The following is a 112,806-nucleotide window of genomic DNA, read 5'->3' on the forward strand; positions in this document are numbered from 1 at the left end:
AAAACAACCTCTGAAACCAACAACAAGCCCATTTAGATGTGTGTGTGTGCTATATTTGTTATTAAGAAGGAATTTCTGCCCCAAAGCTAACAAGGAAAAAGAGTTGCATCAAATTTTAATATGGTTTATATTTGAAGTAATGTAACCTTCAGAACTATCACATAGCTTACCAGATCTCAAGCATGCTGTTTCAGAGAGAGAGAGAGAGAGTGTGTCAGACATGTCTTACCAGACCAGACCAATAGTACATCAACTGCATTATCCTGTCTCCAGTGAGTTCCATACCAGATGCTCCAGAGAAGGTATAAAATCTCCATAATACACCTAATGCTGCATTACCACTACTACAGGGAGGAAGCTCTTTCTGACTTCACTTGACCAATTTATTACCTGAAGCATGAAAAAAAAATAGCTATTTTATCTTTCAAACTCATATGTCTAATCCTCTTACAAAAAGATTTGCCTCCATAATATCTTGTAGCTGTGGATTCTGCAGATAAGTTATACATTATGTCTAACTGGTCTTCTTGATACCTTTCATGTTGTTTTATCTATGTAGGAGACAAGGGCAAGATAAGATCATGCATTTTGTGCTTGGAAGAAGTAGCCTTTAAGTGCCCTTTGGTGTTGGAGTTGCTACAGGGAGAAGACAAGGGTTTGTATGATGGAGTCACCTCTGCTCTAACAATGATTTCTGAAATGGTGCTGAATACAGTTTTCCCCTTGTCTACACTTAAAACGAAAACATCTTCAGCTGCTCCCCTTGCTGATGCAGTGTCAGTGCTGGGTAAATCTTTGTAGCATTGACAAGGCTTTGAGGGCATTGGCACAGTCTAATGACATACAGAAGGAAGTAGATTTGGCTAGCATTGATCTACCAATAGGCAATTTGGCATTATCAGCTGGAAGGATTTAGGGCAATTTCTAAAGGAGTTGAGTAAAGGCATGCCCACAGAATGAATTTGACTGATTCTCATTCCTTCCAGCTTGTGTATGGTGGTATCTGTTTTATCACATCTATATTTTTATGCAAAATGCTATTCTGTCTAGAGGAGGAAGCAAGTAGGCTATAAGTTTTGTTCTCTTTGTATTTACATGTCAATAAGGAGTAGCTCTGTTACAGGGTTACCATACGTCCGTATTTTCCCAGACATGTCTGGCTTTTTAGACCTTAAATCGCTATCCGGGAGGAATTTTTAAATATCTAAAAATGTCTGGGAAAATACGGACATATGGTAACCCTACTCTGTTAAAGTTATTGGAGTTACCCTGTTGTAGTGCCAGTGTAAGTGAGAAGAGAATAAACCCTAAATCTGGGTTTCGAAAACTTCATTGCACCATGGCCCCCTTCTGACAACAAAAATTACTACATGACCCCCAAGAGGAGGGACCAAAGCCTGAGCCCTGCTGCTCTGGGCATTAGGGCCAAAGCCTAAGCCCAAGGGCCTCATCTCTGGATGGGGGGGCCTGTAACCTAAGCCCCGCCATCCAGGGCTGAAGCCTAAGCCCTGGGGCTTAGGCTTCAGCACCGGGCAGTGGGGTTCGGGCTTTGGTGCTGGGCCCAGCCAGTTTAACGCCAGCCCTGGAAACCCCCTTAAAATGGGATGGCAACCCACACTTTGAGAACTGCTACTCTAAATGATACTAGCAAGGGAAATTACCCAAGACGAGATCAGCCTGAGAGGACTGAAGCAGATTTGGGTTAGGACACACTGGCCTGATTCTGATCCCAATTAGATAATAGAGCGATGCTGATTGGGGGAAGGCGGGGGGCAGGGGAGAGACTGGTGCAAGCAAGATTGAAATGAGGCCTTGTGGTCTCAGATATACAGTGTTTAAAAATACTATCATAATTATTTCACTTTTAATTGACTTACTTTGTGTACGGTGTCACCTTTGAATGAGATGGAATTAAAATATATTGCATATCTATTTCTGCATTCTGCAATGAAAATGTCTGGCATGAAAGTTTTTGTACTGAAATACCATATTAATCACTTCTCTACTTAGAAGCTACTTGCCAGTGTGTTGCAATGCATGCTATCAGTTTTACTTGGGAGTAGCTTTTCAAAAGTATTTAGGCACCCAAAGATGCACAGTGGCACCTAGTGGGATGTATAAAGGTGTCTAAGCTGGTTAAGCATCTAATTCCCACTAAAATCATTTATCTGGCACAATCCCATGTTAATACCCTGGTCCTGCATACATGAGTAGTCTCATTGAAGGCACTGGGCCTGCTCATGTGACTAAAGTTAAGTATGAGAGAGACAAGGTGGGTGAGTTAAAATCTTTTATTGAACCAACTTCTGTTGGTGGAAGGTACAAAGTTTGAGCTACATAGAGCCTTTCTTCATGTTTGGAGAAGGAAGCAGAGTGCCTGAGCTAAATACAAGTTGGGACAGATTGTTAAGGAGAAGGGACAAGACATATTGGGGCAGTCACTTCAAATGAAGCAAGCAATTGGGATCCCTGTATAGCTCGAAAACTTGTACCTTCCATCCGGTTCCTCCAGAGAAGTTGGTCCAATAAAGGATCTTACTCACCTCTCTTACTTTCTAGGACTAACGAAGATACAACCTGCAATAAAGTTAAGGATGTGCATTTTTTGTTTGTTTGTTTTGTTTCACCCCAGGTTTTGTCAGGGAGTATTCTCTAGTGCTTACAGACCCTTCAACTCCTGTGCTTCCCAACCCTGTCCCTGGCCCAGTCCTCTTCCTTCTCCTCCCCATGCTCCAAATTCCTGTCTTAAACTCTCTCTTCAAGCTCCAGGTCTATCCTAATCTTCCTCTCACTTTGCCTGCCAGGCTGCCTCTCGAGGATCCTCATCCAATCTCAGCCTTACACCAAACTTTTCACCCCAGTCTCCCAGGTTCCTTAACCCAGGCTCCCCTGCTGCACCTCCAACTTCTTGTCTTATCTTAGTCCTCTAGGGCTTCCAGTCCTAGTCTCCCCTGCCCAGCTCCTTGTCTGGTCTCAGTAGCTCCCAATCTGGTCTCTGTTTATCCTCACCCCTGGCTCCCAGGCTCTTCCACCCACTCATGAAATCCCTGTTCCAGTCTCTCAACTCCAAGTTCTGTCTCATCTACTCCCTCCACCAGGTCCACTTCTTGTCCCTTCTGCATTCAATTCAGGCAGCTTTCTTCTCCACATTGGCTGGGTGCCAGCAGGACACACAACAGATGTGGTACTAGGCATAGGACTGAGAGCAGCCTATCAGCTGCCACTAGCAGAGAGAAGTGCAGGGAAGTTCTTCTCAGCCCCTACTGCTGTGAGATGGTGCATGCTCAGTACAAGGAGAATCTTCACAGGATTTAGCCATCAAACTCCCAAAGGCTCTAATGAGCATGTGAGAACTGAGGTTTTCAAAAGCTTATAATTTGCCCTAATTTGAGTGACTTTTCATGGGAACAGTACAAGGTGCAACCTTTCTTGCTTAATGTAAAGTCCTTGCTCCAAAGCATGGAGGTGCTGGAGCATTTCAAACAGTTGTAAGGATTTTTTTTAACTTGGACTAAACAGTGTATTTTCCACTAATCTCATTTTTGGAAACAGCTGAATTGTTTTATCTGAAACTTAAAAAATCAGCCTGAGGCACTGAAAATTACAGCATCAATTGTCCAAGTTTGGTAAACTTATAAGCAACTGAAAACAGGATTTTATAGTGGAAAGTGTAAGGCAACTTTGACTATAAGCAGTGCCACCAGCTCCATCTATAATATAAACTGCATCAAATATTTTGTCAACTCTTTATGTACATTTACTCTTCATTCAGCCGTGTGTTGGCTTTCATTAGGGTCACGCTCTTGTCTATGTTTCAGGAAAATACTATGTGTCTCTACTAAAGATCTGTGGACATATTGAATCTGTCATTCTTGTCCTCTTAAATATAATTAGTAAGAGTCCTAGATCCACATCCTCTGCAGTGCCTGTGTTTTGCTGGTGTAGTGAGGCAGAAGAGAGGGAGCCAGTTACAGGTTTTACCCCAGTCAGGTTTAAACTCAGACAACTTTTAACATCTCCAATAAATTATCTGCCAGCTACATACACACACTGGATGCAGAGAAGGTGGTACAGGAGCCAACTCTCTGACATGCGGTCAGTTTCCAACTCCATTTGTCCTTCCAAAATAATGCAAATTGAGCACAGTGGGGACCAGAATTTTGACCCTAGTCTTCCCTTGGTCTGCAATTTATTCCTGTTAGTACATATACATTATAATTGCACAATTTATATGCATACAGCACATTTCATAATGTATAAGTATATAGTTTGTTTTTAACAAAATGTATTTTGGAGACCATCTAAGTTGAGTTTTTATTTATTTGCATTGCTGTTGTGCCCCAATCAGAATCCCACACCACCACCCCTGCTGTCCTGGTGGCTAACATATTTATTATAATGTAACTTCCCTGTAACATTGTTTTATAGAAATGCATATTATTAGGTTATATTTATTAAGTAAATTAATGTGTATTGCTGAAAAAAACATAAAAAATGTTTTTTTAAAGTGGGACCAGGTTGAAAGCAAAGGCTGCAGAGGTGAGGCTGCTATCATATCTGCCTCAATTCTTCCCATTGTTTTAAGGAATTGTATCTGGGGCCAGATCCAAAGCCTGCTGAAATCAATGGAAAACTTGCTATTGACTTCAATGAGCCTCAAATTGGGCGCCTGACCATGGGCCCAATCTTGCTTTTCGTTTCAGAAGCTCTAGGCCCCAGTCCTATACACATTTAAGCATGTATGTAACTTTACTCACATGGGTAACCACTGTTTTCGGTGGGACTGCTCATCTGAATAAGGATTGCTCTCCTAATTAAGATCAGGCCCATGTCAGCTGTAATAATTAGGTACTAAAGGAAGGACTGAAAAATAGCAAACAAACATATCTAAATTCCCTTGTTTTGGCAGACTTGTTTTTATAGTTTGTCATAACTTTGCATCTGATTTGTATTGATAGGATGCAAGAAAAGTCATTTAAATTACGCCACAGTGTTTATGACTTGCTCTTTTCAGATGAAAAGTTATTTTATGGCCCAAAATATTTTGCATTTATAAATCATATTGCTGATGTCACCCAGGCTTTACAAACTGTCAACCAGATTGTGCAAGGTGCTGATCCTCTTCACTCTGGTGTGGTCAAAGAGCGGCATACCAAGAACGCCACGATTTAAAACTCAAACAGGAAATTGCCAAGGGTTTTGGTTCAATAAACTCTCACTTGATTCTTCATGCCCTCAGCCTCACCCAAGAGAATTATCAGTGTTGCCAACTCTAGTCATTTTTATCACTAGTCTGGCAATATTTGTTGGTTTTATTAAAGCCTCAGCCCCAGGAAAGATGGGCTTATGAGACACTCTCAACATCCATTAAAAAAAAATCATTATTTGTGTGGTAATACTGACAACCCCAAGCATTCAGAAATCATGAATCAATGCAGCCCTAAGAAACAAACAAAAAACTTTGGGTTCTCTTTTATTTGCCTTCTGGTCCTAGAGCGTTTGAGCTTCAGGTATTCAAGTTTTTCTTTATAAGTACAAAGGCTGAAAACTTCTTGTTTTTTATGAAAGCTGAAACGTCTTGAGTATTCACCTAGGGCTTTAAGAAAAACACCAAATATTACAAGACTTGTGACCAAATCCTGAGAGTTGGCAATGCTGTCATGGATGCAGAGAAATGCTTGAAAATCTGGTTGAGTGTACCCTAAAGGTTCAAATCCCCCCCTTTCCCACCAGCTCCCCCCCAAAAAAAGCCCCTTTCATTTTTTTTTTTTTTTTTTTAAGAAAACTCATGATTTGTAAGTCAATATCCCGGTTTGGGGAGCCCGATTCGTGTTTTGTTAAATTATTGGTGCTGACCACAGGGCAGTGACCAATTTGCAACAAGCAGCTGCAAGGGAGCAAGTAGAGTCGGTGACTCCCCTAGCCTGGGAAAAGGAAAAGAGTTACAAAAATGGGTTAAAGGGGGGAGGAGGGGAGCTGAGCTTCAGCGGCTATGTGTTTGTTGGGGCTCTCTCTGCTCCGATTCTTGAGTGTGTCAGTGACCTGCAGGAGAGGAGGGAGACGGAATAGAAGCGGAGGACAGCCAGGAGGAGAGGGGACTGAAAGTGGTGAGCACCCTGCTGAGCTGCAGGTGCACTGTCGCCGCACCCAGCCCTTCACGCAGAGCCGCGCCGCGCCGCTCCCTCTAGCGCACGGCCTGGGCTCTGCACCCCTCGCCTCTCTGCCGGGGACCAGGCGGAGCCGCAGGAGCAGCTGCCCGTGAGCAGGAAACGAGCCCGAAGAAAGCCGCAGGCTCGGGGCCCCCCATTGCCATGGAGCGGAAGGTAGCCAGGGAGTTCAGGCACAAGGTAAGAGAGCAGCGCGCTGCAGCCCCGCGCTGCCCTTTGCAATCGGCAACTTTCTCACCACACTGCCCGGCTCGGTGGCTGCCGCTCGCTGGGAGAGGCGAGGAGACATTTTGCTGGGACTATGGACTCTTGGTATCAATTAACCCGGATCCTGGGGAAGGGGGTGAACGTGAAGTACCTGTTGCAGAACAAAGCTTTTCTCCCTGAGCCCTGGGGAGAAAACCTCTCCCGGGAGGACTGGGACTTCACTCCCGGGCAGGGCTTCTAGTTCAAGGCACAGAAAGTTGATGGCTTGATTGAAACTTGCCGGACAAGTTGGCTGGCTCCGTCTTCCATCTCTTGAATTTGACCTGGATTACAGGGCTCCCAAACCGGGGCGGTGTAAAACAAACAAGAACTCTACCGTTAATTTGATAAATGTCACTGAAAAAAACACCCAACATACTCCCTCAAAAGAAGAGAAGACTTTTAAAGTTGATTTTAAAAATCCTTCAGAAAAAAATAAGTGTCCCTTGGAAGAAGTGAGACTTGGCAGTTGGCAGGGCTGCGTTTATTAAACAAAAGCTGTTTTGTTTCTTTCATCTGAGTCAAATCAAATCAATACTAGCCAGTTCACAATGGGGAAAGTAAACCCAGGCCCGAAAGCTCAAGGCCAAATAATCACCATTTGCAGTAACCAGCATTAATGGCCAATGATGAAGAGGAATTCTGCTTGGTCTTACTTTTATGTGTCCAGTCGGCCATGCGCAATCATGTGCAAATATTCTTTATGTATCTAGCAACCCAATTTGCATGACATGTAAGGTTGTAATCTACCAACACAAATGTTCATTCAGTGAGGCCCATAACAGTGTGTGCAAACGTCTGTTTTTGAGAAATTGAGTCTTGCATCAGAGCTCAGCCTTAAGCAACTACTTAAAATATCTTTCAAGTTTCCAATGCAGTCCAACCTTTAAAGATCTTCTCTGTCAGGCATCTCATTTTTGCAGTTCCCCTCTGTGGCTTTTTATGTATTAAATATAAAATTGTAATAAAAGCTTTCATAAATAAATTGGCTAGATTGAGGTAGCCGGATCCAGAAGAAGCACCTATAGGGAAACATAAATTAAGGCTCTGAATATGTTTTGATATTAAAATATCCAAATGATTACAAATGTCTAATAAAATGTCTGCCTTGCTAACCATCATTGTCTCAAACTCTGAGTTGGGTTGGGCAACAGATCTGATAGGCCCTGTGTCTCTGAGGCAATAATTATGGTCTTGGACGTTGGACCTATTCCCTTTCATGTTGGCAATAATTTATAAATCATCCTGGGTCCAGTTCTGCTAACAAATATTCATGCAAGTAATCTTTACTCTCAACATACTTCTGTGAAAGTAACTAGGATGAATGTGAGAGTAACGACTACCCACCTAAATAAAGAGTTTCAGCATAAGGCCTTTTGCTTAAACTGTTAAACCACATGGTTTTAGTGATGCAGTAATATTCATTTTAATCTGTTTTGAATCCATAACTTCAAATATTTATTCTTTTGAGTTAGAATATGCCCTTACACAGGTTCTGTGTCTCCTATCAATTAAATGACATTTGTAACTGATTTTGTACTGTTAATCAGTTCTTCCTTTCTACCAGGCAGAAGCTCTAAGTATAAATTATATCCCAACATATTGCCTAGCGCTTCAGTCTCCTCTAACTCTTCTCAAAGGCCAGGGGAAACAAATGGACCCTATAGTATGCCTTGAAAGTTTAATTATACTGTATTTCAGTTGCATTACAGTTCTTGAGATCACATACCTCTGATATTTTTCATAATCTTTTTTCTACAGAATAAATAAATCTCATCTGAATATCAGATTACAATGCACATATAATTAAATTATTTTGTGAGTGATCAATTTTATTAATATTGTAAATTAAAAGCAAAGAAATGTCATGGATTTAAATAGTGTGAAAACAATCCACAAGGAAATTATTTACTTAGTTGTATCCTAGGATTCAAAATTACACAACTGTAATAAGTATTCCCTGAAATAATGAGTGTATGGTATCTCCATATAATGGACCCTATTTTGTGACTCTGTCAATAATGTTTTATTTCTTAATGAAAGTGTCTGCATTTAGTTTTCAAAGCATTCTCTGTAACAGCAGCAAGGTAATATAAACTCTAAGACATGTGATCTTGTGACATTTGACCCTTCAGGTAATAGCTCATATATATCCTTATGCAAAGGGCAGTTCTAATTAACTTATGTTAAACAACCAGGCCACAGATGTTCATTGTACCAAGACTCCTTAGAATTTATTTGTTTTCCAGTTTGTCAGAATTTAGAAAGGGCAGAAAACGTCACACTGTTCATTATTGGTTTATTTGCATCCCTTCTAGATTTAATGGTGCATTTATTGAAGTTCATTTAGGAGAAAGACAAATTTGCATATGCCATGGCGTGTTCATACTTTCATAAAGTATCTTTTTGTCTCTGCATCACTCTACTAATAATGCATTTGATTTTTAAACCTGTAATGCCTGCACTGATAGTAACAGGAATTGCTAGAATGAATTATACCAATGGTCAAAAATCCTGTCTCTGACAGTGGCAAGTACTAGATGCTTCTGAGGAAAGAAACTCCAATAATGGACAATTATGGAACAACTTGCTCCTAGGGGAAGTTTTTTCCTGATGCCTGCCAGAGGTTGGCCTATTCCCTGAAATACAAGGGTTTATATTCCTTTTGGTTTTTTAGCATCTAATGTAACTGTGGATGTTCTCTTTATCCATATAAACGTCTGATACTCTTTAATCCTACAGGTTTTTGGCCTCAGTGATATCTTGTGGTTGCAAGTTCCACTGATTAATTATGCAATGTGACAACAGTTTTAAATTTGTTTCCTTTTTAATTGCATGGAATTCCTTCTTGTTTTTTGTACAGTATTTTAAGGGTGTAAATTGAAGTACTCAGCTGATCTTCTCTGTATTATTCATTATTCTCTATAACTCTGTCCTAAATCTCTGACTTGGACTCCCAAGTAAATTAACCAGTTCCAATCTGTCCAATCTCTTTTCATATGGAAGTTTTTCCATGCCTTAGGTTTTGTCATCTGTCTCCGAATATCTGCTATATCCTTTTGAGATAGGGTAAGCATATATTGATTTATACAATGACATTATAACATTTTCAGTATTTTCCTTATGCATCCTGACATGTTGTTTGGTTGGGTTTGTTGACTGCACTGGTTTTCACTGAGCTAAGTCTTATATCAATAAATACTATAGGTTGAGTAAGTGTGACATCCTACCAGGGTCAGCTCTAGGTTTTTTGCCGCCCCAACCTCCGAGAGTGCAACTGCCCAAGAAAAGAAAAGAAAAAAAAGGGAGTGGCCGGAACACTACCCAATGAAAAACCTCCTCTCGTGGATTGGCAACTGGCTAAAAGTTAGGAAACAAAGGGTAGGAAAATTGTCAGTTTTCAGAGTGAAGAGAGGTGAATAGTGGTGTCCTCCATGGGTCTGTACAGGGACCAGTTCTATTCAAAGATTCATAAATCATCTGGAAAAGGGGGTTTAAAGTGAGGTGGCAAAATTTGCAGATGATGATACAAAACAACTCAAGATCGTTAAGTCCCAGGCAGACTGCGAAGAGCTACAAAAGGATCTCTCAAAACTGGGTGACTGGGCAACAAAATGGCAGATGAAATTCAATGTTGATAAATGCAAAGTAATGCACATTGGAAAACATAATCCCAACTATACATATAAAATGATGGGGTCTAAATTAACTGTTACCACTCAAGAAAGAGATCTTGGAGTCATTGTGGATAGTTCATTGAAAACATCCACTCAATGTGCAGTGACAGTCAAAAAAGCAAACAGAATATTGGGAATCATTAAGAAAGGGATAGATAATAAGACAGTATATATCATATTGCTTCTATAAATCCATGGTATGCCCACATCTTGAATACTGCATGCAGATGTGGTCGCCCCATCTCAAAAAGATGTATTGGAATTGAAAAAGGTTCAGAAAAGGGCAACAAAATTATTAGGGATATGGAACAGCTTCCATATGAGGGCAGATTAATAAAATTGGGACTTTTCATCTTGGAAAAGAGACAACTAAGGGGGCATATGATAGAGGTCTATAATATCATGACTGGTGTGGAGGAAGTAAATAAGGAAGTGTTATTTACTCCTTCTCACAACACAAAAACTAGGAATCCCCAAATGAAATTAATAGGCAGCAGGTTTAAAACAAACAAACAGAAGTATTTCTTCATACAACAAACAGTCAACCTGTGGAACTCTTTGCCAGAGGATGTTGTGAAGGCCAAGACCATAACAGGGTTCAAAAAAGAACTAGATAAATTCATGGAGGATAGGTCCATCAATAGCTATTCGCTAGGATGGGTTGGGATGGTGTCCCTGGCCTCTGTTTGCCACAAGCTGGGAATGGGTGACAGAGGATGGATCACTTGATGATTACCTGTTCTGTTCATTCCCTCTGGGGCACCTAGCATTGACTGCTGTTGGAGGACAGGATACTGGGTTGAATGGAGCTTTGGTCTGACCCAGTATGGCTGTTCTTATGTTCTTAAAAGCAAGGAAATGTCACTTTATGGGACATCTCTTCACCATGACCTAACACCCACACAATACATTTTCCACTTATAGTCTTCACATCTTTTACCTCCAACAGATAAGGAAACATACTAATCTCCCTTACAATATATGTAATAGAAAACATTAATTACAATCTCAGCAACATTAGCAAATATGCTGGGTAGATATATGTGCACAAGTATGCAGTCTGTGTTGTGTGATTGCGGGGGAAGTCTGAGTTGAACAGTGTACTGAGGAAGATGAACATGTAGTGTGTTTCTTTCTCCATTGAAGTAGAAGGAGATTCTTTGTGACCATGCAAAATCCATGACTGTCAGTGAAAACATGATGTGTGGGAATTAGGGTAGTAAAAATATTAAAAACTGTATGTAGCAAAATCTGTATGGCCAGACAGTGTAGCCTTAAGTGTGTGAGTGGGATCTTTTCCTAAAAGTTTTTTTCTTTTAAGGCTGATGTTGTCTTTTGCTGCTTCTTATGTCTTTTTTTGTTTGCAATAAAATGTTGTTTTACAGCAACAAATAAAAGCAAATAATCTATTTAATGTTCTTAACAGATTTAGAGCAGATATGCTGTACCTAAACCGAAAAGCAATCAACCATCCACAATAGTCTGACATTTAAAGAACCAACAGCAGAACTACAGTTTTCCTTAATTTTTGTAGTACTGGGCAAGTCAGAAAAATAGTTACTGTTTTCTTTTGATTCTGCATCACCTTTAGCATTCAAGCATCTCTTTATTACCCATATTAATGCAGTTGAAGTATAATCTATTGGAATCAGTCAAAATATACAATATCTTGCTATCTGGTGCACAATAAACCAAAAGATCTGATTTATCTCACTCACACTGATGTTAATCATTACCGTAAATCAGCAGAGTTTCAACAGTGTAAAACTGGGTTAAGTGAGATTAGAATGTGGCCCATAAGGTCTATTAACCCATATAAATGACAATGTTTCATATAACAAATCATAAGAAATTAAAGGAAATGGGGACTCATCATCCAGTGGGGTCATTTCTAGTCAGAATCTGTTCTTGGCCCAATGCTATTCAATATATTTATCAATAATCTAGAAGAAAACATCAAATCATTGCTGGTAAAGTTTGCAGATGACAAAACTTGGTGGAGGAGGCAGCTCAGTTCTGCAGAGAGGTCTAGATCGGTGGTTCTCAAACTAGGGCCGCCGCTTGTTCAGGGAAAGCCCCTGGCGGGCCGGGCCGGTTTGTTTACCATCCGCGTCCACAGGTTCAGCCGATCGTGGCTCCCACTGGCCGTGGTTCGCCACTCCAGGCCAATGGGGGCTGTAGGAAGCAGCGCGGGCCCTAGTTTGAGACCACTGGTCTAGATCACGTGGTAAACTGGATTTACTTGAACAACACATGTTTTTAATACAGCTAATGCTAGGTCAAATATCTAGAAACCTAAAATTTAGGTCACATGTTAGGGGACTGTATTTTTCAAAGCAGTGACTCAGAAAATGAATAAAGGTTATGGTGGGTAACCAGCTGAATATGAGCTTGTAATGCAATGTGGTGGCTATAAGAGAGCAGATGCTATCCTTGGACATATAATCAGGGGAATATCAAGTAGAAAAGTGGGAAGTGTTATTACCACTGGATATAGCATCAGGGACACCGTTCGTGGAATGCCATGCCCAGTTGTGGTGTCTACACTTTTTAAAAAGAATATTGACCAATTGGAAAGGATTCAGAAAAGAATTAAAGGAATTATTTGAATTCTGGAAAAAGTGTGTGTATAGCGGGAGGCTAAAGGTCAATCTCTTTAGCTTATCAAAGAGACTGTTAGGGTGGAGGCTTCATCATAGTTTATAATACCTACATGAGGAAGAGGTTTCTGTCAGAGGGCTCTTTAAGTTAACAGACAAAGACATAACAAGAGCCAACGGACAGAAGCTGAAACTAGACAAGTTCAGATGAGAAATAAGGAACAGATTTTTAAGAGTGAGAGTAGTTAACCATTGCAACACCTTACTTAATGGCTGTGGTGAATTCTTCATCGCTTGAAGTCTTGGATTTTTCTTTAAAAAAAAAAAATCAAAATGCTGTAGCTCAACCAGAAGTTATGGGTTTGATGCAGGAATCTCTGGGTGAAATTATATTGCCTGTGTTATGCAGGAAGTCAGAGTAGATGATCATAGTGGATCCTTCTGGCCTTAAAATCTATGGAACTGTATATCCCTATTCCTCCTCTCAAGTGTCTTCCATGTTTTTATTTCTCAAGGATTAGATTGGTATAAAATGCTGATATTTTGTGTTATTAGGCTAAATCCATTCTGGGAAGAGTCCCTAACAGGGACCCATTGTGATAGGCAAAGTGTCCATGGCTGTTACAAAGAGCTTACAACGTAAGCAAAAAGACAAGAGACAACAGATGGATACAACAGTCCAATGAGTAGGGGAGACAAAGCTGCTGAAAAATGGTAATGTTGAATGGAAAACACTGCAGTTGCAGCACACAAGCTGACTAGTTTTCATCAAGTGTTTTGTAGATATCACAGGAGAGAGAAATTTTAAAGATGATACCAGGGGTGGCTTTGCAGATTTTTATGGGGAGTTTCTTCCATGCATAAGAAGTAGTATGTGACAGAGCACAAAGGTGTTGGAGGGGAAAATTTGATGAGCAGGCACTACAGGCTGGTATTGTTGGGAGGGTTTAGAGTTTATAGGTAGAGTTTCATAGATTGAAGGCCAGAATGGATCATTAAGGTAGGGCAGGCCCCAGCCATGAAAATCTTAAGATGAAGAAAAAGTGGTGTATGTTTTCAGTGCAAAAGTGAAAGCCAGTGGAGGGTTGTAGATGGGGAGGGGTCATAGGACACAGTCAAAGCAACAGGCCAAGAAAATGATCCTAGAAGCAGCATTTTGAATGGGCTGGAGTACCTTTTTGTCAAGCGTGCCTTTGTCAAGGCCAGAGAGGAGGAGGTAGTGGTCATCAAGTCATGAAATGATGAAGGTTTTGATGAGAATTTTGGTGGAATGGACAGAGAGAAAAGGCTGGATGTTGTGTTAGAAGAAACAGCAAGATTTAGACACTGTGTTCTTCCCTCCCACTACTGAAAACTAGGAAAACTCAACACCGCAAGTCAAAATATACAAAATAAATATCTTTAAATCAAACTCTAGTAACCAGCATTTTTCTTTCTTTGCCTATCTGTAAATTTCTATGATTGTCCCTGGAAATATATTTTCTTCAGTTTGTGTGTACGATGAAATTGACATTTACTAACAATCTTTCCAAGCCTACCCTTGATGCACAGCATGTGTAAGTGGTGTACCATTTTTATAGGGTCTGTCCTCCAGTCACACAGGGAGAAGGGTTGCTGTTTTGGGTCTGAGGTCTGTGGGGAGAATTTATTAGTGGTTTGGACCTATTTCTCAAGACTCTAAAGCACCCTTCTGTGGCACCTTAGCTAGAAGCAGTGCTTAGATCCATTGTACCAGATTTTGTGTTGTATTTACACCCAATGTGAAAACCCTTGGAGGTCTGTTGATCAATGGAGAATTTGGCTCATTGTATATCACCAAGTTATGAGTGCCACCATATTATTAGATTTTTACACACATTTTCTTTCCTGGATTCTGAAGTTCACTGTTGCAATTTGCTCATTTATACTATCAGTCAAACAATCTTGCCCTGTGCATAAGTGTCTAACTTTTAATTGCGCAGTAAGTGTTTCGTTTCAGGGGGGGAAAGTCACAGGTAATCAATTATATATGGAATCATGCTGGTTTTGGAGGGCAGGAAGAGATTTAGAATGCAATGTGAAGCATTCATTTAACTTAAAATGTAATGCAAAGATATTGTAAACCTAGAATAAAAGGAATATGCTTAAACATTCACATTTGTCCTTGGACTTTTTGTCACAGTAACTTTACCTTAGATGTAAATTATGTTTTCATAAACATTAATCTTGTCTAAAAGCAAAATTTCTGTGATGTAATCTGCTGTTGCAACGGAGGCCAGTGGGTTTTCATGGGTCTCACAGAAGGCAGAAATTGGCATGTGACAGATCTGAACTTTTTTAATTTTATTTTAGTGCAGGTAGCAAAGTGGAAGCCTTGTAATCTGACACTAGTTTAAGTGAATGCACTGTTACAGAGTGAGGAAGTAATGAATAGCAAGCAGCCAGCTCTGTCAGAGTACCAGAGCCAAGAGGAAGAATCTAGGCTAGTGGGTAGTTTACTTAACAGTATATGAGAGATGCGAAAATCAGAACTTTAAAGCCACTTAACATATAGTATAGTTATCTTGATTGTGATATATCTGGTTGTGAAAGCATGTGCTATATTAATGAATGGCCAAAAAGGTTTCTTAAAATATTTATTCAACAATACAGTCGTTATAAGGTAAGATAAGCTTGTGATATTACAGCATGCTGTACTAAATGGAATGCTAGCTTTCAAAATCTGTGGTGACAAATTTTGGACATGGTAGTCAATCCGTTAGTATTTTTTTTTTTAAAAATCTGTGTTGCCTTAGGTTTCAAATTCTGAAGTAATATTGCCTTTGAAAGATCTTATTTGTGTATTGGATGACTTTTCCCATTGAAATCATTGTCCCTTTGCTCAGGAATTTGTGAATGTCTTATACTTTCAACATTTGTGGCTATTTAGTAATAGAATTACAATGATGTTCTTGTATTTTCAGGTTGACTTGCTTATTGACAATGAAGCGGAGAAGGATTACCTTTATGATGTGCTACGGATGTACCACCAGTAAGCTCTAACTCCAGACTTTTAAAAGCAGTTATAGATCCACTGCATTTTTTATTTAAAGGTTAAACAGCTAAAATCTAATTTAAACAATCTTAAATGTAGTCTGTAGAAAACTAGCTGAAGTAATAATTCCTAGTTTTATTTTAAAAAGTCATGTACTTCTGCAATTCAGTACATAAGAAATGAGCATAGTTTTAAGTTTGATCATAAAGTTATTTTGTTTGTGATGACTTACCAGTTACATAATTAAATGGAAACTTGTAGTTTATAATAGGAAACAATAATGAGCATTTTTTATAGGAAAGAGCAAAATTGTTTGACCAGTCAGTTTGCTTATTTTATTTGATTTTTAGATTCACTCTTTTTATAAATCTCTCCAACATGCAAAAATACTTTGGACTGTTTTAGCAGAAAGACTATTAATAAATTCAACCTGGAAATCTTTGCCCTGCGCATTGCAGCATTTTGTTTTTCTATAACAAAACGACAAAAACATCAGTTACAAGATATCAGGTCAATTATTCATTCCATTTATACCTGTTTAAATCAATGGAATTACTGTGCATTAACGTCAGTGCAACTGAGATCGGCATCTGGGCCACTGTTTCTAAAAGAAGATGAGAATATTTTTTCCACACTTCATAGCTGAATAGTTCTGATGGACATTGTTTCCATTCATATCTTAATTAATAGCATCTCAGTGGAGTGAAATGTAGAAGTTTCCAAATTTCCATGTGGTCTTTGTACTGAGCTACCGTTTTGTATGGCCTCAGCTGCGTATCCGATTCAGTTTCACTGAGGTCTGTCTAATTGCTTCTCCATTCATAAAGCATTGCCTGTTGCTTGTGAAACCAGTATGAAACTGTAGCTGTTAATTATTTAAAACTTCCTTACAGTTACAAAATTAACAAATATCCCACACACTAACTTTTCCCCACAAGTTCAGAAATTGTACTGAGTTTTAAATAAACTATCAAATGCTGCTATTGAGGTTTATTGAATGATCTTAACTTTTTTATTTCTTAGGAAGTACAATAGCAAAAAAGGTAAGATAAATACATATTGTGGCCAACAGCTAGGATTTGTTTTACGCTGAATACTCTTTTTAAATAAGTTTAAATATTTGGGGATATAATCTCATTATGATGTGTATTAGTTTCTATTAATATTAATGGGTTACATGCACATCAAGAAAAGTAATATGCAGGGTACCTAAATGCTGTGATGATAGATACCTTACAGTGAATAGGCAGATATGGGCCAAGTTCTGTTGTCTATTGTGCTCCATTCAAGCCAATGGAATTGTTCCAGATTCACACTGGTTTGACATGACAACATAATCTGGCCCTATGACTATGTCTCAAAATTGATAAAGTTAGTAATAAGGACTTTTAGGTAGAACTCAAAGAAAATAAGCAGTTTTCTGTTCATGCTGGTTCCAACTGTATTTATATAGTTGGTTTATGTGATTTCACCACCACTGAATTTCACTTTGTTTTGAGTTCAAATGAGCTGGAAATTCAAACATACTTTGCTGCAACCACTCTGTTCCATGTGGCTTTTGGGGATTGCAACTATACATCTATCTCCTGAATCCATGGAGAGAAGAAGTTTGCTGAAAACATGGCCCAGATTAACTAAAAAGGTTTGCAAATGTGGGCAGAGTTTCAGACTTGAAATAAAATCTAAAACCTGGTGAAAAAGTTTACCTGCTTTTGAATGTCATGACCAAAGATTTACATAGGTCTACTGTTGGTATTTCTGAGCATAAAACTAAATAAAGATGTCTTCCTTACAATATTGACAAATCATTTGTGGATTAAAGAATTACATAGACAATGTGAACATGAGTTTACTTGAATTAGAAAAATATCTTTACGCTAGTTTTATTTTTAAATGATATAGGAAAAATATATCCCTTGCTTATGATTGGCCTTGAACTACATAAAGAACCTTTTAAACAAATCTCTCTCTCTCACACACACACACACACACACACACACACACACACACACACACACACACACACACACACAAACAATCCAGTTTTAGTATGAGTTACAAACAGAAAATATAATCTTGTTAGTATTTTGATTACCCAGTCCTGTTTTCTCAATCTATTTTTATAGATCCATGAATCTCCCAGTACTGGTAGGGGACCTAAAGCTTGTGATTAATGAACCAAGTAGATTGCCGCTGTTTGACGCCATCCGTCCCCTTATCCCATTAAAACATCAGGTGGAATATGATCAGCTGACGCCTAAACGATCAAGGTACGTGTAGAACAGGGGTTCTCAAACTGGGGGTCGGGACCCCTCAGGGGGTCGCGAGGTTATTACATAGGGGGTCATGAGCTGTCAGCCTCCACCCCAAACCCCGCTTGCCTCCAGCATTTATAATGGTGTTAAATATATTTAAAAGTGTGTTTAATTTATTAGGTGGGTTGCACTCAGAGTCTTGCTGTGTGAAAGGGTCGCCAGTAAAAAAAGTTTGAGACCCACTAGTGTAGAACAATGTAGGTCAAATGAACACAAGCAGGAATGCTTGTTTGAAAAGTAATTTATTCAGCCACGTTTTGATGAATAAAATATCTATATCCTGTGCATGCTATCACAGACACTGAAGTTGTCTTAGATGTAGTTCTTTGGGGACTAAATCTATTGTTTGGACTGAAATGTGTCTGTTTAAAATATTAGTCACATATTCTCTTTTCAAGCCTAAGCTTGACATCTGAAAATATTTTAAGCAGTAACTAAAAATGCTTAAAATGAAGCTTCAGTTGTCACAACTTGTTATGATGTTGTTCATTACGATACATTAATACGTTTACAGAAAGCTGAAGGAAGTGAGACTGGATCGTTTGCATCCTGAAGGGCTTGGAATAAGTGTGCGAGGAGGACTGGAATTTACTTGTGGCCTCTTTATCTCCCAACTAATTAAAGGTGGACAAGCAGACAGTGTTGGGCTTCAGGTAAGAAAACACATTCTTGGTCATACTGCTGCAACAAGCCCTCTTATTATGATCTGAGGAAAGAATCCAGTCAGAAATGTTCTTTAATCTCCTTATGTAACTGTCACTAAGGAACTTGCGCTTTTAAGTCTTTTTTCCTTTTTAATCAAGTTCATGAAATGTGGTAAATCAGCCAGTGCTATTAAAATTTTCCTCTTCCTCCCAACCCCTTATTATGTAAACCAAAAATAATTTTTCATGTTTGATTGTATATGCCAATTCTGAAGAATGGTATAAAAGGAGGATTATGCGAGGCACCTGCATTCACGCTTTATACCAGCAATATCGAAATGTAAAATACATTCAACAGAAGATCTTCTCTAACTGGAAAAATAAGAACCTTTCAAGTTGCCAAAAGCCTAATAAATCTAGGACACAGCACTTAAAATAAAGGATAAACAATGAAAATCAGGAATAACAACTAAAAATTTAAATTTTGCCTAATAAGGAAATAATTTCTTGAGTGCAATTAGATTTTAATTTTAAATTCCATTTATATCTTACTATTGTTTAATATTTATATTGTGGTAATGTCTAAAAGCAACAACCAGGTTAGAACCCAAGTGCACTAGGTACTATAAAAACACATAATAATAGCTTCTTCTGTGGATAAATTCCTGTGATAAATAATGCAGTAAGACCAGTTCTTTTGAAAACATAAAATATGGATGTGGTGATTTACAAAGAAAAAGGGGATAATACTGTGATGGGTTGGATCACAGAAACCTCCTTGGGACCTGCCAACTGATGTGCCAAGGTTACTTCTGCCCCTGCTTTCCTGCCCTGGCAGCTTAGGACCCCAGTACCCTGTCTTGCTGAGCCAGACACGCCAGTCTGCTCCAACACAGACCCACGGTCTGAAACACGTGCCCTAAAGCTGCAGACTTCACTGAAAGCAACTTACAGAAGTGTTCCTGTCTTTAACACTCAGATGCCCAACTCCCAATGGGGTCTAAACCCCAAATAAATCCATTTTACCCTGTATAAAGCTTATACAGGGTAAACTCATAAATTGTTCGCCCTCTATAACACTGATAGAGAGAGATGCACAGCTGTCCCCCCCCCTTTTTCCCAGATATTAATACATACTTTGGGTTAATTAATAAGTAAAAAGTAATTTTATTAAATACCGAAAGTAGGGTTTAAGTGGTGCCAAGTAGTAACAGACAGAACAAAGTAAATTACCAAGTAAATTAAAATAGAACAGGCAAGTCTGAGTCTAATACAGTAAGACAACTGAGTACAGATAAAAACCTCACCAGTTCCAGTAAGTTTCCTTTTACAGACTAGTCTCCTTCTAGTCTGGGTCCAGCAATCACTCACACCCCCTGTAGTTACTGTCCTTTGTTCCAGTCTCTTTCGGGTAGTCTTGGGGGTGAAGAGACTGTCTCTTTAGCCAGCTGAAGACCAAATGGAGGAGTCTCCCAGGGGTTTAAGTAGACTTTCTCTTGTGGGTGGAGACCCCCTCCTCTCTCCTATGCAAAGTCCAGCTCCAAGATGGAGTTTTGAAGTCACACGGGCAAGTCACATGTCCATGCATGACTGAGTGTCTTACCTGCCAAGCCACATTCCTGGGAAGGCTCCGATGTGGATTGGCATCTTCGAGTTCATTGTTGGCCTAAGTGGTTCTTGATTGGGCACTTAATTTGCACACCCCTTTCTCAAGAAGCTGACCAAATGCTTTACTAAGGCTATCAAGCAAGTATACAGCCAATATTCCTAACCTCAAGTACAAAAATGATACATGTATACAAATAGGATTAATAGACTCAGTAGATCATAACCTTTACATAGATATGTTACATGGCATATGTAGCAAAAAAACATATTCTAGTTATGTCATATACATTCATAAGCATATTTCCATAAAACCTTATGGGGCACACTGTCACAAATACCAAATGAAGAGTAGAAAAATGTGCATCATTTCTTGTTCCTCCTCCTTGTTCACACACACATCTTGCCTGGGTGAAAGAGAGAAAATTGTGAATGAAAATGTCTATCAAGCCATATGCTGGACCTCTCTCTATCAGAAATAAGAATGCTTAAACTATCTAACTGGAGGGGAGTGCAGTAAGGGTTGATGTTTGTGAGTAGGATAATTTATTTTGTCTGGCTAATTTTGATTGTGTGGGGAATAAGTTGCTGGACGTGCTGGCTTCTATGGATTGTATTTAATATTTTCCAAAAATGCATCAGATTAGGTACTTCTTAATTAATTAATTAAATTTTATATTTAAATTGAATAAAATAAAAAAGTGCACCTTCTTACAATCCCCTTCCGCTCCTGAAGATTCATGTGCATCATAGGCTAAGTAGTCACAATTGGCCTGCCCAATTCAGGTAACTCACCCAGACTTTTTTTTTTTTTAAAGATTTAAACAAATGTTCATGTGTACATATATATCCATCTACTAAATCAGAGTCACTGTTAGATTAGTCCAATCTAGTGATATAGAGAAAGCGATTCTGCTCCAAGATCTTAATTTTGTAGCTCTCCTTCATGGCGGGTGTCAAAGAAAAATTTGCCAAGAGATACAAGCCTGAGGCACACTTGTTGTGGACTGTGGCCAATCAACGACTCACTTCTCCATCAGGAATTTGCTAGGAGAGGAACACCAGAAGCAGATCTTAATGTACCATTCAGGAGCTTGCTGTATGAGCTGCTCTAGACATTCGGAAAGGGGAGCATGCATTCTCAACCTGAGGACAATTCATTAGAGGTGTTTTTACTCTTATCTGTCTTGCTTTCTCTGCTCTTGCAATGAATGAAGAGGACAGTCACATCTGGAAGATACCAATGTGACTGAACAGTAATGAACTTAATGGCAACTGTATAAGCTGTCGAACTAGAACATTCATATAGTACTACTAATCATTTGTCTCCTATTCGCCAGTTGTCTCAAACCAATACCAATCATTTGATGCAGTCTAGATAAGGTTATTTTCAGCCAACCTTGATTCAGAAATTCACTCAGATGCTGTGCTCTTGGAAGTTCGAAGCTTGTTAAGGCAACCCATTCATTCTTCTTGGTGAAAGTACAAGTGGGAAGGGCAGCGATAGCTTCACCTAATATTTGATTGCCATAGTATTCCACATTATTCATTGTCTCTTGTGAGTGTTCAGAGGAGCTCTGAGCCAGGCACACAGTAGTTCAGAACTCCATTTATGTTTCTCAGACAAAGGCAAAGTGTAAACAAAGAAAAAATAATCCCTGAATATGTTACCGTGAATGTGTTCGACTTCGATTATATGTATTAATGTGAACAGATGGTGTTTTGCCGCTAATCTAACTGTCTGACTTGGGTTTGTTGATATTATGTGGTAAAGATCAGTTTAAGGTGCCTCCATAATAGGCGGCACTAGCCACTTTCTAAAACCAAGTGAATAAGGAGAATTGACAGGCTCTTCATTGTTCTAAATTGCTGTCTCATGGTAAAGCCAACTGCTTCTGAAATTTCACCCATCTGCATTATTTAGCTAAATCTCTACACTTTTTTATTCCAAAAATGCAGTCTGAGAAAAGGTTTAATGATCTTTTATCATAAAATCAGTTTTAGCCCCTGTTTTTTTTATCCTAATTCATTTCTCATGATGATTATTCCTTGAAGTGGTTTTTGCATTTCTAAATGTTTGTATAGTCAAGGAATTTGACTGAAACATTTGAAGTTTTGACCTTTTTACTATGACGTCTTGATTTTTCTGAATGAAGAGCACTTATCCTTTTCATGTTTTATTGTTTCTTCTCTGTTTTGTCCTGCTTTCTCAGATACTCATATCTATGAGGATTCTCTTGAAAAGAAAGGGTTTGAGATTAGTATGAATAATGAAAGGGGAAAAATATACAAAAACAGAAATTTGAAACGGTCAGCATGACTATCTTATTTTAATCATGACACAAGTTCTCTTTCTTGAAATGTAAAGGCAAAATAAAGGTATTATCTAACTTCATGCTGTTACAGCCTTTATTAGAAATTTTTCTACAATGCATTGGTTATGTTGACAAGTATATAGAATGCACTATACAGCCTAATTCTCCATTGGCTTGCACCTTGAAAAAACACTGTCACTCCATTTTACACACATGGCACTCTCACTTTGCATATTGTAAATGACTACACAAGATGTAAGGTAATAGAGAAGGAAACTGATTGAAAACTGAAAACCTGGCCAGATATCCCATCTTTATATCACTTCTTTAATGAGAGATGCTACATGCTGTGTGTTTGTAATAATTGGGCTCAATGGGACAAAAAAACATGGCAGTATCAGTCTTAATTCTGAACTTTCTTGGTTTTGTAAGTTTAAGTCGGGGCATCAGTTTACTACTAGAATGACAAGAGCCATGTTGAGACAACCTAGAAGGAACTATTGCTTTTGGACTCACCTGAGTGTGACTTAACCCCATAAAGAAGTAGGCTAACCCTTCAGTATCCTGAAACTGTGCTATTGATCTCAAACATGTAAGGATTCAAAATAGATCGGAAGGAAGTTGAATTAAAACAAAAGCAAATAGCAAACTAACATAATGACAAAAGAAAGTAAAGGAATGCTGAAATAAGGGCATCTTCCCAGCGTTCAGCATATGTTCACCCTTTCAAAAAAGCATTTAAATAGTTCCTCTCTGTGTGCAGACATAACTTCCACCAATGTTAAGAATACTGTACATGTTTTGACAGGACACTATTCATAGATTTTTAAGGTCAGAAGGGACCAATATGATGGTCTGGTCTGATCTTCATAATAGCACAGGCTATAGGAATTTACCCACCACTCCTGCACTGAGCCATGTATCTTGTGGAGGAGTTGGTGCATATCTTTTAAAAAATACATCCAATCTTGATTTGAAGCCTTTAATTCATGAAACAGACAAAGCACAGCAATGGTTTGGCCATTCCCTCTTTTTCCAGGCCATAACGACTACCCTAGAGTAGGGGCACTATATGCCTATGCATCTCCTAACACAGCATTAGATTTCACTGGAGCAGATTATCTAACTAATAATGTACATTAGAACTGCTAGGTACAATTTATTATAGAGATTGGCTCAATTTCGGCATTGGTGTAAGCAATGTTCGGTTGACTGAAAAGTTTTTAATACGTTAACTAATAACTGGTTAAATATGTACAATAATCAGGAGGTGCTAAAATATGGATCCCTGAAGCATATCTTTCAGGGCCGTTACTTTAAACTCAGTGAAAAGGCCTGCATTATTGTTTTTTGTTTTAAGACCATGAATCAATTAAAATGAGGTCTTGTTGACTCGGGATTTGTAATGGGATAATGAAGACTTTAATCTCTAGGTCACTGATTTTGATTTGACCGCAGCCACTGGTGACTGAAAATTGTTACAGTCAGATGGTGGTTTTGTGGTCTATGTGAAAAAGAGTTGGTGATTCTATTCCAGTTTGAAGCCTCTATGTCAGGGGTTTTCAAATTGGGGGGTCATGACACCTCAGGGGGTCGCAAGCTGTCAGCTCCATGGGGCTGTCACCCCTGAGCATGGCCATATGTGGGGGTTGACAGGACCAAGCCCCTGTTAAATAAAAATTAAATTAAAATCCCCGTTTTTAATTTATAGGGAGGGTCACACTCAGAGGCTTGCTGTGTAAAAGGGGTCACCAATACAAAAAGTTTGAGAACCACTGCTCCAGGTCATGAAAACCATCATCAAAATTGGGAATGCAGAGCTTTGTTTACAATCTGATCAGAGATGCCAAGGGCAGAATATGCATGGAAAATGAAGGATTTTCACCCTTACAATTGGTCCTTGTAAATCAGGGTTGAAACACAAGAAGATCAGGTTATCCCTCTTCTTGAGTTAAGCACAACAGAGGGCTCAAGGAGAAGTGACTTTACATCACCTTTGCACCTCTCCTGGTCTCGGAGCAGCTAGGCCCATTTTGGCCCCTAATGCAGATTGAAGTAGCCCGAAGGCTGCCCTAATTTGGGCCAGTCCAGCAGTCAGGAATAGCCAGAACATAGGGAGTCCCCAGCTACTGCCCTACATCCCCTCCCTTAGGAACATCCCCAATATTGTGCATTGTGTGAAGAGGCTGGAGATCTGAAAATGCAACTGGAGACAAGGAGGACCCTTTCTCCTAGCTACCTTTACCAGGGATGGCAGCTAAATAGGAGGAAAATAAACTAGCGTGGCCCTTGGGGATTTGATGCACCAGTAGAATTGGAGCTGCAAAGCCAGAAGTGGCAGGGGACTGATAAGAGCAGCACGTCAGACAACATGTCCAGGGAAGCAAGAGTAGAAAAAGATTAAGTGGCTGGTCAGCGTGTGCAGCAGAGAAGGAAACCTAATAACAGGGATGTATGGTAGGAGAGGAAAACCAGGCAAGTGTGTGGAATGTTCAGAAGCGAAGAGGAAAAGGAGACCCGGCAGCATAGAAGTGTGTGCAGGGGAAGACAGAGGAGCAGAACAAATAGGAAGGGGAGATAGTGTGATTAACTTTTCCCCAAAACAGATATTAGTTATACCAATACAAAACCTGCATGTAAACCATGTGTCCCATTAAAAACAGCTAAAAATGCATGCTTCCCTTCCTTTTAATGCAGTGGTTCCCAAACTTGGTTCGCGGCTCGTTCAAGGTAAGCCCCTGGCAGGCCACGAGATGCTTTGTTTACCTGGAGCGTCCACAGGTACGGCCGCTCGCAGCTCCCAGTGGCCACAGTTCGCCATTCCCAGCCAATGGAAGCTGCAGGAAGCAGCACGGGCCGGGCCACTGTTTCCCGCAGCTCCCATTGGCCGGGAATGGTGAACTGTGGCCACTGGGAGCTGCGAGCAGCCGTACCTGCGGACACTCAGGTAAACAAAGCATCTCGTGGCCCACCAGGGGCTTAACCTGAATGAGCCGTGAACCAAGTTTGGGAACCCCTGTTTTAATGTAAGCAACTGTGAAGAGGAGAAGAAGGTGATCCACAGGATTTCAAACAGGAAAGGAGGTGAGCTCTCAGAAAATTCCTTTATTATTGGAGCTGGTTGAAATTTTCCATTTGAAATTTGTTGTAAGCAAACAATGGCTATGGGACAGGGTGGCCTGCCTCTTTAAGAACCAGGAGGCCTTGGACTAATCAGCCCTTGGAGTGCCATAATTAGCAGCCTCTGAACTTAAGGGGCAGGACTAATTGGGCTCAGGTGACTATGTGAACAACACCAGGGCCTCATGAAAAGGTAGAGAACTCAATTTCTGGGAAGTACCACAGGGAGAAAATTGGGTCCTGTAATAGGGTCTGGAAGTACTCCAGGGAAGTCTCCTGTGGGTCAGTGGCCTATCCCAGAGTAGGGAGACTTAAAAAGCCCAGAGGGTCAACTGAGAAAAAAACCCAAGTGGGATGGAAGTACCTTTTCTTTGGACGTTTGTTACCCTGGAAAGGGACTGAACTCTGAGAGTGACCCAGCCAGAGCGCTGAGCCACATGAATTTCTGGGAGAGACAGAAAACCTGTGTGAGGAGAAACTGAGGTAGAGAGCACCTGCAGTGCTGTGCTCATCCAGCAGGGGACGGTGCAAGGCAAGCATACTCTGTGACAGGCTGTTTCATCAAAGTGGAAACTTGTGTAAGAAATGTTGCATTTTGATGGGATTTTTCAAGTTTTCATTTAAAAAGGGAACTTTTTGTTTTTGTTTTCATATTTTAGTTTATATTTTAACAATTTTCATATTTTAGTTGCTGAAAACTGACAAATTTGGGGCTTTCAACTGCGAAAAACCAAGGTGTGACAGGATGGACTGCCCCTTTTGGGCCCAGGAGACTTGGAGCCAGCTAGCCCCATTCGGTTAGCCATGCCCTGCCACACCTGAACAAGGTGTAGGACTTAAGGGGAAGAAAGCCTAGCAGTAGGATGGTGACTGGGGAGGTGTGCAGGCTGACTGCTCCTTCCTGAGGGCTTGAGTCCTTTGTGACAGGCTGGCTGAGGAGATCCACAGTCTCTCTCTGCTGGAAGATGTGAAGGAAAGCAGGTGTGGCTGTTAGGTCTCTTATGGCAAGGGGCTGAAGAAAGAGCCTGAGTGAGCCTGGGACCAAAGGCCAGTGAAAAGGCTAGGATTTGCCTGAGAATATTGAGGACACCCAGAACTGAGGAGGGAACAAAGAGGACTTTTCACAGATTTTAGTGAGAGGGCTCTTAGAGGAACCCTGGAGGCAAAGCGAAGAAGGAGAGGAAGAAGTGTTTACAGGCCTGAGTGTGGGACTAAATGTGACTTAGACAAAGGCACACTCCCCAAAGCAGCCTGGAGAGCATGGGTGATTGGGTAGAGTCATGGAAATCCAAGGGGAAACTGAGGCAAAGCTGTTGCAATGCTCCACTGCATTGCAAGAGGGCACTTTGGGACAGAAAGTTGAGTAACACAAGGTTTTCCTTTTAAAATGACAAAAATTGATGTTTTCATTTTTTCTTGGAACAAAAAGCCCTGTTTGATCAGAGCTATCTACTAGGATATGTTTCACCCCACGAAAATATCTTAGAATCCCTGCTTTGGTTATTTTTTAGCATGATGCAGCAGCACACTGGTGAAATATTAAAAGCAAATCTTCCATGTTTCAGATAATATGCAGCTTAGATGTGGCTTAAGCGTATTTTAAAAATATACAGCTGAGAGCTGAGCTGTGCATGTGATAGGTACAATAGGAGTTATACAGCCATGTCATATTGATTAAAGAGAGGGATTTAAGTCTTTGAAAGAATTATCAGGGCACAATTACTTGATAAATTTCTAATTATCCAAAGTTAGGTATGAACTCATGTTGAATATAACAACTGTAATGTAAGCCTGTAGGATCGCTAATATTATCAATATGTTTGCACTCAGGACTACACAGAATATGAAAAATGCTTTCTAGAACCAAAATAAAAATTATTTTTCCTCTGTCTTATTCTGCTTGATCTGGCAGAGTTCTGCCTCTGGTGCTTTTGACTCTCAGGCCTCACTCATACTTGCACCAAAATAACAAAGGGGGTGAATTAAAATCAGTTTAGTTATTTTGGTACAAGTCTGTGTGAGGACACTTGGAATAAAAGTGGCTGAAGTCAGTTTATACTTTGCCATAGTCCCCTGATGCCTCAACATCAGGCTGGGTCCCTCTCTGCCTTGCCACTATCAGTCCGGGAAATTTCTAACTGGCCTGCAAGTGGAAGGTATTGGTTGTCCCTGGTTTTCAATTCAGTTCTGAAGCTCAGCAAGGAAGAGCAGTGAAAGGTCTGAAGATCTAAAATGTGAGGGAGAAAATATTATATTTGAGGAAGAAAAAAGAAGGATGAAAGAGACAGTACAACATCAGTCACAAGAGGCCTTCCATACCAGTGCTGGGGGAGGCGAGTGGTTAATTTAGCTATTTTAATTTTTTTTAAATGATTAAGTGGCTGCATAGGAAAGTTACATCAGCCTAGTCATGGATTACCTCCTGTTTCCTTTGTGCCATTGAAGTTCCCTAGGTCTGGGAGAAGTTATGGGGAATTCTCTCTAAGGGGTTGTCTAAACACAAAAGGTGTACTGCTTTAACGACACTGGTATGATTAAAGCAGTATGTTCCCCTTGGTGCGGATGCAGTTCTACTGCTATAGCCTATTCCCATACCAAGAGGAGAATAAGGGTATGTCTACACTATGAAATTAGGTCAAATTTATAGAAGCCGGTTTTATAGATATCGGTTTTATACAGTCGATTGTGTGTGTCCCCACATAAAATGCTCTAAGTGCATTAAGTCGGCGGACCACGTCCACAGTACCAAGGCTAGCGTCGACTTCCGGAGCATTGCACTGTGGATAGCTATCCCACAGTTCCCAGTCTCCACCGCCCATTGGAATTCTGGGTTGAGATCCCAATGCCTCATGATGCAAAAACAGTGTCGCGGGGGGTTCTGGGTACATGTTATCAGGACCCTCCCCCTCCATCAGAGCAACGGCAGACAATCGATTCGCGCCTTTTTACCTGGTTTACCTGTGCAGACAACATACCACGGCAAGCATGGAGCCACTCAGCTCAGCTTATCCGTCACCATATGTCATCTGGGTGCCGGCAGACGTGGTACTGCATTGCTACACAGCAGCAGCTAATTGCCTTTTGGCAGTAGACAGTGCAGTATGACTGGTAGCCGTCATTGGCTATCTGGGTGCTGGCAGACGTGGAGCTGCATTGCTACACAGCAGCAGCTCCTTGCCTTTTGGCAGTGGATGGTATATTACGATTGATATCCGTCATCATCATATTCCTCAGTCAGTTCAATTTGAGGCACCCAGGAAAGTTCTTCAGCAGATTCCTCTAAGCAATACTGAACCAAACTTTCCACTCTGGGCATCTGATTCCTCATTTTGTCTCCTGGAGACCCGGCAGTCTTATTGAACCGTCTTGACGATGATGGCTATCAGTCGTAGTACATAATTTTCTGCCAAGCACCCAGAAGATGCCGATGGCTATCAGTCATGCTGCACCGTCTGCTGCCAGCGTAAGATGTAAAAAATAGATGGACCAGATTTGTTCTGTATTCATTTGCTTCCCCCTCCCTCCGTGAAATCAACGGCCTGCTAAACCCAGGGTTTTGAGTTCAATCTTTGGGGGGGCCATTCTGTGTGACAGTTGTTTGTGTTTTTCCCTGATGCACAGCCACCTTTGTTGATTTTAATTCCCTGTACCTGTATGCCATGTCGTCAGTCGCCCCTCCCTCCGACACTAGTTTTGCGCCTTTTTTCAGACCAGACGCCATAGCACTGGGATCATGGAGCCCGCTCAGATCACCGTGGCACTTATTAGCACTATGAACACCACGTGCATTGTCCTGGAGTATATGCAGAGCCAGGACATGCCAAAGCAAAACCAGGACCAGCCGAGGAGGCGATTGCAGTGCAGCGACGAGAGTGATGAGGAAATTGACATGGACATAGACCTCTCACAAGGTACAGGCCCCAGCAGTGTGCAAATCATGGTGTTACTGGGGCAGGTTCATGGCGTGGACCGCATCATGTTGCAGGTCTGGGACTATTCCCAGTGGCTGCGAAAACTTCGCATGTGTAAGGGCACTTTCATGGAACTTTGTGACTTGCTTTCCCCTGCCCTGAAGCGCCAGAATACCAGGATGAGAGCAGCCCTCACAGTTGAGAAGCGAGTGGCAATAGCCCTGTGGAAGCTTGCAACGCCAGACAGCTACCGGTCAGTCGGGAATCAATTTGGAGTGGGCAAATCTACTGTGATCCAAGTTGCCAGGGCAATCCAAGACCTGGGGATATCAAGGGTAGTGACTCTGGGAAACGTGCAGGTCATAGTGGATGGCTTTGCTGGAATGGGATTCCCAAACTGTGGTGGGGCGATAGACGGAACCCATATCCCTATCTTGTCACCGGAGCACCAAGCCACCGAGTACATAAACCGCAAGGGGTATTTTTCAATGCTGCTGCAAGCCCTGGTGGATCACAAGGGACGTTTCACCAACATCAACGTGGGATGGCCAGGAAAAGTACATGATGCTCGCATCTTCAGGCACTCTGGTCTGTTTCGAAAGCTGGAGGAAGGGACTTTCTTCCCGGACCAGAAAATTACCGTTGGGGATGTTGAAATGCCTATCGTTCTCCTTGGGGACCCAGCCTACCCCTTAATGCCATGGCTCATGAAGCCGTACACAGGCAGCCTGGACAGTAGTCAGGACCTGTTCAATTATAGGCTGAGCAAGTGCCAAATGGTGGTGGAATGTGCATTTGGACATTTAAAAGCGCTCTGGCGCAGCTTACTGACTCAGATAGACCTCAGCGAAACCAATATCCCCATTGTTATTGCTGCTTGCTGTGTGCTCCACAATATCTGTGAGAGTAAGGGGGAGACATTTATGGCAGGGTGGGAGGTTGAGGCAAATCGCCTGGCCGCTGATTACGTGCAGCCAGACACCAGGGCGGTTAGAAGAGTACAGCAGGGCGCGGTGCGCATCAGAGAAGCTTTGAAAACGAGTTTTGTGACTGGCCAGGCTATGGTGTGAAACTTCTGTTTGTTTCTCCTTGATGAACCCTCCGCCCTCCCCCCCACCCAGTTCACTCTACTTCCCTGTAAACCAACCACCCCACCCTCCCCTCCCCCCTTCGAGCACCTCTTGCAGAGGCAATAAAGTCATTGTTACTTCTCATTCATGCATTCTTCATTAATTCATCACACAACTAGGGGGATAATTGCCAAGGTAGCCTGGGATGGGTGGGGGAGGAGGGAAGGAAAAGGACACACTGCAGTTTAAAACTTTAACACTTTTTGAAGGCCAGCCTTACGATGCTTGGGCAATCATCTGGGATGGAGTGACTGGGTGGCCGGAGGCCCCCTCACCGTGTTCTTGGGCGTCTGGGTGAGGAGGCAATGGGACTTGGGGAGGAGGGCTGTTGGTTACACAGGGGCTGTAGCGGCGGTCTCTGCTCCTGCTGCCTTTCCTGCAGCTCAACCATACGCTGGAGCATATCAGTTTGATGCTCCAGCAGCCGGAGCATCGACTCTTGCCTTCTGACGGCAAGCTGACGCCACCTATCAGCTTCAGTCCGCCACTTGCTCTGTTCAGCCCGCGATTCAGCCCGCCTCCTCTCCTCTCGTTCATATTGTGCTTTTTTGCACTCTGACATTGACTGCCTCCACACATTCTGCTGTGCTCTTTCAGCGTGGGAGGACATCTGGAGCTCCAAGAACATATCATCCCGAGTCCGCCATTTTCTCCTTCTAATCTTCGCTAGCCTCTGTGAAGGAGAAACATTTGCAGCTGGTGGAGGAGAAGGGAGAGGTGGTTAAAAAAAGACACATTTTAGAGAACAATGGGTACACTATTCCACGTTAAATTTTGCTGTTCACATTACACAGCACATATGCTTTCGTTACAAGGTCGCATTTTTCCTCATATTGAGGGCCTGCCGGTTTGGTGTGAGAGATCACTCACGCAGTACCAGGCAACAGAATTCGGCTTGCAGGCAGCCATGGTAAGCCACAGTCTTTTGGCTTTTTTAACCTTCATAACATGTGAGAATGGTTTCAAACAGCAGTGCCTTCATTTCCCATACCAAGGACCCGTTGGTTTGGCCATTTAAAATGGGTTTTCAATGTAAAAGGAGGGGTTGGGGTTTCCGGGTTGACATGCAGCACAAACCCAACTACCCCCCCCCCACACACACACACACAGCCAATTCTCTGGGATGATCACTTCACCCCTCCCCCCGACCATGTGGCTAACAGCGGGGAACATTTCTGTTCAGCCGAGCAGGAACGGGCACCTCTGAATGTCCCCTTAATAAAATCACCCCATTTCAACCAGGTGACCGTGAATGATATCACTCTCCTGAGGATAAGAAAGAGAGATAAGGAATGGATGTTGTCTGCATGCCAGCAAACACCGGGACCATACACTGCCATGCTTTGTTATGCAATGATTCCAGACTACGTGCTACTGGCCTGGCGTGGTAAAGTGTCCTACCATGGCGGACGAGATAAGGCAGCCCTCCCCAGAAACCTTTTGCAAAGGCTTTGGGAGTACATAAAGGAGAGCTTTCTGGAGATGTCCCTGGAGGATTTCTGCTCCACCCCCATACACATTAACAGACTTTTCCAGTAGTTGTACTGGCTGCGATTGCCAGGGCAAATTAATCATTAATCACGCTTGCTTTTAAACCATGTGTAATATTTACAAAGGTACACTCACCAGAAGTCCCTTGTGTGCCCTTAGGGTCTGGGAGCACGCCTTGGGTGAGTTCGGGGGTTACTGGTTCCAGGTCCAGGGTGATAAACATATCCTGGCTGTTGGGGAAACCGGTTTCTCCGCTTCCTTGCTGTGAGCTATCTTCATTGTCTTCATTGTCATCTTCCTCGTACCCCGAACCCGCTTTCCTGTTGCGTGTTTCTCCATTGACGGAGTCAAAGCACACGGTTGGGGTAGTGGTGGCTGCACCCCCTAGCATCGCATGCAGCTCCGCGTAGAAGCGGCATGTTTGCAGCTCTGCCCCGGACCTTCCGTTTGCCTCTCTGGCTTTGTGGTAGGCTTGCCTTAGCTCCTTAATTTTCACGCGGCACTGCTGTGCATCCCTGTTATGGCCTCTGGCCTTTGAGACCTTTTCTAATATTTTGCCATTTCGTTTACTGCTACGGAGTTCAGCTAGCACTGATTCGTCTCCCCATATGGCGAGCAGATCCCGTACCTCCTGTTCGGTCCATGCTGGAGCTCTTTTGCGATCCTGGGACTCCATCATGGTTACCTGTGCTCATGAGCTCTGCGTGGTCACCTGTGCTTTCCACCCTGGGCAAACAGGAAATGAAATTCAAAAATTCGCGGGGCTTTTCCTGTCTACCTGGTCAGTGCATCTGAGTTGAAAGTGCTGTCCAGAACGGTCACAATGAAGCACTGGGATAGCTCCCGGAGGCCAATACCGTCGAATTCCGTCCACACTACCCCAAATCCGACCCGCAAAGGCCGATTTTAGCGCTAATCCCCTCGTCGGATGTGGAGTAAAGAAACCGGTTTAAAGGGCCCTTTATGTCGAATAAAAGGGCTTAGTCGTGTGGACGTGTCCAGGCTTAATTCGATTTAACGTTGCTAAAGTCGACCTAAACTCGTAGTGTAGACCAGGCCTAAGCTATACCAGAATAAGGTACCTTTATGCCAGTATAACTATGTTAGTTTAAACATAAATCACGCCCCTAATTGACATAAGTTATACTAGTGCAAAAATTCTGTTTAGACCAGACCTAACTCAAAGTGACTCTGCAGTGTGCTACCACAGAACTGAGATTTTTCAATGTGGCATTGCACTCCATCACGCTAGGTTCATCCTTTCTCTGAATACACTGGATTTCTATGAACTACAGTTTTCTGCAACTTGCAAGGCTCACAAGGCTTGGAGGATATTTTATGTAGCACTAGGCCTGAAATTATTTTCTTTTGGATTGATTTATCTTGAGTCTCACTAAGGCTCCATTTAACCCAATGGAAAATAACTTATTCTAAAAGGAAATTGTTTATTTTGTACAGATTATACATGGGATAAACACAAAAGTCCAAAGAGGTTAAAATTCCATGTTTATGGTTAAATAGTTACACACTGAGGCCTGGACCTACAGAAATAGTCATGGGAGGCAGGGCTGAGATGAGTGAAAACCTTGCAAAGATTCTATTACTGAGTTTTCCTGGAATCATTCCACTGGGGGGCAGGGATCACTCACCTATCCCACCTGCCTAAAACAAGCAGTGGTTCCCTGCAGATTCCTCAGACCCTTCCCAAAGGATCTGCATGGACTCCAAAGGATCTGCACAATTCCAGCTCCCTTTGCACAGAAACCCTGTGCCTTCACACCATCTCTGAGCCCTCCTGCTGCACTTCCTAGCAGCTCCATTGCAGTCATGCTGCCAGAGCTAATAGAAGCCACTGCTTCCCCAAAAGCCTCCTTTATTTTCCAGAGTGAAGGAGACCACGTGAGTTAATGTCACTTCAAATTTATCTCTTAGGCTTTAAGGAGGATAATGAGCATCCCTCCCTGGCCCATTCCTCTATAGCTTTGCATCTGTGGCAAGCAATGGTGCCACGGAGCATCTGTCATGTATGCTAAGCTGCCATCTACACCTCCACAACTCTAGTGTGGGTCAGGTAATCTCGGTCAGATTATTTAAGAACGGGTCAAGTAGACAGTAGTGGGAACCATGTAGTGAGTAGTCCTGCAAAAATTTAGGTGACCAGACTGGAGGCTCCACCTATTTTAATTTTTTTGACTACGAATGGGATTTCCAAAACGCTGTGTGCTGACCTAGCTCTCTTCCTATTAAAGCCCATAGGAAAACTCCCACTGACTTCAGTGAAAGCAGCATTAAGCCCAGGGCCGGCTCCAGGGACCAGCCCACCAACCTTGCGCTTGGGGCGGCACCTGGAGGGGGGCAGCTTGGTGCTCCGGCTCTGGCCGCCGGGGAGAGCGGAGCTCCGGCTGGGCTCTCCGCCTTCCCTCCGGTGCTCTGGGCGCCGGGGAGAGTGGAGCCGTGGCAGGCTCTCCGCCCTGCCTCCGGCACTCTGGCCGCCACTCCGCCCTCCCCCCAGCGCTCTGGCCACCGGGAAGAGCGGAGCCGCGGCGGGCTCTCCGCCCTCCCTCCGGCACACTGGCCACCGGGGAGAGTGGAGCTGCGGCGGGCTCTCCGCCCTCCACCCGGCGCTCTGGCCGCCACTCCGCCCTCCCTCCGGCGCTCTGGCCGCCGGGGAGAGCGGAGCCCCGGCCAGCTCGCTGCCCTCCCCGTGGCGCTCTGGCCGCCGGGGAGAGCGGAGCCCCAGCTGGGCTCTCCGCCCTCCTCCCAGGGCTCCGGCCGCCAGCGGAGCCGCGGCAGACTCACCGCCCTCCCCCCGGCACTCTGGCCGGTCGGGGAGAGTGGCCTGCGGCCGGGCTCGGTGCCCTCCCCTGCCGCGCTGGGGGGGAGGTGGGGGGCGGCAGGAGGCTTTTGAGCCGGCCCTGATGAAGCCAGTTCTGATCCTTTTGAAAACCCACCCCATATCTTCCCCTAGATGATGATTTTGTTTGCCCAGTAGGTGGAGCAAGCACATCAGTTAATAGTTGTGAACGGACAGGATTTGTTCCATTCTGTGTGTGAAAACATCTTTATTTCCCTCAGGAATCCTATACTTTTATGTGTATCATCCAATCAGTGTTTTTAAAAAAGCAATAATGAGACGATTGAGGCAATTACACTCAGGCTATCAACATATGCTATTGTTATTGTACAGTGTCAGAGGTATGCATGGCACTTTAGAGGCAAAATAAAATGTTCTTTGCCCCAAGGAGGCTACCATAGGAAGACATGATAAAGTGACACAAGGAGTCCCATTAATGAAAACAGGTGAGCATGTCCTCACCCATTAGAGCAGGGGTTCTCAAACTTGGGGTTGGGACCTCTCAGGGGGTCGCAGGGTTATTACATGGGGGGTCACAAGATGTCAACCTCCACCCCAAACCCTGCTTTGCCTCCAGCATTTATAATAGTGTTAAATATATAAAAAAGTGTTTTTCATTTCTAAGGGGGGTCACACTCAGAGACTTGCTATGTGAAAGGAGTCACCAGTACAAAAGTTTGAGAGCCACTGCACTAGAGGAAGGGTTGCCCAGTTAAGTCTTTATAGCCATACCAGACCAGAGTTTCAACATGAGTAAGCATGGCAGTAGTACCTTACTCTAGTCCCAGTGAAATCAGGAATAATTCTCAGTATGAGTAAAACTGGTAGAATCCGGCCCATTGAATAGAATGACATGTATTATTACATTTAAAAAAAACCAACCTCCCTACATTAAAAAGAAAGCTAAGGGTGTAAAGTCAAGCTTTCAAACGTTAGGAAATGCCAGAGTTAAGGTTGCCTGTGGAACTTTAATGTGGCGTCCTCATGTATGTGCATTATGATACAATCTCTATTTACACGATTGCATAGTATTTTTTCTGCAGGATCCTTCCCTCATTCACTGTGCAGGATGGATGATGCTCCTCCCACCCCTCACTCCTGTCTGTCTTCCTGACCTGTAAACTCCGTATATCTCTGTATTGCAGACAGGCTGCTGCCTTCTCCACCCTGCCTGGGCATCAGCTGAAGGAGCACTTAGAATTGCCCTCAGTTCCAGGGCCTGCACCGCTGCAGCCCCAGGCAGCTGGGAAGAACAATTGCAGGCAAAGTCCTGCTCAGTCTCTGCAGCCCTGTGATGGAGCATGTCTGGTACAGATGGAATCAGGGTGACAAACCTCAACTAAATATCTGGGTAACACCCCTGTTCCATTGCCAAAGTTCAATATCTGCTCCAAATCATAGGTATGCGAGAGCCTCTAAATGAAACAGTTGTATGACTGTTTTAAACATTGATGAAACAGCATATTTTCCCCTAATTTTGTTCTCTGAACCAGCTGAACCATTTTGACTGAAGCTTTCAAAAAAAAAAAAAAAAAAGAAAATCGGCCTCAGGCAGACACCTGGCATGGAAAATTTCAGCTCAAACAGTTGATGTTTGTCAAAGTTACGTGCAACTGAAAATAGGGGCTTAAAATGGAAGGTGTGAAGCAAACTTAATTATAGGTGGCGCTACAAACAATATCCATATGTGAATGTCTTTTCTGTAAAACGTCACACAACATTTTGATGGTAAGAGCACCGTCCTGCTCCGTTGAAGTCAATGGCAAAATTTCCATTGACTTCAATGGCGCATTTTATATAAGTGTTCATTATTAACAGTAATACATATTAGCACAGTTTATGGGGACAGCCATGGAAGATCAGACCAGAAATAGACCCAAGGAATTTAGTTGTGTTGCTTGTAGAGATCAGGCAAAATACATTGGAAGTAGGGAGCAATGTTTGTAATTTGTTTTAAAAGAATTTCTTGATGGTCACTTGCATGCCCTCATCTCTGAGGATTAGTTTGTGGTTGCCTAAGGGGAGCATGTTAATGGGAGCATGGGTAGAAATGGTCCTGGAATCAAGCAGAGGAAAATTCTTTACGCCCCATTATGGTTGATGTTAGCCATATCAGACCAGAGTTTCAACATGAATAAGCATGGAGAAACCCATGTTTGGATGCATAAGCAAGGAAGGCAAAGAATTGTGCAGGACTCTTTCTGCAAGATCTGGAGATCTGTGAACCAAAAAAAGTGGGTGGTGATCAGGAAAGTGAAAAAGTGAAGGCTAGATGAAGGATGCACTGAAATTTGAATTAGTACAGTGCATAATAGCCACAATACAGCCAAGATCACTTGATGACTGCTTAAATTCAGAAAAGGGGTGGATGCGATACAGTAGTAATTGATCATTTTCACATAGCTCTGCATTAGTGATGGAGCTGGCTGAATATTTTTCAACATAATGGTTTTCTGTTGGAAAATGCTGTTTAACTGAAATCAGGACTTTTTGTGGGGACATGTTGACTCAGATCAAAATTTGTTTTGAAAAAAATTGCAAAAGAAGTTTTCCGATAAGGTCAAAATGTTCTGTTTTGACCTTATTAGAACAAGACATTTTGACTTTTTTTATTCAAAACAACTTTGTTTTAAAATTTATTTTATTATATTATAAAATTTGTATATATTACATTATAATATAAAAAGTTGAAATCAGAACAAAACATTTTTAATTTTGTGAGAACAAACTGTTTCAACAAATCCAAAACAAACAGAAAGCCTTTGAGGAGGTCCCTCACCAAAGGCTCTTAAGCAAATTAAGCTGTCATGGGATAAGAGGGAAGGTCCTCTAATGGATTGGTAACTGGTTAAAAGATAGGAAACAAAGGGTAGGAATAAATGATCAGTTTTCAGAATGGAGAGAGGTAAATAGTGGTGTCCCCAACAGGTCTGTACTGAGACCAGTTCTATTCAACATATAAATGATCTGGAAAAGGGGGTAAACACTGAGGTGGCAATTTGCAGATGGTACAAAACTCTCAAGATAGTTAAGTCCCAGGCAGACTGCAAAGAGCTACAAAAGGATCTCTCAAAACTGGGTGACTGGGCAACAAAATGGCAGAGGAAATTCAATGTTGATAAATGCAAAGTACTGCACATTGGAAAACATAATCCCAACTATACATATGAAATGATGGGGTCTAGATTAGCTGTTACCACTCAAGAAAGAGATTGTGGAGTCATTGTGGATAGTTCTCTAAAAACATCCTCTCAATGTGCACTGGCAGTCAAAAAAGCAAACAGAATGTTGGGAATCATTAAGAAAGGGATAGATAATAAGACAGAAAATATCAGATTGCCTCTATATAAATCCATGGTATGCCCACATCTTGAATACTGCGTGCAGATGTGGTCGCCCCATCTCAAAAAAGATGTATTGGAATTAGAAAAGGTTCAGAAAAGGGCAACAAAAAATGACTAGGGGTATGGAATGACTCCCATATGAGGAGAAATTAGTACGACTGGAACTGTTCAGCTTGGAAAAAGCGATGACTAAGGGGGGATATGATAGAGGTCTATAAAATCATGACTGGTGTGGAGAAAGTAAATAAGGAAGTGCTATTTATTCCTCCTCATAACACAAGGACTAGGGGTCACCAAATGAAATTAATAGGGAGCAGATTTAAAACAAACAAAAGGAAGTATTTTTTTTACACATCTCACAGTCAACCTGTGGAACTCCTTGCCAGAGGATGTTGTGAAGGCCAAGACTATAACAGGGTTAAAAAAAGAACTAGATAAGTTGATGGAAGATAGGGTCCATCAATGGCTATTCGCTAGGATGGGCAGGGATGGTGTTCGTAGCTTCTGTTTGCCAGAAGCTGGGAATGGGCGATGGGATGGATCACTTGATGATTACCTGTTGTGTTCATTCCCTCTGGGCACCTGGCATTGGCCACTGTCAGAAAACAGGATACTGGGCTAGGTAGACCTTTGGTCTGACCTAGTATGGCTGTTCTTATGTTAAATCTCATTCTCTACTTTACTTGAGATTCTAGAGGTCTTCAAGGTATTCTGCTATCTATCCAAAACATTTTTTTCCAGTCACATGACCTCTGCATCAAAGAGATTGTCAGTTTACACAAGTTGCTTAGAGACTTTTCTACACTGATTCCTTTTTTAAACAAATCATATAACAGATTTTCTTTCTATTTCTTATTTCTAAGATTGGAGATGAGATAGTTCGGATAAACGGATACTCCATCTCTTCTTGCACTCATGAGGAAGTAATAAATCTCATCCGTACAAAGAAAATAGTGTCCATAAAAGTAAGACGTAAGTAATGCAAAATTCACATGGGTTGCTACAGTTCCCACACTGACAGAGAGAATGTCATGTAGCTAATTCATAATCTGCAGGAAGATTTACCTGACATATTTTTCTCTTGCAGATATCGGCATGATACCTGTCAAAAGGTAAACACAATCAGTCCCTTTCCTAAATTCATATCCAACATACAAATTAGATTCTTCATTTCGTCTGCAATTTCTTATCTACCATTGATATTCTAGAAAGTTGATAATGGCCAACTTTATCAATGATTAAAATGATACACCTTGGCTGATTTGGCAGGCTACTGCCCCATTTGATGCATCTGATTCCCTGTCTTAAATAAGCAAGCTTATCTTTCTGCTTTATCAGTGGAATCCGTCTGGAACTCGGACAAATTCCAGCACCAAATTCACTTAGCAGAATGCTCCAAAGTTCTAGCATCTTCCTAACTTTCGGGGTTGTTTTTTAGAAGCAGCCTCTGACTAAAGTTGGCTGAAGTTTTGAAAATCATGATTGGTCTATGATGACTTTTGTTGAAAAATTGAATTTCAATGCGGGGGGGAATAATTGAAATGTTCTGATAAAAAAAAATCTTTTAGATTTTTGAGGGATGTTTTGACTAGCTGTATAAACCGGTTGAGATTTTTTGACTTTCGAAAAAAGTTTCCAAAAACCAATAATTTTTCAAAAAGTTTGCTAAATTATACATAGTTTTTTTTTTTAACAGCTCTACCTCTACCTTTACTGATGTAAATTATTGCATGTTTACCTGATGTCCTTTAGACAGCTAAGTACTTGACTACAAAATCAATATCATTATTTATCAATAGTACCTACATTTATGTGTGGATGGAAAATACATGGCTGGATTGAAGCCACATTCAATATACTCATCATTTTTAAACCATTTTCCTCATCATATTTAACCATTTTGGTTTTTTTACTTCTAGCTCTCCAGATGAGCCTCTTAAGTGGCAATTTGTGGATCAGTTTGTGTCAGATTCTGGGGTAAGACACCTAATATCTTATTTTAGTAATATGCCCTCTGGGAACACTTAGCGATATTTAATTTGTTTTCCCCCCCACCCCCTTACTTATCTTTTTAGTGATTGCATTTATTTTGATGGTACAAAAACCTGTTAAGTGAAATCTGAAACAAACAGCTATTAATGTCCTACCAGTCTGTTCCTATGTGGCCTTATCCGCCTCTTACTAAAGTCAATAGAAAAATCTTCCATTAACTTCAGTGGGAGTTGGATGAGGTTGATAGTTAGAAAACATAATTAAAAAGCATCACCTACATTTTCAAAAGTACCTTGTGGTTTTTGAGTGCCTTCGTTTTTGGGTGCCTGAATTGAGAGGGCTTTTAAAGGGGCCTGATTTTTCAGAAGGCAGACGCTCAACCTTTCTGAAAATCAGCCCCTTCAGGGGGTCTCAGCTAGAACACTCAATATCACTAGCTACTCCTGGAAAATTCAGACTTGTGTATATTTTTGCTCTGATGCCCTGGTGATGAGCACATGGTAAATAAACTGCTAAAGTTTAGTAGACAAATATGAAAATGAAAAGCTCTAAAAGCAGTAATACAGAAAATGTGTGTTAGAAATGAAATGTTTCTACCAATATAAATAAAAGAATCAATAACTTCTGTTGAGTTTGGTGACTCAGCAAGCCAGTGCTTTATGTTGCAAGAGGCAATTTTTAATAGATTATTTGACATACCCTAACTGTTATTAGAGGTTAAAATTCCTAGAGTGTGGGAGACTAATGGAAGAACAAATAAGTCTATGAATGACATCCATGGGTTACAGCAGTGCTAAGAGAGCCCATGACTGGCTTTCCCTAGATTTATATCAGGGAAGGGTCCATTTAAAATAAAAGGTAATGAGGGCTATCAATATATTTTAGGTTTCAGAGTAGCAGCCATGTTAGTCTGTATCCGCAAAAAGAAGAACAGGAGTACTTGTGGCACGTTAGAGACTAACAAATTTATTAGAGCATAAGCTTTCGTGGACTACAGCCCACTTCTTCGGATGCATATAGAATGGAACATATATTGAGCATATATTTTAGGCAACTCTTGTCATGATATGCACAAGCTAATCATTTTTTCTCTTATGACCTTGCTTTAACTTTTTTTCTACTTTCCTCCTGAGATGTATCTTGATTGTTGTGATAATCCTCTCCGAATAGATAAAGAGTCAAATTCAGTCCTGGCACAGCTCCATTGAAGTCAATGTATTTGCTCGTCCTTACACTGGGGCTGAATTTGGACTATATAGCAGTGTAACCTGTAAATATGTAGGGTGAAATCCAGACACATTGAAATCAATGGGAGTTTTACTATTGGCTTCAGTGGAGCCAGGATTTTACCTGCAGTCTTTTTCCCCTTCTTTCTTTTGCTATAGGAGGGAAAAGGCAGCGTTGCTGGGCTCGCTTCATCTGGAGGAAGGGACAATAAAGAGAAGAAAGTCTTCATTAGTTTGATTGGTTCAAAGGGCATGGGATGCAGGTATGTAGATGTGTCCCATTTAATATGGTTTGCAAGAAATATTGGTAATTTGTGGAGTGAGAAATGCAGAACAGTCTTTGTTTGTGTAGTATCAGCAAAATATACATACAATCTAATATTTTGACAAAGATGTGGGAATACCTTTGTACAATGTGTTATTTAAACACTTAATACTGCAGCATAAATGTCTACTTGTTGAATTCTGCACCTCCATTTAGGTGCATCTTTAAGTCACTACAAAAGAACGACTGTTTATCTTTGTTTTAACCATGTTCAAAATGGAAAATGTGATCAGCTTATTTCATAAAAGACATCTAGAACATGGTATAGGAACTTTTTTTCCTTTAGTTACTTATAAATCAAAAGTAAATAATTATTTATTTTTATTGACAATGTATGGGTCTAAGGATAGCATTTTAAAAAGCACTTAAGTAACTTAGGAGCCTAAGTCCAAATTTCAAATGCAAATAAATTATCTAGGTTCTCTAAAGGCTAAATTTTTAAAGGGTATTTACATACTTAAATATGCAGATAGGTGCCTAGTGGAATTTTCAAAAGTGCCTGAGTGCCATTGATTTCATTTATCAGAGGGGTAGCCATGTTAGTCTGGATCTGTAAAAAGCAACAAAGAGTCCTGTGACACCTTATAGACTAACAAATGTATTGGAGCATGAGCTTTCATGGGTGAATACCCACTTCATCAGACGCATTTCCATTACATGCGTCTGACGAAGTGGGTATTCACCCACGAAAGCTTATGCTCCAATACATTTGTTAGTCTATAAGGTGCCACAGGACACTCTGTTGCTTTTTATTGATGTCATTGTCCTGGTGCACGGGGTCACACTGCCATTCAAATTTGGCCCAGTTGCCCTTCCATCTGTCTTTGAGAGCCAAACGTCTCTTCAGTGCTGTTGCCCTGCTTTGGAAAGCAGGCTGCATGCCTTGGAAGAATGTACCAAAACCGCAACTTTAACAAACTGTGGCTGCAACTTTTGAACAAAAAAAAAAAATCACAACTTTCTTATGGCCTTAGTTATAATGTTATTCACTCTTTCCAAAGCTCTCCATCCTACTTTTGGCACCAAAATTACTCAATTGGTCTTAATTCACACTTTTTTTTTAAATCGACTTAAGCAAAATCAAAATAGGGCACTCGTATTCAAAAATGAGTGCCTACCCCCAGACTTGCACTGAAAAAACAAAAGGTATGATTTAAAACTCGTATAATTATTTTGGTGCAAGTTTGTGTACAGACCAGCTCTTAGCCAGACAGGCGCCATACTTAACAGCTTTTAATACTCTCTATGATCTTGCACGCTTGCACTGAATGTGATTTTTTTTGGTCAGAAAAAGCTTAATAAATACACTGACCTCTTTTTCATGCTTAAGGGTATGTCTGTTCTTCAAACTGGGGGTGTGTGCGATTCACAGCTCGAGGAGAAATATTAACGTTAGCTCTGATCGAGTTAGCGCACTAAAAATGGAGTGTAGCCACTGTGGCACAAGCCACAGGAAAGGCTAGCCGCCACGAGTATGTGCCTGGGGTCTCGGATAGAAAAATACTTGGGGCAGTTATCCCTTGAGCTGCTCACGCTGCCATAGCTACCCTGCTTTTAGCATGCTAGCTCAATCAGAGCTAGTGTGGGTACGTCTCCTTGAGCTGAGAATCACACCCCCAGCTCATACCCTAACAAAGAACAGTTCAAGGATCGTCTGTGAAATTAAGAATAATCAGTTATCTTATTGTTGGGGATCATTTACTGCTGCTGCTGAACATATGTGGTACAGTATGTCTTGAGCTATAGATGAATATTTTTTTTTAAATGCTGGAAGCAGCAGTAAAGGGGGTAGTCTTTCTTTCCCCATACAAAATGATTCTGTAATCAGAACATAACATTTATTTTAAAAAGAACCATCCCTTTCTATGATAGTATGATTTACAAAATTTAAAACAGAGAATTAGAAAGAACGATAATATAAGGTTATATGGCAAAGCATTGTGTAACCCACGCACCTTCTGTCCCATCTAGTGGCACCGAGACCACTTAGAGCGAGATTAATAAGTCTGCTCTCTAGCCTTAGCTAACAGGCAGTTGGCTTTTAGCTCGTGGTAGAGGCTCATGGACTAAGCTCCAGAGGTCCTGAGTTCAATCCTGTCCACTGATTACTGGCATTACAATTACACAGATGGGATGAGTTAAAAAATAAACATCTATTCTGACTGGGCATGATTCTCTTATTTATACTTGTGTGAATCAGGAGCAAGCTTGAAATCAGCAGAGTTACCCAAGTGTAAATCAGTTGTGAGTGGAGAATCAGATCCACCATGTAGATGTGATGTTAGCATTTATAATTTATCATATTCCCTCAAATGTACCATATACCTATAATAAAATACCCATTAAGCCTTTTTATGCTGCATGGTAGTAATTTTTATACTATCATGTTTAACTTTGAATTCATAAAGTAGCAACTCCATATTAATAATAATTAACGAAATGTGGAAGGAATGTTTGGTTTTTGTTTGTTTTTAGGAAACAGTGCAGACTTGACAGGGCGGGGAGACGGGACGGACTGTTTAAAACATTGAATATAGCAATTTCTCCAGCTTGCCATATTCTAATTAGTAATAGACATTAGAAGAATGTAGGAGAAAACAAATATGATATTACTTCATGTTTTTTGGTTGTACTTTTTATGGCTTAGAAAAAACAACTTTATGCTCTTTGTATTGTTCTGTTTATAACTGTATGAAGATACACTCCTCCTGCCATATGAACTCTGGGCCCGATTTACAAAGCTATTTAGATGCCCTAAGACAGGGGTTCTCAGGACAAATTATTTGGCGCCCTGGGAGTGCGGCCACCAACTCCTGCTGGTGGCCGCTCTCACACTTTTCTCTAAAATACTTAATTAGCTTTAGGAAAAACAAATAAATATGCACATATACACGTCCAAATCATTGTAGTTTATTTATTGCTAGCTAGTAAGTCTGTTGTGAAAAGTGATATTAACAAACATACAAATATCACTTTTCAGAGCAGACTTACTCAGCCCTGGCAAGGCTGGGAACAAATTAAGCCCTTGATTGGTGGTCAGAGGAGGCAGCAGAGACCAGGGGTGATGGGGGTGAAGAGGTGACCAGGGGAGGCAGCAGAGGGCTGCAGCCTGAAGTGCCACAGCTGGTGGACGGAGCCCAAAGCCGCATGGCTGGAGCCTGGGGCCTGCTGCTGCGCAGCCAGAGCCTGGGGCTGGTGCTCGAAGCCCCACAGCCAGAGCTGCCACTCTGCCACCCCATGGCTGAGTCCCACTGCCCCAGGAAGGTGGGGAACTTACTGGCTACCTGCTCCTCCAGCATTGGGCCCCAGGTGTCTGGCGGGGAAATGGGGGACAGGGCCCAACCCCTGCTGGTAGCCTCAGCAACCAACACCAAGGCAGTGCATCCAGGAGCACCAGGGAGGGGGAGGGGCCGCTGCTCCCTCCACCCCAATAACAGCCCAGGAGGCTGTGGCCGCAAGAAAAGCCCCAGGTGGCCTCATGTGGCCCCGGTGGCTGCATTTGAGAAATGCTAACTAGATCCTGGTAGAGAGGAAGCCAGAGCAATCACCTAGATTTTCTGTAATATAGGAATTATTATAATGTATCAATTGTTTATAACAGCATTCCAACACTGATGGTTTCTGCATATGCATATAAATGACTGATGTTAACATGTTATTGCTTCAAGGTAGGCAGAGTGTTTTAAGGCTGTTTGTGACTTTAGTTTACAAAATTACTAACAGCAAACCAGTTATGGAGAGTCTAAACTTTTTAACCTTTGTATATCTGTAATCACATAATGAAATAATATATCCTCTTCTGTTTTTTATTGACGTCTCAGTCCCTGAAAATTAAATACATTTAGATTGGTTCTCTTATCAGTTAAGTTCTTGACTTCATTGCAGGGGTTCTCGCAAGACATTTTTTGGTGGCCTCAGAGTGTGGCCACCAACTCTTGCTGGTGGCCGCACTGACAAAATACTTATTTATTTGTTTTTCCAAAAGTTAATTAGCACATATACGCATCACTGTAATTTATGTAGGGTTGGGGTTTTTTTGCAGACTCAATAATAAAAATACTACTGTGAAAAGTGATATTTGTATGTTTGTTAATATCAATCACTTTTTACAGGACACTTAGTAGCTATCTGGAAGGCTGTGAAAAGTGATACTTGCATGTTTGTTAATATCACTTTTCTCAGCAAGTTCCAGGACAAATTAAACCCTGGATGGCGGGGGTCGGAGGCAGAGGCAGTGGGGACATGGTGGGATGGATATCGGCCGGGGGAGGCAGTGGGGCCCAGGGCAATGGAGGAGTAGATGCAGAGCCAGGAAGACAACGGGGTCCGGGGTGATGGAGGGGGGGCATGGATGCGGGGCCAAGAGAGAAGAGGGTGGGTGGTGAACCCACAGCTGTGCCACTGGAGCCAGGGTTGGCACCCACTGCTGTGTGGCTGGGGGTCAGTGCCCACGGCCAGAGCCCGGAGCTGGGGGCAGGAGCTACATGGCCGGGGAGAGGGAGTAAGAGCCCAAGGCCAGTGCCTCCTGCCATGCGGCCAGAGCCCAGAGCTAGGTTGGAGTCTAGGGCTGCATGGCCAGATCCAAGGATCAGTGCCCACCGCCATGGGGCCGAAGCCAGCACTTGATGCCAGGAATTGGCACCTGAGGCCAGCATCTGCTGCCGCGTGCCTGGGGCTGGGGATCGGTGCCTGGGGCCAGTGCCTCCTGCTGCGCACCCGGGACTGGGGATTGGGGCTGGGGGTCAGCCGGAGCCGAGTGTTGGCGCCTGAAGTTCCATGGCTGGACTCCTCGTCCGCACAGCCAGGCTCCCTAAGTCCCACCGCTGGAACCCAACCACCCCAGGGCTGAAGCCCAAGTCTCATTGCCCCCCCTTCCCTCTCCCCCTCCCCAGTAGAGAACTCACCGTGCTCTTCCAGTGTTGTGTTGTGCCTCATCTGTCTCCAGAGGCAGTGCAGGGCTGCGCATTCAGGAGGAACAGGGAGGGAGGGGGAAGGGGCCAATGCTTAGCCTCCTGCCCCACCGTCACTGCTCAGGAAGCTGTGGTGGCCGCATTTGAGAAACGTTGCCAGCTAAGCACCTAATGGAATTTACAAAAGGACCATAACTCAGTAGACACCTAACACCCATTGACTTTCAATGGGAGTTCGGCACCTAACTGAGGCACTTCTGAAATTCCCACGAGGTGCCTATCTGCATCTAAATAGGTTTAGTAAATCTGGCCCTTTATTTCTTATACTTATCTTTATTCAGATGGTCTCTGTATCTTTGGTTAGCCAGCGCTATAAGATGAAATACCATTTCTATGCAATGTGCATTCACATTGTACGGACCAACATTATATTTCTGTGCACTCTTCATGTTTTCATTTGTTATCCAGCCGCTGAACAACTTGAAGCGAATAATTAAGGGACTAAAGCTGGTTGCAAACTTAGAAAGATGGATAGTGCATCTGCCTGATGCAGGAAAAGCAGCAGTCAGTCAGCATACTTCAGAAATCTTTGCCATATTTGGTCTACATATTTTCTTAGCTGCAGCTTGAGGATTTTTACCCCAGAAGTATGGAGTATAGAGGGTTTCCTGCCTGTGACTTCCCTCTTGGTGTGGTCCATAGTTCTGAAGAATGATATTATGTCATACATAACTGAGTGATAGTGTAGATCTCCTCAGCACCCTGAATGAACATGCAAGCAATTACTCACTCGCTAATATGTTTTATATGGAATAGTTGCTCAGCTGGCATAGATTGATATAGCTCCATTGACTTCAATGCCAATTTACATCAGCAAAGGATCTGGCCAAAAATATTTTTATCATGGCATTGCTCTCCTATCTGCTTATTGTGATAAGTGTCGTGCATAGGCATTGTGACCAACTGGAAAAACAATATTGGCTGTGACAAGATATGCTGTAATGATCATGTTAAATCCAATGGGTCACATCCTTAGCTGATGTAAATTAATATAGTTCCATTGATTTTAGTGGAGCAATGGTGAGTTTCATCAGCTGAGGATATGGCCCAGTGTGTTTTTCAAAAATCAGTGAGAAATACAGGAAGCAAATATCAAAAAATACCTAACCTAATAGCAGACACTAGTTCAGCAAGTATGATGCCTTCTTTGTATTGTGTTATCCTATATCATCTGTTTTCTCTGCTTACTCCAGCATTTCCAGTGGTCCAACACAAAAACCAGGCATTTTTATCAGCAATATTAAACCAGGTTCTCTTTCTGCTGAGGTGGGGCTGGAGGTGAGTATGTTATGCTCCAAATAAGATGTTACAGGGTAATTTTATTTGGTAGTAATTTCATACAGTGATCTTGGATCCATTGATGAAGTCATGTTCTGTGACCTTTTTCAGCAGAAGGGGGGAAAAGTGTAAGGATACCCATAACAAAGAAAGTCATATGCTATGTTTTAATTATTTCTTATAGATTGGTGATCAGATTGTTGAAGTAAATGGAGTGGATTTTTCTAATGTGGACCACAAAGAGGTGGGAAAAGGAGTTTTTATTTAGCCCCATTATTATATTTATATTAAGTGTTATGTGTATAGAAAGTTCACAGCAGTTGTGTAAATTCTGCCTTAGTTTCATCGCCAAAAGTGCTGATGCCCAGGTTATGCCACCTAAACGGGGTTGGTCGTATAAATTCAGGTTAGGATTTTCAAAAGGGTTTAGGGAAGATTTAGGCACCCAACTCCCTCTGACTTTCAGTAGGTCCCTTGAAAATTCCAGCCTTTATCACTTCCCAATTCTCCTGTATTCACTATGCAGCTCTTTATCTGATCAAAAAGATCAAGAGATGACTTGATTACGGTGTATAAGTACCATCATGATGAGAAAATACTGGGTAGTAAAGGGCTTTTTAATTTAGTGGAGAAAAGCGTAACGAGCCAATGGCTACAAGATAAAACCAGACAAATTAGAGTTAGGAATAAGACACGATTTTTTTACAATGGTGGTGATTAACCATTGGAACAAATTTCCCAAGGGAAATGGTGAATTCTTGATCTCCTGATGTCTTCAAATCAAGACTTGGATGCCTTTCTGGAAGATACGCTTTAGCCAAACAAGTTATTTGGCTTAATACAAGTGCAATTGGATGGAATTCTATGGCCTGTGTTATGCATGAGGTTGGAATAGATGATCTAATAGTCCCTTCCCTTCTGACCTTAAAATCTATAAAACTGAGTAGGAAAACTATCCTACTTCTTTTTCTTCCTTATATACATAACGTTTTTACACTGAAACTGACTTTTTCACTTTGTTTTTGTAGGCTGTGAGAGTGTTAAAAAGCAGTCGAACCCTAACTATCTCTGTTGTATCAGGAGCCGTAAGTAATGAACCTATAAAAGCAGAAAGCATGTGAAAAAACTGTAGGCAATAATAAATAATACAATAGTCTTTGTTTCAACATAACTTCATGTTCCCTTTTTGAATGCCCTGATCCAAAGCCCATTAAAGTCAACAGGAATCTTTCCATATATTTCAATAGGCTTTGGCTTGAAGTCACTAAAAAGGCCTGATACAAAAATCAAATCCAATTTTGCCAGCAAAGACTGTAGCTAAAACACTGACTTGAGTTAATAGCAAGACAATGGGTCAAATTCTGCACTCACTTGCACCAGTGTAAATCTACTGAAGTCAGGGAGCCAGATGCTACTCTCACACTGGTGTAGATCACAAGTAAATCCATTGAAGTCAGTGTATAAAACTAGTGTGTGTGACCCCCATGGTCCACATTTTCTAGTCTACTAAGGATGCTTTGGAATGCTTTGATGGTATGAAGCAGCCTTTGAGACAGCTTCATTGGTCCATGAAAGGGTCTGTCTGTCTAGGAAATCCTTGGCTGGTGCAGAACTGCAATAGTGACTCCTATGTTACTTCTCAGTTTCTAGGAGAAAGAGGATGCAACCAATACCCCCCTCTGCCTGCTAATCCCTGGCTGTTGGGATAGCCCTTAGTGGCTGTGTAGCCAATGTAAAACAGAGCAATCCACAGGCTTTTCTATCTTATACTAAGGACCAGACCAGTGGCTTGACAGCCCCAAGATCAGGGTAGCTGAAAGCCACGTTTGCCAGCTCCAGAGCTGTGCTGAGCTCTGCTTGGATGCAGACAGGAGTTGGGATAGTGCACATCTAACCATCTGTATGGTCTCAAAATTTGCTTTGCACTGCTAGATTTGGCCAAGCTAGTATAGTTCGGAATAATTTTTTTAATTATTTGTTTGAGAATTATGCTAAGCATACTCTAGCAGAGTAACACTGGGACTATGAGCCTATTCCCATATATTTACCAATGGCCAAAACGCCTATTGATTTAAGCGAGAGCAGATTGAGCCTCAATAAAGTCCTAGGCCAATTAATTCCTATTGTAAATGTTAATTCCAGTGGCATTGCATCAGAAATGAATTTGGTCCTTTGTCTCAACTAATAAACATAATGTGTCACTTCTAATGTTTTGTACGATTGTAGCATGCCCTATTAAGGCCTGATCTAAAGGCCATTGAAGTCAGTCTGAATATTTTCATTGATGTCAATGGGATTTGAATAATAGTTCTACTGTTTAAACCCTCTTAGAGTAAAATTTAGGGCCCCATACAATAAAGTATTGAAATAACGTGCAGATCACAGGCAGTATATGAACCTTAATATTTACTTGTTACCAGTTCTTGTATAACTGAAATTAATAGGGGAAAACAACATCTAGTATAGTATCTAAGGGCTAATGTTCATGACATAAGCATACAAAACAATAAATAGTATTCTTTGGCTGATTAAATGCCTTTGATAACAGCAGAAACCAGTTATTGTTGACATTCTCCATTCCCAAGAGCATTATTACCTTTGCACAGTTATACAAAAGAACATTCAACAAATCAGAGTGCCAAACTAAAATGTTTTTCTTGCCATTTGAGGATTTGAAAGGTCTGTTCTGCTGTTTTCTCAGTCTCTGTATTGACGCAGTTTAAAGGGCAGCTGTGCATGGACAGTACCCAACTGAACAAACAGATGTGCATGAAGAAATGCAGATTTTTGCAAACACAAACAGATGCAGATATTGTTAATGTTTAGCCCATAGCATAATAAGAATTTCACTGTCACTTGTCATAAAATCACAGATTCTTAGAAATTAGAGATGGGAAAAAACTATTAGATTAGTCACCTCAATCCCCTACCAGCATAATCATTTAAACAATTAAAATGCAGGCCATTTAGGATTGGGATAATGTGTGATGCTTTCTGGAGTAGAGTTGGGTGAAATCCATCTGTTGTATAACTACTCTATGAACATGGTTCCAGTACTTAGCCATTAGTATTTGGTCATGCACAGTGGGTAATAGGCTTCATCCTCTGCTTCATGCACAATGAACTCCCTGATGTTTTAAGCATTAGAAATATTTATGAATGACCAGAATGTACATGCCATTGGTAGGAGAACCAAATACTCCATCTACTGTATCTTAGGGGTTTATACTGGTCTCCAGCACCAATGTATCTGAGCACTTAGCACATATCTGATCACTTTTCCTCAAGAGTCTATCCATTTAAAAGTCAATGCACTTAGCCCAATGTAAATATTTGCACATCATACATTTCTAGCAGCATCAGGAAAGCATATGTGGAGATTAAAAAAAAAATCAGCATGGAAAGACCAGCATTTTATCCCCTGGATGACTTTAGACAGCTGCTTGTAGGAGACAAGAAGTGGTGTGTGTGTGTGTGTGTGTGTGTAATTTTGCCCTTATTTTCTGTTTTCTTTACCTGGTGCAACAAGTATTAAAGGCAGTGTTTGGGAATATATTTTGTGTGTGTGTAAGTATTTATCCATTACAGCCACACGTACTATAAGTACAATCTTTTAATATTAAAATACTAAAGGTTTCAGTCACTATGGAGATCCAAGTGCATAATAGATTTGTTGTTGTTTATTTGTATTGTGATAGTGTCTAATCACCACCTACTCTTTCTAGTTCCTGGAGGAGCTGTAGTAGCCCTCCCCCCGGAGTAGAACACAATCAGATGTAACCTGTTCATTTAAAAAAAATGGACCCGAAAGGCACTGCTTGGGGTTGCAATATGTGTCACATCTTCCCCCAGAGATGTTACATGCAATCCTCATAACACATAAATGTAATACAAGAAGGTTTTGCAAGGACATTGAAGGAAATTGCCCTATCACTCACAAAGGGCCCCCATCAAATAGCTCCATTATGTTATCTCTGTTGTTTTTAGATGAAAATATTCCATATGTTTTAATTGAACTGTAAATTCAAACTAGAAGAGAACAAAGAAACAGACAAGATGATGTGACTAGCCTTGTTTCCCACTCCCGGTCCCTTTGGATCCTTATTCACTCATACTGAGATAGTGATGCTTGCACATCCACCCAGGCATAACACCTCTGACATTGCGTTCACACCACTTGGATAGGCAGGAATAGAAAACAGGTGTGAGAATGGATATGTTTCTCCACACTGTGTGCATGCTCCTATTATAAATTACAATGAGTGGTATTGAAGAAAGCGGGGGAGGGGTTTTTCCTGGAAGATGCTGAGCACTTCTGACTAGGTTATGAGCATTCTCTACTCCCTTTGACTTTAGCAGGAACTCTGGGTGCACGGCACCATATAGGAGGTGCTCAGCACATCACAGATTGGGACCCAAGTTACTCACAGACCTGACATGTTTGATTATTGCTATTTGGAAACAGTGTTATAGAAGGTGTTACTTGGTAGAAGTGATAGGAGGAAGCATTTTAATGTACATTTATGGTAGCAGCTTTGGAGGGTGTGGGGTTTTTTTTTTTTTTTTTAGGGGAAATAAGTGAACTCAGATTTTTAGTGATGAATTTGATTTTATGCTGTGATTGCAGGGGAGAGAGCTGTTCATGACTGAGGATGAGAGGCAGCGAGAAGTGAGTCTTCGTGAACAGGAGCGCCAGGAGTTAATGCATCAGAAGCGGCTTGCATTAGAGACTAACAAACTCCTCAAAGAGCAGCAAGAGAAAGAGAGACAGTAAGTGCTTTAGATGGAGGGAGATCTGTTCAACTTTCATTTCACTTGGAACTGGCAATAATAATTGTGAAATAATGGCGAGGACACTCTCTAATAACGTAAACTCTTTTGCTGCTGAGAGGCTCTCCTCCAATTCCCTTTTCTGTTGGTGTTGTGGGCACTTTGGAACTTCAGAGCTAAGATCCTTCTGGATTCATCATCTCAAGGAGTGTGCCAGTGACAGACAGACAGACACACACACTCATTCATTTTCTCTCTCTCTGTGTGTGTGTGTGTGTGTGTGTGTGTGTGTGTGTGTGTGTGTGTGTCTATATATATAGATAGATAGATAGATATAAAACCCACACACAATATGTATAAAACTGGAGGGTAACAAATGAAGGCTATCAGTATTTCGCAGATACCAAACCTAGAGGGAGAGAACCAGCAGCCACAGGAGATGGTGGGTCTGAAGACTCTCTGGCTCCTATCCCTTCCTGACAATAGGAAACGAAAGTGAGAGGGGCTGGGAAAGGATTGTCATCTGACCAGCAGGAGAATGAGTGTGCAGGGGCATGGTAGGATCAGAAGAGGTGGTAGGAGAGAGCCACAGCAGGTGGGACGGAACTGTGTTGGAGAGCAGTGGTAGGGTGAAGAGTGATATCTGGACCATACTCAAGTGCCCACTACCACACAAAGCAGGCTGCCCGAGTACTTGAAGCCCTGCCTTTTTTCAAGGGGATGTGTCGTTGCGACAGTGTTGGGCCAGATGGCTACAGGAGAGTGATCTTATTGGAATCCAGGAAGTGGACGGGGGGAAGCCCGCCCACTACTAAAGGACCTCCCCACAGCCTAAGGAGAGTATCCACAGGACCGGGATACCAAGCGAGTACGGGGGACAACTAAAGATAAAACAGGGGCAGGAGTGAGGTCCGAGGACTAAACGAAGGGAACCTGATGGGGACACCGAGCAGAGAACCCCAGACAGCCCCCACTGCTCCTTGAAGATGTCAAGGGAGCCAGTGGACATTGCCCGGAGGAACTCTGCCCGGATGCACGAGCGGACGGAAGATCGGAAATAGGCCCCACAGTCACAGGAGACCCCCATCGGCCAACCTCCTCTCCCGGCCAGAGTAGAGGGCGGGCCCAGGTTCCCCCCATCCCCTTACCCCCTATTGGATATAAGAGGAGTTGACTTGGACTGTGGGTCCTACCAGAAGGGTAAGTCCCTGGCCTGTCCCCTGACCCACTAGGTGGATCAGCAGAGACTGCGGGGTTTGTTCTCCTTCTTTTTCCCCATGCTGACCAGTGATGAGATTAGCTGCATTTGATCTACTCTGCTAAGCATGTAATTACGTTTACTATAGAGAGTATATTTTCAATAACTCTAAAAACCACCGTATCAACAGGGGAGAATGATGCTTTCTTCAGCTAATGCTAAAACTTTTTAATTAAAATTCTTCCGACTTTAAAGCCTTTAGATCTCATATTTAACAGGATGTTCCACAGCTGTGACCAAGGTAACTATTGGCTCCCATACTTATCTAGGCTGCCTATTTATTAAAAGGAAGCCAATTCATTTGTGAGTAACCAGGTCAAGAATACAGAAAGAAAGCCATTGGCCTAAGTGGGTGTGGTTGTCTCTGTTGTGGCAGAGTACTCACCTAGAAAGGCGTGGAGGCCTGGGTTCTATGCTCCCTGTTGATCTCTTTCCATACCTTGATGTATCATCAGTCACCTTTCTCCCCTTGTCTAGAGACAGATGTCCTATCCACTTCCAGTTGCACATGTTTGCCTAGAAAATTTCACACAAATAAGTAGGGAGAGCAACTTGGATGTGGATGATTTTCTGAGGCTTTACCAATGAAGTAAAGTTGTCCTAGTAGAATTTCTTCATCAGATATCGTGTGCAAAGTTACCTGTCTCTAAAGTAAATGACTTTTATCACTCATTGGATGATCAAAGATATTCCTATATTATTAACAATGATTTAGCAATAGAAAGGTTGAACCTAATATGTCAGTGCTGATGCTTTTTGCATTAGTTTACCTAGTTACCTTTCTTTTATCTTTGTTTATTGAGAGGTGGAGGGGAGAAGCAGCACATGTGCCTATATTATTTTTTCACAGATTTCCTTGAAAATCCCTCATCATTTCTCTTTCATTTTAATTTTGTGGCAAAGCATATAGTCCATGAGCTTGCCTTTTCCCTTAGAGTTAGCAAAGTTACTGTGGAATTCAGAGCCATCATCGGGGACTTCTGTCTTGGGCCTGGTGGGCCATTCAGTTTCCCTGGCTGTCAGTTAGCTGGGACAGAAACCATCCCTCTATGCTTGAAGTGGGACATCAGTAAACCCCATCACCTCCAATATCATTACCCAATGCCCAATTTTCATTGAGCAGGGCAGTCAGACTCAATCCCATGACAGAGAACATGGTTGGACAGCTGCAGAATGCGCTAAAAAGTTATCTTTGAGGGTCAGAGTGGCTTCAGAATTTGTGTTGCTCGGGTGGGCTATGGAGACCATCGGGAATCATCAGGCAGGTATGATGAGGGCTAGGAATGTTAATGAACCCTTTTTTAAATGTTGGAAACTCATGTGTCAGGTTTTCCCAGTGCGTATTTGTTCTCCTCTCTCTCTCTCTCTCTCTCTCTCTCTCCATATAAATATATATATATATTTGTTTTACACTAGCATATACATGACAACTTATTTTTCTCTAAATGTTCTAAATGCAAATTTCTCTGTATTGCAGAAGGAAACTGGAGATTTCTCAAAAGGCTGCAGAAGAAGAAGAAAGATACCGTAAAGAAATTGAACAGTAAGTAATCATCCTCCTGTGCTATATATTTTGCATAATACACATGTAAAGAGAAATCAAATACTAGAGTTTGTGTAAAAAAAAAAAATTGTCCATGAAAAAATTGGGGCTCAATGAAAATTGAATTTTTTCAAGTTTGAGTGACCAAAAACTGAAAAAAATTGTATCGTCAAGTGAAAAAGTTCAGTAAAACTTCATATTTTTGCCCAAGCATCTCAAATTTTTCAGTTTTCAACAAAATCTCTAAAATCTTCATAGAAAATTTTTGATGAAAAGAAAACAGTTTTCCATTTTCATCAAGGAATAAATGGGCAAGGAAAAAAAAATCAACCTTTCCTTACCTGCTCTACTATATACATTTCATATCTGAATGAAATTTATCTTCAGGACTGTGAAGGTGCTGTTTTAAAGCAGCTTATGATAATTCCAAATGTAGGGCATACGAAAATGTTTTTTCTGAGTGACATATGCTGGAAATCTCTGCCAATTCTACAACGTCCTGGTGATTTCTCAAAATTGTAGATGATAATTTCCTAACTGAAAGAAGTGTTGCATCCAACATAGGGGAATTCTCTATTAGACCTCACCTTGATAGATAAAGAGGAATTGATTGCAGCACTTAAACGTGGTTTGTAAGGTCCAGTGACCATGACTTGATTATATGTGTTGTATGCAAACAATAAAGTCCAAAGCAGTGACATTATGTACTGGATTCTTTATAAGGGCCTGTTTTATAAAGCTGAAAATAACTGTGAGCCAGAGCAGATGGGAGAAAAAACTTTAACACAAAAATGTTAATGATCATTCGGAACTGTTTTAGAACATTTTATTAGATGCCCCAAAAGCCACAGTTGAGAGTTAAGGTTATCTGGGTTAGAAAAACTGCCTGCCTTAGAGGGGTAGTTGAAAGAAGCAATAAAAATAAAAAGATAATGTATAACACATGGGTGGGGGAGAAAGGGAAAGATGATAATATATATAAGTCAGAAGCTAGAAATTGTAGAAAATTGGTAAGGGAATCAAAAGAACTCAAAGAAAAATCCAGCAGAGTTAAGGACAATAAGGAAGAGTCTTTATGATAACAAGAACAAAAGAAACCCTAAGTATGATGATAACGTATTACTGGATGTAAATGGCAGAATTGTCAATAATAATGCAAAAAAGGCACAAATGTTCAATATGTTTCTGGTTTGTACATTGAAAAAAGCAAGGTGATGATGTATTCATATCATAGGAGGTGGCGGTGGAGGACAAAATAGTTCCCATTTTTAAAGTGACTAAGAAGGATGTTAAACAGCAGCTACTAAAACATGTCTGGATAACTTGTATCCAAGACTTTTAAAAGAGCTGGTCAAGGGACTCTCTGGACTGTTGACTTTTATTAAATCTTGAAGCAGTGGGGAAGTTCCAGAGGTCTTGAAGAAATCTAATGTTGTGCATTATATAATCAAAGGCTAAATAGGCTGAGCCAAGTAACTATAGGCCTGTCAACTTGACTTCCATTCAATGCAAAACAATAGAGTGGCTGATACAGGACTTGATTCATACACAATTAAAGGAAGGTAATATAACTAATGCCAACACTGATTTGTGAAAAATATCTTGTTAAATTAACTCTCACTTTTTGAAGAGATTACAAATTTGGCTCACAAAGGTGACAGTGTTAAGAGTTTAAGAATGGCCATCCTGAGTCAGACCAAAGGTCCATCCAGCCCAGTATCCTGTCTGCCGACAGTGACCAATGCCAGGTGCCCCAGAGGGAGTGAACCTAACAGATAATGATCAAGTGATCTCTCTCCTGCCATCCATCTCCACCCTCTGACAAACGGAGGCTAGGGACACCATTCCTTACCCATCCTGGCTAATAGCGATTAATGGATTTAACCTCCATGAATTTATCTAGTTCTCTTTTAAACCCTGTTATAGTCCTAGCCTTCACAACCCCCTCAGGCAAGGAGTTCCACAGGCTGACTGTGCACTGTGTGAAGAAGAACTTCCTTTTATTTGTTTTAAACCTGCTGCCCATTCATTTCATTTGGTGGCCCGTAGTTCTTATATTATAGGAACAAATAAATAACTTTTCTTTATTCACTTTCTCCACACCACTCATGATTTTATATACCTCTATCATATCTACCCTTAGTCTCCTCGTTCCCAAGCTGAAAAGTCCTAGCCTCTTTAATCTCTCCTCATATGGGACCCATTCCAAACCCCTAATCATTTTAGTTGCCCTTCTCTGAACCTTTTCTAGTGCCAGTATATCTTTTTTGAGATGAGGAGACCACATCTGTACGCAGTATTCAAGATGTGGGCGTACCCTGGATTTATATAAAGGCAATAAGATATTCTCCGTCTTATTCTCTATCCCCTTTTTAATGATTCCTAACATCCTGTTTGCTTTTTTGGCTGCCGCTGCACACTGCGTGGACATCTTTAGAGAACTATAAACGATGACTCCAAGTTCTCTTTCCTGATTAGTAGTAGCTAAATTAGCCCTCATCATATTGTATGTATAGTTGGGGTTATTTTTTCCAATGTGCATTACTTTACATTTATTCACATTAAATTTAATGGAATATAGTTAGACTTCTGTAAAGCATTTGACTTGATACCACACGAAAGTTTGATTAGGAAACTACAATGATATAAAATCAACATGGAACATATTAGATCAATTAAAAACTGCCTCACTGAGAGGTCTGAAAATATAATTGTAAATAGGGAATCATCGAGCTGGTGTGTTTCTAGCAAGGCCCTACTGGGGTCAGTTCTTGGCCCTATGCTATTTAACATTTTGTATCCGTGACCTGGAAGAAAACACAGAGTCATTGCTAGTAAAGTTTGTATATGACACAAAGATTGGGAGAGTAGTAAATAATAAGAGAACAGGTCACTGAGTGATCTGGAACACTTGGTAAACTGAGCACAATCAAAATATATGAGAATCAATACAACCAAAGGTAAGGTTGTACGTCTAGGAACAAAGAACATAGGTCAGCCATACAGCATGGGAAACTCTATTCTGGAAAGCAGTGACTGAAAAAGACTTGGGGGCCCTGGGGATAATGAGATGAATATGAGCTTGCAGCACAACGCTGTGGCTAAAAGGGCTAATGCAATCTTTGGATGTAAACACAGGGGGCTTTCAGTAGGAGTAGGGAAATTACCTATGTATTTGGCCCTGGTACAACTGTTAGTGGTATACTGTGTCTAGTTCTGGTATCTGCACTTCAAGAAGGATACTGAAAAATTGGAGAGGATTCAGAGAAGAGCCATGAGAATGATTAAAGGAAGAGAAAATATACCTTATAATGAGACACTCGAGCTCAACTTATTTAGATTATCAAAAGGGTAAGGGGTGATTCTGATCAGTCTAAAGTAACTACATAGCAAACAAAAATTTGATGATAGAGAGCTCATTGTTCTAGCAGACAAAAATATAACTAGATTAAGTGACTGGAATTTGAATCTAGGCACATTCAGACTAGAAATAAGATGCAAATTTATAACAGTGAAGGTAATTAATCATTGGAGCAACATACCAAGGTCTGTGGATGGATCCTTCATCACTGGAAATTTGTAAATCAAGAGCGGTGGCTTTTCTAAAAGAGTTGATCTACTTATAACCACAGCTATTGGACTTAAACCAGGAATTAATTCAAGGAAGTCCTGTGGTTTGCATTATGCAAGAGGTTAGACTAGAAGATCATAATGGTCCCTTCTGGCCTTAAAATCTATGAAGGCTTTCTGGCAGCCCATCCATCAACAGTACCAAAAAGCAAGTTGGACGCAACTATCAATGTAATTTAAATATTGCTGTACATTTAGAACTGGAGGGGGAAAAACTAACCAATCACTATGTGGTTCACTGTTTTAATGTACGTTATCACTTTCTCTTCTGAACAATTTTGACAAATTATATGATAGTATGAAATTGGAAAATTAGTGTTGGAGATTTCATATTCTATAATTGTTCTGATGCAGCTTTCTCTAACTGTAATTGACTCTGAAATATTCAGACATGCCTCTCCTGTCACATTAAACAGGTTTCCACCTGTGTCATTTCATTTGACTGCTTTTGATCTATCTATATTAGAAGCTGAAATCCTGCACAACAGACAGGGCATGCGCAGGGCTCTCTGAATCAGTGATGGCATGTTGGATGCCGAACGGAGTATATTTCCCCAGCTGCCACGACGGCCATCGGGGACCAGAGCAGTTTCTGGCAACCCCAGCATTGGGGTACAAAAATGCACATACATATACCAGCCATCCCCGCACTGGAGTCTGTGTCAGCACAGGGATGACTTCCGTCTACAATGCTTTCCCATTCTCATACTATATTGAACAAATTGCTGCAATAACAATGAAGGATGCTACACAAGCAAACAAAGAATTCCTTTTCCAAAGTCAGCTTTTCTGCCTCACAATCGTGATGAATGCCTTTGGTATCTGCAGACTTCATTTGAACTTCAAAACCATTGCACCTTTGTTCCCACACATCTCTCTTCCTATTAACAGTCTGTCTTGAAGTCTGCTAATAGTGTCAAGCATTTCTATAAAGAGCTTTTATAGTTTCAAAGTGCTGTACAATACAAAAGTTAACTAATTAAGCCTCAACGCCCTTCCAAGGTAGGAGAGTATTGTAATCCCTATTTTAAATATGAGAAAGGAGAGAAGATAAATGACTTGTCTCAGACTATGTAGCAAGTCAGAGGTAGAGTAGGTTTTACTACACAGGACTTCCTGACTACCAGCTTCAGGCTCAATCCATTAGAACATGCTCCTTTCCTGTGTTAATAGCTTGAGTAGCCTTTCACTCCCCTTTGAAAGACTGAAGAGCCTTTTCCCTGAAACTCTTTCCTTAAAATTGCTGCAGTTATCAGGTTCTGCTGCCTAAATTATTGTGAAGCTGATGTATCACCATACCTGAAGTTCTTTAAGTAACCTCAGTAGCTTTATTTCAGCACTTCACGAATGCAACATCAGCAAGTGGAGTTTGCAGCTTACAAGCTCTGCTATCATTAGTGTTCATGCACATGACAGGTAACATTTTCAAAAGCACCTAGGTGACTTATGGTATGTCTATGCAGCATTTTGGAGAGAGCCTCCCAGCCCAGGTCAACAGACTGGGGCTATCCGGGCTTGCACAAAATAGCTGTATAGACAGCGCTCTGAAGTTTCAACTCACACTGGAGCTCAGGCTCTGAACTTATGCTCCCAAGTTACCTGGGTGCTTTAGAGCATGTTACCCACAATAACTATTTCAGGCCACGTGGTTGGTTTCAATGAAGAGTTTCAAAGGCTTCAGCAAGCAGTGCCACCAATACTCTCACTTCAGTGGGGTGGTACTTTGAAAATCTCTTATCAATCCTTGTGTTCTGAATGTGAATACAAGTCTTTGCCTTAGCATCTCTCTCTGTAGCCTGCAGCCTTTCCTGGCAGAGCAAACTCTATTTAACAAAAATCCGTAACTGTACAGAATGAGTTATGCCCTGTAGGCTGCAATTTCTTTACAGGAACTAGGAAGATGGACCTTCCAAGGAAACTGTTGGCTCTGTGTCATATGTTAGTAGTAGTATTTTATGAATCACCCTTCTGGCCCTCTTGGCATATTGTTTTAATATTAAAGTCTACTCTACTAGCAATTACATTAGCCAGAACATGCAGGGCAACCTCTAAGTTATTGGTCTTGACTCTGTTCCTACCAAATAATTTAATTACTAGACTAAACCTCCTCCGATGTATATTCAGTAGAGTCCTCTGCCTTTGTGTGAGGCTTTTTTAAATCTTTTTTTTAGTCTTTTAACTAACTCCAAAATTGTTTATTTGTCATGTAATGCAAATAGCAGCAACAGCAGTGGCTATATGAGATTCAAATGCAAAGTCCATAAATTAGGGTTATCCTGTGGATCTGTGACACTGGAGAACTTTGCTACCATAAACCAGTGAATTACACTGTGACATGCCACAATTGAAAATATATATTTTACATCACTGAGAGGTGTGCTCTATGCTACAAAATTCAGCAACAGTAGAAATGCTGCATTATATTCTTGGATTGTGTGTCACTTGTGATTGCAGCAATCTTTAACAAGTTATGAGAAATGGGAGGAAACGTTATATACAGTTATTCCTTGTTCACACATTTTTATTTTACTATCTATTTTTATTTATTAGCACAATGCCCAAGAGTGTGCTTGGCATGTTGCCGTACAGGTAAAACAATCTCCATCTCAGTAGTTTTACAATCTGATTGCAGATGTGACCCAAAACGACAGAGCTGATAAAACAGTAGAAAGTGGGAGGATGGAAGGAGTTAAATCAAGAGGATTAGAGGGTTACTCAGCTAAAGCTCTGGACAGCATGGTGGAGCAAAAATTGTTTTCAGAAATATAAGGAAAGTGGAATCCTTATGATTCACTTCTTGTAATTGCCATGGAGGATGTGACTCCTGAGGAAGGATATGTCAGATATATTGTACAGACTCTGCAGTTTCAGTCAAACATTGTTTATTTGTCACGTAATGCTAATATCAGCAATAGTAGGGGCTGTACTGTGTTAAAGTCTCCATCATCAATCTAGATGTTTTTGCCTCTAGGCACTGAATACATGGCTAGATTGGTTCTGACCCTAGTTCAGGTCAGTAGGCAGCCTCCCACACACACCTGATGTAAATCCCCATTTAGCTCTCCAATCGCCATTTTACTGCCATAGCTCACGCACTTTTGTATTGAGCTGGATTTCCATTTTCGGAAGAATATCGGCTTGCCATGAATAACCCCTCAAACCTTGACATTTAATCATATTGTGTTCCTGTTTCCTTTTATTGTTTAGGTTTTTTGTAGGAAGAGTGGGGGGATGGTTATGTGTACGCCAGCTTGGACTTTTGTTGTTGTATGGATTAAAACATAAAATAAGTTTATTAACTACAAAAGGATAGATTATAAGTGATAGCAAACAGATCAAAGCAGATAACCTAGCAAATAAACAAAACCGCAAACTGAGCTTAACATAGTAGATAGGTAGGATATGAATTAGCAGATTCTCACCTTGAGTGAAAAACAGGCTGGCAGATTCTTAAGGCAAAAGCTGCCTTGGCTCTGTAGCTTGGGTTGCCCAGGTTTTCATACACAGGCTAGAAATTCCTTTAGCCTAGGACCATCCATTCCCTCCTGTTCAGTCTTTATTCCTCAGGTGTGGTGTTGTACGGAGAGTGAGGCCCCATCATGATGTAATTTCTCCCTTTTATATCTTCTTCCCACTTGTTGGAAAGCTCTTTTGCTGTGACCTGGGTCAAACAGTTCCCATTGTCTAGTGCTATCTCTGAGAGGTTTCTGTTGTACACAGTTCCTGGGGTAATCCTTGTGCTTGTGTGCATTTCCCCAATAAGCCATTAACATTGTTTGGCCTTTTTACTGTTGTACCTGAAAGGCTGCTTGTGAGTGTTTTCAGCCTCACAACATGTTTCAGTAACACATATGTAGCCAAACTTCATAACTTTGCATACAACGATAGCACACACAATCCAACGAGATATTAATGTCTAGCAGAGCAAGACTTTTAGAATGATACCTCACAAGGCATTCTTTGTACAGAATATATCCTAATTGCATGACAGTGGTGAATATTGTGATGCCAGGGTGTCATACATGGATTCTTTTAAACTAGTTTATTTATTTTTCTGAACTCTCCCTTTCTAGAGTGTCACAGTGTTCGTTTTTGTTAGAAGTACTTCTCCAGACACGATGAATTTAATTATACAGGGGTGTCACTGTTTAATTGTCTCAGCTATAGTTATTTCTTGAGCCAACTCCTGTCAGGGTACAGCTACTTTTTTTGTGTGCTCTAGCTATGCCAAAAAGCAATAATTTAAATGGAAATAAATCATGTAGAAATAAGACACACATTTTTAACAGTGGGGACGGGTAAATATTGGAATAACTTACTTAGGGATGTAATGGAATCTCTGTCACTTGAAGTCTTTAAGTCACAACAGGTTGTCTTTCCAAAAGATATGCTATAGCTCAGTCAGAAGTTACGGCCTCGATGTAGAAATTATTCGGTGAGGTAGGTTCCCTGTTCTGGGTTTTTCAGGCAGGCAGACTAGATGATCATCATAATCCCTTCTGGTCTTAAAAATCATTGATTCTATAAGGTGTTCTCCAAGCCTTACCCCAGTGTGCAATTCTACCAGTTTATACGTGTGTCTGTCATGCTTGTATAAAGGCAGTGACTTGTATTTTGCATGAGTTACCTCCGTATCTCATTAGTATTGAAACACAAAAAAGTATATATTATCATTAGAACACAAACAAGAAGAGTTTGCTTATTATTTCAGTGTGTTTTCTGTTCAGTTGAATATATTAGTTGGACCAGAAGTGAAATAGTAGCCATTGCTATATGTTTAAAGTTTGGGTTTTTAGCTGAGTTGGAAGGAAATGGTTTGTATTTCAAATTAAGAAAAATAAATAATTTGTAGTTTACAAAGTTATATTTTTAAATGAGAATTTCAAGAAATACTTTTCTTCTATATGTATTTAGGATAACAGCAGAAGAAGAGAAATTTAAAAAGGAATGGGAAGAAGATTGGAGGCCTAAAGAGCCACCTATGCCTGTAAAAACTGTAACTGCAGACGTACATCTAGCCCCTGCTCCTAAACACAGAAGTAAGTGACTGATTCCATCCTAGTCAGTGGGCGAAACAGTTGTGTTTGAGGAACAATATTATGACTCAACAATGGTCATGGAGATGGAGTGTTTTCACCAGTTCAAATCTAACCTATGTCAGCCATGACTAAAACTTAACACCTGATGGCTGTTTGGAGCTCTATGAGAGATGAGTTTAGTTGTCTCCATCCAGTTCCCATTTAATAGACATCTGTCACAAAACTCACTGCCACACTAACTGTCAGCCGTGTGCACAGTCTCAGCCAAGAAATGTGTTGACATGGAGACTGCACTTCCTACCATGACGATGAGCTCTCTAGGTCAGGGGTGAGCTGCATCGTGGGGGTGGGGGGTGTATTTTGCTGTTGTCCAGGCTGTTTCTATTCAGGGAGCCTGAGTCTCCAGAGATGTCAACCTGGCACATTTCGTGTGCACTAAAAGCAAGATTTTCTTTGAGCTGTTCTCAATCAGAGTTGCTATGTGCTCACTCTGAACACTTTTGAAAGTCTAGCCACTTCATTTAGGTGCCTAAAAAAAACTCAGCTCCCATTTGAAAATCTACCCAAAATTCTTATACAGCATGTGTGTGTGAATGACTTAGATGGAAATATGTTGCATTCATAGTTTTATTTTAATCTCTTGGCCTATGTCAGTGCATAACGGATTACAGGATTTACTGGCATTTTGCTACTTGGGTCCCATTTCGAAGTTTTTCTGATCTTTTACTTTAAATGAGTGTTGAGCTTTCTGTATCCAGTAGACATTCAGAAAAATACTGCAGGTGACTTGGTTTCATTTCCCTATTTGACATCTTTGACTTGGGAGAGATCTTAAGAGATGGAGGGATAGGATGCAGAGACATAATGCTGTATTTACAGCTGAAGACACAGTGGCTTGGTGCTCTGGCTTTATTACTGGGAGAAAAGGGGAGGGTGTTCGCTTTTTTTTTTTTAAAGGCGAAATCTATATAGAACTTCCTGTTTTTGGCAAAGAGAGACTGGAGCTACCACTAGAGCTGAGGGCAACGTGCAGCTTTCAGCTTTTTGAGGGGGAGGGATAGCTCAGTGGTTTGAGCATTGGCCTGCTAAACCCAGGGTTGTGAGTTCAATCCTTGAGGGGGCCACTTAGGGATCTGGGGCAAAATCAGTACTTGGTCCTGCTAGTGAAGGCAGGGGGCTGGACTCAATGACCTTTAAAGGTCCCTTCCAGTTCTAGGAGATGGGATATCTCCATTTATAAAAAATAAAAAAAAAGCTCATCTGAGCTTTACCAACTGAAACATGTGGATCACCGTGGTCCAAGTCCACATGAAATATCTGGCTTGTGTAAACCACTGCCAACCCTCCCCCTCAACTAGGACCCCAGACGCCTTACTTTTTAAGTCTTTGGAGGATGTGGGAATCTCTGCCTGGTGTCCTGTAAACTCCTTCCTGCTACTTATCTTTGAGGAGAGAGTGGTTATCCATCTTCCAGCACCTTCAGGTGATGCCTGGTAGGAAGATAATAAATGAACACCTTGTCCCCATCCAGGCCCACTGTGAGGCTGCTTGCCTCCTGACACCCGTCTGCTGACTCTGACATGGTTCTCAGCCCAGCAAAGCACCATTTGCAGAGTCCTGGGAAAGGGCATACTGCCTATTTATTGTACATAGAGCACTGAGTTAGTTATGGAGCTTTGTTCAGCTTCAGTGATACAAACCTCCCAAGACTTTACCTCCAAACTAAAAGGTCACACAAGTTGGTTGTACATGTATGGGACGATAACTTGGTATCATTAATGTGCATGACATCCCTGGTAACTACCAATTCTTCCACATGGATTATACTGCACATTTTATATCTAGGTGAGGATTTCTATGTGGCTAATTGAAGATGTCATAGCAGTCTAAACACATTGCCACAGTTTGCATCTATAAGATTGTACTACACTTTCTAATTCTTACAGCCTCTAGTCTTTAATTTGTGACTGTCAGTTTAGCAGCGTGTTAAGGTAATAAGGGAAATTCAATATTACTCATAGCTTCCTGTTTCTCTAAGGTGATCAGATAAGGACTCCTACAAAGGGTAGCAATAATAATGTGAGTTGACAGATTCGTGCCAGTGATATGTTAAGGCTATCCCTCAAAACTTCTTTAACACCAGTCTGCAGAGCGCTTCCAGGTGGTTCACAGTTTCCATCTTGATCTGCATAGAAAAGGAATGCCAGCTCCCCAGCAGCACCCTCATCCCTCCCTGCCCAGACCTGGCAGAGCTCTGTGCTAGGGGACCGGGAGAGGGAGGAGACTGAGTGAGTCAGGGCAGGACCAAAGGAATACATATTCTTTCCACCCCTACCTCCAGTCCACCCTTGTAGAACCTTACTTGGGGCCGCATTATCTTTTCTGCATAAGGAACGCCAGGATATGCCGCCAAGGACCAAAGCTGATGCATGGGCCCCAATCCTTGCAGATTCCTAGGGGCCTGCTCTGTTTGAGGATGAGCCCTGGACCATTTTCTGCAGGAGGAGATAAGCTCCATTCACCTTATGGGAATGTTGTGAGCATAAATTATTCCCCCTGCTGCTTTCCACATGGGATTGTGAAGGGGTCGGCTCTCCACAAGTGTGCATCCTTGTGTCTGGGAATTAGCTTTCATACCATCTGGTGCCTCTTCCATCAGTTGCTCGTGCCGTGGCCCCTCTCTCTTTGAGGGGGAGCGATAGCTCAGTGGTTTGAGCATTGGCCTGCTAAACCTGGGGTTGTGCGTTCAATCCTTGAGGGGGCCACTTAGGAGATCTGGGGAAAAATCAGTACTTGGTCCTGCTAGTGAAGACAGAGGACTTTTCAGGATGACTTTTTGGGATCTCTTCCAGTTCTATGAGATAAGTATATCTCCATATATTTATTTTATTTATTTTGAGACTTGGGTGCTTCCTCTTTGAGTTGGCCCTCTGGCCAGGTCACTATATGGTCTCCCTCCTTTCAGGTTAACAAAGTCCCACGGGACCAACTGTCCACATGCTGTCTTAGGCAGTCTTCTATTCCAAGTCTATCTCCAGTGCCACTTTCCCAGTGGCTGGTAGGGGAACCTGAGCCCACCCATTACTCCAAATTCCATCCCAGGGACCCTGTGACTAGCAACCTCAGTCTGCCCAATCTGACCTGTTGCTTTTTCCTTGGACTCCTTCCTGCCACACCTCTCTCTTGCCTGTCTCTGAGTTTACCACCAGAGCTTCCATCACTCCCTATAGCTGCTTCATCCCTCTAGGCCACTTGTAAGACTCTCAAGTCCAGGGCAGGAGCCGAGGACTTGATCTCCTCCTTGTGCCTGGCCAATTCCCTTTCCCTCTAGGGAGTGCTATAGATGCTTTCCCATGCTCACTTCCTGGCTTTATACTCCCCTTGGATTTCCTCTTCCCAGATGGGCTTCATCTGCCAGGTGGAGCATATAAGGTTAAGGGCCCCTCTTGGCCCACAATAACCCACTCAGGGCTAGTGTGGGGTGGACATCTCATCACAAGGATGGGTGATCTGGTCCCTAATTCGATTATATTTAACAGCTTACTCCTCTGCTGTTACTTAAGGCATTTCAATGTAATTAAGAATGTGGGTCTTTAATATCCTACGGAAATCAAAATGGGGTGAATTGTAGGAGTGAAAAAGAAATACCAGCCATGTCAACTAAAGCTTGAGAACCCTGAAAACTTACTGCCACACTAGGACACTTCAAAAATGCATGTGCCTTCACTGAACCTGCAAAAGCTCACATTTGCATGTTGATAGGTATTTGTGCATGCAAATAGGCTAATGATGATTACTATGGAGAGGCAATGTGGGCTAATGGGTAGAACACTGGACTGGGAGTCTATTCCCAGCTCTCCCACTGGGCAGCTGGGGTGACCTTGGCCAAGTCCTCGCACCTCTGTGCCTCAGTTTCCCTTTCTTTAAAATGGAGATAATGATATTGATCTCCTTGTGTAAAGTGTTTTGAGATGAAGAGCACTATATAAGAGCTAGGGATTAGTACTATTATTTATTGTTATTACTGTTTTGCATTTGCAAATATGGGTCTTTTGTGTCTAATGCATGATCATTCTTGGGGGCACACTCATGTCCTGTGTTTAAACATTTGTCCCCTAAATAAATCAAGGGATCTAGTGGCTATTGTGACACACTTGTGCAAATATGCAGCACAGGCTCTAGCAAATATTTATTTCTTTAGAAATTGTAACAAAACTCTGAAAAATGCCCCAGTCTCCTGTACAATCTTGTAAATCACACTGTAAAGATGCAGTACCTTTTTAACTGCAGCAATAAACCTCTGAGCAAGCTGATCTTTTTTTAAAAAACCTACAATATTCCTACTCTGCTTGACAAATCAAATGCAGATCAGTTTGAAATTTCCAACTTTGTGAAATACAGATATATTCAGGGATGGTTGAATTTCTCCAACAGTTGTAGTAAATATCTGTTCTTAGCAAATTATTCCCTTCAGTTTTTATACTTTACTGAAACCTGTTCTGAGTTTTATAGAAAGCGTGACTTAAACTTTCATTCTTCACATGAAGAATGACTTTTGGAACTCAGGGTTTTGACTGATCTGCTGACTGTTTGCTGTTGGCATTCTGATGATTTTGCAAGTGGTATGAAAAATGAGACTGAAAAATGTGGATTGAGCTTAGGCCCTTCTATGCTAAGGCCCTGATAAAGCAAAGCACTTAAGAATCTGCTTAACTTTAAGCATGTGAGCAGATCTACTTAATCCTCAGTGGGACCACTCACATGGTTATAAGTGTGTACTGATTTGGGGCCTAAGACCTTTGTCTGGCACATAAAGCAAATACATTAATATCTTATGTGGACCAGAAACTAGAAGGAGACAAACACTCACATCTCCTACTGTGGATTCCATAAGTCTTGGACACGTGTTCTTCACTTTTCAGTTGTCTAATCCGTTCACACTGTGGTATCCTTTCCCCCACACACACCTTTTCTGCTCCCATTCCATCCTTTCGCCCTCTCTTATTCCTCACTCCTCCTTTTCCCTCCCCAGAAAATAATTTGTGAAAATGTTGTAGCCCTTACTAAGACAAAACTCCCTTGAAGTCAGAGGGCATTTTGCCTCAGTAGGATTTATCACAGGGAGCGGATCTGTTCAGTAAGAAACTGCTGTTTGTGCACTCTAACTTTTCGTAGAAGTTCCCATTAGCTGTAAGCCTGGCTGCTGGACTGAGCTTTTCAAAGGCAATTAGGATGGTTTGAAGCTTAACTTCTAGATAAAAGGCTAAATCAGGAACTGGCTAAACTAAAAAAGCCCAGATGCTTTGAAGCACTATTATGCACAACAGGAAGTAGGAAAGTAGTACTGGTAAGACACTAGACTGGAGCTCAGGCAATCTAGGTTCAATTCCTGACTCTGCCCCAGTATTCCTGCATGATCTTGTGCAAGTTGCTTAATCTTTATGCCTCAGTTTCCCAGTCATAAAACGAAGGTGTTGATATTTCCTTTCTCCCACTGTTCATTTCTCTTGTCTATTTAAATTGGAAGCTCTTTAGGGCAGAGATTTGCTCTTACTGTGTTTGTGCAGTGCCTTCTGCAGTGGGGCCATAATCTATGGTCTACTATAGTATAAGGGAAAGCGGTGGCGTTTCTCTCTGAAGTTAGACCCGAGATAACTGTTGATGGTCAAACTTCAGAGTAGCCACCAGGTTCCTCACCCAGCCTAGCTACAGTGCATTGCAGGCCATGGTGCTGTATGAAGACCTTATTTTCTTCAGGGTAAACCAGGAATTGCTTATACCTTGGTTTTTTTCATTATATTTACAGATCTCAGTGCGGTTCCCTTTTTACCTTGTGGAAACCTCAGTTACCCTATCACTTCTCTGTCCTCATTTCCTCCTTCCTTTGTTTCTTTAGTAGATTTAAAGGGAGTTGCACATGACCAACTTGCAGCAGATGACATGGATGGAGTGATCACGAAGCAGAACAAACAGGTTTGCTCTTCAGCCTTGGCTTCCTATCCTGATTCAGATTCTTCATACATTTCGTTTCCTCTTGACAGTTAGTCTTGACACTGGACTGAACACTTTCTCCTCTTGCTGCTTTCAGTTGCTAGGTCAGGACCCACAGTCCATTGGATGGTAAATGCTAGCAAAATTACAGCGCTCAGAATACGTATTGCTGCTACTGTGCTCTAGAGACACCTGAAATGAATACAGACACTGTCAGTAAATTTTAAAAAAGTGGATGCTATTAATTAAGCTTTGTATCATCAGCAGATTTATATACAAAAATAGAGTTACTGTATGTCCTATGCATTACCCAACAGTATGGTTTTAAACTTTATGAACTTGGCTTTAAGAAAAAAAAAATTTTCTTCTTCCCCCCTCTCCCCCCCCAAAAAAACAAAAATACTTCATATGGGGAATGAAGGGTTTTGTTGTTTCCCTAAATGTTGTGCACAAGCTTGGATGTTTTTGAATCATTTATTTGATTTCATTCAATATGTTATTGCTAACAAATTGTTACAATGAATATAAAGCAATAGGCATGACAATGTGCATCTAATAACAATAAGAATGACTGTCAGGTTTTGTATAGAGGCTGTCTGTTGCATCTGTTTCGTTTCACATAAAAAGTGTATCAATAAGGTAAACATGTTAGTAAATGTACAGATGCTGCTTTTTGATCAAATTTGATAAAGGAACTGTCATTTAATACCATCATTTAATACAATGCAACACTACAGACATTTAATACCATTATTATTTTGCCTTCAAATAGCTTTTAACCAGTTACATATGGACCCGGGTTGATCTAAACCAGTTCTGGATTTTTCTCCAGCAAATATTTTTCCTTTGCTTTTTTTTATAGCTTTTGGATGGTTTTATCGATATGAAGGGAAATTTCCCACAATTCGCAAGGTACAAAGTGTGTAGAGATATAAGTGAAAATTTGCTGTGGGTTTTGCATTTGAAATTACTTCTTTCTCTCCTCTGTATTTTTTTTAATAAATTGTACAGCAATGTACATTTATTTCTAAGTGTGGCACTATGTGACCGACTATCTTACTTCATATGGATTCAGTATATTCAAATGCTTTCTCATTTAACATGTGCATGTACAAGCAAGTTTCTTTGGAGTGCAGCTAGAGGGGCTGATCTTTGAAGTACTGAGTGCTCTCAACTCCCACTGATTGCAATGGGAATTGATAGCTAGCCATACCTTTCAGGAGATGCTCAACACATTGGAAGACTGGACCAATGGGATGCTCCCCTTTGCAAATCTTATGTTCCCCATAAGCCTTTGAAATAGTGCTTAAAAGGGAGATTTTCAGAGGCAAAAAATAAATGGGAATTGAGTGCCTAGTTCCCATTTGTGCCTTTGGAAATTTATCAGTAAGTGGGAGCTTACGTGGTGAATAGACCTTTAAACAGAAATGAATTTGACTCATAATGGAAGAAAACAATCAATACATACTTTTAAAATTTGGTAAACAGGGTAGTATATTTTAAGTATCATCTCTAAAGCATGCAGTAGTGTTTCAAATAATATTCTGTTCCTCTTGGTACATTCTTCTTCTTTTCTTTTTCAGTATCTTTTGACACTATTATGAACATTATATTACTGGTTTCAGAGTACCAGGTTGATGATCAAAACCAATTAGGGACTTAATTGTGGAGCCATCATAGAGCCAGAGCCAGATCCTGCATTGCTTCTACATCAATTCATTTATAGTTTTGGGTGTGCAAGGAAATCCGGATCATAGCCTGGACTTGTCAGCTATATCTACCACAGTCACCATTTAAAAGGTCATCTTTTACTACAAGCCACAATTATTTCTGTATGCATAGGATAGGAAACGTCTGCAACTCTGCAACATCTCAGATACCACTTGTTGCTGTTGGCTAACGTTAACATGTCAGTGCTGACCACCATGTGGACTCAGAAATGTATCTCATACTCTAGCCAGCATCAGTACAGTTGGTTATATGGCAGAAAAACAAAAGGTGTGCTGTAAAAGTGCAAATTGATTTTACTGCCCAAGTTATTCTGTATAATTATATGCTTTGCCCCTCTATATGTTTAGAAGTTCTCAAAGCACTTGGAAAATATTAAAGGGCTAATCTACCCACTATTGAAATCTATGCACACAATAGACTACAAACTTGAAAAAATATATTTTTAATCTAAACTATTTTTATTTTGTGTGTCTTTAAAATGTTTCAGCCCACACAAAAACAACAAACCAATTTTTGTAAAAGAAATTCACTTCCTATTAAAGATATTTTTAGTACAGAGCAAATTGCAAACAGTGAATTATGAATCCATTAAAAATGATCTATGGAAGGGTTGGCTCAGGCTCTGTAGAGTTTGACTTGAGCTATGGTAGTACGTTCAGCTAAGATTAATGGGAACACATTGCTGTTCTGCAGCACCAGTATCATACAGAGAGCTCAGTGTGAGTCTTCATCTACCGTTATAAAATGTTACCATCTATCACATGAACCATGCTATATTTACCATTCTTTGTAAAGAATGAAGTAATGTCCCAGTGAATGGTGTGAACAGTAACTAGCTCTAAACAAAACATGAAAACGTTTGTAATACAAACTAAACATCATGGCTAAAACACAGGCATTAGAAATTAGGTGTTTGCTGCTACTAAATCATTTTCACGACATAGTCATTTTACCTGTTAAGGTTAATCTTTGCGACAATAGCCAAATTAATTGTGAAGCAAATACAATACAAAACCTCACTGATCGCAGCAATGTCAAGTTCTAATCACTCACACATTAGGGCAGGTCTTTTTTACCAGCAAGAAGAATGCCTATCTATTTTTTTTAATCCTCCAAATGGTTATTGCCTAGATTAGGGGTGTGAGCTGCTACATTTCGCTCCAGTATCGCAGGGCTGATAAATTAATCCCGTTATGCAGAGAATGATTGTAGCATGCTTGTCACTGTGCCCTGGGTTCCCCAAACCACCGTTAAGAGCTATTGGCTGAAAAGAGGAACAGCTCATGCTTCCTCACTGTGCTGTGTCTCCTCTAACAACCAAGCCTGGAGCACAGCCTTTCACTGCACTGGCAGTCTTTAAGAAACCAGCCAGCTCCTCTTCACTGTGCAGCTTGGGGATGGGGAAACTGGAGTATGCAGGCTATCCTCTTGCACTACTACCTGGCCTCAGGGAACCCAGCGGATGGTCACTAATCAGGGGAGCAGGTTTTCTTTCTCTGACAACTAGAGCACAGACTTCAAAGTCTCTATCCAGAAGTTTCAGGGGCCTTTAGTTGCACTGTTTTAAAGCCAAGAATAAATTATCATACATGTAACTCGTATGATTGCTTTGTGCAGTGTTAGCTCATCTTTAAGTGGCCAGTGCATGTGAGAACATTTAATCCTGTAGCTCCCATTTGCCATCCCTAAAATTCAGACACACTGCCTCCTTAGTACACTGCACTGATCTAAGCCTTTTCTTTGCAATTGTTTGCTCTGTCTTTCCTAATGCATGTTATGTGGTGCTTTGGATGGCTGATGCAATAAAGGCTTTTTACAGGCTAAAAGGGAAGGGTTCACTCCTACATGTAAATACATGAGTACTTATGTGAAAGCCATCATGAAATTAATGACAAACAGAAGGGTGAGAAATGACGACTTTATGGTAGACTATTTATGAATATCATAACTCTCACTTACAATCCCAGCATACCCACATGCTGAAATTGTATAGAAGAGGAAAGAAGTATTTAACAGTACCAACATTGTATGATCCTTAAGTGATGCATAGGCCTTCTGTTTGCCTTCTGAATAAGAATGAATTTCACCCAATATGATGGGGACTGGTTTTTAGAATTGTTTTAAAAACAACCACCACACTTATGTATACATACAGAAAGTGGCTAATTTTCCAAGACAGGTTTTCCGGTATGTAAAGGCTCAATGGAGCTCAAAGTTTTGCAGTGTTCTAAGCCATTGTAAAGTATACACACTACTATTTTGTGTAATAAAAAAAACCTCCCAGAAAGGGAAAGAGAGAAAGAAGTTGAAGAGTGACAGTCTGTGTGAACAGAAAAAGTGTAAAAAGGAACTGGAGTTTGAGCAAAAACTTGCCAAAGAAAAAGAAGGGATGTTGGAAAAAGAAAAACAGCTGAAAATCAACCGGCTTGTACAAGAGGTATGTTGTGATAAGTGTTGGACTATATTTCTTTATAATTTTATTATTTCCTTCTATTTTATCCTGCTTTCCTTCTGCAGGCAAAACTCTTTTACTCTCATGGGTGTCTAGGACCCAATTCAGCAAGGTATTTGAGCATGTGTCTAACTCAAAACGTGTGTAGTCTTATTGACTTAAAAGGTACCTTATGGTACTTAAGGTACCTTGCTGAGGTGGGCCGTTGCCTAGTCTGCAGATGTGGGTTATTTAAAATAACAAATTACGGATCTCGTTCAGTATACCTGGCAACAAGTGAAGAATACTAAGCTTATGTTGAGATCAGTGCCCACCTTTTTCCTTTTCTTAGCTTGCTTTTTTGGTAATAAAAATATGAATATCTGTAAAAATGAAAAGCGGGAATTCAGTGCAAGACAAACATATAAAAAAAAGAACTACTAAAAATCAGAAACAATATGACCTGAGCAAATGAAGAAAATGTTTAAATTGAGGTAACAAAGCATAGTACTATGTTGGATGTAAAATTAAAGGAAGGACTGAGTTCTTTTCAAACAAGGCATGCACTTAAAAATAGAGAGGAGAAATTATAACAAACTGCAATAAAAGGAAATGGGAGGAAAGTAGAATATGGTGTGGGATTTTGGGGATTTTGTAGAAAGTTTATTAAATCTTTGCATGTCAAAAAGACAGTGGCTCAAATTATCTGCTAGTATAACACTATTGGTTTCCCTGGAGAGTTTGTTCCAATGTGTCAGATACTTAAACACAGGATAACAAAATACACTATTCTGTTGCTAACGGATGAGAAACCGTATCCTGAGCTTTCTTATTCACAAGAGCACTTCTTCCTCAGATGGGTAGCCCTACTGGTTTAAAGACTACAGTACTCTCACATGGGATATTTAGGGGTTTTCAAGGACAGGCCTAATGGAAGGCAGTGAAATAGAAAATGATTCACAAGAGCGTGATTGTTTTTTCAGAAAGTGTTTTAAAGTCAAATACATGTTGTATCTTCTAATCTTGTGTGTGGTGTAAACCCATTAACCTTTTTTTATGCCACGGTGATATGACTAAGGTATCTGAGACAGAGCGAGAAGATCTGGAGGAATCAGAAAAGGTTCAGCACTGGGTGGAAAGACTTTGTCAGACACGGTTAGAACAAATCTCCTCTGTGGAGAATGATTCTCCTGAGGTAAAAGAAAGCTCTTGCTTATCCCTCCATTGTGATATCTAAATGACTTTTGTATGTTTCATAGAGAGGCAGGGAGGTTTTGCAGGGTGTCAGTGAGAAGAACCTCTTCCGTTCTTTCCCTTTTCAGCCTTTAAGATTGACATAGACGGTATTTAGCATTTGACATCTGCACATTTTTCAGGGCGCTATCTTCTTTGGGAAATGCATTGCCATTGGTAAATGTGACCACATGACATCCACTGAAAAGCAGCGTGACCACTTGACAGTTCTGTATCCTGTTAGCTGACCCTGCTAGATTGGCTAGGATGGCTTTTGCTAGCCATATTCAAACTCAAGACTATGAGGACTTTACCACCTGAAATAATGATGCTTTCCAGGCAAGAATGCTCTGAGGATGGAATCATTGATATTCAGGATCTTGAATGCATCCTAGTACCTTGGAGAGATAGGGATAACAAAGGGCCAAATCATATCCTCACTTGAAATTATGTAAGGAAAGCAGACAAAAGCTGAGGGAACTCTACAAGAGTCACTTAATAAACTTTCATTCAAATCTTCCCCTTAAAGGGGAGGAGTTTGAGAAGAGGGGGCACATAGAGAAAGGTTTATGGCCTTATAAATCCATATCCACAGAGATGTTTTCCCACCATCCTGCTGCTCTGGCTCCCCTCCCAGCACAGCTGCTTCAGGATGACTTCCCTTGGGAATTAACAATAGCAGCTGCAGAGAGGACGCATGGTGATCTCCCACTTGGATAATTCTAGAGTCAGCAGAGAGCAGCTGGTCCTCTGTTCCTCCTGGCCCAGTGCCCAGAGCCATGTGGCTCTCCAATGGAAGAGTCTCTTGAGGAGAGGGATATGTTTCTGCAGAAATTCCCCACACCTTCTGCACTCACTAGCTGCAATCTGATGGATTGCAGTCCCATTCGGTGGTGGAAATGAAGGGGCTTGATATTGGGGCCAAACTCCTTGACATATTTTCAGAGCTCTGCTGCTCGGAACTATTTACTAGCACACTACTGTACTAATTACTTTATTACCGTAAAACTATTTGAGGAGATTAAACCGGTATAAATCAAGAGAACAGGTTGGTTCTGAGGGATTAACCTGTCTGAGCTATTAACAGCCATTATGTATTATTATTTGTTATTAATTGTAATATGTCCTTAAAACAAGCAGAAGTTCCCTAGGGTTGAAGAGCAGCCTCTTAGATGGTGGAGCCACTCTATGGTACTTAGTTGAGATTATCATTATGGACAGAGCAGTAATCCATCTGAAGAAGTAAAGTCAAATAAGACTAGGATAAATATCTTGGTTTCTCTAGGGGTAATTTATGCCTCTTTAATCATTCCTCCAGGGAGTGGACAAAATAGTGGATAAGAGAATACTGATTAAGTGAACTTTCACAAACATTTTAATATGATCCATGCCAAATGACTACTGGAAACATTTAGACCACATTCATATAGAATCCCTTCTCCACTCCTCAAATCCGGATTAATGTACTCACTTCTTCAGAACATTTAGTTCCTGTATTGATTCCTGTGGAGTTCATAAGCCCAGCAAGGACTCAAGCTCTGCATGGGCTACTCTGCATTGTCTAAGCTCTGCATAGATTTGCTTGGACAACACCAAACTCATTGAGACTAAATCAAGCACTTCCCCTCCTCCCACATATGTGCCCCACTATCCTGCATATAGCTTCCACCTACCAGGACATCCAACACCATCACTATCACATACACAATCCAGGTGGATGTACTTCCAGAACTGCTTATCAGACACTCAGGACTCTAGGGTGGTATTAGGTTGGCTGGGTATTTTAATCATGAATTCCCAGCACTCTATTTTTTCTCTTTAAACTTCAGTGCTGATTAAGGATTTTCCCCTTATTGATATGTATTTACAAGCTTTACTCCAGATTCATGGCTTTTTTTTTAATCTGGTCTGGAAATCCTTTTAAATGACTTTAGAATTTCAGGAGCTGCTTGTAAAGTGCTCTCCTCTTACATCAGCCACTTTTGCAATGAGCATTTTTTTTCCTGTTTGTTTTGCTTTTTGTGTCTGCTCTTTTTATTTCCCCAGCACAGCAATTATGTACTGTATTTCTATTAACTGTATTTTTTTAAACTGGGGTAAGTGCTCTTTGTACACAAAAAGGCTTCAGGAAAAAGTTGTGTACAGGTTTTTTTAATAAGAACCCAGGACCTTACAGTACTGAGTTAATTATAGCTTATGGTGTCCTACTACTTGCCTTTAGTTTGTTCAGGTCCATTATAGGCAAGTGCACGGTTAAGGCAGATCTCTGTTGTCATTACACCAGCTGACAAGTGGACATACTTCTGCTTCTGCTACATCAGTGCGGAGGTTTGCAGGTGGTCTGCAGCTTCACACCACAGACCTTGATGATATTAACCTGGATGAAGTTGACAAGCCTACAAAACGCATAGCACCTCTCCCTCCAACACCTCACACAACTTCTGCAACATCAGCAGCTCATCCACTTTCTTCACCAAATGTCCCATCTTCAAGAAGTGCAGCCCCTTCACCTTCTGCAGCTTCACGGGTGACTTTATCATCATCCACTGGGATGCATACTCCCCCACCTCCTCCCCCTGCCTTCTTACCCAGTCAACTCACTGGATCTCTCTGTGTATCACACACCCTGTTAGAAGAAAGAATGGGAAACCAGAGTTACCATTCTTCTGGCCCTACAGAGTCCTTGAATGGATGGGAAGCAAAAAATTACAGAGGAAGATCTACGTTTGGACCCATTAGCTCTCAGAATAATGAAAAGACCTACTTATCAAGTCCAAAGGTATAATTTAATTATATTCTCCTCTCATTGCATATACATCATTCTCATTAGTGATGTGTACAAATAGCAGGTGGAGAATATTTGTGTGTTTGTTCTGCATAATGTTCCAGATCTTCTGCATGCAAATATCTTTTGCAGAATGCATTAGTTAATAGCATCTTTTCTGCTTGACCATTATTAACGATAGCCCATCATATTTTAAATACAAAGAAATCATGTGACCTATTTAACTATATCTGCACAGAAAAACAAAAAGTAGATTATTTTGTAGTTGAATGAGATATAAAGTATCTATAAAGTAGAATATTAGTATTCAGCTAATATGGTTTAAATATGACCCTGAATTGTTTTACTCAGGGAAAATATTGGACAGAGAACCATTAGGTTGAAGTCACATGCTCAGAAACTTTTGAACTCTTAAGCACCAATAGTAATCCTTTGATGGGAACAAGGCTAAACATTCTTACTACAAATCTGAGGGTTTGTCATTTTAGTAGTTAGTTTTCTGGGGAAATACTCTGATTGTCCCTTATTACAAACTCACTAGGTTTATTCAAAAAGAGGGTCTACACTGAATATTTAAAAAAAATCATATATTAAATCCCATTACTCAGGGGAAAATATTTCTGTGACTTCATTATACGTGTACTTTTCTTTACTAAGGACTATAACATCAGGCACACACTCAAATCTTTGTAATAAAAGATCTTTCTGCAGATATTTTATACTAGTTTCAAACAGTTCAGCTGGGACCCTTTGTGGTAGTTTTTCTGCATGTTTTTCTGCATGGATTCACTGCATTGTGTGCTGTGGTTTTCTGCAAGATCATTTGGAATAATAATGACTGTGTTGTGGGTATTGCAGCTGAACAGGGGAAGGACAAATGGGCAAAGGATTGAAATGACTTCTTAGTTCTCTGTGAAAATGTGCAGATTATTTCTATTTAAAGGATAGTTTTAGAAGAGTGAATTATGAATCTTTGTTTTGTTATAAACATAGTCTGATTATTGAGGGGACTCCATAAACACAGTTTATAATCACATTTCAAGAACATTTTAGTTTCTCTGGAATTAGAACAACTGCTACATCTTTTTATGGAAGATGGGTTTTCTAAATGTGGTTCTCAACCTTTTTGGGCTCAAGAGCCATTTATAAATGTTTATAGCCTGTCGTAACCCAATAAATATTCTGGGGGTGAAGGCCCTGGGTGGTTTCTAATCTACATTAGGCAGCTAAATAAGTGACCTAATCTTCAAAAGTTCTAAGCACCCACCAGCTGCCACCAAACTCAATAAAGGGTAGATCTGAGAGGAGATTTTAGCTCTTAATAAAATATTAATATTGGGCCAATCTTACTCTATTATATGCATATAAACCCATTGTTTTGTCTTCAGTGGGGTTTCACATCAGAATCTGGCCTAGCTGTATAGCTCAATTACTAAAGACAGGAAGATTATCCCACTCTGCCTATTGTGGGGTTTTTTACACCTTCCTCTTACATGTCTGATACTAGACACTGTCAGAGACATGACAGTGGAACACATGGACCTTGGGTTTGGTCCAGCTGAGTTCAGAATCTGGCCTGGTGTGCCTGTTTCCTTCTTAAATAGCTTTGTGTTTCGCCCAAATAATATAAACTAACATTTGATGTTCCCAAAGAAGTAACTGGTTTCCTTCCTTGTATCTCATCCTCTGAAAACATTAACTGACTCGGTTACTCCCAATCAACTGAATAAATCTATCTGATTTTAAATACGAGACCCTGTTGTTAGACCAGCCAAAGTTGAAGTAAACAAAGATTTATTATTCTGGTCTCATAAACATCCTTTCCTAATGTTATAGGTTTCTAAATCTTTTTAGCATCAATAATTTTCTTCACCGTGGCCATTTAATTGCAAGTTCTGCCAGGTGCTTGCCAGTGCTGAAGGAGTGAAATTACCTGTCAAATATTATTGGCTATGAACTGTTCATACATGTGGCATGAATTGATTTGAGCATCATAAATATGATTAGTAGATGTGCAGTAATGAAGCTATTATTGTTTAGGGTTTACGAAACACTTCTCATGTTGGCAAAATATCATCTGCATCAAGCAATCCACTGGTATGTCATAAACTTTTTTATGAACTTTCAATGTAATGCTAGTGTCAAGGAATTTAAAAAGGGGATGATTTCCCCCCTTGAAAAATGACCATAATATCTTTGGATTCCAGTGTGTAAGACAGTCATTGCATTTACAAGATACCTGGTAATATCACCCTCCATGTACCAATTAGCAGTGCAAAGCTCTAAGAGTATAAAAGACTTTCTCAACAATAGAGGGTCCTGTGGCACCTTTAAGACTAACAGAAATATATATTCTGTTAGTTTTAAAGGTGCCACAGGACCCTCTGTTGCTTTTTACAGATTCAGACTAACACGGCTACCCCTCTGATACTTTCTTAACAATGAATCTTCACATTTCAACAGTCTCAGAAATATAATCTTGAAGCATGCATGTTGCATGTACAATATTTTTTCTGTGTACTGTGTATTTGTGTTTGTCAGGGAGACACACAACATAGTTACAATTCTATGTACTTTAAATGCAGTTTGGGATAGCGTCACAGCTGAAAAATATAGCCCAATATAACCAATCTTCGATTGTTTTACTGAAAGTATATGTAGACATTGGGTCATATTAGAAGAGATATGTGTGCTAAGAAAGGGTGTAACCCCCAATTTCCAGTAGAATCCAAGTATTATGTTAGTGGAAGCTATTTTTAAATTTCTTCCTATAATAAATTCACAAACTGCTACCATAACATGGGTCTGTTGATTCCCCGTTTATGTTCCATGATGCAATACAAACATATACACTGCATCTAGCAAATAACACTTGAAAAAGTGTGTGTCCAGTTTGATAGACTGGCATATAGGGAAAAGTCTTTGGGGTTCATTTCTTAAAGGTTGTTATGGGCTTACCCAGGCACTGTATAGCACTGGTGTGGAGAATGTGTAGAACGGAAAAAGACGATGGAGAACCTTTTCACCTTCCTGTGGGACAGCAGGACAGGATCCCTCTTTTATGCACAGGAGGGAGATGGGAGAAGACCAAGCTGATGCATTGGCCTTTATAATACATCTGCAGGAAGCATGATCTGAGGGTTATGGGTGTATCTTGTCCACTAGGTGGGCTAATGCATATGCCACCCACAGCAGCATGTGCCAGCTGGCAGATGTTTGGATACACATGGTTCCTTGTATAGAGAAGTGGTAATTTTTACCTCCTTCTTGAGATGGCCATTCCACCTTTTGTCAATCCCACCCGTCTGATGGGGATGTAGACTGGTACATTCCCTATTTCCCAGTGCTGCATTGGCCAGGGCTAGATTTGTCGCCTGTGTGTAGAATAAGAACAAACTAAAAAAAGACACTTCAGGAAAGTATGCCTTTAAAGAAAGAAACCACATATGAAACTATAGTATTTTGTAAACATAGGAAATTGAATTTAACAGCGATCATAATTTAATGGATATCAGGAACTTATTTGATTGGAAAATAGTTTCTCTATACTATGGCTATTAGATTAGACCAGTGGTGGGCAACCTCTGGTCCACGAGCCGCACACAGCCCATCAGGGTAATCCGCTGGCGGGCCGCCAGACAGTTTGTTTACATTTGCACAGCCGCCAGTAGCTCCCAGTGGCCGTGGTTCGCCGTTCCTGAACTGTCTGGTAGCCTGCCAGCGGATGACCCTGATGGGCAGGTTGCCCAACACTGGATTAGACTGTTTCACAAAGTTCAGTACAGCTGTCATTGTTGTTATGGGAAAGACATTGATAAATACTGTTCATTTTCTCACAAAGGATGACATTCACTCCTGTGCAGAGGGCCAGCACAAGGCTCAGGCAACACTTAAGCCTGAAATGGATAATGGGGAAGTTCATTATTGGTTTAAAAGTCCTCAGGTAGTTATTACCCCATGATAACTAATCTAAAACTTCAGACTCATTTCCTGGTAAGCTGTAAAAAATGGACATTTTTGAAGATGTGAAGGGGACTTGCATAGCGAATATTTTAAAGTCATTTTAAGAGTCTGTAAGCTAGCACCAGAGATATTCCAAGATTCCTGTGTTTGGGAAAGGTCGATCAGTGATAAGCAACTTCCAAGTATCAGACCAGTATCTCTTCATATCCCCTTAATGTCTTCAAATGTGAAAACATCACTAGTTTGTCACAGAAAGGATGAATAAAGGAAAAAGAAATTCACTTTGGTCCCTCCAAAATAGTGATGGTTCATACAGCTACTCATATTCCTAAGCGAGTGTGATAGAGAGCTATTTTTCAGAACACCCATTTGGCTGAAAACAGCTCATATTGGTTTTGATTCAAGACTGTCCAGATCTGAGTTTCTTCCACTAGGCCACTCTGTAGAGCCAGGTTTCTGGAAGTAAGTGAGACTCCTGGAGATATTATCCTGATCCAGAGTAACTTCAGAGAGTTGATCGCTAGGAACATTACACTACTCCAGGGAATTCCCTGGTAACTTTCAAAGACCTGGCTCCAAAACTTTTCTCTAAATTCTAAAACATACTCCTTTTTGCTGTAAAAATGGGATTGTGTAACCAATTTACTGGAAATTATTCCAATCATTTCCATAGTAACAGCTTGTTCTACATGCATGATATCTGGAATACATCATGTTTCCTATGAGAAATGTCAACCGGAGTTGCTGGAGCTGAGTCAGAATCTAAACCCATAGGGCTCAGTCCTGAACTCTTTAATCAGACAAGACTCTCATTGACGTCAGTGGGAATTTTGCCTGAGTAAGGAGTGTAGGATCAGGCACCTAATTTGTACATGTCAGATGATTAACTCTGAAATGCCTCAGAGTATCTACTGTATTTCATAGAGTAAAGGGACTAATTACTGTGACTAACTCTTGATCTTAGCCCAAGATGAGTGATTTTTAATACGTTTCTAATGGAATAATAATAATAATAAATTACAGGCCTGGTGAATTTCACTTTAGAAGATCAGTTTAGCCACCTGACTGCCATATATCTTTAACTATCACAATTCCAATTCAGGTTCACTGTCTCATTACATTCATTGTTTTAGCATTACTTCTTTAGCTCTTAAATCAGTTCACTGCCTCTATTGGATAAGTGCCAAATGCAGGGATAAAATTTTCCATCATCCCTCTGAAGTAATGGTTTAAGGAAGAGAAGCCATTATTTAGATCTACCAGGAATTACATTATGTTTTGTCTTATTGTCATTGTAGATCAGTTAATAAAATACTTCTGACAGCAATTTGTTATACTAGTGGCAATAAGTTCATAGCAATGAAGTGATGTATATTGTGGTGCCACTGCAATATGATTGGTTTGCACAAATTGCATTATCTTTAATTTTCTTAAATTGAACCCCGATAGCAATTTGCACCAAGCCCACCTACCCAGCGTCAGCCAGTGGTACCTATAGTCTCTAAGCCAGTCATGCTGCAACCTGATCCTAATTTTATGGTCAGGCCAACAATCAAACCGGAGGCCCTGGTAAGCCTTTTCTAATATTCTTCTCTGAGTGCGGTAAAGTTGTAGGAATTTTTCTTGTTGAATTGTCTTTAAAGGGTCAAAGTTTGTCCTTGTGTTCTCCTAACCATAAACCACGTTGAATTGTTCTGAATAATCAGATGGTAAGTGTTAAAGGTCTGAGTGTGACTTTGTGAATAATAGTCACTCTTTCTTACAGCAAGGAGTTTAGAGGGGGGGGTTATATATTTTTATTTTTATTTCATACATTGTTTTGATTTTATCATTTGTGTATTCATTCATTCAAAAAGTCAAATTTGCCATAAGTGGCAAGATTGTCAATGTTAATTTTTGCCTTTACAAGGAAACAAAATTTATATGATTTATACACATTTCAAATTCTTTCCTTCCCAAGGAAAAGATAGTAGATTGGTATTGTGGTTGTCCTGTTAAGTGTTACACAAGTAGATTTTTTTTCACATCTGTTTCCAGTGTATATAAAGATGTATTGTGCTCTGACCAAAATCTTAGACTAAAAGTGTTTGTGCTAAAACTTGCAGTGGTCCCTGGAATTTTGTTGTATTAGGGACTTCCTTTTGTTTGTTTTAAACCTGCTGCCTATTAATTTCATTTGGTGACCCCTAGTTTTTGTGTTATAAGAAGGAGTAAATAACACTTCCTTATTTACTTTCTCCACACCCGTCATGATTTTATAGACCTCTATCATATCCCCCCATTAGTTGTCTCTTTTCCAAGCTGAAAAGTCCCAGTCTTATTAATCTCTCCTCATACGGAAGCCATTCCATATCCCTAATCATTTGTGCTGCCCTTTTCTGAACCTTTTCCAATTCCAATTTATCTTTTTTTGAGATGGGGCGACCACATCTGCATGTAATATTCAAGCTGTGGGCAGACCATGGATTTATGTAGAGGCAATATGATATTTTCTGTCTTATTATCTCTCCCTTTCTTAATGATTCCCATCATTCTGTTTGCTTTTTTGACTGCCGCTGCACATTGAGTGGATGTTTTCAGAGAATTATCCACAATGACTCCAAGATCTTTCTTGAGTGGTAACAACTAATTTAGACCCCATCATTTTATATGTATAGTTTTATTGCAGTGTTGCCTATTATATCATGAGTGATACTAGTATGATAGGTCCTGATCCAATGCCCATTGAGATCAGTAGAAAGCCTCCTTAATGATGAAAAATAAATCACATCGGCACTTAAAATTCTTGAATTACAGGGTTGTGTTATGAATTCTAAACTCTAAAAATTAGCTTGCATGTTATCCATAATTGCCATTTATTAAAATATTCAGAACATTCTGCATTAATAATATAGTGATTCTTGTTCCTCTGTTTTCAACATTACAATTAAATCAGATACAGTAGCTGTTTAATGATCATTTTTTATCAAAAACACGTTCAGCCCAGAACTGCTATGTTATACACGTTCTCAAGCCAGTATGTGCATAAGAGAGCTGATTTTTACCAGATAAATATTAATTCCTGACCATGCATCAAGCAGCAGGACCATGATTATGTAATGGATAAAAAGACTGTGAATATAGATATTCCATTCAATTGTATACATGGAAATTTCATTTTAGTTTGGAGTGTGTGAAATAACTAATAATTCAATCATTTACCAGCATCTCAAACAATTTGAAATTGCACAGAAAAAAAGACCAAAATGATAATCCAGAGTTAATATAATTTAACATCTGGAAAAAAATGTGACATGCATTGTAAAACTGTCTGTTTGCAAAAGCAGCACTGGTCTAAGTTCAGCATATTACATGTTGATTGTAGTCAACTGCTTACAATTAGTCTTGAAGAACTGGAAACAAGATTCACCCTCAGAAGGAACTTTGTCATTACTTGTTATGCATGTACACACGTTTTCCAAATCACAAGGCTTTTATAAGGTGGCAGGTATCAATCTCCTTTATTCCCAAATTGCTTTATATTCAGTTATATTAAGTTCAAATCAGCAAAGTTAAGCAGAACCTTTCGCTTGTGGCTAGCTGCCTTCATCTGCAAAGCACTGTGCAGACACAGGCCTTGATTTATCCCCTGGTCCTGGCAGCTTCTGCCCCTGGGGACCCAGATGTGGAGCCCCCCCAGGGATGGAAAGTCCACCTGGGGATTGGGGCAGTAGTAGGACAAGGTGCTTGCAACCTTAGCAGCCGCACAGTGGATGGGGCTGATCAATGAGGAGGTACTTCTGCCCCCAGTCACGGCAGCAGCCGGGGCTCGGGACCTCTCCCAGCTCCAGCAAGGAGTTGGGACAGCCCAGGCTGGGGACTTCCATCCTTCCTCCCCTACTCCAGCTGGGACTCAGGAATTCCACGTACCCCTCCCCAACAGCCGCTGAGGCAGCCCAGGCTCCAACCAGGCTGGGAACTGACCCCAGCCGAGGCAGCCCGGGATTGGGACTTCTGCCCTGCCCTGCAGCCCTGTCCTCCTGCTGCCCCAAACTCCTACTGCAGCTCCCCAGGCTTCCTCATCCTGCGTCTCCTGGGGGCTTCCGCTCCTGCCGGCTGCAGCCAGGGCAGTGTGGGCTCAAGAATTCCACTCCCCTTCCCCTTCCCATCCCCCTCCCAACAGCTGAGGCAGCCCAGAGGCTCCAGACTTGTGCTCCCTGCTGCTGCCCGCGTTCGTAGATTCTTCGTCTTCCTCCCCGCCCGGCAAAATGCCGGACATTTTGAGCTATTTAAAAATTCCTCCCGGACAGCAATTTAAGATCTAAAAAGCCTGACATGTCCGGGAAAATCCGGACATATGGTAACCCTACTATTTTCATTATTGACTTGGATAATGGAGTAGAGAGTATGCTTATAAAATGTGCAGATGACATCAAGCTAGGTGGAGTTGCAAGCACTTTGGAGAGCAGGTTTAAAATTCAAAATGAATTGGTCTGAATTCAACAAGATGAATTTCAATAAAAACAAGTGCAAAGTACTTCACTTAGTAAGGAAAACTCGAATTCACAGCTACAATATGGGGAATAACTGTCCAGATGGTAGTACTGCTGAAAGGGATCTGGGGGTTATAGTGAACCACAAACTGAATATGAGTCATCAATGTGCTGCAGCTGCAAAAAAGGCTAATATGATTCTGGGGTGTATTAACAGGAGTGTTGTATATAAGACACCTGAGGTAATTGTCCGACTCTATTCAATGCTGGTGAGGCCCCAGCTGGAGTGCTGTGTCCAAGTCTGGGCACCACAATTTAGGGAAGATGTGGACAATTTGGAAGGAGTCCAGAGGAGAGCGACAAAAATAATAAAAGTTTATGAGGAAAGATTAAAAAAACTGGGCATGTTGAGTCTTGAAAAAAGAAGACTCGGGGGGGGGAACCCGATAAGAGTCTTCCAAAATGTTAAGGCCTGTTATAAAGAAGACAGTGATCAATTGTTCTCCATGTCCACTGAAGGTAAGGTAAGAAATAATGGGCTTAATCTCCAGCAAGGAGATTTAGGTTAGATGTTAGGAAAATCTTTATAAAGTAGGTAAGCTCTGAAATTGGCTTCCAAGCAAGGTCATGGAGTCCCCATCATTGGAAGCTTTTAATAAAAAGTTGGACAAATATCTGTCAGGGATGGTCTAGGTTTACTCGGTCCTGGCACAATGCAAGGGGCTGGACTTAGTGACTTCTTGAGGTCTCTTACAGTCCTACATTTCTATGATTCTCTGAAAAACCACAACAGGTCTGATGATAAAACCAATGTGGAAAGATAGACCTCATCCTAGTTTGAGAATTTTTAATGTATGAAGAGGCACATATTTAGCACGAAAATTTGCGTTTACATTTTTGTGCACATTGGACTCAGATAGACCCTAAAATATTAGGAGGTTAAATCTCAATTAAGTGTTACTAACCAATACTTTGAAAGTGCTGCTAGGCAATCAAATGGAGGCAAAATAGAGTAAGAACAGCATCTGCTTGACTTGCTCCTGTGAATAATCCCAAGCAAGTCAATGGGACTCTTGATTTAAGTTAAATGAGTAGCATTTGATGCTAGTCAATAGAACTATTCCTCCAAAACAGACCTCAGAATTCCACAATCAAATTGAACTAAGTTATCAAGCAGAGACATTTGAAGAATGCCCCCATCCAGGACCAAATCCTGATATCCTTACAGCTTACCCATTCCTTAGAAGAATTCTGTGTTATTCAGTGGAATTCACCCTGCAAGATAAGGAGTAGCCTGATGGGAAAGAGGAATCTTAAAATAACTCTGTTGTCATTCATCCGTACATTTTCAAAACATTGGCCAAGTTTTTTTGCATGAAAGTTTCCATTGACTTGAGTGGGAATTGCATAACATAGACTGAGCAGATCTTGCTCTGAAAATTTAGGGGTGAAATGAAGCCTGATAAACAAAATTATTTTAAGAAATCTCATGAAATGGAAATGTGCATTAATTATCTAGGGCCTGATTCTTTCCCCCCCCCCCCCCCTTCTCACATTCGGTAATACTTGACTCCATGATTACTCCCCATTGAAAGTACTCAATGGAATTAGTACTACTAAATGTCAGAGTGAACCAGGCCCTTTATAAGTAACAAGGATGAATAGAAATTAGATAGGTTGGTTGATTTTTATATACAGGGAAAAAATTAATGTCTGCTTTGGCACTTTTCTTTTTTTTTTTTTTTTTGCAGCCACAAGAGATGTTTAAAAGGATGGTGGTTTACAATTCATCATTTAGATCTAACAAAAAACAAGTAAAATAACACTTTCCCTCTTTGTTTGTGTGGTACTTTTTTGTTTTGACTGTTCATAGATGATAACCCCTTTCTTTTTCTCTCTTCTTTTTTGTTGACCAACTTTTCAGACCAAAGATGCACTACTGCCCTAATGCATGGAAACTATTACTTTTTATAATCTTTCAATGTGTGCATGTGTTCGCCTAAACAGACGCTAAATATAGAGAATGAGAAGAGAGTAGATACCATAGGACAAATTCTCTCTTCAGCTACTCATGTACTCACTGCTAGTTTTAGGGTAGTTGGGCATCTATAACCAAGGTCAGAATATAAAAAAATAATAAATTGTCTGGCATTCCAGTGCTGGTTGTTTCTCTTTGTTTTGCACTCTGCTTGTTGTGCCATCTGTTGTAATAGGTGTATTATTTTCCAGAGCAAATAGCTAACTGGTATAGCATTCTTATTGATTGACTAGTTTTTTAACTGAAATCACAGGAACGGGAGATGGAAAAGATCTGTTAAATCATCTAATCCAACCCTTTTCCAATACAGAATTGGTCCCCATGATACTACTTCTAGTGCTTCTGTCCAGTTTCAAATAAACCAAGTGTTGAGGTTCCCTTGGAAAGCTATTGCATGGTGTAATACAGCTTGGTCACATTTCACCATGATGAAATAATCCCTGGTCATTGCTTAACATGAGGAAAATTTGTTGTTGTTTTTCTTTGCTGTTAAATGTGCTAGGTCGTGTACAAAGCACCTTTACTATTGCCAGTTATGTTGGATTTGGTACATGTTCTATGGAACATCAGTAGAACTGTGCAATTGCTTGAATTCAGAGCCAGCAGTGAAGAGCAAATCATAACTGTTTTCTTTGATTTTAGTAGTTTTGTGCCTTTCATGACATTTATTTTAACATGGGCTTTTCTAAAAAGTGAAGGGTTTTATAGATCGTTTTTCTTGGAGAACAACCCAGTTTCAATGCAATATACTAGATATCATCAGGAAACTAAAAATTACACTGGTCTACAATTTTTGAGAAGTCATCTGCTTCAGAGATAAAATGTGCTATTTATTATGTATTTTGATGTGCTGAATTCAAATATGACAATTAAAACAACTGATTGGCTACTGTTTTGAGATATTTAAGTTTTTACATTTTATGTCTATGTATATTGTGTAGATAGTAGAGTTTTAATCATAAATTGTAAACCTAGGTCTTTTCATGTGTTTATGGTTGCTTTACATGATAATATTTCACCTGTTCTGTTTATGTAACACTTTAAAAATCAGCAAAAGGGTTATATAAATAAAATGTATTATGAAACAAAAGGCAAAAAACTATTATGTACATAGTTTAGTCCTGTTCAGTGTCTACTCGGCGCTTCTTGGCTTGTCTCTTGTATTCATTAAATGGAGCATCTCTTGTCACTGTCCAGCAATAGTCTGCAAGCATTGATGGGCTCCATTTGCCCTGATAGCGTTTCTCCATTGTTGCAATGTCCTGGTGAAATCGCTCGCCATGCTCGTCACTCACTGCTCCGCAGTTCGGTGGAAAAAAATCTAGATGAGAGTGCAAAAAATGTATCTTTAGTGACATGTTGCAACCAAGGCTTTTGTATGCCTTGAGGAGGTTTTCCACCAACAACCTGTAGTTGTCTGCCTTGTTGTTTCAGAGAAAATTTATTGCCACTAACTGGAAGGCTTTCCATGCCGTCTTTTCCTTGCCACGCAGTGCATGGTCAAATGCATCATCTCGAAGAAGTTCACGAATCTGAGGACCAACAAAGACACCTTCCTTTATCTTAGCTTCACTTAACCTTGGAAATTTTCCACGGAGGTACTTGAAAGCTGCTTGTGTTTTGTCAATGGCTTTGACAAAGTTCTTCATCAGACCCAGCTTAATGTGTAAGGGTGGTAACAAAATCTTCCTTGATTCAACAAGTGGTGGATGCTGAACACTTTTCCTCCCAGGCTCCAATGACTGTCGGAGTGGCCAATCTTTCTTGATGTACTGGAATCTCTTGCACGACTATCCCATTCGCAGAGAAAACAGCAGTACTTTGTGTATCCAGTCTGCAGACCAAGCAAGAGAGCAACAACCTTCAAATCGCCACAAAGCTGCCACTGATGTCAGTCATAGTTTATGCACCTCAAAAGTTGTTTCATATTGTCATAGGTTTTCTTCATATGGACTGCATGACCAACTGGAATTGATGGCAAACATTGCCATTATGCAGTAAAACAGCTTTAAGACTCGTCTTCGATGAATCAATGAACAGTCTCCACTCATCTGGATCATGAACGATGTTGAGGGCTGCCATCACACCATCGATGTTGTTGCAGGCTACAAGATCACCTTCCATGAAGAAGGATGGGACAAGATCCTTTTGATGGTCACGGAACATGGAAACCCTAACATCACCTGCCAGGAGAGTCCAGTGCTGTAGTCTGCAGCCCAACAGCTCTGCCTTACTCTTGAGTAGTTCCAAATCCCTGACAAGGTCATTCAGTTCATCTTGTGTTATGAGGTGTGGTTCAGAGGAGGAGGATGGGAGAAAATGTGGGTCCTGTGACATTGATGGTTCAGGACCAGAAGTTTCATCCTCTTCCTCATCTGACTCAAGTGAGAATGATTCTGGTGCATCAGGAACCGGCAGTCCTTCTCCATGGGGTACTGGGCGTATAGCTGATGGAATGTTTGGATAATGCACAGTCTGCTTTTTCTTCTTTGACACACCTTTCCCAACTGGAGGCACCATGCAGAAGTAACAATTGCTGGCATGATCTGTTGGCTCTCTCCAAATCATTGGCACTGCAAAAGGCATAGATTTCCTTTTCCTGTTCAACCACTGGCGAAGATTTGTTGCACAAGTGTTGCAGCATATGTGTGGGGCCCACCTCTTGTCCTGATCTCCAATTTTGCAGCCAAAAGAAAGGTGATAGGCTTTCTTAACCATAGTGATTATACTGCACTTTTGTGATGCAAAAGTCACTTCACCACAAACAAAGCAGAAGTTATCTGCACTGTTCACACAAGTACGAGGCATCTCTGCTCACTTTGGCTAAACAGAAATGTGTCCCTTTGCAAAATCAAACACTGACAAATAAGAAAGCATGACACTGTATGATTTCTAGAGCTGATATGGGGCAATTTGTTCAGCAGAGTGATGTAAGCTTTGTTATGATTGCATCATCCGTGACTTCTAGGAATAACATGATGCAATTCATATCATGTATGACGCAATACCAGCTTCAGATTGCATCATTCATTGTTTTGCCTAAAAAGCAAACCCAGTACTGTCCAAACCCAGTCATAGATTTATTCATAGATCCAGTCAAAGATGTATTTTAGATATTTCTGGTTTAAATTGAGATCCCTTCCCTTTATAATTCACTTATCCTCTGCCATTCCCAAGTCAAGGGTCATATATACCGACCCAATAGCATATCTTGAAAACTAGAGCCAATCAACAATTTTAAGAATCATTTTTGTTCTCAGTGACCCAGAATTAGTAAAGTTTGACTACATTTATTTCAGAAGCATTTTGGCTGTAGAGCAGTGTTATTGGTGTTGGAAACATTTACGCTATATATAATATATTCTCAGATAAATGGAGATTTAGGATTGTATGCATTTGATTCAGAGCTGCTGTGTTTTTGTAAGTGCTGTCAAATTAGTAAACAATTTGAATAGCTGTGAAATGTGACAAATCCCTTCAGTCCATAACCAGCAGGACAATCATGCACTGACAAATAAGATTAAATCTCTGGTTAAAATGTTCTACCGGCCATTGTTTTCCATGATTTTAGCAAGCACTTTTCTGTTTTATTACTCCTCTCCAGATATGAAATTGACTAGAAAAATGGAAAATGAATTAGAATTAAACAGCCTATTCTTTGGGGATGAACATGTTTTAATCATTAATATTTTCCCTTGTGGTTTTTAAGATTCTCAGATCATCAGATTAGTAACATGTGAAACATTGGCCCAGATCCTGCAATTGGATCCATATGGATGGACCTGTGCAGCCATGCAGAGCACCAAGGACTTAAGTGGGGCTCTACAAGGTTGCAAAGACCTACTTGTAAAAATACAGTTCTGGATGAGCAAGGAATACTGGATTGGGCTCAGACAACAAGAAGTCGGATTCTGGGGCTGATTGCTACTGAATGATATTATAATCTGCTTGTATAACATTAGCATATTCAGAAAACCTACTCATTTATTTTTACTTCATTTTAGTTCTCCCTGGTTGTTTTGGGGTTTTTATTTATTTGTTGTTTTTTAAAATTGCTTGTTTGCTGCTAAATATGTAGGATAGGATTTCAGTGGCCAACTCCCATCAGCTTAGCCACTTTGCAACTTTTAACCTTATGCTTCATCTAGAAGTCTGTGCAAATGGCTGTTTGGGCTACCAAATATACAGCATTACTGGAGTAATTCTGTTCAGTTACATGCATTCAATCCCATGAACCCAAAGTGGGGCTGCATGGTTAGTAAATGAACAGACTTTGACCACCTACCCTCCTGTAGAGCTGGGCAGCATTTTTTTTGGACTAATAGTTTATTCACTGAGAAACGCAGTTTTGGGTCAATCACAACTATTTGCAATTTGTATCAAGTTTGCAGAATAGTTTTGAGCAAACCAAAAAAAGTCCAACTTAGTAATGTTGAAGTGAAACTTTTCATTTTGATTTTCAGGCATTTTGATGAAAGGAAAGGAGGATTAGATTCAGCAAATGTGAGTGGTGGGAATGAATGATTATAAATTGCCACTGTGAATAGCGTGGATAGTCAATGGGCTAGGCAAAGAGAGTGAGAATAATTCTACAGGCTGGTAGTTGGGGGATTCACCTAGGCTGTGGGAGGCATAAGTTCAATTCCATGCTGCAATGACTCTTTAATTCTTTCTGAAAAGTGGAACAGCTTCAAGAGGAGAGATTGAGAAAGTCCATCCCAAAATATCCCATAGCCCAGTGTTGAGGGCACAGTCCTGTGGTGTGGAAGACCCAACCTGAAATCCCTTCTCCACATCAGGTGTAGGGGGAGGGAGAGAATTGAACCCAGGTGTCCCACATCTGAGGTGAGTGCCCCAATCGCCAGGCCTATAAAGAAGGCACCATGGTTGCCTTCTCCTTATCCAGCAATCTTGTTAATCTACTCCTCCTTTTCTCTCTCTCTCTCTCTTTTTTTTTTTTTTGGTCAAAATGTCTGAAATTGAAATAATTGGTTTTGAATGAAGCATTTTGTTTTGACTTGAGGCATTTTTGACTTTTCAGCTGACCTAGAATTTTTGAAAAATGTCTGTTTCCGTTGACCCAAAACAAAACTTTTTAAATATTTTTTGGAATTGCCTGTGAACCAAAAAAATCCATGCTTTATTCACTCTACCTTCTAGTCACATGAGAGGTGACGAGTCTCTTCCCCAGAGAGGCACTTCTGTAACCTGAGGGCAAGATTGGGCCTTTGGTTTCTTTTTCATCTGGTTTTGCCACGTGACTGAAATATTAGCCCTCTCCTGAATGTGCAGTGTTCAGAGCACTGAATACATGGTGAATGACTGTGGTGCCATTTTTCCTGGAAAGATTTAATATATTTCAAAGAATGTATGGCATTTGCGTGCTTATTGGATCCAGATTGTGTTCTCTTTTTGTTAGAAGGTATCAATCTACCTATTTATTTATGCTGTTGTTTAAAATATATTTTCCCAAGAAAATTTTCTTCAGGAGCAACATCTGGTTTTCATGAGGTTGACCTTTGACTATGGAAGGTCAAGTGACTTGACCTTGGTTACATAATGAAGCAGTGGTTCTGACCAAATTAGAACTCCTTGTTCCAAGGTGTTTGCTCCAACACTATGATTGCCTAGACTAACCTTGCCTCCTCAAATCAGATACATAAATCGACTATTTAAAATCAGTTGTTCACCTGGACCAGTTTGGTTTCCATTTTCATTGTAAAATTTACAATAATTAAAATATAATCATAATATTAATTTATCTAGTATCTAACATGCTGTCTAGGTGCATGAATACAATTTTAAGGGTGAAATCCTAGCTGCATTGAAATCTATGGCAAATCTCCCATTGACTTCAGTGGGGTCAGGATTTTATCTCCTAAGATTTTAATTGAACATGCTTAGTACTGAGTGAGCTGGCTAATTGTTAACTAAAAGATATAGCAAGACCTCCCCAAAGCCCGTTCACCAAAAGGGGGATGAACCCCTACGCATCATCCTGTCAGGGAAAAGGTATAATAAGGGACAGGGTCTGAAGGACTAACTCTGTTAGAGCAGTGGGAGCAGAGTCAAGTGCTGGAATTGCAGAGTGAGAAGCACTAGTGCCATGGGCAGGGCTGCCCAGAGGATTCAGGGGGCCTGGGGCAAAGCAATTTTGGGGGCCCCTTCCATAAAAAAAAGTTGCAATACTCTAGTAACATGTATTTGGAAATGTAAAAAATAACCAGTGACATACATTCAAAAATTAATTTGTAAGAATTTGAAAATACACGAAATACATTATTTACAAACATTAAATGCTTTAATGGTATGTATACATTTGCAATTACATAATGGGCTGTTGCTGGGTGATGATGATGGTTGCTGCCAATGGGCTGTCGCTGCCTGGGGGTGGTGTTGCTGTTGCCCAGGGCTGGGTGGGGAGCTGGGCTCTGGGTTGGGAGGTGCCCGGCTCACATGGGCTGGGCTCAGGGCTGTGGGGAGATGAGGTCAGGGGGGTGTCCGGCTCAGAGGGGCTGGGCTCAGAGCTGGGGGTCAGGGCTGTGGGGGATGGGGTCAGGGGGGTCCCTGGCCCCGGCCCTGGCTCCGGCCCCTTACCATGCCGCTTACCCCCTCTCCTGGAGCCTCAGCGTGCCGCATCCAGGAGCGGCCCCGGACAGCGCTGCAGCAGCGTGGTGTCTCCAGCTGGGCCTGAGTTCCTGCCGCTCGGCCGCAGCTCGCAGCCCCGCCCCCTTACCAACTGAGGTGCCGGGGGATGGGGGAAGACGGAAGCCAGGGGAACCTCCGACATACTTGTGGGGGCCCCTGTGGGGCCCAGGGCAAATTGCCCCACTTGCCCGCGCCTCCCCCTTCCTCGCCCCCGGGCAGCTCTGGCCATGGGATCTGCGTGAGAAGCACTGCTAAACAAGAGAGCAGTCGCACTAGCTGAGTCTGGAGTATTCTTCAGATGCAGCCCTGAGCATAGTGCACTGCAGTAATTCACGCTGGGGGTGACTGTATGACTCTGGTAAAGTCCACACCCCAGAGGAAAGATCACAATTGCTTTGACAGATTCAGATGGACAAAAGCACTTTTGGTTACTGTTGCAACTTGGGCATTTAAGAGCAGCCAAGAAGACAATGGGCACAACATAGTGCTCCTCTTGTTAAAAAAAGGTGGAGAAACCTTTGTTTCAGCTAGACATTGGGATAGCCAAGAGACTCTGTCACCTGTATTCAGTGAAATAGAGACTGAGTCTGAGGGTAGATGGAGAGGCCAAGCCAGACCAATGAGACTGATATTAAGCCTGGCACCCCTGGCGTGTGCCTAGTATCCCTTCATCTACCGTGTCAATGATTGAAGGACCCAGACTCCCACAATTGATCTTTCTGTCCCCAAGTCTCCATAGCCCCAAATTATGACAGCTTAAAGTGGTCACGGAAGTGTTGCTGCTGCCAGAGTTGGGTGCACAAGCAAGGCTTTCCAAGCTGCAAAAGTTATCAATACAGCGACATCCCTCCTTCCAAACAGAATGAATGCCAAACTTTCTTAAACCTCAAACCCCTACCCACGCTGCTCACCCAACAGTTCCCAGGATACCCCAAAGAATGTCTCACCTTCTTGAGATGAGATAATCACAAACAACCACCTGCCCACACATGTTTCCTACCCCCTAATGCTGTGCTTAAGGTAATGGGCTTGGGTCTGAAAGCTAAAAAGGGAGAGGATCCTCTAAAAAATTAAAATAAACCCATCTCAACATAACTCTCTCTCCACCACCACATCCAACATAAATCCAGAACCAGACCCATCTCCAATCCCACAGCATCTTCCTCCATATTTTAACACCATCCCCACCAATGTATCATGCAAGTAAAACCAAAAATTATCAAACACCTGTTTCCACTAATAGTCCCAGAGACTTCGGTGATGGTAGGAGAGAATGGAGCAGCTTTGTAAAGGACTCAGCCCCATGCACACTGAGCCGCTGTGGTTGATAATAGAGCACCAGATTCTGCCACCCTTAGTCAGGCCAAGCAGTGCCTTACTCTGTGAGCAGTCCCATCATGGATACTACTCAGTGAGAGTGAAGGAGGCAGAAAATGACTCATAATGCTGACCATATGGGACCAAATCCTGAGAGGTGCTGAGAGTCAGTCCCCCCCTCCCCGCCATTCCTATTATCTTCATCACCTCTTCCAAATGTGGCCTATAATCTTACTAACTCAAATTGCCATCCTGAACACCCTCTTCTGGCCTTCAAACAAGCCCCTAACTTCTCTGAGGCCATCATCAGAGGCAAGCTCCCCACAGACCAAGACACACCAACTCAAAGTGGCACAAGACCTGCAAGAACAACAGATGCAAAACCTGCAGACATATCTGCACTGCTACAATGATCAACACCCTCCACAACACACCTTTCAAGATCCATGGTCCTACACATGCCTATCACAACATGTGGTGTACCTCACCCAGTGCATGAAATTCCCCAGTAACAACTGTGTGTGCAAAAAAATATTACCTCACCCTCCTGGTCTCTCTAACATCCTATAATAAAGTTTTAAAATATCTTTGTCAGGAGGAATATCAGCTACCTGCATGTCTTTCTCCATGTTATGTTCTAACCATCTTTTGTAGTTTAGAGTAGTTTTCTCACTAGTAATTTTGGTGGGATTTTGTGTGTGTGATCTGCATATAATTAAACATTTATTTATTTTCAGGGCTTCCAGAAGTATGTGGAAGATTTTGACCCCTATACAATGGTAAGGAGAAGATTTAATTATGCCACAGAGGTTAAGATTAAATGATGTGGGGAAACATAGGGTTACATACTATCCTGGATTTGTGATGTGCCTGTAGAGCTCCCTTTGAGATCAGAGGTAGTTCTGCTAAGGAAGCAGATTGTCCTCAGTGGACTAGCGTTCTGTTCTTCCCATAGCTCTGATTTAGAAGAGGTGCACGCCTTCCCTTGTAAACTACATGCTTCATCTGAATGATTTCATGCAGCTGCTTTGTAAAGGTGGAAATGACTAACTGATGTGTCTTTTGATAGTTTTCAGCAGATCAGATCATGGGAAAAGATGTGCGGCTGTTACGTATTAAAAAGGTAACCCCTGTAATTGGGTTGAGACATTTTGTGGGTCGGGTGGGCTCTTGATTTTTCAGAGTACCTGGGGCACATGATTATATTGTTACTGTCTACCCTTGATGAATCTCCTGTACATCGCAGCATTGGGACTCCCCTCTGACAAATGGCAGAAGATTTGGGTGGTGAAGGGAGGGAAACACTAGTGCTTCCCCACTGCAACCTCCTCCTGCATCCACTCCCTGTTAGCCCTCCCCACTCCCCATCACTTCCTCAATAGCATTATGTTCTCATGTTTCTCCCAAACCCCTAGGACTCATAGGGTATACAGAACAAAGCCCACACGCACGTCGGGGGATCCCTACAAGCCTAACTCCTCCGTCTTTATTGAGGGCCCAATTCTGCCCAGTTCTGAGTGTACTCAACACGTAGTTGCTGCTCACCCCTTGCAGAGTCAAGCCCTGTGACTAATCCAGATGCTAGCCATGTGTCATTTTTGACGCAGAATTGGTATGTTTCCCTAGCCCATCTTTGTGCACCCAGATGGTGAAATGAGAGGACTTGAGTGGAAAGAGCAAACCTTAATGTGGTCACAAAGCAGTACACTTACTATTGGAGACATGTACCTATGTAAAAAATGCTAAAACCAAAGTTGTGTGATACACGAACAGGACAGTATGTACAAATGACAAGTTAGAAAGCAGTCAGTACTGATTCCAGCTCCCTCATGCTAACACTAGGGAGAACATTTTCAAAAGTGAGTGAGTTTTGAAAATGGGACTTACGCATCTAAGTGACTTAGAAGCCTCTGAAACTTTTATTTCTGAGCTAACCAAAAGCATGGACCCCAGTTTGGTAAGTTGCTTAAGTGTGTGCTACTCTTGTGCTCATAGTTAGGTACATGCTGAAGGATGTTCTTTGCTGAATTAGGGCCATAAAGAGGTTGAAAACTCAAATTCCTCAAGCCACACTCCCATTCCTGTGCCTCCACTTTACGGTTCACACCAGACAAATTGCTAATCAGGGAAAACATTAGTTTCCTTAACTCTTATTCCGTAGACATTAATGGTGATGTCTAGACAATGTAATTATAGGATCTTAGGCCCGGTCTACACTAGAATTAGGTCGACGTAAGGAAGCTTATGTCGACCTGACTCTCTAAGTGTCTACAGTACAATGTTCCTCCCACCAATTTAACTCACCTGCTACGCCAACCTAATAACTCCACGAGAGACATAGCGCTTAGGTCGATGTAGTTAGGTCGATGCCGCCTTTGATGGCGGGCTTCAGCTTCAGCTGTCAGTGCCCGACAATGCCCCATGTCAGTCAGTGCAAGTGCTCCTGGTGACGTGCACCGCTGAGAGAAGGAGTAGAGTATGGATATGAACAGCCACTTTAATTATTGCATGGCTGTCGCTCGACCTAAGTCGAATTAATTGTGTAGTGTAGACATGCCCTTAGATAGCAGTGGGGTTGGCGTACTATAAAATCTATGACTCACTGCAGGTTTACATCTCCTTCTCACAGCCACCTCTTCTTCCCACTTCAAAAATGGGTCTTCATGTAAAAAGTCACCACAGTATTTAATGCTAACAAAAATAAATCTGAATTTGTTGATTATTTAGTTGTAACTAGATTTTAAGTCAATCTGGGTAACTTGCACAGTTCAAACTCTCTAAAGAGACAAACTATTTTTTCCTGATTTTCTTCTTTTGTTAAAAGCATGTTGAAATTGTAATGAATCATACATTTTTATTTCAATAATGTGACATTGTTTTGTTTTATTGCTGTTATTTCACCATTTCAGCATAACAGTGGTCATGCTTAGACCTCTTTGATTGGAATAACATGGAAGAATTATGTCCATTATCTTATATGAACTAGTTTGATGCTGACCAAGATTATCAAAAGGGATTAGTGATTTTGGGTGCCCAACTTCAGACACCTTAAAGAGGCCTGTGTTTCCAAAGATGCTGAAAATCAGGCCTTTCCTATGTGTCTCAAAGTGCCCACTCGAAGAATGAGACACTCAAAATCACTGAGCACTTATTAAAACCTTGACCACTGATACTACCACAGAATACACCAAGGACCTGATCTTGCAACTATTATGTGTATAGTTCTATTCACTGTAAGGGTGGAAGGATTGTGGTGTCTGTCTGTAGCGTATTCTGAACTAAAACGTTTTCTTTAATAGGAAGGACCATTAGATCTTGCAGTAGAGGGAGGCATTGATTCCCCAGTTGGAAAAATAGTAGTGTCTGCTATCTATGAGGGTGGTTCTGCAGACAAACATGGTGAGTACCCTGGGGAAAGTCAGGGGGATTTTGAACCTGGTTCTAAAGCACTTCATCTGTTAGCCTCCTAAGTTTAGGCTTTCTTCATGACTGGCTGATGCCTATAGGCACCAGTGAAATATCTGAGGCAGATTAAGTCCCCAAGAATTTCATGTTCAGAGCCGCTTCAGAACTAGGCCCTTCATTTGGGGGCTGGTGCTTACAGTAAAAAAATAATTGGAATTGGCCAGATTTTCTGGCAGGTTTCCACTAAGTATAAAGAAAAAGCCACAGCTGCTGTCATTTTAGCAGCAGCAGCCGAAGGCCAGTAATTGGGAAGAGGAGGAAGATGGAGAGCTACTTCATTATTAACAGCCCAGTTCTGTCACCCTTGCAGTGTAAGTCATCCCCATTAAAATCAAGGGTGACAGAGTCTGGCCCCAGATGATTATTTCAAGAATGATGTTAATGTGAGTTCTGCATGCAAAGGGCCTACAAGACAGACAAAGGCTAACAGAAAAATATTATCATCCCCATTTTAGAGAACGGGGACTGAAGCACAGAACAATTGTGACTTACCCAGCATTACACAGGAAGTCTGTGGCAAAGCCAAACATTTAACCCGGATCCCCAGTCCTGTGCCTTAGCTACAATATGGTGGACTGGGTGTATGGCAGTGGCAGATCACTGCTGGGAGGGCTCCTTGGGTGGGAAATTAAATTTACAAAATCTCTTTTTTTCTTTTTTTTTTTTATTCTTGTGAGGTTCAGAGATCAGGGCAGTTCAGAGATAACACTTAGGGCTTGTCTTCACTATTGTGCTGCAGTGGCACTGATGTAGCGCATTTGGGGAAGACACGCTACGTCGATGGGAGAGCACTCTCCCATCGATGTAATTACTCCACCTCAGTGAGAGGCGGAAGCGATGTTGGCGGGAGAGCGTCTTCCACCGACATAGCGCAATGTAGACACCACTTTATGTCAATGTAACTTACGTCGTTTGGGTAGGGGGTTCACACCCCTGAGCTACATAAGTTACAGCAAGTTAAGCAGTAGTGTAGATAAGCCCTTAGTCTTCTATTCCATATGTAATTCACTCTCTAGTTCCTAAGGATGACCCTGATCCTGCAAAACAATCCTGAGGCATGAGAATCTGGGTGTAAATGAGGGAAAAATTTAGCTAAGTACCTATAATACCTTTGACTGCCCTGTTTAAGAGAGTTCACTGTCAGCAAGTTTCAAAGCCACTGTGGTGGCTAGGAACCCATCTCCATAGTTAAGGACCTATCTGCCATCTGTGCCTTTGAAACTTTCCCCCTTAATATTACCATAGTGTGTTCATAACCAGAGACTGATTAGCCCTTATTGGCCACAACCAACAGAAGAATGTTATACTCACTGTCCCAGCACCTAAAGCTTCCACTTATTTTCATTTACAACAAGCCACCTTCTCTGCACTACTGCAGTGTACATCTAGGAAAGGTTTCAGGCTAATTTACATAGGGATGTTTGTTGAATGTGTGTGAAGAAGAGGCATCTGAGAGAGAAGTCTGACAGAAATGATGTTGCTGGTATGGTATTTTTGCTCTGTCTTTGCTTCACCAGGAGGCATCGTGAAAGGGGATGAAATAATGGCTGTGAATGGCAAGATTTTAGTTGATGTGACGCTGACAGAAGCCCAGACAACTTTAGCCAAAGCCTGGAATGTGGGTGGGGTAAGTGAATGGGTGTTTTCCCCCGGAGAAGTACACAGCAGCCACGCGAGTTGTTTGGTTTAAATGTATTCTGCTCCGGGCAGTTCATGGTAAGTCTTTCCAAGATGTTAACATTGAAGATGAATTGGGAATTGTCAAGGACTTTATCACAGCATCACAGTTTTATCGAATCCTTCACAACGGATGCACAAAAAATAGTGTTTTGGCTACAGTGAGAATCTTCTAAACAAGAATGATATCAAATGTTAAAAGGGCCCAGTGCAGGGTATAAATGGTCATCCTAAGAGTTTGATACACAGCAGTGGAGAAAATATTTGTTGATTTTGGGATGTAATTCAAAATTAACCAACTTGTTGTTAAAACGCTCCTTAGGCTTTTGAGACTAACTTCAGCCAGTATCAAATAGATCTTTTTCCTGTTGCTCTTTTCCCTCCTAGCAATGGATTCCTCCATGACTCTTCCCATGACGTTGCCATGTTGTTACAGTAGCCTTCCCTCTTCACCTCCTGCTATGTGGAGTAACCTCTCAATAGATCTCTGACTCATCAACTTTCCACCTATGAGGTTGCTTGGATGTGTCCGAGGGCAGAGTTTGTCCCTTTTATGTTTAATCCTGATCTGGTTGAAGCTCTCTGTGAAAGTTCCACTTTCAAAGGGTCAAGTAACGCAAGAGAGAATTACCTAGTTGCTTAAGTCTCTCCTAATGATAATACATTCTTTTTACAGGATTGGATTGATTTAGTCATTGCAGTGTCTCCTCCAAAGGAATATGATGATGAAATGTAAGTGTATACATTCTGTTTCCTCAGCAGTTAAACAGCTAGTAACAACAGAATGGCTAGTTTGCCTTTTAACATACAGATAATCTTACTAAGGAATGTTGGTTTATTTTAACTGTTACTGTAATCACTGTAATTAATGGCCATTAATTGCCTTCCTCATAGATGTTCTTATACACTATAAACTTCCTTCTTCAAGCCTGAAGATTTAATTATATTTCTTATTGGACTGCAACTACTATATTTGGCTAATTAAATAAATTAGTCACTTGGGGGAAATTTTCAGAAGTGCCTTAGTGACTTAGGCACCTCAATCCCATTTTCAAAAGCAACTGAGGCATTCACTGAGACTAAGGGGGGGTATGTCTACGTTTTGAGCTGGAAGGTATAAATGCCACCTTGAGGAAACATAGTGTGCTAGCGCTAATTGAGCTAGTGCTCTCAGAACAGAGTGTAGCCAGAGCAGCATAAGTGACAGGAAGGACTAGCTGCCCCAAATACCTGCCTAAGACCTTGGACGGGTACGTACTCAGGGTGGTTAGCCCCTCCCACCGCTTTGGCTGTGCTCTATTTTTAAGTATCAGGGGGTAGCCGTGTTAGTCTGTATCTACAAAAACAACAAAGAGTCTGGTGGCACCTTAAAGACTAACAGATATCTGTTAGTCTTTAAGGTGCCACCAGACTCTTTGTTGTCTCTATTTTTAATACACTAACTCAATCAGAGCTAGCGTGGGTCTCTCTCCTTGAGCTGGAATTTGACCTCCATTGTATGCCAGGTCTTAGAACAAATTTTGAAAGAGAGAGTAATTAAAGGCGTAGAGGTAAGGTGGTAACTGGGATAAAATACAACATGGTTTTACAAAAGGTAGATCATGCCAGATCAACCTGATCTCTTTCTTTGAGAAGAGAACTGATTTTTTTAGATCAAGGAAATGCAAGAGATCTAATCTACATGGACTTCAGTAAAGCATTTGATACAGTTCAAAGTGTAGACATTCCCTTAGGCTCCCAAGTACCTTAGTGAATATTACAAATATCTAAAGCAATGAGATAATGCAAAACTAATCAGTATATTCAATTAAGCAAAGGACTAGGTGAGTTAAAACCAAATGGGCACGTTATATTGATACCAGTTGTTTTATTTCAGACAGATATTTTCAAAAACCGAGCCTTGTTTTCTAACTTGCCCCAGGGAGACATATTTGCAGACGTACCTATGCCAAATACACTGGTAATGGGAAGTTATGTAATTCTTATTAAGCCTGATTTCCCATTACCTACAGGGATCCAGATTCCCAGATGGTGTAAATCACAGTAGTTGCACTGACTTAAGTGGAGCTACACTGCTTTACACCAGCTGGTTTCTGGATCTGACCCAGAAACTGTAGTAAAAATGTTTAATACCTATACACATACCAGCAAGCAAGGAAATAACTTTCATCATTATTGTGTGTTTTCATATCCTGTACATTTAGCCCTACTTTCCCCTCATCAACAATCAGTCCCAACACAAACGGAAAGGGTTTTGAAGGCAGTGCAGCTGTGTACAGACAAGGGTATCTCCTGCAGCTGTAGCCACTGCAGTGGTGAATAGCCAGACCTGGGTTGATACATACTGTTTCATTGTGAAGAGGCATTATTTTCCAAAGCATGTGCATGCCTATGCATTGCATGCCTCAGCCTGTCTTCTTACCTGGATCTCGCATGGTGTATTGGTGTGCCCTTTGCGCTTTTGCCTTGTCTGATTTTGCCAGAGCACAGGGACTTACAGTTTAGAACTATAAAATTTAAACTGTTTTTTAATCAATTGTATTAGTGATCATAATTGAATTAAAATAATTATTATTATAATTTATATTACGGTAGCAATTAAAGGCAATAACAAGGATCAGGGCAACACTGTACAGAGATATAGTAAGAGACAGTAGCACACACATTTGGGCCTTTCGCTGGGAGGGGATTAGAATTAACTTGTCAAAGTAACAAAACATTTATATTGCTTTAGCTCCTTTTTGATATGCTAAGCAAAACGTGTCTGGTTACATGTATCTGTTTTAGGCACTTGTGGAGCACCAATCACTGTACTATCTTCCAAAAATTAGTAGTACATTTTTTTGAAATGTTTTACATTAGAGGTGTAGGACAAAAGGTTACATGTTGTTTACACATGTGAATTGTTACACACTACTAGTTTGCACAAGATAAGACAAATTGTACAGCACCACTGACTTGGAGATGCTCATGAATATCTGGGAGCAGAATTTGGCCTATACATTGACCAGATTCTCATCTGATGTAGATCAGCATGGTTCCATTGACTTCAATGGAGCTACACTGGTTTACGCCAGCTGTAGATTTGGCCCTGGGTGGGTGACTGGCAGTTTTCACTGTTCTTGCCTGACATGCATTTTGTCAGATCAACACGATCAGCACATTTAGAGGGCCAAACTTTCAGATGTGCTGAGCATCCCAACTCCAGCTGAAGTCAGTGGGAGCTGTAGGTGCTTTGCAGCCATAAAAATCAGATCCTTAATCTATATTGAAAACCAACAGTGTTTAAGTGCATAATTTCAAGATTTGCATAGTTATCAGCATTTATGAGTATGTGCGTGTTTTATGGGAAAAGAGATCAAGAAGTGTAGGGATAAAAGGAGAACAGCTGAAAGCCCAACAGAACAAAGAACCATGCAAAGAAAATTAAAATCAGTAGTAAAAGGTTCTTTAGCCATATAAGTAAAAAGAAAACCTGGAAAGAAATGGGACCACTAAGCACTGAGGACAGGATGGAGATTGAAGATAATCTATGTGTGGCCTAATATTCAGTGGGAGTTAGGCATCTAAATACCTTTTGAGGGTCTGGGCCGAGGTCACTACAGAGACCCAGGAGTCAGTGACTGACTGAATCTAAGGGGAAACTGAGTCGCTAGCAGAGTTCACTGCCTGGTCTGGAGGGACCTAGTTACCCTTGCTCAGGGCTGTTCCTAAAGATACACTCTAGCCCTATGCAGATTTAGTTTTTATCTGAGATTATGAGTGTGACAGTCCATTTAACTGACTAATAGTAATAACAGAGATAATGGCTTATCTAGCATCCCATAAAATAAAGTATCTAAGTAAGCCTGTTAAAAGCGGGTTCATTTGCCAGAGGCAGGTATAGTGGGATTTGATGGAGCTACGGTTATTTCCATCAAAAAAATTCTACCTTACCTAAACAAAGAGTTGCATTCTATGTGTATTGATGGCGGCAAACAAGTTCCCTCAGCAAACAGACATCATGCTTCCTGCTGAAGGAAACTATTTTTCTATCTAATATATCGGTCACCCTAGTTAAATGCCTGTTGTACAATCAGACCCTCCAGGGTTCTGTTACAGTAAACTGGAGCTGATATTTGTTTGGCATCAGTGTGATCCCATGCACATTTGATTGTTATTCGTGTATCATGGTGCCTCTGCTGATTTTTTTTTTCTCTCTTGGTCTTTTGGAATAGTTATCATTCTTTCCACCACAAAACAAACACTTGCACGTATGCACACGCACGTCTAGCTTGATCCTGTCAGTTCTGAGTGCTCTCATGCCCCAGTGGTCTCCTCAGAAGGGGCACAGCTGCTCACAGGATTGGCACCTCACCCACACAGACATGGGAGAGCTTACTGTTACCGAGGCAGTTGTGAAAACAATTACATGAATAATAGCTTCTTATTTGAGGAATGTATAGTTATTTAGGCAGTTAAAAATTACTACTCCCATAAGTCCAAAGAACAAGAGTTCTATTAGTACTATTAGTACTATTAGGGCTGTCGATTAATCGCAGTTAACTCACGTGATTAAATCAAATTAATTGCGATTAATCAGAGTTTTAATCGCACTTTTAAACAATAGAATACCAATTGAAATGTATTAAATATTTTTGGATGTTTTTCTACATTTTCAAATATATTGATTTCAATTACAAGACAGTATACAAAGCTCACTTTATATTGTTATTTTTTATTACAAATATTTGCATTGTGAAAATGGCAAACAAAAGAAATAGTATTTTTCAATTCATCTCATACAAGTACTGTAGTGCAATCTCTTTTTTGGGAAAATGTAACTTACAAATGTAGATTTTTGTTTGTTTGTTTGTTAAATAACTGCACTTAAAAAGACAATAATGCAGAACTTTAGAGCGTACAAGTCCACTCAGTCCTACTTCTCATTCAGCCAATCACTAAGACAAACAAGTTTGTTTACATTTACAGGAGATAATGCTGCCCTCTTCTTATTTACAATGTCATCAGAAAGTGAGTACAGGTGTTTGCATGGGACTTCTGTAGCCGGCATTGCAAGGCATTTATGTGCCAGATATGCTAAACATTCGTATGCCCCTTCATGCTTTGGCCACCATTCCAGAGGACATGCTTCCATGCTGATGACGCTCATTAAAAAAATAATGCCTTAATTAAATTTGTGACTGAACTCCTTAGGGAAGAATTATATGTCTCCGTCTCTATTTTACCTGCATTCTGCCATATATTTCATGTCTCAAATGATGATTCAGTACATGTTGTTCATTTTAAGAACACTTTCACTGCAGATTTGACAAAACGCAAAGAAGGTACCAATATGAGATTTCTAAGGAGAGATACAGCACTCGACCCACGGTTTAAGAATCTGAAGTGCCTTCCAAAATCTGAGAGGGATGAGGTGTGGACATCCTTTCAGATGTCTTAAAAGAGCAACACTCTGATGTGGAAACTACAGAACTCGAACCACCAAAAAAGAAAACCAACTTTCTGCTGGTGGCATCTGACTCAGATGATGAAAATGAACGTGCATTGGTCCGCACTGCTTTGGACTGTTATCAAGCAGAACCCGTTATCAGCATGGACGCATGTGTTCGGGAATGGTGGTTGAAGCTTGAAGGAACATATGAATCTTAAGCGCAACTGGCATGTAAATATCTTGTGACGCTGGCTACAACAGTGCCATGCAAACTCCTGTTGTCACTTTCAGGTGACATTGTAAACAAGAAGCAGGTAGCATTATCTCCTGCAAATGTAAACTTGTTTGTCTGAGCGATTGGCTGAACAAGAAGTAGGACTGAGTAGACTTGTAGGCTCTAAAGTTTTATATTGTTTTATTTTTGAATGCAGTTATTTTTGTACATAATTCTACATTTGTAAGTTCAACTTTCATAATAAAGAGATGGCACTACAGTATTTGTATTAGGCGAATGGAAAAACACTATTTCTTTTGTTTTTTACAGTGCAAATATTTTATAATAAAAAATAAATATGTGAGCATTGTACACTTTGTATTCTGTGTTATAATTGAAATCAATATATTTGAAAATGTAGGAAACATCCAAAAATATTTAAATAAATGGTATTCTATTATTGTTTAACAGTGTGATTAATCATGATCAATTAATTTTTTAATGGCTTGACAGCCCTAGTTACTATTCATATTGTACCTTGGTGTGCCTGGCAATGATTATTCATGTCTCTTTGCCTTTTTATTGCGGGCCTGTTTCTATTACTCAGCTGTCATTCAGTGATTGTCCCAAGAATTATCCTTAACTGCTTCTCAAACCCAGTTTATAGTGCCAACTTTCTGTATGCTTTTCATTCATGGTTTCTCTAAATATGATTACAGGCCACTAAAAGGACTAAGGTAAGACTTCTCATGTAGGTCTGCATGAAGATTTTGTGATCGTTCTCTCCGTGGTTAGATAAAATGCAAACCAAAATCAGCCAGTTGTGATTTCATTATTTTATATGGTGCTTATCACAAAGTCCTAAAGATGCATTCTAGCTAATTGTTTCTTTTCTATTGCAGGACATTTTTTTAAAGTAAAGAAGGTAAAGTTGAAGAAACTAAGTCTGTGTCCTGAAGAAAGCTGCTGATTCATAAATATCAAATCAATAGCCTTGCAAAATCTACTTTTATATGAGAGAAATATGATTTTAGATTGTACTGAGAATTCAACTGGACTAGAGAGAAACCTCATATTTAGACTCTTTGGGCAACTTATGTAATTTCATGATCTTCCCATAGATCCAAGGCAACATGTGGTTATAGGAGAAAGATAATTCCTGAGAAATGTTGCCAATGCAAAATAGTTTATTCTATAAAATCTATTTTTCTATAAGGTTTAGGGGCCAAATTTTGAAAACCAGCCTCCAAAAGCGCACTTGCAATTTGCCTAGAAATGTGCATCAGTATGCACAAATGGGAGGTTGAACATCATATACTTTCTCACAAGCAGTGAGAGGGGGGTGTCTGGCATTTGTACCCTATATATTGTATTTTTCTACTGAGGTCTGAGGGGTCAGTGTTTGTAACTCCCGTTAACATTAATAGAAAATCAATCAGAGCCCAATTCTGCCTCCCTTACACACACTGAGTGAAATTCACCGCTGTGCAGAAGACCTAGACCAGTGATGGGCAAACAACGGCCACTGGGAGCTGCAGGCGGCCATGCAAATGTAAACAAACTGGCAGCCCGCCAGTGGATTACCCTGATGAGCCGCATGTGGGCCGCAGGTTGCCCACCACTGACCTAGACTGATTTTGAATGCTTGGGGGGAGCTTAAATGGTGCAAAGGATTCATGCTGATTCTCTGTACAGAGGTGAGTTTCATCCATTGCATAATACCTTAGTCAGCAAGGATTCCCATTGAGGTCAATGCACTTGTTCAGAGTGAGGTACCACTCAGCCTGAGTATTGGTAGCAAATCAGGCCCTCAGGTATCAATGGGTGAAGAGACCAAGTTAAGGATACCCTTACTCATGTGATTAGTACCCAATGAGACTATTAATGTTAAGGGTGCAGGATCACACCCAAAATATAACCTCATATTATTACTGACTCAATGTCTTACAGTTAAAGAATATCCTTTACATTATAGTAACTAATCTGATTTTAAAAGAAATTGTCTGATAAAATTGTACTTTTTAGAACTTGTTCTGAATCTCTTTTAAAGCCATTGAACATTTCTTGCAGTAAAAGTTCATCTTGCCTTCCTTAGATTACCCTAAATAACAAGCTGCACAGAGATCTAAGCAGTTTTTAATTTCACAGACATTTTAACAACTAAAAAATCGATCTGAAACTAACAGATTTTATTTCTCATTCAAATACTTTCTTAAATAAGTGCAAAATCTTGTCATATTCAAACACCCAGTAGATGTTAATAACACAGAGGGCCTGATCCTTGGCAGGGTAAATTGGTTTAGCTCTCTAACAGAATCAGACCCTATATCATCGAAATACAGTATTCCATTACATCAGATTTCAAAAGACAACTAACAAAGACGTTACATATATTCTTATCTGTATATTGCATTTCATGTTGTCTTTAGATTTTTCCTTTCTAATTTACTAAGAGCTGAAGCCCATAGTTCATACACACTTGGAATTTTATCTGCTCAAGGAATATGGGATTGGGCCCTAAATGTATAACATGACAAAATAACGTATTAATTCCAGGTTGAATCATAATGGCGTACCACTATGTGCACTGATATCTTTAAGTGTGAGCTGATCTCTTTGGTTTCACATGCAGTAATCTATCAATAAACCAGTTTATGTATCTGGGTAGGATACATGTTAAACTTTTAAAATTACTCTCTTACAAATAAATTGTTTGTGCCAAACACAAGAACTCCTGTTTCTTTTTTTGTGCACATGTGTTGGGGGTATGTAGCAGGGTGGACACCTGCTCCTGCCTGGAAGGGCTGAGCTGACTGGGGGAAGTGGCTGCAGCTGGGGCCACGCCCCAAGCAGCCTCAGCAGGCCTAAAGGCTGGGAGCCAGGAGCTCAGGCCAGAGTCTCTCTCTATCTCCAGAGCAAGAAGGGCCTGGCTGCAGGGAGCTAGACAAAGGGCACCTGAGTGGAGCAGGGCTGGGGAAAGGCTGGGGAGCTCCAGCCTGGAAAGCCCCAGGCTGCAGCTTAGTATTAGGCCAAGGGGTTCTGGGGATTGCAGAGGGCAGGCCAGGGCAGCAGGTCCAAACCCCCCTTGCCAGTGATGAGTGGCCTATACTGCAGTCTGCCCCAGGGAGTGGGGACTAGTTGGTGACTGGCAGTGGCCTTGTGCTGAGGCAAGGTGGGGATAGTGGGTGGGGGTTCCCCAGGGAGGGGAGACCCAGATCTGTGGGGTGCTGCCAGGGGTGCCGGGTCCTGGGAGGGACGGGTGCCAGCAGAGGACAAGGCAGATCACTGGCCTGCAGAGGGCGCTCTGGATGCTGGTGAGCTAATTCTCTGGATGACCAGCAGGAGGCGCTGCAGGGGTGAGTCTGGACCTTTACGGGGTATAATAGCAATAATAATATAATAATGGAGATATCCCATCTCCTAGAACTGGAAGGGACCTTGAAAGGTCATCGAGTCCAGCCCCCTGCCTTCACTAGCAAGACCAAGTACTGATTTTGCCCCAGATCCCCAAGTGGCCCCCTCCAGGATTGAACTCACAACCCTGGGTTTAGCAGGCCAATGCTCAAACCACTGAGCTATCAATCTACTGAGGCTACAGTTTTTCCAACCCAATCTGGAATAACTAGCTTCTTTGCAGCAAAACAAACACTTTGGGGGGCTGGAGGGAAAGTTGTTGATGGATACATGGTGCTATTGCTGGTCTGAGCAGCAGTAATCCCCTTTCAGAGTTTCAGATATTCCCAGTTGCTTGGGGGCATCCTACAGAGGTCAGCTGCTCCCTTCTACTTCCTTCCCAGAGATGTAGAGTCGCTACCAAATGGAATCTAAGCACATCAAAATACCTCCAAGAGGGGAGAATGCAGCAAAGCATGCTCCCTCTTCTGCTCTGGCTCCCCACTTGCCACATGTTGCTTCCCCTCTGCACTGTCTGGTGAAAAGTATCATGCAGCCTAGTGACCTTATCAAAAGTAGAACACTCAATATACCCTCAGTGTATCCTGTGACACACCTGCAGCATATAAAGTAGTAGTACCCACAAAGGAGGGATAGCTCAGTGGTTTGAGCATTGGCCTGCTATACCCAGGGTTTGTGAGCTCAGTCCTTGAGGGGGCCACTTAGGGGTCTGGGGCAAAATCAGTACTTGGTCCTGCTAGTGAAGGCAGGGGGCTGGACTTGATGGCCTTTCAGGGTCCCTTCCAGTTCTAGGAGATAGGTATATCTCCATATATTATAGTATAGTGAGATTGAGGCCCCAACTGTGATTAGTGCCCTAGGCACTGTACACACACATAAAAGAGAGACCCAAAGAAACTACAATCTAAGTAGACAAGACTAGATACAATGTGAGAGAGAGGAAATATCTCCATTTTTCTTTCAGATGGGGGACTGAGGCATAGAGAATTAGTGAACAAGATTACCTGGAAACTATAAACTGAACCCAAAGCATAGTTCCTTAGCATAAGGCCATACTTCCTCTCCACTTCTACCCAACCAGCTGATTTATTCAGACATCACTTACAATGCACAAGAGGCAGCTGAGGAAACAGCATTTCTCTGAGGGGTTATATTGCCATCCATCACTGTTTGAGCACTGGTTTCTTGGAGGAGGAGTTGTATCTGCTAGTTCTGATTCAATACCTTGGTGGCAGAGCCACTACAGGGAACCTAGCATGGGAGCACTCAAAAGAAGCTGCTGAAACTTCTGAAACCTCAAGACTGTTTTTAACAATTGGACATGTCGTGTTTTCTTCTTGTTCATTCTAGCTTTCACAAATCTAGGAGCTGAGTCATTTCTTCACCTCTTCTAGCCATTCATGCTAAAGATCCTAAGCTAGAAATAAATACAGTTTTCAAGCCATTTTTTCATTGGATACATCTTTATGCAGAATTTTCCAAGGTGTTTAAATGAGTCAAAGGCACCATTTGAACTGCCATCATATTGTT

At 41.1% G+C, this 112,806-nt stretch overlaps 1 protein-coding gene across 2 annotated transcripts; it reads left to right on the forward strand.

The window, feature by feature from the left end:
- The first annotated feature begins 6,217 nt into the window (after window positions 1-6,217).
- On the forward strand, window positions 6,218-109,284 carry USH1C (USH1 protein network component harmonin). Of its 2 annotated transcripts, none has more exons than XM_054027485.1 (21): window positions 6,218-6,347; window positions 15,633-15,700; window positions 17,830-17,973; window positions 18,533-18,671; window positions 39,296-39,404; window positions 39,520-39,544; window positions 40,352-40,409; window positions 41,810-41,913; window positions 48,139-48,223; window positions 48,408-48,467; window positions 49,252-49,308; window positions 52,851-52,993; window positions 55,729-55,794; window positions 64,339-64,463; window positions 70,360-70,436; window positions 97,810-97,851; window positions 98,142-98,195; window positions 100,372-100,471; window positions 102,055-102,164; window positions 102,891-102,946; window positions 108,765-109,284. In XM_054027485.1, exons 1-21 carry the CDS (start codon window positions 6,312-6,314, stop codon window positions 108,775-108,777), a joined length of 1,671 nt encoding a protein of 556 aa, XP_053883460.1. In that variant the 5' UTR covers window positions 6,218-6,311; the 3' UTR covers window positions 108,778-109,284. The 2 variants fall into 2 exon arrangements, with proteins under 2 accessions (XP_053883460.1, XP_053883462.1); XM_054027487.1 differs by having other exon boundaries at window positions 70,363-70,436.
- The last annotated feature ends 3,522 nt before the right edge of the window (window positions 109,285-112,806 follow it).

This window comes from Malaclemys terrapin, chromosome 4 (genome assembly GCF_027887155.1).
Source record: "Malaclemys terrapin pileata isolate rMalTer1 chromosome 4, rMalTer1.hap1, whole genome shotgun sequence".
Taxonomy (NCBI): Eukaryota; Metazoa; Chordata; order Testudines; family Emydidae; genus Malaclemys; species Malaclemys terrapin.

What these genes read in the sequence shown, in the direction of transcription:
- USH1C (XM_054027485.1), top strand. Translation starts at nt 6,312, where the DNA reads ATGGAGCGGAAGGTAGCCAGGGAGTTCAGGCACAAG. An exon ending in AGTTTGTGTCAGATTCTGGG is followed by an intron (nt 40,410 to 41,809) that starts GTAAGACACCTA and finishes CTTTTGCTATAG; the next exon opens with GAGGGAAAAGGCAGCGTTGC. An exon ending in CTGCTGAGGTGGGGCTGGAG is followed by an intron (nt 48,224 to 48,407) that starts GTGAGTATGTTA and finishes TATTTCTTATAG; the next exon opens with ATTGGTGATCAGATTGTTGA.